This window comes from Globicephala melas, chromosome 6 (genome assembly GCF_963455315.2).
Source record: "Globicephala melas chromosome 6, mGloMel1.2, whole genome shotgun sequence".
In the NCBI taxonomy this organism is placed as follows: domain Eukaryota; kingdom Metazoa; phylum Chordata; class Mammalia; order Artiodactyla; family Delphinidae; genus Globicephala; species Globicephala melas.
Window position 1 is genome coordinate 87,919,780 of NC_083319.1, and position 144,179 is coordinate 88,063,958.

The 144,179-nt window shown below is 37.2% G+C and overlaps 1 protein-coding gene and 1 pseudogene across 3 annotated transcripts; one reads left to right on the forward strand and one right to left on the reverse strand.

The window, feature by feature from the left end:
* Nucleotides 1-15,140: 15,140 nt before the first annotated feature.
* ZNF782 (zinc finger protein 782) lies at nt 15,141-78,284 on the reverse strand. 3 transcript variants are annotated; one of them, XR_011377551.1, is made up of 7 exons: nt 78,185-78,284; nt 75,923-75,973; nt 69,529-69,655; nt 30,992-31,087; nt 23,905-26,942; nt 20,463-20,599; nt 15,141-15,287 (listed from the first exon to the last, which is right to left on the reverse strand). XR_011377551.1 is itself a non-coding variant. In XM_030832919.3 (5 exons), the coding sequence occupies exons 2-5, from the start codon at nt 75,935-75,937 to the stop codon at nt 25,063-25,065; spliced, it is 2,118 nt and encodes a 705-aa protein (XP_030688779.2). In that variant the 5' UTR covers nt 75,938-75,973; nt 78,185-78,284; the 3' UTR covers nt 22,543-25,062. The 3 variants fall into 3 exon arrangements, 1 of the variants encoding a protein (XP_030688779.2); XR_011377550.1 differs by lacking the exon at nt 15,141-15,287 and having other exon boundaries at nt 15,335-20,599; XM_030832919.3 differs by lacking the exons at nt 15,141-15,287; nt 20,463-20,599 and having other exon boundaries at nt 22,543-26,942.
* On the forward strand, nt 33,200-33,636 carry LOC132597458 (NTF2-related export protein 2-like; annotated as a pseudogene).
* Nucleotides 78,285-144,179: the final 65,895 nt, after the last annotated feature.

Genomic DNA, 144,179 nt, shown 5'->3' on the forward strand with positions numbered 1-144,179 from the left:
TCCTCCCGTTGTGGAGCACAGGCTCTGGACGCGCAGGCTCAGTGGCCATGGCTCACGGGCCCAGCCATTCTGCAGCATGTGGGATCTTCCCGGACTGGGGCACGAACCCGCGTCCCCTGCATCGGCAGGCAGACTCTCAACCACTGCGCCACCTGGGAAGCCCTTGACTAAGGAATTTGATGGCAGATCCAACAATCAGTCAAATTGCCTCCAGTAGCTATATTTTGTGACAAATTTACTAAAGAATTTTTCTTCCATCTTAAACACTGGGGCAAAAGTATAGCTTGAAGTAAAACAATAAGTTTCAATTTTGACTAGGAGACATTTGGTAATCAGTACAATTGAACTAGTAGGATAGGTCTTAAAGTTCTGGTTCAGACTCTTGTGTGAGCTATCTGCTATTGTTGTCATCTTCTGGTCCTAGCTTGGTGATGCTTGTCTTAGTTGAAGGCAGGTGTTACAAACAGAGGCCGAAGTTCATTCAGGTGGAGGGGACTTTTTAAAATGAGAGATATGAATCCAAGAATTTATGTCGTTCAGTTTGGCTGCACATAGATTAGTTAATAATACCTGATAAGGTTCTTCCCATCACGGCTTCAAAGAATCTTTTATTTGTTGTCCTTTCCAATAAACAAAATCTTTAGTTTGCAATTTATAATCCTTAAAGTTTTCGTCTCTTGGGGACTTGCTGTAAATGGAGTTAGTTACCAAATTTTATTTTCAGTGCCTCAATAAGACCCTGACAATAATACAATATATTTCTCTTGAACACCATGAGTGAAAGGTTCCAAAAATAGTGTTTTCCCCATAAAACTATTTTCTCAGGTAAGAAAATGTGTTAAAGAATACATATGCTGGAGTAATGGCCACAGTGCTCCAAGAGACACTATCAGTTTCGTTTTGTTTTTTAAATCAGGTCTAAACCATATTTATGTGAAAGGTTAAAAATTCCCCCTTTTTGCTGCTATATTTGTTTCTCTACTTCGGTGGCAATTTCTTGAGCCTGAAGAAGGAAATCTTTTACTGGGTTAGCAGAGTTAATGGAGAGCAGTGGATGTTCTTGAGGCTGGACAGGATGAGTATTTTAAAGCTACCTGTTTGGCTGCAGCATCAGCAAGCTGATTTCCTGTAGCTTCCATAATATCAGATTTGGAATGCCCTGCTGTTTTAATATTTGCTAACTGTTTAGGCAGTTGTATAACAATTAATAACTCTGTAACCTGTTTTCCATTTTTAAAACAGGTTGTCTGGAAGAGGTTATAAACCTCATTATTTTCATAGCATTCCAAAGTTGTGTGCCACTCCAAAAGCATAGTGACCGCTAGTATAAATATTTGTTACCTGGTCTTTAGCTAGCTGACAAGCTCAGGTTAAGGCAATTAATTTGGCTTGTTGTCATGACTTTTTTTCTGGTAAATGAGAGCTTTCAATTATGTCTACTGTGGGAGTTATTGCATATCCAGCTCAGTAAACCCCTACTCATCCTTTAAGGAGGACCCATCTGTAAATTAAATTTGGTCAGCATTATCAATAGAAGCTTCTTATAAATCATTCCTAGGAGCAAGAACCAAATCAGTTAACAAAATTTGTTTTCTTCCTGTGGTACTGGAAACAAAGTTGTAGGGTAAAGTATTACATGGAACTGAGGTAGTATTAGGTGCAGAAATCAACAATACTTTGTAAGAAGTTAGTCAGCTTGCAGAGTAGTGCTGAGTGTGGGACATAAATAGTTAAAGGAGACTCTATTACTATGTCTTCAGTAGCCTTACATAAGAGAGACATTGCTGAAATAGTCCTCATACAAGGTGGAAGTCCTTTTGCTATGAGTCTAATTTAGTTTTGGAGCATAAAAGCAAGTTATTTACAAGCATTTTTGTAAAAGCATCAGAGTAAGACAATAACTGTCTATAAACATCAAAAGACTTAAAAGCATGGTTAAAGACCTGATTACAATGCAATCATCAAAGAAATTTGGCTATTGCTGTGACATACAACATTTTAAGGTAACTAGAATTATGACTGAAAATATACTAGGACATTTCAAATTTTAGGAACTTCATATAATTTCTAGAACATTTCTATTAATAATATTTACTCATGCAATATAACCTAAGAAAGTTTATCATTACTCATCTGAGCATGTTTTCCATGTAATTTAACAGACCAGGTAAGCCTAATTAGTTAAATATCTGTCTTTGAGATGTTCAGAGGCTCTCTTAAGCATCTCAAAGTTAGCTAGAGGTCAAAAGAACTTCATTTAGAATTTGATTTGAGAAAGTTTGTTAAAGATATCAAAAGGTTTTCAATATTTGGCCAAGTAGGATCATAAATCACTGTGAAACAATATTTACTCACTTAACAAAAGTGACAATAAAAGATTTCAAAGGCAAGTGCAGAAAGTTACCGGTAAAGAAACTTTACAATCTGTTATCAAAAACACATCAATATTTCAAGAAAACTTTGTACTGTGAGAGAAAAAACCCCAAATTCTAGTTTTGTATTATTTCACCTTTAATATTAAAAAGCATTCATTTAATTAAATTCAATCTAATTTTAGTCAGTCTTTTAAAAAATTAATTAATTTTTTGGCTGCATTGGGTCTTGGTTGCTGCACACGGGCTTTCTCTAGTTGCGGCGAGTGGGGGCTACTCTCTTCATTGCAGTGTGTGACTTCTCATTGTGTAGGCTTCTCGTTGTGGAGCATGGGCTTTAGGCACATGGGCTTCAGTAGTTGTAGCACGAGGGCTCAGTAGTTGTGGCTCACAAGCTCTAGAGTGCAGGCTCAGTAGCTGTGGTGCATGGACTTAATTGCTCCACGGCATGTGGGATCTTCCTGGACCATGGATCCAACCCATATCCCCTGCATTGACAGCTGGATTCTTAACCACTGCACTACCAGAGAGGCTCCTAATTTTAGGCAGTCTTGACCATGCATAAAACTCTTGACCATGCATAAAACTCTTTCTCTTTTAAAAGGATCATACACTATGATCAAGTGGGGTTTATCCCAGGAATGCAAGGATTCTTCAATATATGCAAATCAATCAATGTGATACACCATATTAACAAATTGAAGGAGAAAAACCATAGGATCATCTCAATACATGCAGAGAAAGCTTTTGACAAAATTCAACACTCATTTATGATAAAAACCCTGCAGAAAGTAGGCATAGAGGGAACTTTCCTCAACATAATAAAGGCCATATATGAAAAACTCACAGCCAACATGGTCCTCAATGGTGAAAAACTGAAACCATTTCCACTAAGATCAGGAAAAAGACAAGGTTGCCCACTCTCACCACTATTATTCAACATAGTTTTGGAAGTTTTAGCCACAGCAATCAGAGAAGAAAAAGAAATAAAAGGAATCCAAATCAGAAAAGAAGAAGTAAAATTGTCACTGTTTGCAGATGACATGATACTATACATAGAGGCTCCTAAAGATGCTACCAAAAATCTACTAGAGCTAATCAACGAATTTGGTAAAGTAGCAGGATACAAAATTAATGCACAGAAATCTCTTGCATTCTTATACACTAATGATGAAAAATCTGAAAGTGAAATTAAGAAAATATTCCCATTTACCATTGCAACAAAAAGAATAAAATATCTAGGAATAAACCTACCTAATGAGACAAAAGGCCTGTACGCAGAAAATTATGACACTGATGAAAGAAATTAAAGATGATACAAATAGATGGAGAGGTATGCCATGTTCTTGGATTGGAAGAATCAACATTGTGAAAATGACTCTACTACCGAAAACAATCTAGAGATTCAATGCAATCCCTATCCAACTACCGCTGCCATTTTTCACACAACTAGAACAAAAAATTTCACAATTTGTATGGAAACACAAAAGACCCCGAATAGCAAAAGCAATCTTGAGAACGAAAAACGGAGCTGGAGGAATCAGGCACCCTGACTTCACACTATACTACAAAGCTACAGTAATCAAGACAGTATGGTACTGGCACAAAAACAGAAAGATAGATCAATGGAACAGGATAGAAAGCCCAGAGATAAACCCACGCACATATGGTCACCTTATCTTTGATAAAGGAGGCAAGAATATACAATGGAGAAAAGAGAGCCTCTTCAATAAGTGGTGCTGAGAAAACTGGACAGGTACATGTAAAAGTATGAAATTAGAACACTCCCTAACACCATACACAAAAATAAACTCAAAATGGATTAAAGACCTAAATGTAAGGCCAGGCACTATCAAACTCTTAGAGAAAAACATAGGCAGAACGCTCTATGACTTAACTCACAACAAGATCCTTTTTGACCCACCTCCTAGAGAAATGGAAATAAAAACAAAAATAAACAAGTGGGACCTAAAGAAACTTAAAATCTTTTTCACAGCAAAGGAAACCATAAACAAGATGAAAAGACAACCCTCAGAATGGGAGAAAATATTTGCAAATGAAGCAACTGACAAAGGATTCATCTCCAAAATTTACAAGCAGCTCATGCAGCTCAATAACAAAAAAACAAAGAACCCAATCCAAAAATGGGCAGAAGACCTAAATAGACATTTCTCCAAAGAAGATATACAGATTGCCAACAAACACATGAAAGAATGCTCAACATCATTAATCATTAGAGAAATGCAAATCAAAACTACAATGAGATATCATCTCACACTGGTCAGAATGGTCATCAACAAAAAATCTAGAAACAGGGGCTTCCCTGGTGGCGCAGTGGTTGAGAGTCTGCCTGCCAATGCAGGGGACACAGGTTCGTGGACCCGGCCCTGGTCCGGGAAGATCCCACGTGCCGCGGAGCGGCTGGTCCCGTGAGCCATGGCTGCTGAGCCTGCGCGTCTGGAGCCTGTGCTCCACAACGGGAGAGGCCACAGCAGTGAGAGGCCCACGTACCGCAAAAAAAAAAAAAAAAAAAAAAAAAAAAAAAAAAATCTAGAAACAATAAATGCTGGAGAGGATGTGGAGAAAAGGGAACTCTCTTGCACTCTTGGTGGGAAGGTAAATTGATACAGTCACTATGGAGAACAGTATGGAGGTTCCTTAAAAACTAAAAATAGAATTACCATAAGAACCAGCAATCCCACTACTGGGCATATACCCTGAGAAAACCATAATTCAAAAAGAGTCATGTACCAAAATGTTCATTGCAGCTCTATTTACAGTAGCCAGGACATGGAAGCAACTTAAGTGTCCATCAACAGATTAATGGATAAAGAAGATGTGGCACATATATACAATAGAATATTACTCAGCCATAAAAAGAAACAAAATTGAGTTTTTTGTAGTGAAGTGGATAGACCTAGAGTCTGTCATACAGAGTGAAGTAAGTCAGAAAGAGAAAAACAAATACTGTATGCTAACACATATATATGGAATCTAAGAAAAAAAAAAAAGGTCATGAAGTACTTAGGGGTAAGACAGGAATAAAGACACAGACCTACTAGAGAATGGACTTGAGGATATCGGGAGGGGGAAGGGTAAGCTGTGACAAAGTGAGAGAGTGCCATGGACATATATACACTTCCAAACATAAAATAGATAGCTAGTGAGAAGCAGCCGCATAGCCCAGGGAGATCAGCTCTGTGGTTTTTGACCACCTAGAGGGGTGGGATGGGGTAGGTGGGAGGGAGGGAGATGCAAGAGGGAAGAGATATGGGAACATATGTATATGTATAACTGATTCACTTTGTTATAAAGCAGAAACGAACACACCATTGTAAAGCAATTATAGTCCAATAAAGATGTTAAAAAAATTAATTTCTAGGGGCTTCCCTGGTGGCGCAGTGGTTGAGAGTCTGCCAGCCGATGCAGGGGACACAGGTTCGTGCCCCGGTCCGGGAAGATCCCACATGTCGCGGAGCGGCTGGGCCCGTGAGCCATGGCCGCTGAGCCTGCGCGTCCGGAGCCTGTTCTCCGCAGCGGGAGAGGCCACAACAGTGAGAGGCCCGCGTACCACAAAAAAAAAAAAAAAAAAAAAAAAAAAAAAAAAATTCTAGTAATATATGGCATTTCTATAGTACAATCTTTCAATAAAGCACAAAATATGTTAAAAGTGTCAAACATATTTAGTCTCTCTGTAATAAGAAGTCAAAAGTAGGTAAACATAGACTTCTTTAGTGATTAATGTTTCAGTATTTTATCTTATTAAAATTATCCAGACATTCAATGAATTTCCATCATTTAACTTAATTTAGCAGAACTGTAACGTTTCAAGTTACCCAAAATCTGGAGAAACTGTTTTTAGTTTCTCCATAATGAAACATAAATTATGTTTTATATCTGCCATAAAGGAGAGTTATTTTTAAAGAGTTCACCCAAAACATTTTATCCCATTTCTCTCTATTTCATTGCTTATGAAAATATCAACGTACCAAGTTAATTTTCTTGTTGACGAATTTTATAACAGAAATAACATGAATGTATTGACTTTCAGGAAACCTAGGTATGATAAAAGTGTTATACTTAGTGTTTAGACTCTAAACACATGTATATATTAATTAAGTGAATTTAACCTTGTTTTTATTCATTAAAGATTAATCCTAGATCACTTGATACTTTAAAAATTTGGGCTAATTTAAATTACATTTAGAGGTGTTTTATTTGTAAGCACTTACTTTTAAGTCAATTAAATAAAGCTCTTTTAAAATTAATTTTGATAGTATCCAGAGGTAGAGACATATATTTATAACATACACACAGACATACATACCTCCAGATAGACACAGATCTCATAGTTTTCTTTCTTGAGTTTAATAAAAGGCTTCAAACTCCCTGTTTTTTTTCCTTTCATGTTTTAGATTCTTCTAATTGAGCCAATGCTGTAGTCACAGGTGACATGGGGTGTGTTTACATTTCAAGAACAAAATACAAGTTATAACTTCAGACTTTCTCCTAGAAATATTTTTGTTCTCTCAGAGTCAGAATTTTGAAAAGATGTTTTATCAAGCTGGCTTTCTCTACAGTTTTGGAATGTCAGAAGATCTCCATCCTGGCCATTTAAGAGTTAAGGTCAGTACTTGCAAACATTGCCTTCTTTCCAATTGTACATGAAGCCTGCTGGGGTTCCAGTGAGTAGCTGTCCATCAGGGAGCTATTTGGTCTTTGAGGTATGGTTTCCCGTTATTAATTTGGTAGCCTAATTCAGATATGATCTGAGTAACTTTCTGAGGGTAGTATGACGGATTGAATGTGTGCTGCTTCTAAGTCTGGCTCCTCAAGGAATTAATCTTGGGTTGATTTGACTTTCTTACATGTCTCAATTTCTCCCTCTGACAGTCTAAAACTGCCTTGGGTTCTCGGAGCACTAGGTGGTCAGCCTTGTTGTCCCCTGGTGAGCAGAATTTACTTAATGGTTGTAGTGGGATCCCCTGCGGGAGCACTGCATATCATGAGAATTGATCCTCAGATACTTACACTAGGTTCTAAGTTGCCTGAGAATTCTTGTGGCCAGAAGGAGCAAATGTCCCTTTTCTTTGGAGCTGAGCAGGCTCAGTCTCTCATTTCACTAGCAAACAGTTTGTTTACACTGTACATCAACTTGTTTTCCAATTTAAGCCAAAATTTTAGAAAAGCCCAACCATCTCCAAAGTTCCCCCTATGTCCCTGCCTAGGAAATGTACCAATACCCCCTTAAGGCTCCAAGTCCCAAGAAAGCTTGACTAAAATTCAGGATGCCATTTATAACAATTATGTCTGGATACCAGAACTCACATAGCACCTGAGTAATACTGAGAAGTGGGTGGAGCTCAAAAGGCCCATGCTGATACCAACTGCCAGTTTAGGGTAGACTCCAGGTGTCCTCTGGTGGGTGTCTCTGATATCATGCCAGTTATACCAAGGAAATGTCAACAAAAGTTCAATTAAAAATCAAGTTAAGAAAAAAAAAGGGAATTGTATTTGAGCGAAACTGAGGATTATAACCTAGGAGATAGACCCTTGGAAAGCTCTGAGAACTGTTCTACCTGTTAGAAGTTGAAGGTACAGTCATATACATTTTTGAGGCAAAGGATTGTACATCAAAATGACATTCCAATATATTATATAAACTCACCATGACCCCTTACAGAGCTGGGAAAGAATGCTATTCTTTTTTACTTTTTTACATTTATTTTTAGATCAGTTTTATTTTATTTATTTATTTTTAAATTTTTATTGGAGTATAGTTGATTTACAATGTTGTGTTAGCTTCAGGTGTACAGTAAAGTGAATCACGTACACACTCTTTTTTAGTTTCTTTTCCCATATAGGTTATTACAGAGTTTTGAGTAGAGTTCCCTGTGCTATACAACAGGTCCTTATTTGTTATCTATTTTACATACAATAGTGTATATATGTCAATCCCAGTCTCCCAATTTATCTCTCCCTTCCTTCCCCCTAATAACCATAAGTTTGTTTTCCACATCTGTGACTCTGTTTTGTAAATAAGCTCATTTGTACCATTTTTTAAGATTCCATGTGTAAGAGATATCATATGATATTTGTCTTTCTCTGTCTAACTTACTTCACTCAGTATGACAATCTCTAGATGCATCCATGTTGCTGTTAATGACATTATTTCGTTATTTTATTTATTTATTTATTTTTTGCGGTACGCGGGCCTCTCACTGTTGTGGCCTCTCCCGCTGCGGAGCACAGGCTCCGGACGCGCAGGCTCAGCGGCCATGGCTCAGGGGCCTAGCCGCTCCGCGGCATGTGGGATCTTTCCAGACCAGGGCACGAACCCGTGTCCCCTGCATCGGCAGGTGGACTCTCAACCACTGCGCCAGTAGCATTGGCTGAGTAGTATTCCATTGTATATATGTACCACATCTTCTTATCCACTCCTCTGTTGATGGACATTTAGGTTGCTTCCATGTCTTGGCTATTGTAGATAGTGCTGCAGTGAACATTGAGGTGCACGTACCTTTTTGAATTACGGTTTTCTCCAGATATATGGCCAGGAGTGGGATTGCTGGATCATATGGTAGTTTTTTGGGTTTTTTTTTAAACATCTTTATTAGAGTATAACCGCTATACAATGGTGTGTTAGTTTCTGCTTTATAACAAAGTGAATCAGTTATACATATATATATGTCCCAATATCTCTTCCCTCTTGCATCTCCCTCCCTCCCACCCTCCCAATCCCACCCCTCTAGGTGGTCACAAATCAACAAGCTGATCTCCCTGCGCTATGCGGCTGCTTCCCACTAGCTATCTACTTTACGTTTGGTAGTGTATATATGTCCATGCCCCTCTCTCACTTTGATGCAGCTTACCCTTCCCCCTCTCCGTACCCTCAAGTCCACTTTCTACTAGGACTGCATCTTTATTCCCGTCTTGCCCCTAGGTTCTTCTGACCATTTTTTTTCTTTTTTAGATTCCATATATATACGTGTTAGCATACAGTATTTGTTTTTCTCTTTCTGATTTACTTCACTCTGTATGACAGTCTCTAGATCCATCCACCTCACTACAAATAACTCAGTTTCATTGCTTTTTATGGCTGAGTAATATTCCATTGTATATATGTGCCACATCTTCATTATCCATTCAGTTGTTGATGGACACTTAGGTTGCTTCCATGTCCTGGCTATTGTAAATAGACTTGCAATGAACATTTTGGTACATGACTCTTTTTGAATCATGGTTTTCTTAGGGTATATGCCCAGTAGTGGGATTGCTGGGTCGTATGGTAGTTCTATTTGTAGTTTTTTAAGGAACCTCCATATTGTTCTCCATAGTGGCTGTATCAATTTACATTCCCAACAACAGTGCAAGAGGGTTCCCTTTTCTCCACACCCTCTCCAGAATTTATTGTTTCTAGATTTATTTTTAACATCTTTATTGGGTTATAATTGCTTTACAATGGTGTGTTAGTTGCTGCTTTATAACAAAGTGAATCAGTTATACATATACATGTTCCCATATCTCTTCCCTCTTGCATCTCCCTCCCTCCCACCCTCCCTATCCCACCACTCCAGGCGGTCACAAAGCACGAGCTGATCTCCCTGTGCTATGCGGCTGCTTCCCGCTAGCTATCTACCTTACGTTTAATAGTGTATATATGTCCATGCCTCTCTCTCGCTTTGTCACAGCTGACCCTTCCCCCTCCCCATATCCTCAAGTCCGTTCTCTAGTAGGTCTGTGTCTTTATTCCTGCCTTACACCTAGGTTCTTCATGACATTTTTTTCTTAAATTCCATATATATGTGTTAGCATATGGTATTTGTCTTTCTCTTTCTGATTTACTTCACTCTGTATGACAGACTCTAGGTCTATCCACCTCATTACAAATAGCTCAATTTTGTTTCTTTTTATGGCTGAGTAATATTCCGTTGTACATATGTGCCACATCTTCTTTATCCATTCATCCGATGATGGGCACTTAGGTTGTTTCCATCTCCGGGCTATTGTTAATAGAGCTGAAATGAACATTTTGGTACATGACTCTTTTTGAATTATGGTTTTCTCAGGGTATATGCCCAGTAGTGGGATTGCAGGGTCATATGATATTTCTATTTGTAGTTTTTTAAGGAACCTCCATACTGTTCTCCATAGTGGCTGTACCAATTCACATTCCCACCAGCAGTGCAAGAGTGTTCCCTTTTCTCCACACCCTATCCAGCATTTATTGTTTCTAGATTTTTTGATGATGGCCATTCTGACCAGTGTGAGATGATATCTCACTGAAATTTTGATTTGCTTTGATTAATGATCTTGAGCATTCTTTCATGTGTTTGTTGGTAATCTGTATATCTTCTTTGGAGAAATGTCTATTTAGGTCTTCTGCCCATTTTTGGATTGGCTTGATTGTTTTTTTGATATTCAGCTGCATGAGTTGCTTGTATGTTTTGGAGATTAATCCTTTGTCAGTTGCTTCATTTGCAAATATTTTCTCCCATTCTGAGGGTTGTCTTTTCATCTTGTTTATGGTTTCCTTTGCTGTGCAAAAGCTTTGAAGTTTTATTAGGTCCCACTTGTTTATTTCTGTTTTTATTTCCATTTCTCTAGGAGGTGGGTCTAAAAGCATCTTGCTGTGAGTTAAGACATAGAGTGTTCTGCCTATGTTTTCCTCTAAGAATTTGTAGTGTCTGGCCTTACATTTAGGTCTTTAATCCATTTTGAGTTTATTTTTGTGTATGGTGTTAGGGAGTGTTCTAATTTCATACTTTTACATGTACCTGTCCAGTTTTCTCAGCACCACTTGTTGAAGAGGCTGTCTTTCCTCCATTGTATATTCTTGCCTCCCTTATCAAAGACAAGGTGACCATATGTGCGTGGGTTTATCACTGGGCTTTCTATCCTGTTCCACTGATCTATATTTCTGTTTTTGTGCCAGTACCATACGGTCTTGATTACTGTAGCTTTGTAGTATAGTGTGAAGTCAGGGTGCCTGATTCCTCCAGCTCCGTTTTTCATACTCAAGATTGCTTTGGCTATTCGGGGTCTTTTGTGTTTCCATACAAATTGTGAAATTTTTTGTTCTAGTTGTGTGAAAAATGGCAGTGGTAGTTGGATAGGGATTGCATTGAACTTGTAGATTGCTTTGGGTAGTAGAGTCATTTTCACAATGTTGATTCTTCCAATCCAAGAACATGGCATACCTCTCCATCTATTTGTACCATCTTTAATTTCTTTCATCGGTGTCTTATAACTTTCTGCATACAGGTCTTTTGTCTCCTTAGGTAGGTTTATTCCTAGATACTTTATTTTTTTTGTTGTAATGGTAAATGGAAGTGTTTTCTTAATTTCACTTTCAGATTTTTCATCATTAGTGTATAGGAATGCAAGAGATTTCTGCTCATTACTTTTGTACCCTGCTACTTTACCAAATTAATTGATTAGCTATAGTAGTTTTCTGGTAGCATCTTTAGGATTCTCTAAGTGTAGTATCATGTCGTCTGCAAACAGTGACAACTTTACTTCTTCTTTTCTGATTTGGATTCCTTTTATTTCTTTTTCTTCTCTGCTGTGGCTATAATTTCCAAAGCTATGTTGAATAATAGTGGTGAGAGTGGGCAACCTTGTCTTGCTCCTGATCTTAGTGGAAATGTTTTCAGTTTTTCACCACTGAGGACTTTGTTTGCTGTGGGTTTGTCATATATGGCCTTTATTTTGTTGAGGAAATTTCCCTCTATGCCTGTTTTCTGGAGGGTTTTTATCATAAATGGGTGTTGAATTTTGTCGAAAGCTTTCTCTGCATCTATTGAGATGATCATATGGTTTTTCTCCTTCAATTTGTTAATATGGTGTATCACACTGATTGATTTGCGTATATTGAAGAATCCTTGCATTCCTGGGATAAACCCCACTTGATCATAATGTATGATCATTTTAATGTGCTGTTGGATTCCGTTTACTAGTATTTTGTTAAGGATTTTTTCATCTGTGTTCAATAGTGATATTGGCCTGCAGTTTTCTTTTTGTGACATCTTTGTCTTGTTTTGGTATCAGAGTGTTGGTGGCCTTGTAGAATGAGTTTGGGAGTGTTCCTCCCTCTGCTATATTTTGGAAGAGTTTGAGAAGGCTGTTAGCTCTTCTCTAAATGTTTGATAGAATTTGCCTGTGAAGCTATCTGGTCCTGGGTTTTTGCTTGTTGGAATATTTTTAACCACAGTTTCTACTTCAGTGCTTGTGATTGGTCTGTTAATATTTTCTTTTTCTTCCTGGTTCAGTCTCAGAAAGTTGTGCATTTCTAACAATTTGTAGGTTTCTTCCAGGTTGTCCACTTTATTGGCATATAGTTGCTTGTAGTAATCTTCATGATTCTTTTTATTTCTGCAGTGTCATTTGTTACCTCTCCTTTTTCATTTCTAATTCTATTGATTTGAGTCTTCTCTCTTATTTTCTTGATAAGTCTGGCTAATGGTTTACCAATTTTGTTTATCTTCTCAAAGAACCAGCTTTTAGTTTTATTGACCTTTGCTATCATTTCCTTCAATTTTCAGTTATTTCTGATCTGATCTTTATGATTTCTTTCCTTCTGCTAACTTTGGGATTTTTTTGTTCTTCTTTCTCTAATTGCTTTAGGTGTAAGATTAGGTTGGTCATTTGAGATGTTTCTTGTTTCTTAAGGTAGGATTGTGTTGCTATAAACTTCCATCTTAGAACTGCTTTTGCTGCATTCTATAGGTTTTGGTTCGTTGTGTCTCCATTCTCATTTGTTTCTAGGTATTTTTTGATTTCCCCTTTGATTTCTTCAGTGATCACTTGGTTATTAAGTAGTATATTGTTTAGCCTCCATGTGTTTGCATTTTTTACAGATCTTTTCCTATAATTGATATCTAGTCTCATAGCTTTGTGGTCGGAAAAGATACTTGATACAATTTCAATTTTCTTAAATTTACTAAGGCTTGATTTGTGACCCATGGTATGATCTATCCTAAAGAATGTTCCATGAGCACTTGAGAAGAATGGGTATTCTGTTGTTTTTGGATGGAATGTATTATAAATATCAATTAAGTCCATCTTGTTTAATGTATCAGGTAAAGCTTGTGATTCCTTATTTATTTTCATTTTGAATGATCTGTCCATTGGTGAAAATGGGGTGTTAAAGTCCCCTACTATGATTGTGTTACCATTGATTTCCCCTTTCATGGCTCTTAGTATTTGCCTTATGTATTGAGGTGCTCCTATGTTGAGTGCATAAATATTTACAATTGTTATATCTTCTTCTTGGATTGATCCCTTGATCATTATGTAGTGTCCTTCTTTGTCTCCCTTAATAGTCTTTATTTTAAAGTCTCTTTTGTCTGATATGAGAATTACTACTCCAGCTTTCTTTTGATTTCCATTTGCATGGAATATCTTTTTCCATCCCCTCACTTTCAGTCTGTGCGTGTCCCTTGGCCTGAATTGGGTTTCTTGTAGACAGCATATATATGGGTCTAGTTTTTGTATCCATTCAGCCAGTCTATGTCTTTTGGTTGGAGCATTTAATCCATTTACATTTAAGGGAATTATCGATATGTATGTTCCTATTATGATTTTCTTAATTGTTTTGGGTTTATTATTGTAGGTCTTTTCCTTCTCTTGTGTTTCCTACCTAGAGAAGTTTCTTTAGCATTTGTTGTAAAGCTGGTGTTGGAGGTGCTGAATTCTCTTTGCTTTTGCTTGTCTGTAAAGGTTTTATCTTCTACATCCTATCTGAATGAGATCCTTGCTGGGTAGAGTAATCTTGGTTGTAGGTTTTTCTCCTTCATCACTTTAAATATGTTCTGCCACTCCCCTCTGGCTTGCAGAGATTCTGCTGAAAAATCAGCTGTTAACCTTAAGGAGATTCCCTTGTGTGTTGTTGTTTTTCCCTTGCTGCTTTTAATATGTTTTCTTTGTATTTAATTTTTGATAATTTGACTAATATGTTTCTTGGTGTGTTTCTCCTTGGATTTATCCTGTATGGGACTCTCTGTGCTTTGTGGACTTGACTATTTCCTTTCCAATATTAGGCAAGTTTTCAAATATAATCTCTTCAAATATTTTCTCAGTTCCTTTCTTTTCCTCTTCTTCTTCTGAGACCCCTATAATTCGAATTTTGTTGCATTTAATGTTTTCCCAGAGGTCTGTGAGACTCTCCTCAGTTCTTTTCATTCTTTTTTCTTTATTCTGCTCTGCAGTAATTATTTCCACTATTTTGTCTTGCAGGTCTCTTATCCGTTCTTCTGCCTCAGTTATTCTGCTATTGATCCCTTCTAGAGAATTTTTAATTTCATTAATGTGCTGTTCATCACTGTTTGTTTGCTTTTTAGTTCTTCTAAGTCCTTGTTAAAAGTTTCTTGCACTTTCTCCATTCTTTTTCCGAGATTTTGGATCATCTTTACTATCATTATTTTGTATCCTTTTTCAGTTAGAATGCCTATTTCATCTTCATTTGTTAGGTCTGGTGGGTTTTTGCCTTGCTCCTTCATCTGCTGTATGCTTGTCTGTCTTCCCATTTTGCTTTACTTACTGTTTTGGGGTCTCCTTTTCACAGGCTGCAGATTCGTAGTTCCCATTATTTTTGGTGTCTGTTCCCAGTGGCTAAGGTTAGTTCAGTGGGTTGTGTAGGCTTCCTGGTGTAGGGGACTAGTGCCTGTGTTCTGGTGGATGAGGCTGGATCTTGTCTTTCTGGTGGGCAGTTCCACGTCTGGTGGTGTGTTTTGGGGTCCCTGTGGCCTTATTATGATTTGGGGCAGCCTCTGTGCTAATGGATGGGGTTGTGTTCCTGGCTTGATAGTTGTTTGGCATAGGGTGTCCTGCACTGTAGCTTGCTTTTCATTGAGTGGTGCTGGGTCTTGATGTTGAAATCTCTGGGAGGTGTTTGCCATTTGATATTACATGGAGCTGTTTTGTAGTTTCAAATAAGGTGAGGAAAACACAATATAAAAAGATTGATTTATTTGAATATATACACATTTACATATTATATATCCAAAGCATAAATTGTCACTAATTTTTTAAAAAATGATGACCTTGGAATAAGTTTCAAAACATTTGTCTGAAAAGAGTTTAATATATTTGATATATGAAGACCTCATACAACTTTGATTTCCTAGTTTTACTGGTAGTCTGTTGAATTTGTCCTGATGACAATCCCCTCAGTTAGAAAAATTCCTTTCTTGACATCTGTGACACTAACTTTCCTAGTTTTCCATAGATATTTCTGGGAGTTCTGCCAACAAATGTCTCCTGTGTGCCTACTCTGTATCAAATACTGTTCTAGGTCCTGAGGAGATAGCAGTGAGCATAGCTAAGTCTGTTTTTGTGGACAGCACAGTTCAGCAGGAAATAGTTCTTATTGGACTTTCTTGTATACCCTTCTCTGCATCTCCCTTTATTCTTAGATTTGTGACTTTCTGACCTTGACTATTTTTCACCTACTCTCTTTGGGCAAGCGCAACCACTCTAAACGTGTTATCCAGGGTCTGTACGAAGCTCACTGCAAAATCGGTCTCCAGCCTCAACCATTCTGGAACTAAAGGCACAGCTTCAATGTTTTGTTCAGTTGATGTCCAAAGAAAGTGAAGGCCAATTAATTGGTGTCAAACGGGATAAAAGAAATGGAGTTCTACAGCTTACAGCAACTGAGAACTTTGGGGAATCACTACTTGGGATGTGGCGGTGAGATACTGGGTGATCTGAGTAGCTGTGTAATTGTGTGCAAGGGACTGACAATGATCATAGTCTCTGCTGAATATTGATCAGTGACCTGTGGGTATAGTGCTCGGACAAATGGGTATTGGAGAATGCCACAAGGTTCAGTGATATGTGAAAAATATGGTCCATTATAAAGGGATATAATGTTGTTTGATGACTCAGACACATAAAATCTGTGATGGTTAGAGATTCAAGTGAGTGGTCAGAAATTAGTATTTGAAGATCAGGGATATGGGGGTTATGGGAAGCATTATTCAGGGGCTCCCTATGTCAGTGACTGAAATAGTAGGGAAATCTGAGAATTGATCATTGTAGCCTGTGATCAAGAGTAACTAATTGGCTTTAAAATTCAGTGATAGTACAGTTAGGGGAAGGTCAGATACTGTCAGGAGACAGTCAGGAGCCATTAAGATAAATGAATAAGTGCCTGAAGAACAATGATGGAAAAACAGAATATGTTGCTTCCAGTTAGTTGGAAATATGGCCAAATAAATTATCACATTAAATGTTACTTGATTAACGTTTGGATTGTAAAGACATAAGCATCCATTTGCCCAGGTAAACCTGACCAAACTTAATGGTTGAGCATAATTCTAGTGTTGCCCACATGTCCACAGGTTGGATGGAGATCATGGCTCATCATGTTTATAAATGTCCAAAAGAAGTAGAATGCCACAAAACAGTGGGTCCATAGCACATCATCATAAAATGAATTAATAGAATAAAATGAACATAGTTAAAGAAGTTTCCATTTGTTATTTATCTAGCTTTGTTTTTCAACATTTTCTTGACAAACAATATCAAAAGATTAGTATATAATTATACACTCTTACTTGTCTGTATCACCAACATAAATGAACAACAACAAAAGACTTTGGCAAAATAAAAAAGGCATCATTAATGTTTGTTTGTGAAAAATTTACCACTGCGAAAATGTGCTTGATTGATGTGGTGATACTTAGCTATCTCTTCCACCTGACAAGGGCAGGGGAGAGAAAGTGCATAAATAAGCTGAAAGGATAAGTCTTTCATTTCCATTTACACTGAACACACAATGGGTTATTTATTAGGTTTATATATGGGGCAAATTAACTTAATACATATTTGTAGGGTGAAGGTTCTGAATAAGGAAAGCACAGAAAGTGTCAGTATGGTATGGTTTAATACCACTGTGGTCAGAAAAGATACTTGATATGATTTCTATCTTCCTTAATTTGTTGAGACTTGTTTTGTTGCCTTAACATATGATCTATCCTGGAGAATGTTCCATGTGCACTTTAGAAGAATGTATTCTGCTGTTGTTGGATGGAATGTTCTGTTAGGTCCATTTGGTCTATAGAGTTGTTCAATGAACACTAATTCACAAGTGTTGTTGAATGATCTATCCATTGTTGCAAGTGGGGGTATTAAGGCCCCTAATATTATTGTAGTGCTGTTTATCTCTCCTTTTAGTTCTGTTAGTACAAGCTTTACATATTTAGTTGCTCCAATGTAGGGTACATAAATACTAAACAATTGTTATATCTTCTTGAATTGATTCCTTTATCATTATATAATGACCTTCTTTGTCTCTTGTGACCAGTTTCAGCTTAAAGTTTATTTTGTCTGACATAAATATAACTACCCCTGCTCTCTTTCGATTACCATTTGCTTGGAATATCTTTTTTTCTATTTCTCCATTTTCAGCCTGTGTTTAAAACATTCAAGTGAGTCTAATGTAGACAGCATATTGTAGGATTTTTTGTTTTTCTTATCCATTCAACCGTTCTGTATATTCATGGAAGACTTTAACCCATTTATGTTTAAAGTAATTATTAATAGGTAAGGACTTACTATTGCCATTTTGTTAATTGTTTTCTGTTTTGTTATTAAATTTGATTGACATTACTTAATAATATTGCTCTTCACATTTCCCTACATTTTTAGTTTAAAATGCAACATGCTTATTTAATGCAGTGGTTTAATTTTGATGGCCACATGCCAATAAGAAACTTGAAGGAACCAACCAATGCTAATTAGCTGTGGTGGTTTTTGAAAAAATAAAAGGTACTAACTTTTTTTGTGATACACGGGCCTCTTACTGTTGTGGCCTCTCCCGTTGCAGAGCACAGGCTACAGACGCACGGGCCCAGCCGCTCCGCGGCATGTGGGGATCTTCCTGGACCGGGGCACGAACCCATATCACCTAGCATCAGCAGGTGGACTCTCAACCACTGCGCCATCAGGGAAGCCCAAGGTACTAGCTTTTCATGATGAATTTGTCTGACCAATGGTCAATAGGCATTCAGGGGGCCTTTGGTTTACTAGCACTAAACAGTCCTTCCACAGAAATAAAGGCCACCTGAAAGCCATGTCTGATTAGGGAAATAAAAGATGCCAGGTCTTCCATAATTAAGTTTCACAAATAGTCTTAATGAGACTCACCAGATGGAGTGAAATTAATGTTAATTGACAGCAAGACTGCCAGATAATTGGGTAGGGAGATTTAACTCTCAGAAAACTGCCCCCCAAATTAAAAATCTTTCCCATGGGCTTAAAGAATAATCCTGTAGATAAAATAAAACATAAATTATACATCAAACACCTGACCAAACCATTTAGCTTCCTAGAAACTATATACTTGGCTTTACAGTGATTGAGGATAGAGACTTTAGCTCTGAGAACTTCCAAGCCACAAACTGGAGAACATTCAGAAATAAGCAATAGAACTTAATATGGCTAAAAATGCTGTTATAGAAATAAAACAAAACACTGTCCCTTACCATTGTAAATTTAAATAATATGAAAAGGAGGTGGAGTTAGAGGGAAGATGGTGGGATTAGGAAGGACCAGGAATCTGTCTGCCTACCCAGACAAAAATTATGCTGGCAGAATCTGTAGGTGTAATGTGCCAAGAAGTCCACACTTAGGGACTTCCCTGGTGGTGCAGTGGGTAAGACTCCATGCTCCCAATGCAGGGGGCCTGGGTTCAATCCCTGGTCAGGGATGCATGCATCCCTGGTCATGCATGCCACAACTAAGAAGCTGGCAAGCCACAACTAAGAAGCCTGCAAGTCATAACTAAGGAGCTCACTTGCTGCAACTAAGGAGCCCACCTGACACAACTATAAACCCAGTGCAACCAAATAAATTAAAAAAAATAGTTTTATCTGGAAAAGTCTGGTATCATATAGAGTATTACTGTCTTTAAAACAAAAAGAAGTCCACACTTAGGTATGGTTCAGAGCTAAAGTATTGCTATGTGGCAACAGCTGCCTTGCACTCTTTCAAGCACAGAGGCTACTCTTGCTCTTGACCGCACAGAAAAGGCAGACGGATGTGAAACGTTGCTTGACAGCCTCAAGTGGTGTACCAAGACCAGCAAAAACACCTGTAATGATCCCCAGGATCCTGAAAGCCCCTGGCACCACAGTGGCAAGACAGTAACCCCCATCAGCATCACACTGTTACTACAATGGATTGTTGCTCTCTGTGAAACCAGGCAGAATCAGAAATCTCAGGGGCTCTGATCCTCAACAGCCATTACAGATACTGCTCTGGGAAGCTGCTCAAAGCTTGCAGCCTGGCTGTGTTTCCAGTGTGGGACTAGCAGGGCTTTACAGGAGGTCCTGAAGTCTACCAGGTTTGCCTATTTGGGGATATCTATCTCTGTGCTATCTGTGCCAGGAGGGTCACCTTCCTGTCCAGGACCTGCCAGCTGCAAAGGGGCTTCCATGGGACAGACACTTGGCTTGTGGGCTCAGGATAAGACATTGCTCATCCTTTTATGGAGATCAGACATTGGATTTTGCTTTTTCCAAGGATAAGTCACCAAAACATGGATGCAAATTGAAAAATAAAGGCCTGAAACCCTCAGTTCCATTTTAAATATGTGGATATAAAGCATTAATGCAGGGAATAAAGTTTCACAATTAAAATCGATGGCAACGTAATGGTTTCTGTTGCATACTTATGTACAATGCATTGCATACTTTCACTATAATCTTCTATACCTATTTTCCTATATCTTGTGACTATTGTCTGCTTCTGCACTGTTCCAATAATTTTGATATGAAAATAAGTTATACCACCAAATAAAAGACTGCTTTTGTCTCATCACTCCATTTGATTTCATCTCACCTTCTGCTGAAGCATTTACAAGTATAGTCATGCCCACACCAATGATGACTGGAAATTTCCCTTAGGAATATGGAGGGGCCTCTGCAAATTGAGCTCAATCTTATCTCAAGGTCCTTGTCAAAATTCTCCACTGACCCAGATGGGTTCTCAAACTCTGGCCCAAGTCATGCCCCCACAAACTCTGTACACTGGCAGGAGACCGCCTACTACTTGACATGGTGTCTTTTTAATGTCCTGACGCACCTGTGGAGAAGAATGCAGAATTCCATGCCTTTTGTCCACGATTAGGGCCAAATCATCTGCTGATCTCTAAGTCGTCTTTTCTCATAGAGGTCACCAAATGAAGTGATTCCATTACACGAGAATTCAGGATGCAGTTCCTGTGTTAAAAGGCATTAATGAAATCACCTCAAGTATAGCAGGAAAACAGAATTCAGGGCAGCAGTGGCCATGAAAGGATGTATATGTGTGTCTGAGTGCGTGCATGCACGAATGTATGTGTGTTGTTAGTACTATCTTATAGTACTTCTTATAGTACTATCTTATAGTACTTATAGTACTATATTATAGTGACTTCTCTCTAGAATATTTATACATCTGGTATGTAACTCCTACCCTGGATGGAAGAATCTGTAACAGAGAACCCAAGTGACAATACTACAGTTTAGTTCAGGCTTCCATCAGAGAGAAGCTCTGGGGGGAGGAGGGAGTCACAGGGGGTGCTTTTCCTGCCTTTGTGGAAAAGCAATTTCCAGGGGACTGGACACTCAGAAAACGCTTGGGTCTGAGGCACGTAAACAGTGCACAGGCCTGAGGCTTCCAAAATTTCAGGAATGGTGTCATCAGATAAAAAGTAATGCCTTGAGAGTGTAAGGAACTCCCACCTACCCATCACATCAAGGCTGAATCTCCTTTCAGCCTAATTTATTATTTTTCTTTATTATCAGCTATAATATTGCTTTAAGCTTTTTTAAGGAACACAGACTTTTATTTTGATTTTTAATAATAGTACTAAAATAATTGGTTATTACTTATTGCTCATTTACTCTGTGCCAGGCGTCGTTTTAAGCGTCTGACTTATTGATAGATTAACTCAGAAAATGCCTCCAAAAAGGATTGTAGGTAATTACCATCATTATGCACTCCTCACAAATGAGGAAACTAAGAGACATTAAAGGAGAACTGACTTGCCCAAGGTCGTACAGCCATACGGGAGGGACAAGGGAATAAATACACAAGTATTGATAGTAAAGCCAATGAGCTATGTGGCAAATTCAGAATCTGGGTCTCATAATATGCTGGGGATCCAAAATTCACTGCTATATATATATAATTTTTAAAATCACCTATATTGCTGTGTAATTTATATAAGTATATGCATTTCTGATACCTTTTGATGAGTTTTGAAAATTTATACACCTTTGTAAACACCACCACAATCTATATAGAACTTTCCATCATACTAAAACATTCCCTTGTTCCCCTACCCACTTAATTTTCACCCCCACCCACTAAATTAGATGATTTTCCTAGAATTTTGTATAAATAGAATCATACAGCTCTACTTTCTTGTGCCTGGCTTCTTTTGCCCAGCCCAATTTTATTATTAATGTTGTTATATGCATTAGTAGTTCCTTTTCATTGCTGAGTGATATTCCATTGTCAGGCAACATCACTGTTTATACATTTATCTGCTGAAGGACATTTTGGTTCTTTCTAATTTGGGGCTATTATGAATAAAGATTCTATGAACATTTTTATACAATTCTTTTTAAAAATTTTATTTTTTGATTTTGTTTTTGTATAATTATTTAAGTTTTCCTGGGGGTAAATACCTAGAATTGAAATTGTTGGTTTTAGGTAAGGTGTCATTACCTTTAAAAGGAACTATCAAATGGATTTTTAATGATATCACATTATAGTTTTAATTTGCACTTCCCTGATGACTAAAGCTTGTATATCTTTTCTAGTACTTACTGGCTATCTATATATCTTCTATTATGAAATGCTTGTTTTAATCTTACCCTTTTTTTCCCATTTAAACTGAGTTATTTGTATTATTATTGCATTATGAACATTCTTTACATATTGTGGACGCAAGTCCTTTGACAGACATATCTATTAGAGACATTTTCTCCCAATGTGTGATTTTCTTTTTTGTTTTCATAATAAAATCTTGAAAAGCAGACACTTTAAATTTTAATAAACTCCAATTTATCTTTTTTGCTTTTATGTCTCACACAATTCTTTGCATTACATATTAAAAATCTGTGTGCTTCAAATTAGTTTCCATGTTTCCCAACAGAAATTTTGTACTATTAGCTATTTTGTTTAGGTTTATAATTTATTTTGAATAAACTTTAATTATGGTATAAACATCAAGGTGCATTTAAAATATACGATTATCCAATTATTTTATCATCATTTTTGAAAAAAGTCACCTTTTTCACATCAAATTACCCTGGAACATATGTCAAAAATTAACTAACAACTTTCAGTTACATTTCAGATCATTAGAGAGCAGGAAAAAGCACTGCTCCTATTCCTAAACAAGAAGACATATGGGAAGAGTTTAAATTTAACAACTTTTCTTGAATACATCAGATATCTGAGATTGCAGGGCAAAAAACTAGCCCAAAGTCTGGAGAGCTAGGTGGCTGCAGAGAGAAACAAGAACCCAAGCAGTTGCTTAACTGAGAAAGAGAATGCCAAACACCATATAAAATGATTGTAAAAAAGCTAAACAACATGCAAGATCAGATAGGTTATTTCAGCAGAGAGATATATAAGCTATAGTAAAATTTAAATGCTGGATATAAAAAACACATACAATAAATGAAGAATGCCTTCAAAGGGATTATCAGTATACTTGATACCACTGAGGAAGGACTCAGTGACATTGAAAAGAGAGATAGAATATATACACACACTTTTATATGTATTTGTAGACTATATACACACTTTTATATATATTTGTATCTGTGTATGCTTCAATACAGTATTTGTATTAGTGACCCAGAAATGATACAAAAGTACACAGAAAACATGGTTTGACTTTGTTGAAAAAAGACAGCTTAGTAACAATGGCCTTTCCTATATGCGCATGTCAGGAGGTAGCAGGAGAAAAGGAATGAGGTATAGGATTCTGAATTTTCAGATACTTCCTGTAAAAGGTTTACTTGTTATGAATATACATATGGCAAATCATAGCTGATATCAGAATAGTTACTAAGTAAGGGGTACATAATTCTATTACAGTGCAGTTGACTTCCAATGTACATACAAAACAAACATCTAAGTGGCATGCACACTCACATAGACACACATAGAGAACTCAGAAAATATTCACATACATTCAACACTGTGCAGTTTATGCAATTTCTTTCTTATTTTTAAAAATTTTATTCTAGTGAATATCTATGAACCAATATTGTTATATTTCATTAACTGTCTTAATATTACATATGAAATAGTTTTTATATAACATAAAGGCTATTATTTACCTTTCTCAAATTGATAAATTTTCCCCTTATTACAAACTCTGAGAGATATTAAACTTTGATGACTCACTGAAAGCTTTCACACATTCACAACTTGATTATCAGATATTTAATGAGATATCATTTTTTGGGTAAAGGATTACCTATATATGTTGTAATGTTAAATATCTTCCCCTGATACTTACCTGACCAAGGAGGAAGAGTTGTGGGTAAAAACTATGGTCATTCAGGATGTTGTCAGGGGTTTTTCCTGTGTGATATTTCTGATACACTACACTGAGTTCACATGTCCACAGAAATCACATTCACAGGCTTTGTTAACTGAGGGTTGGTGAGTAAATATCAGTATTAAGTATACCCAAACTGTAGAAGCCCAGCAGAGAACAAGTTTATTTCATCACAGCAAAATGTCTGTGTACATGCAGAAGAAAATTTCATTCAACAGTCACTCTTTGGCCCTGTTTCTTTCTACTTTGTACTCTTTCATCTTCCGTGCATGAGCCCCTTTGGTTTTGCTGGTGATAATCTCCACTCCATTCTGACAAGGGACAGGAGAAAACATTAAGAATTTGAGAGGTGTATTTAGTAAGACCTGTCATTGACTTCTACATTTCACTATCCAGAGGTTAAAAATATGATCTCATTTGGATGACAGAGCAGTTGAGAAATTTAGACTAGGTGTGGCATGAGAAAAAAGGAAATGGTCATTGGTGAACAATTAAGTCATTATATGTCATATAGTTATTACCCTGTGTTAGTCAAACTGAGGTGTGACTTACAGTAGGATTCCCCACATCCATTACCCTGATTTCTTGTCTGTTCTCATATACTGTGAGGTCTCTATGTATTTTCTGCTTTACTGAGAAAGCTGGCTTTTGGCTAAAGGCTATCTCACATTTATTACATTCTCAATTTTCTCACTGTTTGATTTCTCTGATGATGAATGAATTTTGATTTCTCTGATGATGAATGAATTTTGATTGCTGGGACAAAGTTTTGAAATTTTCATTACATTCCCAGGGTTCTCCTGCAGTGTGAGTTTTCCAAGGATTGAATGCACAGAGTATTTCTTGTATTCATTATCTTTACAGAGTTTCTTTGCTGAATTGAATTCTCTGATCTACAATGAGGACTGCACTCAAGATGAGACTGCCTGTGTAAAATATATTCCAAGAATTTCTCTCTTGTGTAAGTTCTCTGATGTTTAGTGAAAGCTGGTATCTTGCAGAGGAACTTCCAAGTGTTCATTATATTCATAGGGGTTCTCTCCTACATGTTTTATTTTGTATTGCGAGACTTGATTTCCAGCTCAGAGCTTTTCCATATTCATTACATTTATATGTTTAGTTCTCTGTGTGGGCTTTCTGATGTTCTCTAAGGCTTGATTTCTGGCTGAAAGTTTTCCCACATTTATCACATTTATAGGGTTTCTCCCCAGTGTGAGTTCTCTGATGTACTCTGAGGTTTGATTTCTGGCTGAAAGCTTCTCCACAGTGATTACAATTATAGGGTTTCTCTCCTGTGTGAGTTCTCTGATGTTTTCTTAGGACTGACTTCTCACTAAAAGCTTTGGCACATTCACTACATTCATAGGGTTTCTCCCCTGTGTGAGTTCTCTGATGTCCTCTGAGATTTGATTTCTGCCTGAAAGTTTTTCCACACTCATCACATTTATAGGGTTTCTCCCCAGTGTGAGTTCTGTGATGTACTCTGAGGTTTGATTTCTGGCTAAAAGCTTCCCCACAGTGATTACATGTATAGGGTTTCTCCCCTGTGTGAATTCTATGATGTCCTCTGAGTTGTGATTTCTGACCGAATGCTTTCCCACATTGATTACATTTATAGGGCTTCTCCCCTGTATGAGTTCTATGATGTTTTCTTAGACCTGACTTCAGTTTGAAAGCTTTCCCACATTCATCACATTTATATGGTCTTTCTCCTGTGTGAGTTCTCCGATGATTCCTTAGGCCTGACATATGGCTGAAAGATTTTCCACATTCATTACATTCAAAGGGTTTCTCCCCCGTGTGAGTTCTCTGATGTACTATGAGGATTGATTTATAGTTGAAAGATTTCCCACATTCATTACATTCAAAAGGTTTCTCTCCTGTGTGAATTCTCTGATGTATTCTTAGGCCTGACTTTGCACTGAAAGCTTTCTCACATCCATCACATTTATAGGGTTTCTCTCCTGTGTGAGTTCTCTGATGTTTTCTTAGGCGTGACTTCTCACTGAAAGCTTTCCCACATTCATGACATTCATAGGGTTTCTCCTCTGTGTGACTTTTCTGAGGCTGAATCAGGCATGAAGTCATAGTGCAGGATTTTCCACATTCATTACACTCATAGGGTTTCACTGTTATTTGAGTTCTCTTATGTACATTGAAAGTTGACTGGTAAGCCAATGATTCTGTACATGTGCCATAGTCAGAGGACTGGTCTAGTGTGTGAATTCTCTGATGCACTTGGAGGGTTGAATTATGGCTGAAATTCTTTCCATATTCAAAGGGTTTCACCCCTATATGAATTTTTTGCTGTTCTCTAATGTGTAATTTTTGGCTGAAAGATTTCCCTTCTGTGTCAGTTCTTTGAGTGATCCTATTGAAATTATTTCTGTTTTTATCGATAGTATATTCATATTTATTAAACTCATAGTGACTCTTCTCCTCTGGATGATTGCTCTGAGAGATTATCAAGGTTGATTTATCATATTGGTTTTCCCCAAATTTACTGAATTTATAAGATTTCACTTTTGGGTGGGTATCCTTAGATGTAACAAGGGCAGTCTTTTCAAGAAAATCCTTTCCACATTCATTATATTCAAAAGTTTGCTGTAAAGTCTGAATTGTCTGATGCTGAATAACTTTGTCTTTATGTCCAAAGGCTTTCACACTTTTACTATAAACAAAAGATTTCTCTCCAGTATTAGTTCTGCGATCCTTAATACTGAGGAGCCAATTCTCACATACATTAAGCTCATAAGCCTTCTTTCTTGAATACTGACAGTGTGGGGTCAATGAGCTAAGAAGCAAGTAAGTAGACCCTGTAGTGTCAAATTTACAAGGCATTGTTTTTGCAGGGAAAATGTTTATGTCCAGAGTACACAGTTTTCTTGAAATTTCTTGCTCTGTAGTCAATGATTTGTTGACAAATAAAACTTGCCTCAAATGTTTGCCTTGGTTTTCTAGGCTCTCCTGTAAGAGTTCATCAGGTTGGGATTCTTCTAAAAGTGAGAAAATTAAAAATATTTAATGATATTTAACACACTTATTATGGAGTGAAATTTATATACATATCCCCCATTATGTATTTGACTCCTTGGTGTCTGGCTCAGTTTCCCAAAAATAAAGTAATTTCAAGTGTATATTCTCTCTTATTTTGTTGTTAAAAAAACTTTTTCTAGTGGAAAGACAGAGAGGAATCTAGAAATGAAATTACATCTATATTTGGTATCTTAAAGTATAATTTTCAAAACCAGGTAGAGAAGAGGATATAAAGGAAAGGAACAATTAAAAAAGAAGAATATATTTGAGAGAGTTGAATCCTGGGAACAGATGAAACAAAGACTGAAATGAATTCAACAAGGATTTTGCACTAATTAGATAACAAAAAGTATCAATGGAGAATTGCCTTCAGTGGCTTTATTGAGATAGAGTTTGCATTAGGGAAGAACACCAGAGACTACATTCACAAACACAGATTACACTGATAACCATTAGTCTATATGATTCCAATTGAAGCTCCATTTTTCCATTCTACACATCAACACTAAAATAAATTTCTCATGGGGAATTCCCTGGCAGTCCAGTGGTTAGGACTCAGCGATTTCACTGCCATGGGCCCAGGTTCAATCCCTGGTCGGGGAACTAAGATCCTGCAAGCCACGTGGTGTGGCCAAAGAAAAATTATCATGGCACCAAATTTCTCATGTTGAAAGAAATAATCAGAAACAGAAACATAAATGTATTGGTGGAAGTGAAAAAACTGATGAGAGTTAAAGTAATTTTTCCACCTATATTGGAGTCACCTCTCTTTCCTGGTTCTGGTGCCTTGGTATTATATTAGGGTTGTTCAATAGTGAGTCCCTCTTAATCATCAAATCTTTTAACTTTCCTCTTTTCAATTTGTTTACTCATTTCCCCCAAACCAGTCATGCCCTGTCCAATCCTTAATTCTATTTTCCATCTATTTTTCCACATATCTAGTTTTTATTCACTGTAAGAATCTTAAGGATCATATGTTTCAAACTGGCCCTAGAAACCCTACAAGTATCCTTTATATTTATTTACCATAAATTTCCTGTGCATATTTGATTGCTATTGTCCTCCTGATACCCATGCTCCATGCAAAAATGTCTGTGACTCACAATTTTTAAAGTAAATAACCATCACTGAAATCAGGAGGCATCATAAAACTGATGGCAAATCCATAGTTAAATGAGCAGCATTTTCTCTCTTGGTTGTACCTAAAATAATGGCTCACCATTTAATCAATAGCATCTTACATAATATAAAATGTTTATGCAGCTTTGCTCACCTTTCCAAAATAAAACCCTCACTGTGATATACTTTGCATCTCTCTGTAATATAAATTTAGTGGTCCATAAAAAGCTCCATGCATAGGAATTACCTAGAGAGTTCTTTTACTAATATAAGGGTTCAGATCCAGCAACACCTACATTAGATGATTCAAAAGTCCCAGAAATTTGACTTGGGCATTTACATTTGTGGATTGTGTTTTCTGAGTGAATCAGTATGAAATGCCTCTCTCCACCTGACTTTGGAATCAGCCTACAATGTTATTAAAAAATATTTATCATGTGACAAATACCCAGAAAGGAAGAGTGAAACAGAGACCATTCTTTTTGGGACATTATAATCCAGGTGAGGAAAGTAGCTCATTCAGTAACTATATGCTACCTGACACAGAATCTCATTTTCTTTTGACACATCCATCAAATGGTCTGAGTTTACAAAAGTAAGAGAAAAAGTATAGGCTAAAGTATTCCAAGATTATATTATAGAAGTAGGAATCTGAGCCCAAACTTAAAATGAGTCATAGTGCTTTCTTCTCTTTTTCTAGCTGAGGTTAGCTATTTTATTTGCTTTTGTTCCAAGAACCACCTTTTGTCTTTATAACGTTTTATAACTATAATGTTTTATCTTTATTACATTTCTTGCTTTGCTTAGTTTTCTTTTAAAACTTTATTGCTTTAAAAAATAAGTATATGAGGCTAAAATTGTTTCCTCTAAGCACCATTTCATCTATAGTGCAAAGAGTCTAATAAACATGTTTTTCATTAAAAAATAATTTCTGGATATTGTACAGTTTTAACTTACTCTTTTATAAAATAGGTTTTTAAAGATATATATTCATTATTAATTTTAAGATAGAGGGATTTAAAATTTTCTCATATTGTTTGCAATTTATAGTGTTATTTGACAATAATATCTTTACTTTGTAGAATTTGCCTAAAATATTTTTACATTTTGTCAATGTTCCAAGGTCATTTAAAAGGTTTATTCTTTGTTTTCAGAATAGTTATGTAGTGTGTTTGCATAGCTTTGTTTTCAGAACATAATAGATTCATTTTATAAAATATGCTATTTATAATGTCTAGACCAGAGGTTGGTAAACTTTTTCTGTAAGAGGCCAGAGAGTAAATGTTTTAGGCTTTGCTGGTTATTCACTCTCTATTGCAACAATTCAACTCTGCCTTGTAGTTTGAATATGTAAACAAATGGATATTGCTATGTTCCAATAAATGTTTCTTTACCAAAACAAGCAGTAGGCAGGATTTGACCTGTGGGCCATAGTTTGCCAAGCACTATTCTAGAGTCCACAGGCTACGGAATGAAATCAGAGAGGCATATTAAGGTTGACTATATCTAATGTGTTCCTATTTCTCCTTATAACTCTTGCAGTTTTTTGTTTTATGAATCCTGATGAATAACTTATTTGGTGTACTAATATTTTAAACTTTTATGTATCCTTTAAAAATTATCTTCTTTAGCATTATCAAAATGTCCTTTTTCTCACCTGTTTTTGACCTGAATTGAATTTTGAGATAAATAAACACTGAGTTGTTTTTATGTTTATAGTCTTAACAACTCATGACTGTATTTTCAAACTTTCTAAATTATTTTCTAGGTGTATCTCTGATACAGTATGATAGCATTTTCTCTTAATAGGTGTATTAAGATCCATTTACATTGGTAGTTCATATGTCAGATATGTTTGTCTTACTCTATGTGTGTTTGCATAGCTTTTGTGCAGAAAATGTTTAACACAGCAGGCCTGAGACTGCTACCCTTAGAAAGGCCTGTTTACAAGATTAGCCCTTAGCTGGCATCTGGGAACTTAGATTTTGAGATGGTTCCCAAGATTCCCAGAACTGCTAAGAGGGACTCAATGAGCCTAAACTGTTTGTACAAACAATATATTTATGCTGAACACCTAGTTTCCATCTGAAAGCCTACAATTTTGATACATGCTAGACAGAGGGTGCTTACATGAGCAGCCCCCAGTGAAAACTCTGGGCACCTCATCTCAAATGAACTTTCCAGGTACATATTTCACATGTGTTGTCACACCTGGTTTTCTCTCAATTTTGCCCCATGCACCTTTTCTCTTTGTTGATTTTGATTTGTATGATTTCACTGTATAAATCTTAGTTATGAGTATGCCTATATGCTGAGTCCTCCAAGGTGAGTTAATGAACCTGATGATGATCCTGGGGACCCTTGATATACAGCTTTATAAGAAACTTTTCTAGTAACAGATCTGTTTTCTTTGCTCTGTCAAATGTAAACAATAAGGAAGGTTGCAGTTTGCTCTAGTTTTTATGCTTTCTAATTATACTATGCAATCATCTATTTACTTTGATTGTATATAGTAATTTATTATTATATAATGATAAAATTTGATTATTTCTCTCTTCTGATCTGTTTACTCCCAATTTTAGCTGTTTTATTAACTTTTCTTTGTTTTTATATTTTTACTGTTAAATATACAACCATTACTTAATTTTTCAGCTTCAAAGGGTACACTTAGCTCCCATTTTTTAAAGATGAGAATATCAACATACTTACATTACATTCCTTTCCTTAGTTGTCCCCCTTCTACTTTTTAATAGATCTATTATTTCTAATGTTTCAAAGGTGAAGGCCTCTAATGGGAGAGTGCTGAAAAACATTTCAAACTGCTCACTTCTAGGTGATCACTTTGGATCTAATTTTCTTGGATGCCTTCTGCCAGTATTCAATAACTCACCTGGGGAACTTCTGTTTACAAATTCTTTCTCTAATAACCATGGATCTTCTCCTTGTTCCAACATTAAAATCAGTTCTGGTTTTGTAAAGCAGTACCCTGTAAAAGGGAAATACTTTAGCACTTGAGTTAGCTGCATAGGTTTTACTGTTTCTGAATGTGAAGAAAGGTATAGCTTCAGAAGTGGTACATTGAGGGTGCTTGCTAGAATTTTTTGGGGGGGGCAGAAATGACAGCAAAAAACATTTTCTTACACTCATAACGGATCCCTCTTCTTAAACCCTTAAGTCACAAGCCTAAATAACATTAAGTTCTAAAATAGTCAATGTCTGTGCTTCAAATGAGATTTCGTAAGGACCAATTTCATACCTGACCATAATAGAGTAAAAGGAACTGATTTACCCTTCATATCAGACACCTAAAAAAAACCATACAAACTATATGAGATGGGTTTTAGACTTTGGAAAACAGGCAGTACAGACAGGGATACTTGAGAATAGAGAAACAAATGAGGTGAGCCCTGTGCTTATCACAGTTTATTGCTTGGAGAGTTTTCAACCCATAATGCAAAAAGAGATCACCAAAACAGAGCCTAGCTGATTCAGTAAGTTAAGGTAACAGAAGTGGATTTTAAGGAAGTCATGAAAACTAGGATTTGTAAAATAAAATACAAGAAAAGAAAGATACAGTGTATTTCTCTATCTGATATGCAGAAGGATCTCCTGAGTACTTGGAAGTGTAAGGAAAACACTTGAGGTTGGGGGGAAGACCAGTGAAAAAAGAGTAGCCTGAAGTATTACCAAAGCACACAGAAAGGTAGGAACTTCTGTTTCTGTTAGCCAGCGTAGAAAAACTTCCTAATCCATGGCCAATTGGGTAGAATAACCAGTAGGGTATTTATTGACTTGGTAGAGGAGCCAAATTAGTCCAAGTGTAAAGTGAGCTCTGAATCCAATATAACAAAGCTTAAAGCAAACCTTGAAAGGATCAAATTAATTCCAAGTAATTTAACTACATTCCAGAAAAGGCCCCAAAAGATTTAAAGTAATACAACAAAACTAGCACCTAACAATATAAAATCCACAACATTTAGCCTTCAATAAAAAATTACTAGGTATGAATGAAAGGGATATATGACTGTACTCAAGGAGAAAAATCAATCAGTAAGCCACAGAGTAAGAAATGACACATATAAAATTAATAATCAAGGCCAATAAAACAGTAAATACACTCCATGATGAGAATAGAAAGGGAATTTATTAAAAAAAGAAGTTCCTAACTGAAATTCTAAATATGAAAAATATCTGAAATGAGAAAATAAACCAAACAACAAACAAAAAAACACTGGATAGGATTAATAATAGTATATATACCACATAAGGAAGGCTAAATGACCTAAGGTAGATAGATAACTTTAAAGTATAGAAATAAAAACTATGAAAGAAGAAACCCACAGTGAATAAAGACTGGAAAATAATAAACAGAGTTATTCCTGTGACCGGTGGGATAAAGTTATGTAACATGTGTAATTAGCATTTCAGAAGGAAAAATGGAGGATGGAAAAATAAGGGGCAAAGGTTCAATTTTTGAAGAAGTGTATAAACCGACGGATCCAAGAAGCTAACTGAATGCCAAGGAGAATAAACACGAAGAAAACCACACCAAGATACATTAAAATTAAATTGCTAAAACCAGTGATAAAGAGAAAATGTTCAATAGATAGTGAAAGACATAATATGTACAGAGAAAAAAAAAGAATGAATGTCTACTTCTTGTCAAAAATTATACAAGCCAGGAGACTATGAAGTGACAATTTTAAAGTACTGAAAGCAAAAAAGTCAACCTAGAATTTTATGCTTGGCAAATATGTCATTTTCAAACAAACAAAAATTGAAAGTATTATCACCAACTGACATGTGTTACAGGAAAGTTAATTCTCTAAAAGAAATTCTTCAGACAGAAGAAAAATGCTATCGGGTGGAAATTTGGATTAATACATAGAAAAAAGAGCATTATCTGGAAACAAGAGGATAAAAATAAACTTTTCTCATTTTCAGAACTCTCTTAAAAAATAATAAATTGTGTTTTAAAACAATAATGTACTGTAGGAAATGGGAACTAACGAGAGTTGGGAATGTTATGGATTTTAAAACTTATGTAGATCAGGCATGCAGAGCTCCTGAGGAATTTGTCAATATTTACTATGAGACAATGGACAAAAGAAGATGGGCACTAACCAGGCTCTATCTGGACAAGGCCACTTTAATATGTGATGGAAATCTTACAGGACTGGAAGCCCTAATTTTTTTGAGATACTGCCTTCTAGTGAGTTCCAGGTCAATATGTTAGATTGCCAGCCAGTTCATGAGCAAGCTACTCAGGCCCAGACTACAGTTCTTGTTGTGACCAGTGGAACTGTGAAGTTTGATGGAAACAAACACTACTTCAACCAGAACTTCCTGCTGACTGCTTAGTCTTCTAACAATACCGTGTGGAAGACTGCAAGTGACAGCTTCCATTTTCAAGATTGGGCTAGTAGTCCAAGGGGGCAAAAGTCCATTCACTTTTGGTCCATTAGTTCCAGCAACAGAAATTTATGTGAATTAATTAATTTCATTGTAGAAGCACTAAAAACTAGTATGTGCTGAAACTAAATTTCTTTAATATTTTTTTTTATTCCTAGCAGCACCTTTTCTAGCAGCTGCCAGTTTGAATTGTTGCCCTTAAGAGTTTTAATGCTAGTTTTCTACATGCCTTTTATAAGTTTCACTAATGACATTCTTACAGTAATACTAAAGCTATGATCTCTGTACTAACATACTCACTGTGAGCCCGGCATATCGCAAAAATGAAATCCTTTTATTGTACTGTCTATGGGATATCAGCACAACGTAACCTCTCTGGGAGGATGTGGAGGTTGTTTTTTTTTTTTTATTTAGTTGATTTTGTAGTACAACATGTACCTATTTTTGGTAAACAGTGGTAATGCAGTTTTAATATAAGGCTTTTTCAATCAGTTCAATGAACACATTACTAATTTAGGTTTACATAACTACTCTGACATACTAGAATCTCACATAGAGATGTTCAATAGTCTTTTTATGTTAAGAAATGCGGGTTCTTTAAATGTCGGCTTGTTTTCCTATGAAGTGAATTGATCTACTAGAGAGGTGTAAAATGTTCTGGATTGATACCTGAGTGCTGAATACACTCAGTGGCTTAAAAGCAAACTTCTTAAAAACATTTTTCTTGGCAGCTCCAGGTCTGTAACTTTAGGTAGTGAATGGTAGGTAGTAGGACTAATAGCTCTAATGGGAGAATGTGGAGTGAGAACTGTAGAGATCAGAGGTTGGCCAAAAGTAAGGCAGGGTATCAAATGGTATACTTTTGGTACTTGTTTTCTACCTCCTAAAAATGTAGTCTAATTTTAGGATTTAAGCCATTAAGGTAATAAGTATCCTTACCAAATGGTCACGAATGTCACTTTTGTTCTAAGAATTATTTTTAAAGGTTTTTCCAATTCACCTCATGCTTATCACCAATAAATGTCTCAATTTATTCAAGAACTTATGGGGGTAAAATGTCAGCAATAAGCTTGATCCTGCAGCAGGGTCTGACAGGAAAGTTGGAAACAAAGCCATCGCTCTCTCTTTGGGGCCCTTCTAAGTCTTCCACGTGAACTTCAGGCCAAAAGTCTCATATGTACTACCCACCCCCAAAGTGAGTGATTTGTTCCCTGTGTTTACACTGTCAATTGCACAATCTTTTTACTAAAGTTAAAATCATCTAATCTCATCATTTCTTCTTCCATATGGCATTGAGCAAATAAATCTGTTATAAAACATGTTTCTGTTATGTGGCTAACACTTTGTCTTTTTAGAGAAAATAAAGAACAGCAGATCTTCATAAGCCCACATACTTCAAAAGAACCAACTGATTGATTTTACATCTCAAAATCTAAAGAAAAATAAATCTAGCTTTGTTTTTGGTTAAACTTTAAGTGTCTTTCCATTTTTGAATTTACTGTTTTCATGTTTTTACACTAGATGTGCCAGCTTTGTTTCTACAATGCAGCTCAAAGTTAATGTTTCTTGCCACTTAATTTGAAAATCAGTGATTAATTTACTCTTGTCCCAAACTACACATTACATTTCTGATATATTAACAAAATAGAATTAAGTAGGAGAAGGGGATGGAACTGATTTTAGACCACACCTTCTTGTAGTACTGACTAAAACTTACACGTTATATTCTACACAAAGTGAGTTTATTCTAATTTTAGATTGGCTTTTTAAAACCACAGCTTTAGCAGCAACAATCAGATTGCCCAAACACTGCCCTTTCCCTTAAGGAGAACAGTCTCAGGTAAAAGCTGGATATAACTAGCAATAACGGAATTGAGTGGTTGTATACTGTTCATGAATTGAATGTTTTACGACTTGTATATGAATTGCTTTTTCCAAATTTGGAAAAATTTCAGCCATGTTTTTGAAAATTTTTTTAGCCTTTCCTTTTCTGACTCCAAAGACACGAATGTTAAGAGATTTTGTTGTAGACCCATAGTTCCCTGATGTTCTGTTCATCTGTATTCTATTTTGTTTTTCCTCTGTAATGATTGAGCCATTTCTATTGTCCACTTATAAAGTTCAGTGATGTTTTCCCCCTCTTTCCTCTCCATTCTGCTGTGCACATGCACTGAGGTGTTTTTTTTTTTTTAAATAAATGTTTTATTTTAGAATAGCTTTAAATTCACAGAAAAGTTGCAAAGAGAGAAAGGAGAATTCCTGTATAACCTGCACCCAATTTACCCTACTGTTAACATCTTACATTACTAGCAGATTTGTCATACCTATTAATATAATATTGATACATTATTAAATAGAATCTATACTTTATTCAGATTTCCTTGTTTTTTTTAACCTAATCATTTTTTTTCCTGTTCCACAATTCCATCCAGGATACCACATTACATTTAGTTATCATGCCTCTTTAGCCTCCTCTAGACAGTAAGTGATTATCTTTTTTGGTAATCTTGACAGTTTAGAAGACACTGTAAAAAGGTCCTTCAGTTTGAGTTTGTCTGATCTTTTTCTCACAGTTAAAAATGGGGTTGTATTTTTGGGAGAAAGAACACAGTGGTAAAATGACTGTCATTCTTACCCCACCTTATCAAGGGTACATGCTATCAATATGACTTATCATTGATGAGAACCTGGTTGAGGTAGTGTGTGCCAGGATTCTCCAATGTAAAGTTACTCCCCACCCCCACCCCTACCCCCATGCATACTGTACTCTTTATTTTTTTTAATTTTTAAGTTTTTAATTTTTGGCCGTGCGGCATGCAGGATCTTAGTTCCCTGACCAGGGACTGAACTCATGCCCCCTGCAGTGGAAGTGCGGAGTCTTAACCACTGGATCACCAGGTAAGTCCCCATATTGTACTCTTTAGAAGGAAGTCATTAGGCACAGCCCACTAAATGGGTGGGGAATTCTGCTCCACCTCCTTGAAGGTGGAGCAATTACATAAATTATTAGTAATTCTGTGACAGAGATGTTTCTGTTCTCTCCCATTTATTTACTTAATCACATATCAGTATGGACTCATAAGTAATTTATACTTTGTGTTATAAACCAACACTATTATTTTACTGCTCAAATTGTTGCAGCTTTGGCTATTGGGAGCTCTTTCAGTTTGGCTCCTATGTTCTTTGACATACACCCATCATTCTGTTTTTGAGTATTTCCTTAAGTTCCTACATACTCATCTTCTATGTTCCATGCCCCCAGAACCAGCCACTTCTCCATAGTTGCTTCCTTTTATTGGAGAATTGTACTAGAAATTACTTATAGATCTATTTCATTTTCTATTTCTTTATAATTTTGTTTTGGAAAACAATGGGTTTCTAGGAATCTGACCATTTCATCTATGTTGTCCAATCTGCTGGCATATAATTACTCATAGTATTTCCATAATTATTTTATTTCTGTGGAATTGGTAATACTGCCTCACTTTCATTTCTGATTTTAGTTAACTTGAGCCTTCTTTTTTTCTTATTCAATCTAGCTAAGGTTTGTGCATTTCATTACCTTGTCAAAGAACCAACTTTTGGTTTCATTGATTTTCTCTACTGTTTTTCTAATATTTATTTTATTTATCTCTTTTCTAATCTATATTATCTTCTTCCTTCTGCTGGTTTTAGGTTTAGTTTGCTCTTCTGTCTCTCAGTTCCTTAAGCTGTAAAGTTAGGTTATAGATTTGGGATCTTTTTTTCTTGTTCTGTATATGTGTTTACAGCTACAAATTCCCACCTTAAGTGTTACTTTCACCATATCCCATGAGTTTTGGTATACTGTGTTAACATTTTTACTCTCTCAAGGTATTTTCTAATTTCCCATATGATTTCTTCTTTGACTCATTGGTTTTTAAGAGTATTTTATTTTCTATATATTTATGACATTTCATTTTCTGTTAATGATTTCTTGGTTTCATTAATTTTGATTGGAACAGATACTACATATGATTTCAGTCTTTTAAAATGTGTTAAAACTTGTTTTGTGATCTAGAGAATGATTCATGTGCACATAAGAAAAAAATGTGTAGTCTACTGAACTTGGGTGGAGTCTTCTATATATCTGTTAGGTTCAGTTGGTTTATGATGTTGTTCAAGTCCTTTACTTAATTTTCATCTGGTTGTTTATTCCATTATTGAAAGTGGAATATTGAAGTGTTTACTACTGTAGAATTGTATGCTTTTCTCCTCGATTCTGTCAATGTTTGCTTCATATATTTTGAGACTCTGATGTTTGGTACATATATGATTATACATTCTTTTTGGTGGATTGACCCTTTTATCAATATATAATGTCCTTTTCTGTCTCTTGTAACCATTTCTGACTTAAAGTCTACTTTGTCTGATAATAGTATAGCCTCCCTTACTGTCTTTTGGTTACTATTTGCATAGAATAACTTTTCCCATCTTTCATTTTCAATCCAAATGTGTTTTTAGATCTAAATTAAGTCTAAGACAGAATAGAGTTGGATCAACTTTTTTAAAATTCATTCTGGCAATCTCTATCTTTTGATAGAATTAATCCATTTACATTTAAAGTACTTACTGACAAGTAATGACTTACTTCATCTACTTGGCTACTGGTTTCTGTTATGTATTATAGTTTTTTTGGCCTCATTTCCTCCATTACTGGCACCATCTGTGTTTAGTTGATTTTTTTGTCCTGATATATTTTGATTTCCATCTCATTTCTGTTTATGTATATTCTGTAGATTTTTTTATCATGGTGTTTATATACATAGCTATAACAATTTAATTTAAATTGATGTCAATTTAATTTCAATCATAAAAAAACTCTAGAGCTCTATCCTCTACCTTCATGTTACTGATCTCACAAATTAAACCTGTATACATTGTGAGCCCAATAACATAGATTTATAATTATTTTAATGTATTTGTTAAATTTTGAAGAAAAAAAAGTGTTGCTATATACCAAAGTTAAAATAATACTGGCTTATTATTAGTCCATGCCTTTGCCTTTACTGGAGATGCTAGATGCTAGTCACCATCTAGTATCCTTTCATTTCAACCTGAAGAACTCCCTTTAACATTTCTTATAGGGCAGCTCCGGTGGTAATGAACTATCTCTGACTTTGTTTATCTTAGAATTTCTTAATTTTCCCCTCAATTTTAAAGGACCATCTAATGGATATAGAATTCTCATTTGACATTTCATTTCTTTCAGCACTTTACATATATTATCCCACTGCCTCTGGTCTCCAAAGTTTCTGGGGAGAAATAGGGTGATAATTGTATTCAGGGTCCCTTGTAAGTGATGAGTCACTTCTCTCATTGCTTTCAAGATTTTCTGTATGTACTGTGACAGAGTATGTGCCTCAGTTTTGGTCTTTTGGGGCTTACACTTGCAGTTCATTGAGCTTGTTAGATTTGTAGATTCATGTATTTCATCAAGTTTGGAGTTTTTAGCCATAAGTTTTTCAAATAACTTTCTGTTCCTTTTTCTCTCTTCTCTTTTGGGACTCATATTATGTATTCATTGTCCCTCATGAAGGTATCCCACAAGTCTTTTGGTCTGTTCACTTTTCCTCATTCTTTTTCCTTAGTGATTCTCAGATTAGGTAATTTTGACTATCCTATCTTCTAGTTCTTTTTTCTGTCTTTTTGTCTCTTGTTGAAGTCCTATAGTGAATTTTTCATTTCAGATATTATACTTCTCAACTGCAGAATTTCTGTTTGGTTCCTTTTAATTTTTCCATCTTTTTGTTGTTATTCTAGTTTTATATTGTTTTCCTGATGTCCTTTAGTTCTTTTCCATGTTTTCTCTTAGCTCTTTGGTCATATATATATATATTTTTTGCGGTACGCGGGCCTCTCACTGTTGTGGCCTCTCCTTTCGTGGAGCACAGGCTCCGGATGTGCAGGTCCAGCAGCCACGGCCCATGGGCCCAGCTGCTCTGTGGCACGTGGGATCCTCCTGGACCGGGGCACGAACCCCCGCCCCCTGCATTGGCAGGCGGACTCTCAACCACTGCGCCACCAGGGAAGCCCTCTTTGGTCATATTTAAGACAGTTATCGTAAACTGTTTGTCCAGCAAGTTTAATGTCTGGGTCCCTCAAGGGTGGTTTTGCCTGTCAAAGAATTTTGTTCCTTTCAGTGAGCCATGTTTTACTGTTTCTTTGTATACCTTGTGATATTCTGTTGAAAATTGGGCATTAGACTATTATAATGTGGCAAATCTGGAAATCAGATTCTCCTCTTCCCCAGGGTTTGCTGATTTTATTTTTTTAACTGTTGGACGCTGTAGTAGTTCATCTGTCTTGAGACTTTTCCAAACTATTTTTTTGTAAAGTCAATTGCTTGTAGTGTGTGATCACTGAACTCTCCATTCCTTTAGTTCATGCTAAGTTCATGAGAAATATTAGTCTATAGTTTTCTTTTAGTTTTCTCATTGCATATTAGAATTCTACGCTCATGAAATGGTGGGGAATTCTTTCCTGCTCTTTACCTTCCTTGAAGAGTTTGTATAGAATTGGTGTTATTTCTTAAAAGTTTGGTAGAATGCACTGGTGAAATCATCTAGGTCTGGTGTTTTCTTTTTTAGATGGTTTTAAACTCTAAATTAAATTTCTTTTATAGATATAGAACTATTCAGGTTAGTTATTTTGTCACAAGTACATCTGGAAGTTTGTGTTTCAAGGAATTGGTCTATTTTGTCCAAATAATCAACTTTATGGGCACAGAACTGTTTGTAGTATTATACTTTTAGTGACTAAGGGATCAGCAGTGCTGACTGCTCTTTCATAACTGGTATTGGTAACTTGTGTCTTTTCTCTGTTAACCTAGGTAGAGATTAATCAATTTATTGATCTTTTCAAAGAACTCATCTTGTTTTAATTTTCTCCATTCTTTTCCTATTTTCAATTTCACTGATTTATGCTCTAATTGTTATTGTTTCCTTTTTCTGCTTGCTTTAAGTTTAATTTCCTTTTTCTAGTTTCCTAAGGTGGATACTTTGGTTACTGATTTTAGATATTCTTTCCTATTATGTGCACTTAGCGCTATAAACTAACTTCTGAGTATTGCTTTAGTTGCAACTCATTTCATTTTAAATGAAAAATTATTTTTCATTTAAAAAAATTCTCAAAATTTCTCTTGTGATTTCTTATTTGATCCATGCATCATTTAGAAACGTGTTGGCTAATTTCCAAATATTTTGAAGTACTCCAGCTATCTTTCTGTATGTGATTTGTTATCTACTTCTGGTGTAGTCTGAGAACATATTTTTAATTTCTATACTTTTAAATTTGTTAAAGTGTGCTTTTTGGTCTAGAATCATTTTATTTTGGTTAACATTTCATGTATACTTGTGAATTAAGTGTATTCGCTTGTAGTTGGAATAGTCTATGTGTGTGTATATTCACACAAATATATGTGTGTCTGTGTGTGTGTGTGTGTGTGTGTGTGTGTGTGTGTGTATCAGTAGATCCAAATTGGTTGATAGTGCTGTTCAGGTCATCTATATCCTTACTAATTTTATGCCTTCTTGATCTATCAATACTGACAGAGCAGAGTTTAAGGCTCCAACTCTAATAGTGGATTTGCCTATTTATCTTTCCAGTTCTATCAGTTTTTTCCCCCTGTATTTTGAATTTGTTGTCAGGTACAAAATGTTTAGGACTGTTATGTCTTCTTTAGAGAATTGACCTCAGTATGCAATGTTTCTCTGTCTTTGGTAATCTTCCATGTTTTGAAGTATACTTTGTCTGAAATTAGTATACTTACTTCAATTTTCTTTTGTTTGGTGTTAGCATGGCATATTTTTCTATTTCTCTTTACTTTTAAGCTGAGTCTTTGTGTTTAGATTACCCTCTTGTAGCCATTCATTTTATATGAATCCATTTTATTTCTTCTCTTAGTGTATCATTTACACTTCTTTTAAAATCTTTTTAGTGGTTGCCTAGTGTTTACAGTATACATTTTAAAGTAATCTACATCCACCTTACAATAACACTATAACAATGCCACTTCACATGTAGTGCATGCACCTTATAACAGTGTATTCCCTATGGTCTTTGCCATCCCTTGTGCTACTGCTGTCATTAACTTATCCATATGCTATAATCACCTAATACCTTGTTACTGTTGTTTTCAATTGCATCCTGAACATTCTAAGCATTGTTATGTGACTGGATCTTCTTTATCTTCTGTTATAGCAGGTTTCCTCTGACACTGTGGCAGCTGGAAAGGGAAATACTGTTTCTCACTGCCATGTGAGATTTGAAGTCTAGGTTCTCCACTTGGCCTCTCGACACCATGGGGTAGGGACTGGACCCACTTTTTGCTGCTAGTCAGTGCTGAAAGTCTTGGTTCCCCATCAGGCCTTCTCTGCCATCACCCTATTAGAAAGGTGGAGTGGTACCTTGTTACAGCAGAATGAGGGATGTCAGTCTTTACTAACGGAGGTGGGCTTCACTTTTTTCCATGGTGTTTTAGCTGAGGTAGGGCAGTTTTCTAAAATTTTCTGTCTTTCTATGCTGCTCCTTTTCTTTTCCCTGTCTAGAAGAAACAGCCTTTACTTGGGCTTTTTTTGCCTGTGCCCATTGGTGTTTCTGGGTTGCTTGTTTTATACAGCACCCAAGCTCAAATATGTTAGACAAAAATAAAACTGAGGAAACTGTTTTTTCTTGGGTTCTGAGATCACTAGCCAGTCTGTTTCCTTCTCTCCACTGTCCAAAGTCTTATGTTTGTTTTATATATAATGTCTAGGGTTTTAGTTGTATTTAAGGGGAGACACAGGGTATGTCTAATCAATCATATCTGAAACTATCAGTCTCCAGAATTTTCATACTTAAAAACTGCTTTTAAATTTTTGTGTAACTTTTAAATATGTAAAATATTTATGTAGTTCAAAAATCCACACTGTATAAAAAGATATATTCAAAGGCTCATATCCATTCCTGTCCCCTCCATTCATTCCCTTCCTTCCCATTTTTATTACTTTCTGATTTTCTTCCAGTATTTCATTTTTGCAAATATAAGCAATTACATATATTCCTGTCTTTCTTACTCAAAAGATAACTTTTAATACACACTGTTCTGCTTCTCTCTTTTTGACTTAATATATACTGAATATTACTCCTTACCTGTTTAAAAACTCTTCCTATACTATGGTTGCTTAACATTCATTTGTGGGTAGATGTAACCCAAGTTTAAGTCAACTAGTCAATGATGAACATTTGTGTTGTTGATGTTTTATCAACTATGCTATGATGAATGACCTTGTGTATGTATCATATTATACCTGTGCAGGTATAGCTTTAAGATAGATTCCTGGGGATGAGATTGCTGGGTAAAATCTAATACATCTGGAATTTTTTTTAGTGCCAAAAATGTACACTTATTAAAGGCAGATCTGATTGTGTTACTATTTTATTTAAAACCTTTAATGGCTACCCATTGCTTAAAAACTTCAGAATATGGCCTCAATATATTCTCTTGGTCCTCTTCCACATCTTATACATCTATCTTTTTTTAAAAAAATAAATTTATTTATTTACTTTTGGCTGTGTTGGGTCTTTGTTGCTGCTTGCGGGCTTTCTCTAGTTGTGGTGAGTGGGGGCTACTCTTCGTTGTGGTGTGCAGGCTTCTCATTTCAGTGGCTTCTCTTGTTGCAGAGCACAGGTTCTAGGCATGCGGGCGTCAGTAGTTGTGGATCACGAGCTCTAGAGGGCAGTCTCAGTAGTTGTGGTGCACGGGCTTAGTTGCTCCGTGGCATGTGGGATCTTGCCGGACCAGGGCTCGAACCTGTGTCCCCTGCATTGGCAGGCGGATTCTTAACCACTGCGCCACCAGGGAAGCCCCCATATGTCCTCTTGCTTTCTTCATTCCAGCCTCACTAATCTATTTTTAGGACCCTGTGCTCACTGTCTTCTCTTCTACCAAGAATCTTGATGCCTGTTCTCTGCTTGGAATACTTACATTTTTTATTTCACTTCTTCCTACACTTTCCTTAGAGCTTTCCTCAAGCATCACTTTATCATAACATTTCTTTTTGAGTTTGAAAAACTTTATAAAATAGTAAATAGTCCAGTGAACACCTCTCCTGATATATCCTTCATCCAGTATCAACAAATATCACACCTTTTTATTTATTTTTAGTTTTTTAGTTTTAGGCTGTGCTGTGCAGCATGCAGGATCTTAGTTCCCCAACCAGATATCTAACCCATGCCCCCTGCATTGGGGTCATGGAGTCTTAACCACTGGACTGCCAGGGAAGTCTCATATCACACCTTTTTTATGGAAAGATTTCATTGCACTCCCTAAAGTCAAGTACCGCTATTAGAGAAGCTGCATTGCATATTTTTGCTTCCAGTTGCCTATCAAATTTACAAAGTTACATTTGGTTATATAATTTAAGTTTCCCTCTCAAAATGCTGAGCTCCCTGAAAGCACAGATGGACTGCATTTTGTTCACAATTACTTTTCTAGTGCTGAAGGAGAAATCTATAGCACTAAATGATTACATTAGAAAACAGGAAACGTCCAAAACAGTCTCACATTAGGAAACTACAAAAGAGCACAACAAACCAACTCAAGCAGAAGGAAAAAAATAAAATGAAGAAATCAGTGAAGTTAAAAACAGAAAAATGACAGAGAAAAATCAATGATAGAAGAAGCTGGTTGAAAAGAGCGATAAAACTGACAAATTTTATTTGAGAGAGAACAAATTATCAATACGATGAATAAAACAGGAATATAAATACAGATCTTACAGACATTAAAATGAAAACAAGAGAGTACTATGAGCAACTCTGCACTTATAAATCTGACAAGTTAAATAAAATGGGCTAATTGCTAGAAAGAAAAGCAAAAATACCATAGTTCGTCCAATAGAGACAACTTAAAGAGTCTTATAACTATTAAGGAAACTGAATTTGTAAGTTAAAGCATCCAGAAAGGATATCTCCAGGCCCAGGTGCTTTTGCTAGAGAATTCTACCAAACATTCAAAGAAGAATAAACAAAACTACACAATCTCTTCCAGAAGATACAACAGGAGGAAACATTTTCCAACTAATTTAATGAGGCCAGCATTATCCTTATATAAATCCTAGACAAACACAGTACAGAACTGTAGACCAATGTTTCTCATGAATAAAAATGAAAAACTACTTTAAAAATATTAGCAAATATAATTGAGCAATAAATAAAAAGAATTATATGACATGACCAAGTAAGGTTTATTCCAAGTATGCAAGGCTGGTTTACTATTTGAAAATCAGCCAGTGTAGTCTACCATGTTAATGGCGTAAATGAGAAAAATCACATAATCACAGCAGTAGATACAACAAAAGTATTTGACAAAATTCAATACCCATTCATGAAAAATACTCTCTGAAAACTAGGAATAGAGGGAACCTTCCTCAAGTTGATAAAGAATATCTGTAGAAAATCTGCTAACATCACTTGGTGAAAGAGAGAATGCTTTTCCTCTGAGGTTGGAAACAAGGCAAATGTGTCTGCTCTCATCACTCCTAAGAAAGCTCATCAAGGTCTCAGCATAAAAGAACAACATATAAAAATGTTTCTATAAACTAGCAAATGATAAGGAGACAGAAATTTAAAATACAGTAACATTTACAATTACTCAAAATAAAATATTGGGGTATAAATCTAACAAAACATGTATAGGACTTTTATGCTGAACACTAAAAAACACAGATGAAAAAAATCAAAGATATAAATAAATATATTAGGAACTTTGAATGGCAACACAGCAAAGATGGTAGCTTACAAAATTGATAATTTATACATTTTTAATATAATTCCTATCAAAAACCAAGCAAGCATTTAAAAAACATAATGACATTATTCCAAAATTTATATGTGAAGGCAAAGTAACTAGAATAGCCAAAACAATATTGAAAAATAAGTATAACATGGGAAGCAGTACTCTACCTGATTTAGAGAACCCAGAAAGAGATCCACCCAAGGACACCAAAATGATTTTTTGACAAAGTTGAAAAAGAAACTCAATGAAAGAAAGATAATGGTACATGAACAAATGGATAGGTTAATAAATGATCTCAACTTAGGGACTTCCCTGGTGGTCCAGTGGCTAAGACTCCACGCTCCCAATGCAGGGGGCCTGGGTTCGATCCCTGCTCAGGGAACTAGATCCCACATGCTGCAACTAAGAGTTTGCATGCCGCAACTAAGAGTTTGCAAGCTGCAACTAAAGATCCCATATGCTGCAACAAAGATCCCACACACGGCAACGAAGATACCCAGTGCAGCCAAATAAATAAATAAGTAAATAAATACTTTAAAAAATGACCTCCACTTAAACTTCACTCCCTATAAAAAATTAACTCAAAATGTACCACAGATTTAAATATAATGTAAAATGATGTAATTTTTAAAATTTGGAGAAAACCACTGGACCAAGGACTTGGTGAAGTGTTCTTAGGTACACACGCATATACAAAATCCAGATAAATTGGACTTTGTCAAAATTAAAAATTTAGGCTCTGCAGAAGACCTTATGAAGAGGATGAAAAACCAAGTTACCCCTTTGCAGCCTTTACCACCAAGTACCCCAAGAGATCTCACTGTTGCAACAGACACTTGCAAGTTTCTTCACTGAGGACAACTACGGTCTTTGCTTATGGTTATCTTAGCTGATGGGGGTGCCTGGAGCCCATGCTGCTACAATGCTCTAGAGCAGGAGATTCTATTGTGCTCCCTTTGGGGCTGGAGCCACTACAATCCCCCACCCCTCCCTGGCAACACCATGCACATGCTTGAGCTCTGGACTCTAGTGTTGCCACTGTGCATGCCTGTACTCTGACACCAAAAGGGATCTCCTTTGCTGAGACATCCCTCTGCAAGAAAAAAGGAGAGCAAGAGGAATCAAGCAACCTTTGCCAGCAAGAACCCTAGCAGTCCTTGCCCTTGCTGCAGATAACTGCAGCATTTACTGTCAAGGACCCCCATAGTCTTTGCGAATGCTGACCTCAGTTGATAGAGCTGCCTGAAGTCCACAACTGGCACCCAACCCAGCTGCCCCCTTCATATCATCCACAGGGGAAGGTCTTTCCCTACTGAATCTAGTCTGTGAAGTCTGGAAGAGGTAACTATTCCTTCACCAGCAAAAACATCAATGCAAAGTTACAAGGAACGTGAGAAATAAAGGAAACATGACACCACCAAAGGAAAACAATGTATTTTCAGTAGCAAACTCCAAAGATATGGAAATCTACAAAATGTCTGACAAAGAATTAAAAATGTTTTAAAGAAGATCAGCAAGATAGAAGAGAACACAGATAGACAACTCAATGAAATCAGGAAAATATTACATGAACAAAATGAGAAGTTAAACAAAGATATAGAAATCATAAAAAAATAAAAAAGTTTATTTAAAGAAATTATGGCTATTTCTAGAAACATACAACCTACCAAGACTGAATCAGGAAGAAATAAAATCTGAACAGAACAATAATGAGCAAAGAGATTGAATCAGTAATCAAAAACCTCCCAACACAGACAATCCCAGGACCAGGTGGCTTCACTTGACAAATTCTACCAAATATTAAAGAAGAATTAATACCAATTCTTCTCAAACGTTTCCAAAAAATTGAGGAAAAGGGAATACTTTCAAACTCATTCTATGAGGCCAGCATTACCCTGATACCAAAGCCAGAGATGGACACCAGAAGAAAACTATACACCAGTATCCCTGACAAATAATAGATGCAAAAATTCTCAAGAAAATATTAGTAAGCCAAATTCAAGAACACATAAGAAAGGTTATACAACCATTATCAAGTGGGATTTATACCTGAGATACAAGGATGGTTCAACATATGCAAATTAATAAATGTAATATATCACATTAATAAAATGAAAGATAAAAATCACAGGATCATCTCAATAGATGCTGAAAAAGAATCTGACAAAATACCACATCTTGTCATAATAACAACCCTTGGCAGATTGGGTATAGAAGGAACATACCTCAGCATAACAAAGGCCATATACAACAAACGGAAAAGCTTTTTGTCTAATATCAGGAGCAATATAAGGATGCCCACTCTTACCACTATTATTCAATATAGTATTGGAAGTTCTAGCTACAGCAATTAGGCAAGACAAAGAAATAAAAGGCATCCAAATCGGGAAGGAAGAAGCAAAACTTTCGCTATTTGCAGATGATATAATTCTACATTTAGAAAATCTCGAAGACTCAACCAAACTCCTGTTGGAACTAATCAACAATTTCAGTAAAGTTTCAGGGTACAAAATCAACATACATAAATCAGTTGTATTTCTCTACACTAAGAATGAATGAAACATCTGAAAAAATAAATAAAACTATTCTATTCACCATAGCACCAAAAACAATAAAACACGTAGGAATAAATTTAACCAAAGGAAGTAAAAAATCTCTACAATGAAAACTATGAGATTTTGTTGACAGAAATCGAAGACACAAACAAATGGATCTGAGTTCATGGATCATAAGAGAACAGGCTTGTGGTTGCCAAGGGGGAGGAGAGGACAGGGAGGGACAGATTGGGAGTTTGGGATTAGTAGATGCAAACTATTATATACAGAATGGATAAACAACAAGGTCCTACTGTATAGCACAGGGAATCAATATCCCTATGATAAATTATAATGGAAAAGAATATGAAAAAGAATGTATATATATGTATAACTGAACCACTTTGCCATACAGCAGAAATTAACACAACATTGTAAATCACCTATACTTCAATAAAATAAATTAAAAAAAAGAATATTGTTAAAATGTCCATACCACCCAAAGCCATAAACAGATTCAATGCAATCCCCATCATAATGCCAAAGGCATTCTTCCCAGATATAGAAAAAAGTCCTAAAATCTGTATTGACTGGCAAATGGCCCTGAATAGCCATAGCAACCTTGAGGAAAAAGAACAAAGCTGGAGGTATCACACTTCCTGATTTCAAACTATACTAAAAAGCTATGGTAGTAAAGACAGTATGGTACTGGCACAAAAACTGACAGACCAATGGAACAGAATAGAGATCCCAGAATTAAACCCCTGCTTATATGGTCAACTAATATTTGACAAGGTAGCCAAGAGCACCCAATGAGAAAAAGATAGTCTCTTCAATAAATGGTGCTAGGAAAACTGGAGAAACACATGCAAAGCAATAAAACTGAAGCCCTGACTTACACCGCTCACAAAAATTAACTTGAAATGGATCAAACATTTAAACATGAGACCTGATACTACAATACTCCTAAAAGAAAACACAAGGAAGGGCTTCCCTGGTGGTGCAGTGGTTAAGAATCTGCCTGCCAATGCGGGGGACATGGGTTCGAGCCCTGGTCTGGGAAGATCCCACATGTCGTGGAGCAACTAAGCCCATGTGCCACAACTCCTGAGCCTGTGCTTTAGAGCCCACACCCCACAACTACTGAACCCTGTGCACCACAACTACTGAAGCCCGTGCGCCTAGAGCCCATGCTCTGCAACAAGACAAGCCACTGCAATGAGAAGCCTGAGCACTGCAACAAAGAGTAGCCCCTGCTTGCTGCAACTAGAGAAAGCCTGCATACGGCAACAAAGATGCAATGCAGCCAAAAATAAACAAAATAAATAAATTTTTAAAAAGAAAAAGAAAACACAAGGAAGAAGATCCTTGACATTGGTCCTGGCAATACTTTTTTTAATAGGACACCAAAACCACAAACAACAAAATGTAAAAATCAACAAATGGGACTACATTAAACTTAAAAGCTTTTGAAAAGCAAAAGAAACAATTAACAAAATGAAAAGACAACGTACAGAATGGAAGAAAAATTTTGTAAAACATATCTGATAATATCCAAAATATATGAAGAACTCATACAACTCAATAACAAAAGAACAACCCAATTAAAAAATGGGCAGAACACCTGAATGGATATTTTTCTAAATAAGACATATAGATGGCCAACAGATGCATGAAAAGATGCTCTATGTCATAAATCACGAAGGAAACGCAAATCAAAACCACAATGAGGTATCACATCACACCTGTTAGAATAGCTATTATCAAAAGACAAGAAATAACAATGGCTGGTGAGGATGTGGAGAAAAAGAATCACTTGGTGCACTGTTGGTGGGAATATAAATTGGTACAGCCATTGTGGAAAAGGGTATGGAAGCTCCTCAAAAAATTAAAAAATAGAACTACCATATGATACAGCAATTCCACTTCTGGGCATTTATCTCAAGGAAACAAAAACACTAACTCAACAAGATATGTGCACCCCCATGTTCACTGCTGCATTATTTACAGTAATTATTTACAGATACATTTTTAAATTTATTTTTTTATTTATTTATTATTTTATTTTATTTATTTATTATTTATTTATTTATTACATTATTTACAGATATGGAAGCAACCTAAATGCCCACTGATAGATGAATGGATAAAGAAAATGTGGTACACATATACAACAGAATATTCAGCCATGAGAAAGGAGGACATCCTGCCATTTGATTTATGACAACATGGATGGAACTTTAGCACATTATGCATTATGCTAAGTAAGATAAGTCAAACAGAGAAAGGCAAATACTGTATGATGTTACCTATATGTGGAATTTTTAAATGCCAAACTTATAAAAACAGAGAATAATATCATAGTTTCCAGGGGATGGCGGGGTAGGGGGCAGGACAGATGTTGTTTAAGGGTACAAACTTGCAACGAGTAGTAAATAAGCCCTAGAGATATAATGCACAGCACAGTAAAAAGAGGAAACAATGTTGTATTATAATCAACAAATTTGCTAAGAGACTATAACTTAATTACTCCAACTACAAAAAAGGATAATTATATAGTGTGATAGAGGTGCTAATTATCGTTACAATGGCAAACATATTACCATATATAAATGTATCATAAATGTATCAAATTAACAAGTTGAATACCTTAAATTTATACAATGTTATATGTCAAATATATTTCAATAAAAAAGTAAAAAGAATAAAAAAGGAATTATGGCTAAAAAGTTCTCAAATCTTGGGAGGGAAATGGACATCCAGATTCATGAAACTCAAGGGCCCCAAATAAGATTAACATAAAGTACATTGAGACTCATCATCAAATTGTCAAAAGTCATGGGCAAGGAGAATTTTGAAAGCAGCAAAAGTCACTCATCACATAGAAGGGAACTCCCATAAGACTGTTAGTAGACTTCTCAGCACAAACCTTGCAGGCTGGGACAGAGTGGGGTGTTACATTCAAAACACTAAAAGAAAAAACCTGCTAAACTAGAATGCTACACTTGGCAAAAGTATCCTTTACAAATGAAGAAAAATAAAGTCTCCTCCAGACAAAGAAAAACCAATGGAGTTTGTAACCATTAGACCAGCCTTATAAGAAATGCTTAATTAAGGGAGTTCTTCAAAATGAAATGAAAATACATTAAAGAGCAACATGAAATAGTCTCACTGATGAAGGCAAATAAATACAGAATAATGTAACACTGTAATAGTTAAATTACTTTTAATGATAATATAAAAATTAAAAGATAAAAATTAGATAAAGATTATATAATAGGTCTGTAATATGAAAAAGAAGCAAACTCTGACTACAAGAACATAAAGTGTGGAGTTTTTGTGTGCAGCTGACATTATCAACTTAAAATAGATGGTTATAACTACAAAATATTTTTGCAAAAGTCAAGCTAACTAAAAACAAAGAAAAAAACTACAATAGATACACAAAAGATACTGCGAAAAAGAATCAAAGCAAATCAACAAAAATTATTAAATAATAAAGGAAGACAGCAAGACAGGAAGAGAGCGGCAAAACAATTACAAGAGACACAGAAAACAACAATATGGCAACAGTAAGTCCTCACTTATCAATAATGACTATAAATATAAATATATTAAATGCTCAAATCAAAGGCAAAGATTACCTGAATGGATAAAAAACAAGTTTCAGAGATGTGCTATCTACAAGAGACTCATTTTAAATTTAAAGAGAAATATAGGCTGAAAGTGAAGGGATGGAAAAGGCTATTCCACAGAAATGGTAACCAAAAGAAAGGAGAGAACAAGTCCCTCCCATCAGGAAACTTGCACAAGCCTCTTAGATAACCTCATCCACCAGAGGCCAGACAGCAGAAGCAAGAGGAACTACAATCCTGCAGCCTGTGGAACAAAAACCACATTCACAGAAAGACAGACAAGATGAAAAGGCAGAGGGCTATGTACCAGATGAAGGAACAAGATAAAAACCCAGAAAAACAACTAAATGAAGTGGAGATAGGCAACCTTCCAGAAAAAGGATTCAGAATAATGATAGTGAAGATGATCCAGGACCTCGGAAAAAGAATGGAGGCAAAGATCGAGAAGATGCAAGAAATGTTTAACAAAGACCTAGAAGAATTAAAGAACAAACAAACAGAGATGAGCAATACAATAACTGAAATGAAAACTACACTAGAAGGAATCAATAGCAGAATAACTGAGGCAGAAGAACGGATAAGTGACCTGGAAGACAGAATGGTGGAATTCACTGCTGAGGAACAGAATAAAGAAAAAAAAAATGAAAAGAAATGAAGACAGCCTAAGAGACCTCTGGGACAACATTAAATGCAACAACATTTGCGTTATAGGGGTCCCAGAAGGAGAAGAGAGAGAGAAGGGACCCAAGAAAATATTTGAAGAGATTATAGTCAAAAAACTTCCCTAACATGCGAAAGGAAATAGCCACCCAAGTCCAGGAGGGGCAGAGAGTCCCATACAGGATAAACCCAAGGAGAAGCACATCGAGACACACAGTAATCAAACTGGCAAAAATTAAAGACAAAGAAAAATTACTGAAAGCAGCAAGGGAAAAATGACAAATGACATACAAGGGAACTCCCATAAGGTTAACAGCTGATTTCTCAGCAGAAACTCTACAAGCCAGAAGGGAGTGGCATGATATACTTAAAGTGATGAAAGGGAAGAACCTACAACCAAGATTACTCTGCCTGGCAAGGATCTCTTTCAGATTCGATGGAGAAATAAAAAGCTTTACAGAGAAGCAAAAGCTAAGAGAATTCAGCACCACCAAACCAGCTCTACAACAAATGCTAAAGCAACTTCTCTAAGTGGGAAAGACAAGAGAAGAACAGGACCTACAAAAACAAACCCAAAACAATTAAGAAAATGGTTATAGGAGCATACATATCAATAATTACCTTAAACGTGAATGGATTTAACGCTCCAACCAAAAGACACAGGCTTGCTGAATGGATACAAAAACAAGACCGGGCTTCCCTGGTGGCGCAGTGGTTGAGTCCTCCTGCCGATGCAGGGGACACGGGCCCATGCCCCGGTCTGGGAGGATCCCACATGCCACGGAGCAGCTAGGCCCATGAGCCATGGCCGCTGAGCCTGCGCGTCCAGAGCCTGTGCTCCGCGACAGGAGAGGCCACAACAGTGAGAGGCCCGCATATCACAAAAACAAAAAAAAAACAAGACCCATTTATATGCTGTCTACAAGAGACCCATTTCAGACCTAGGGACACATACAGACTGAAAGTGAGGGGATGGAAAAAGATATTCCATGCAAATGGAAATCAAAAGAAAGCTGGAGTGAAAATACTCATAACAGATAAAATAGACTTTAAAATAAAGAATGTGACAAGAGACAAGGAAGGACACTACATAATGATCAAGGGATCGATCCAAGAAGAAGATATAACAATTATAAATATATATGCACCCAACATGGGAGCACCTCAATACATAAGGCAACTGCTAACAGCTATAAAAGAGGAAATCAACAGTAGCACAATAATAGTGGGGGACTTTAACACCTCACTTACACCAATGGACAGATCATCCAAACAGAAAAATAACAAGGAAACACAAGCTTTAAATGACACAATAGACCAGACAGATTTAACTGATATTTATAGGACATTCCATCCAAAAACAGCAGATTACACTTTCTTCTCAAGTGCGCATGGAACATTCTCCAGGATAGATCACATCTTGGGTCACAAATCAAGCCACGGTAAATTTAAGAAAATTGAAATCACATCAAGCCTCTTTTCTGACCACAACGCTATGAGATTAGAAATGAATTACAGGGAAAAAAACGTAAAAAACACAAACACATGGAGGCTAAACAATATGTTACTAAATAACCAAGAGATCACTGAAGAAATCAAAGAGAAATCGAAAAATACCTAGAGACAAATGACAATGAAAACACGACGATCCAAAACCTATGGGATGCAGCAAAAGTTCTAAGGGGGAAGTTTATAGCTATACAAGCCTACCTCAAGAAACAAGAAAAATCTCAAATAAACAATCTAACCTTACACCTAAAGGAACTAGAGACAGAAGAACAAACAAAACCCAAAGTAAGCAGAAGGAAAGAAATCATAAAGATTAGAGCAGAAATAAATGAAATAGAAACAAAGAAAACAATAGCAAAAATCAATAAAGCTAAAAGCTGGTTCTTCGAGAAGATAAACAAAATTGATAAACCATTAGCCAGACTCATCAAGAAGAAGAGGGAGAGGACTCAAATCAATAAAATTAGAAATGAAAAAGGAGAAGTTACAACAGACACCACAGAAATACGAAGCATCCTAAGAGACTGCTACAAGCAACTCTCTGCCAATAAAATGGACAACCTGGAAGAAATGGACAAATTCTTAGAAAGGTATAACCTTCCAAGACTGAACCAGGAAGAAGTAGAAAATATGAACAGACCAATCACAAGTAATGAAATTGAAACTGTGATGAAAAATCTTCCAACAAACAAAAGTCCAGGACCAGATGGCTTCACAGGTGAATTCTATCAAACACTTAGAGAAGAGCTAACACCTATCCTTCTCAAACTTTTCCCAAAAATTGCAGAGGAAGGAACAATCCCAAACTCATTCTATGAGGGTACCATCACCCTGATACCAAAACCAGACAAAGATACTACAAAAGAAGAAAATTACAGACCAATATCACTGATGAATATAGATGCAAAAATCCTCAACAAAATACTAGCAAACAGAATCCAACAACACATTAAAAAGAAAGAAAGAAGTGGCTATACGTACAGCAGACAAAACAGACTGTCTCTAGAGACAAAGGAAATCATCATGTAATGATAAAAAGGTAAATTCCACAGAAGGTATAATAATTATAAACATATGCACACCCAGTCTAGAGTGTGCATGTGTGTGTGTGTATGTATGTGTGTGTGTGTGTGTGTGTGTATATGTGTATATATATATATATATATATATAGAACATCACCCAACAGAAAAATACACATTCTTTCAAGCACACATGGGTCATTCTGCAAGATAGATGTTAGGTTGCAAAACAAGTCTTAACAAATTTAAGAAGACTGAAATCATTCTAAGTATCTTTTCTGAACTAGAAATCAGTGACAGCAAGAAAATAAGAAAATTTACAAATATGTGGAAACTAAATAACATACTCTTGCACAAATATTGGGTCAAAAAGAAAATGAAAAGGGATTTTTAAAAGTATCTTAAGAAAAACAAAAACATACTAAAACGTGTGAGATGCAGCAAAAGCAGTATAAGAAGAAAGTTTATAGTGATAAACATCTACATTAAAAAAGAAGCATATCAAAGAAACACTTAACTTTAAATCTCAAAGAAGTAGAAAAAAGAACTAAGCCCAAAGTTAGTGGGAAGAAGAAAATAATAAAGATTAGATTAGAAATAGAGAACAGAACAATATAAAGTAAGAGTTGTTTTCCTGAAAAGCTAAACAAAGTCAACAAACCCTTAGGCTAGACTAAGGGTAAAAAAGAGAAATTCAAATAAACAAAATAAAAAATGAAAAGATGAGATATTATAACAGATGCCTCAGAAATAAAAAGGATCATATAGGACTATTATGAACAACTATGCCAACAGATTTTTTTGACATCTTTATTGTAGTATAATTGCTTTACAATGGTGTGTTAGTTTCTGCTTTATAACAAAGTAAATCATTTATACATATACATATATCTCCATATCTCTACCTTCTTGCGTTTCCCTCCCTCCCACCCTCCCTATTCCACCCTCCCTATCCCACCTCTCTACGTGGTTCCCACCCCTCTACGTGGTCACAAAGCACCAAGCTGATCTCCCTGTGCTATGCGGCTGCTTCCCACTAGCTATCTATTTTACACTTGGTAGTGTATATATGTTCATGCCACTCTCTCACTTTGTCCCAGCTTACCCTTACCCCTCCCCGTATCCTCAAGTCCATTCTCTAGGATGTCTGCATCTTTATTCCCGTCTTGCCCCTAGGCCAACAAATTAGATAACTGAGGTGAAATGGATAAATGCCTAGAAACATACAACCTGTCAAAACTGAATCATGAAGAAACAGAAAGCCTGAACAGACCTATAAAAAAATAAGAAGACTTAATTAGTAATCAAAACACTCCTGGGAAAGAAAAGTCCAGGGCCAGATGGCTTCATGGTAGAATTCTACCAAACACTCAAGGAATTAATACCAATCCTTCTTAAACTCTTTTAAAAAATGGAATAGGGCAAGGACCTACTGTATAACACAGGGAACTCTACTCAATATTCTGTAATAACCTATCTGGGTAAAGAATCTGAAAAAGAATGAATATATATATATGTATAACTGAATCACTTTGCTGTAAACCTGAAACTAACACAACATTGTAAATCAACTATAGTCCAATAAATTTTTTTAAAAAAAGGAACAGGGAACATTTCCAAACTCATTTTATGAGGTCAGCATCACGCTGATTCTAAAACCAGAGAAAGACATGGCAAGAAAACTATACACCAATATCCCTAATGAATAGAGATTCAAAAATGCTCAACAAAAGACTAGTAAACTAAATTTAACAGCACATGTAAAAGAACTTAAATCATGAACAAGTGGGATTTATCCTTGGGACAACACAAGGATGGTTAACTATATGCAAATCAATCCATGTGTTTCATCACATTAAATAAATGAAAGAAAAAAGATCTCAAAAGATGTAGAAAAAGCATTTGGCAAAGTTCAACACCCATTCACAATTAAAATTCTCAACAAAATAGGTATAGAAGACAATTTCCTCAACCTAGTAAAGGCTACATATGAAAAGCCCACAGCCAGTGGGGGAAAACTAAAAGTTTTCCTCTAAGATCCAGTACAAGGCAAGAATGCCCACTCTCACTTATATTCAACATAGCATTAGAACTCCTACCCAGGGTAATTAGACAAGAAAAATAAATAAAAGACATCTAAATAAAAAAATAAGAGGTAAAACTATCTCTGTTTACAGATGACAAAATTCTATATGTAGAAAACCCAAAAGACTCAACTGAAGAAAACGTTAGCACTAATAAATAAATTTTGGAAAGTTAGAGGATACAAAAATCAACCTACAAAAATCAGTTGTGTTTCTATACCAACAATGAATTATCCAAAAAGGAAATTAAAAAATACTTGGGAATTAACTTAACCAAAGAGGTCAGAGACTTGTACACTGAATATTATAAAATGTTGAAGAAGGAAATTAAAGAAGATAAATGGAAAGACACCCCACGTTTACAAATTGAAGAAATAAATACTGTTAAAATGTCCATATGATGCAAAATAATCTATAGATTCAATGCAATCCCTATCAAAATTTCAGTGGCAGTCTTTATAGAAATAGAGAAAACTATTCTAAAATTCATATGGAACACAAAAGACCCTGGATAGCCAAAGCATTCTGTTTTTTCTTTTTAATTTTTTTTGAATTTTATTTTATTTTTTTATACAGCAGGTTCTTATTAGTCATCAGTTTTATCCACATCAGTGTACACATGTCAATCCCAATTGCCCAATTCATCACAACACCACCCCAACCCCCCGCCACTTTCCTCCCTTGGTGTCCATACATTTGTTCTACATCTACGTCTGTGTCTCAATTTCTGCCCTGCAAACCAGTTCATCTGTACCATTTTTCTAGGTTCCACATATATGCGTTAATATACGATATTTGTTTTACTCTTTCTGACTTACTTCACTCTGTATGACAGTATCTAGATCCATCCATGTCTATATGTACCATCATGTATATATGTACCACATCTTCTTTAACCATTTGTCTGTCGATGGGCATTTAGGTTGCTTCCATGACCTGGCTATTGTAAATAGAGCTGCAATGAACATTGGGGTGCACGTGTCTTTTTGAATTATGGTTTTCTCTGAGTATATGCTCAGTAGTGGGATTGCTGGATCATATGGTAATTCTATTTTTAGTTTTTTAAGAAACCTCCATACTGTTCTCCATAGTGGCTGTATCAATTTACATTCCCATCAACAGTGCAAGAGGGTTCCCTTTTCTCCACACCCTCTCCAGCATTTGCTGTTTGTAGATTTTCTGATGATACCCATTCTAACTGGTGTGAGGTGATACCTCACTGTAGTTTTGATTTGCATTTCTCTAATAATTAGTGATGTTGAGCAGCTTTTCATGTGCTTCTTGGCCATCTGTATGTCTTCTTTGGAGAAATGCCTATTTAGGTCTTCTGCCCATTTTTGGGTTGGGTTGTTTGTTTTTTTAATATTGAGCTGCGTGAGCTGTTTATATATTTTGGAGATTAATCCTTTGTTCGTTGATTCGTTTGCAAATATTTTCTCCCATTCTGAGGGTTGTCTTTTGGTCTTGTTTATGGTTTCCTTTGCTGTGCAAAAGCTTTGAAGTTTCATTAGGTCCCATTTGTTTATTTTTGTTTTTATTTCCATTACTCTAGGAGGTGGATCAAAAAAGATCTTGCTGTGATTTATGTCAAAGAGTGTTCTTCCTATGTTTTCCTCTAAGACTTTTATAGTGTCCCGTCTTACATTTAGGTCTCTAATCCATTTTGAGTTTATTTTTGTGTATGGTGTTAGGGAGTGTTCTAATTTCATTCTTTTACATGTAGCTGTTCAGTTTTCCCAGCACCACTTATTGAAGAGACTGTCTTTTCTCCATTGTATATCCTTGCCTCCTTTGTCATAAATTAGTTGACCATAGGTGCATGGGTTTATCTCTGGGCTTTCTATCTTGTTCCATTGATCTATGTTTCTGTTTTTGTGCCAGTACCATGTTGTTTTGATTACTGTAGCTATGTATTATAGTCTGAAGTCAGGGAGTCTGATTCCTCCAGCTCTGTTTTTTTCCCTCAAGACTGCTTAGCCAAAGCAATCTTAAGAAAGAAGAACAATCCTGGAGGCACCACACTTCCTTACTTCAGTATATATACTATAAGGCTACAGTAATGACAACAGTATGGCACTGGCATAAAGACAGACTTACAGACCAATGGAACAGTACAGAGAGCCCAGAAACATATCCAAACATCTACAGTCAACTGGTCTTCAACAAGAGTGCTAGGAACACAAAATGGGGGAATAGTCTCTTCAATAAATCGTGCTGGGAAAACCGGACACCCACATGTAGAAGTCTAATCTGGACTCTTGTCTAACACTGTACATAAAAATCAACTCAAAATGGATTAAAGACATAAATGGAAGACCTAAAATCATAAAACTCCTAGAAGAAAACATAGGTAAAAAGCTCCTTGACGTCAGTCTTGGCAATGGTTTATATGACAACAAAAGCACAGACAACAAAGGCAAAAATAGACAAGTGAGACTGCATCAAACAGAAAAGCTTCTGGACAGAGAAGGAAATAATCAGCAGAATGAAAAAGGAAACTCAAAGAACGGGTGAAAATATTTGCAAATCATAATAATAATTGTAAGGAGTAAATATTCAAAATATATGAAGAAGTCATACAACTCAATAGCAAAAAAGCAAATAAAAATGGGCAAAGGACCTGAGTTGACATTTCTCAAAAGAAGCCATACAAATGGCTAACAGGAATATGAAAGTGTGTTCAATGTCACTAATCATCAGGAAAATGCAAATCAAAACCACAATGAGGTATCATCTCACAGCTGTTAGAGAATGGTGATTATCAAAAAGACAAAAGGTAAGTGTTGCTGTGGATGTGGAGAAAACAGAACCCTTGTACACTGTTGGTGGGAATGTAAATTCGTACAGCCATTATGCAAAACAATAGAGTTTCTTCAAAAAACTAAACACAGAACTACCTTATGAGCCAGCAATTCCACTTCTGGGTATATATCCAAAGTCAGTGAAATCAGGATCTTGAAGAGATATCTGCACTCCGTTTTTACTGCAGCATTATTCAAAATACCCAAGATTTGGAAACAATCTAAAAATGTCTATCGGCAGATGAATGATTAAAGAAGATGTGGTATATCAACACACAATAGAATATTATTCAGCCACATAAGGAAGGAAATCCTGACATTTGCCCCAACATGAATAAAACTAGAGGACGCTATGCTAAGTGAAATAAGCCAGAAACAGAAAGACAAATACTGCATGATCTCAGTGGAATTCAAAACAGTCAAACTCATAGAAACAGAGAGTAGAATGTTGGTTTAAACGGGTTGGCGAGCTAGGGAACGGGAAGATGTTGGTCGAGGGGTACAAAGGTCAATTAACCAGAGATGAATAAGCTATGGAGATCTTATATACAAATGTGACTGTAGTTAACAATACTATACTGTATACTTGAAATTTGCCGAGAGAGTTGATCCTAAGTGTACTCACAAGCCCCACCCCCCACCTCCGAAAAAAGGGAGCTATGTCAAATGATGGGTATGTTAATTAGTTTGACTGTGGCCATTATTTCACAATGTATACATATATAAAAAAAAGGTCTTACACCTTAGATATATACAATCTTTATTTGTCATTATACCTCAATAAAGGTAGAAAAAAATATGCAAAAGCCATGAACATTTACTATTTAAGAATATACAGATGGCATATGAACACATGAAAAAATATTTAACATCACTAGCCATTAAGGAAATGCAAGTTAAGACCAAGATGAGATATTACTACACACCTATTACAACCACTAATACAAAAAATAGTAACAAGTACAAGGAAGGATAGAAAGTATCAATAACTGGATTTCTCACAAACTGTAGGTGGAAATGCAAAATGGTTCAGCCATTCTGGGCAGTTTCTGTTTTTTTTAAATTAAGGTATAGTTGATTTACAGATTATGTAAGTTTCAGGTGTACAACACAGTGATTCACAATCTTTAAAGGTTACACTCCATTTATAGTTATTATAAAATATTGGCTATATTCCCTGTGTTGTACAATATATCCTTGTAGCTTATTTTATACATAGTAGTTTGTACCTCTTAATCCCCTACCCCTATCTTACCCCTCTCACCACTGGTAACCACTAGTTCGTTCCCTCTGTGAGTCTGTTTCTTTTTTGTTATCTTCACTAGTTTGTCTTAATTTTTAGATTCTACATATAAGTGATATCATACAGTATTTGTCTTTCTCTGTCTGACTTATTTCACTAAGCATAATACTCTCCAAGTCCATCTATGTTGTTGCAAATAGAAAAATTTCACTCTTTTTTTTATGGCTGAGTAAATATTCCATTGTGTATCTATACCACATCTTTATCCATTCATTTGTTGATGGACACTTAGGTAGCTTCCATATCTTGGCTGTTGTAAATAATGCTGCTGTGAACATTGGGGTGCATGTATCTTTTTGAATTAAAGTGTTTTAATTTCCTTTGGATATATACCCAGGAGTGGAACTGCTGGATCATATAGTTCTATCTTTAGCTTTTAGAGGAGCCTCCATACTGTTTTCTAGTACGCAGCTGCACCAATTTATATTCCCACCAATAGCATACAAAGGTCCCCTTTTCTCCACATGCTTGCCAACATTTGTTGTTCGTGGTCTTTTTGATAACAGAGTTTGACAGTCTCTTAAAGAACAAAACACATACTTACCATACAGCTCCAATCACACTCCTGGGCATTTATCCCAGAGAAATAATAATTTATTTTACACAAAAATCTGAACATGAATGTTCATAGCATCTTTATTTATAATAGCCAAAAATTAACAACCAAAATGTCCTTTAATAGGTGAATGACTAAACAAATTATAATACATCCATTTATAGACTGGAATACCATTGTAGTAAAACAAGAAATAAACTACACACTACAACTTGGGCAGATCTCAATTTCAATATATCAAATACTGTATGATTCCATTTATATAATATTCTGGAAATTACAAAATTATAGAGATGAAGAACAGATTAATATTTGGCAGAGATTAGGCATAGTGTGGGAGAGGGGATGGGTATGAAACTAAAGAGGTAGCATGACAGAAATCCTTGTGGTGATGGAATAGTTAGTTCTGTATCTGGATTGTGGTGGTGGTTACATGAATCTCCACATATGATAAAATGGCACAGCACACCAAAATCACAACTAACCGCTGAATAACCATTGATAAAAAAGACTGGAATCTACAAGAAAAAGATATTCTACATCCAAAGACAAAGAAGAAACCTTGAGACGGTAGCAGGGGCACACTCACAATATAATAGAATCCCATGCCACCCAGGTGGGTGACCCACAAACGAGAATAATTATATAGCAGAAGTTCTCCCACAGGAGTGAGAGCTCTGAGCCCCATTCCAGGCTCCCCAGCCTAGGGGTCCGGCATCGGGAGGAGGAGCCCACAGAGCATTTGGCTATGAAGGCCAGTGGGGCTTGACTGCAAGAGCACAATAGGATTGGGGGAAACAGAGACTCCACTCTTGGAGGGCACACACAAGGTCCTGTGCACACCAGGTCCCAAGGCAAAAGTAGTGACTCCATAGGAGCCTGGGCCAGACATATCTGCTGGTCTTGGAGGGTCTCTTAGGGAGGCTGTGGCTCTCTCTGGGGTCATAAAAGCTGGTTGCAGACATAGCGGAGACGTACATGAACTCTGGCTGGAGGCAGACATTTTGGGTCCTTAGCATCAAGACCTGGCTCTTCCCAACAGCCTGTAAGCTCCAGTGCTGGGATACCTCAGGCCAAACAACCAACAAGGGGGGAATAAGCCCCATCCATCAGCAGATAGGCTGCCTAAAGACTTCTTGAGCCCACAGTCACCTCTAGACACAGCCCTTGACATGGTCCTGCCCACCAGAGGGCCAAGACCCAGCTCCACTCACCAGTGGGCAGGCACCAGATGCTCCTGCCAGGAAGCCCACACAAGGTTCTAGACAAACCTCATCTTCCAGGGAGCAGATACCAGAAGCAAGGAAATTATGATCGTGCAGCCTACAGAACTGAGTCCACAAACACAGGTCAGAACCTACCCTGGGATGAGCTGGTCCCAGCCTTTGGGTGATGGGAGGGGAGTGTACTGCTGGGACACATAGGACATCCCCTACAGAGGCCCACTTATCCAAGGTCGAAAACGTAACTAAGCTACTACATTCATAAAAATACAAGTATTAATTTAAACAAAATGAGATGGCAAAGGAATATATCCCAGATGAAGGAACAAGATAAAATCCCAGAAGAATGACTAAGTGAAGTGGAGATAGCCAATTTACCTGCGTAAGAGTTCAGAATACTGATCATAAAGATGATCCCAGAAGGTAGGAAAAGAATGGACAGAGTGAGAAGTTATAAGAAATTTTTAGCAAACAGAAAATATAAAGAACCACCAAAGAGAGTAGAAGGACATAATAACTGAAATAAAAAATACACAATTAGGAATTAATAGAATAAATGAGGTAGAAGAATGAAACAGTGAGCTAGAAGACAGAGTGGTGGAAATCACTGCTGCAGAACATAAAAAGGAAAAAAGGATGAAAAACAATGAGTTTAAGAGATCTCTGGGACAACGTCAAACACACCGGCATTCACATTATAGGGGTCCAAGATGGAGAAGAGGGAAAGGAAGGGACTAAGAAAATACTTGAAGAGATAATAGGTGAAAACTTCCCTAACATGGGAAAGGAAACAATCACCCATATCCAAGAAGCACAGAGTCCCATACAAGATAAACCCGAGGAAAATGCCAAAACACACAGTAATCAAACTGACAGAAATTAAAGACAAAAAGAAAATATTAAAAACAACAAGGGAAAAGCAACAAAGAACATACAAGGGAATCCCCATAAGACTAGCAGCTGATTTTTCAGCAGAAACTCTGCAGGCCAGAAGGGACTAGAATGATGTATTTAAAGTGCTGAAAGGGAAAAATCCATAACCAAGAATACTCTACCCAGCAAGTATCTCATTCAGATTTGATGGAGAAATCAAAAGCTTTACAGACAAGTGAAAGCTAAGAGAATTCAGCACCACCAAACCAGCTTTATAACAAATGCTAAGGAACTTCTCTAGGCAGAAAAGGCAACAACTAGAAACAAGAAAATTACAAAATGGGAAAGCAAACATAAGGGTAGGAAATCATCCACGGCACAATTATGATATCAAAACCAGAAATCGTGAGAGAGAGTAGAAGTGCAGGATATTTGAAATGCACTTGAAATTAAGAGATTAGCAACTTAAAACAATCATGTATATAAATATATACACTGCGGTATAAAAACATCATGGTAACTGTAAATGAAAAATCTATAATAGATATACACACGAAAAAGAAAGAGGAATCCAAGCCATGAGAGAGAAAAGAAAAGACGAAAGGAAGAAGAAAGACTTAAAAAAACAAATCCAAAATAATTATCAAAATGGCAATAAGAATGTACATATCGATAATTACCTTAAATGTAAACAGATTAAGTGCTCTGACCAAAAGACACAGGCTGGCTTAATAGATACAAAAACAAGACCCATACGTATATTGTCTAAAAGAGACCAACTTCAGACCTTGAAACACACAGACTGAAAGTGAAGGGATGGAAACAGGTATTCCATGCAAATGGAAATCAAAAGAAAACTGGAATAGCAATACTCATATCTGACAAAATAGACATTAAAATAGACATTAAAATAAAGACTGTTGGGGCTTCCCCGGTGGCGCAGTGGTTGAGAGTCCGCCTGCTGATGCAGGGGACACGGGTTCGTGCCCTGGTCCGGGAAGATCCCACATGCCACGGAGCGGCTGGGCCCATGAGCCATGGCCGCTAAGCCTGCGCGTCCGGAGCCTGTGTTCCGCAATGGGAGAGGCCACAACAGTGAGAGGCCCACGTACCGCAAAAAAATAAAAAATAAATTAAATTAAATAAAGACTGTTACAGGAGACAAAGAAGGACACCACATAATGATCAAGGGATCAATCCAAGAAGATATAACAAGTGTAAATATACATGCACCCAACACAGAAGCACCTCAATATACAATGCAAACATTAACAACCATAAAAGGAGAAATCGACAGTAACACAATAATAGTGGGGGACTTTAACACCCCACTTACATCAATGGACAGATCATCCAGACAAAAAAATCAATAAGCAAACACAGGCCTTAAATGACACATTAGACCTGATGGACTTAATTGATGTTTTTAGAGTATTCCATAAGAAAGTAGCAAAATACATATTCTTTTTAAGTGCACATGGAACATTCTCCAGGATAGATCACATGCTGGGCCACAAAGCAAGCCTCAGTAAAGTTAAGAAAACTGAAAACACATCAAGCATTTTTTCTGACCACAATGCTATGAGATTTGAAATCAACCACAAGAAAAAAAACTGCAAAAAACACAAAAACATGGAGGGTAAACAATATGCTACTAAACAACCAATGGATCACCAAAGAAATCAAAGAGGAAATCGAAAAATACCCAGAGACAAATGAAAATGAAAACATGACAATCCAAAACCCATGGCATGCAGCAAAAGTAGTTCCAAGAGGAAGTTTATAGCGATAAAAGCTTACCTCAGGAAAGAAGAAAAATCTCAAATAAACAGCCTAACCTTATATCTAAAACAACTGGAAAAAGAAGAACAAACAAAATCCAAAGTTACTAGAAGGAAAGAAATCATAAAGATCAGAGCAGAAATAAATGAAAGAGAGACTAAGAAAACAATAGAAAAGATGAATGAAACTAAAAGCTGGTTCTTTGGAAAGATAAACAAAATTGAAAAACCTTCACCCAGACTTATCAAGAAAAAAAGAGGAGGGCCAAAATCAATAAAATTAGAAATGAAAAAGAATTTACAACTGACACCACAGAAATACAAAGGACCATAAGAGTCTACTACAGGCCAACAACATGGACAATAAAATATACCAATAAAATGGACAACCTAGAAGAAATGGATAAATTCTTTAAAAAGTACAATCTCCCAAGACTGAACCAGGGGGAAATAGAAAATATGAACAGACCAAAATATGAACAAACAACTACTGAAATTGAATCTGTGATTTAAAAACTCCCAATAGAAGTCCAGGACCAGATGGCTTCACAGGTGAATTCTATCAAACATTTAGAGAAGAGTTAACACCTATCTTTCTGAAACTATTCCAAAGAATTGCAGAGGGAGGAACATTTCCGAACTTATTCTATGAGGCCACCACCACCCTGATACCAAACACCAGACAAAGACACCACAAGAAAAGAAAATTACAAGCCAATATCACTGATCAACATAGATGCAAAAATTCTCAACATAGCCTAGCAAACCAAATCCAACAATACATTAAAAGAATCATACATAATGATCAAGTGGCCTTTATCCCAGGAATGCAAGGACTTTCAATATCCACAAATCAATCAGTGTGATACACCACATCAACAAACTGAAGAATAAAACCATATGATCATCACGATAGATGCATAAAGAGCTTTTGATAAAATTCAACATCCATTTATGATAAAAACTCTCCAGAAAGTAGGCATAGAGGGAACCTACCTCAACATAATAAAGGCCATATATGACAAGCCCAGAGCTAATGTCATACTCAATGGTGAAAATCTGAAAGCATTTCCTCTAAGATCAGCAACAAGACAAGGATGTCCACTCTCACCACTTTTATTCAACATAGTTTTGGAAGTCCTAGCCACAGCAATCAGGGAAGAAAATGAAATAAAAGGAATCCAAATTGGAAAAGAAGAACTAAGACTGTCACTGTTTCCAGATGACATGATACTATCCATAGAAAATCCTAAAGATGCTACCAGAAAATTACTAGAGCTCATCAATGAATTCAGTATAGTTGCAGGATACAAAATTAATACACAGAAACCCATTGCCTTTCCATACACTAACAAGGAAAGATCAGAAGAAATTAAGGAAACTATTCCGTTTATCATCGCATCAAAATGAATAAAGTACCTAGGAATAAACCTACCTCAGGAGGCCAAAGACATGTACTCTGATAACTCTAAGATGCTGAGGAAAGAAACTGAAGATGACATAAACAGATGGAAAGATATACCATGTTCTTGGATTGGAAGAATTAATATTTTCAAAATGATGATACTACCCAATGCATTTTTCACAGAACTAGAACAAAAAAACATTTTAATTTGTATGGAAACACAAAAGACCCCGAATCTTGAGAAGCAATCTTGAGAAAGCAATCTTGAGAAAGAAAAACAGAGCTGAGGAAATCAGGCTCCCTTACTTCAGACTATACTACAAAGCTACAGTCATCAAAACAGTATGGTACTGGCCCAAAACAGACATACAGATTAATGGAACAGGATAGAAAGCCCAGAAATAAACCCACACACTTACGGTCAACTAATCTATGACAAAGGAGGCAAGAATATACAATGGAGACAGTCCCTTTAACAAGTGGTGCTGGGAAAACTGTACAGCTACATGTAAAATAATAAAATTAGAACGTTCTCTAACACCATATACAAAAACAAAATGAATTAAAGATCTAAATATAAGACCAGATACTATAAAAAACCTAGAGGAAAACACAGGCAGAACACTCTTTGACATAAATCACAGCAATATTTTTCTGGATCTGTCTCCTACAGTAATGGAAATAAAAACAAAAATAAACACGTGGGACCTAACTAAACTTAAGAGCTTTTGCACAGCATAGGAAACCATAAACAAAATGAAAAGACAACCTACAGACTGCGAGAAAATATTTGCAAATGATGCTACTGACAAGGGATTAATTTCCAAAATATACAAACAGCTCATACAATTCAATAACAAAAAAACCCAAACAACCTAATCCAAAAATGGGCAGAAGACCTAAATAGACATTTCTCCAAAGAAGATATACAGACTGCCAACAAACACAGGAAAAAATGCTCAACATCATTAATCATTAGAGAAATGCACATCAAAACTACAATGAGATATCATCTCATACCAGTCAGAATGGCCATCATCAAAAAATCTAGACACAATAAATGCTGGAGATGATGTGGAGAAAAGGGAACACTCTTGCACTGCTGGTGGGAATGTGAATTGGTTCAGCCACTATGGAGAACAGTATGGAGGTTCTTTAAAAACTACAAATAGAACTACCATATGACCCAGCAATCCCACTACTGGGCATATACCCTGAGAAAACCAAAATTCAAGAAGAGTCATGTACCAAAATGTTCATCGCAGCTCTATTTTACAATAGCCCGGAGATGGAAACAACCTAAGTGCCCATAATTGGATGAATGGATAAAGAAGATATGGCACATATATACAATGGAATATCACTCAGCCATAAAAAGAAACGAAATCGAGCTATTTGTAATGAGGTGGATAGACCTAGAGTCTGTCATACAGAGTGAAGTAAGTCAGAAAGAGAAAGACAAATACCGTAAGCTAACACATATATATGGAATTTAAGAAAAAAAACTGTCATGAAGAACCTAGGGGTAAGACAGGAATAAAGACACAGACCTACTGGAGAACGGATATGGGGAGGGGGAAGGGTGAGCTGTGACAGGGCGAGAGAGAGGCATGGACATATATACACTAACAAACATAAGGTAGATAGCTAGTGGGAAGCAGCCGCATGGCACAGGGAGATCAGCTCGGTGCTTTGTGACAGCCTGGAGGGGTGGGATAGGGAGGGAGGGAGACGCAAGAGGGAAGAAATATGGGAACATATGTATATGTATAACTGATTCACTTTGTTATAAAGCAGAAACTAACACACCATTGTAAAGCAATTATACCCCAATAAAGATGTTAAAAAAAAAAAAAAGGCAAGCCAGAGCTAGAGAATACAACATTTGCAAAACATGTGTCTGATAAAGATCTAAACTCCTTCAACTCAACAATAAGACGCAAACCAAAAAACTATACAAAAAAATGGGCAAAAGATTTCATGAGATACTTCATTAAAGGAGATTATGAATGGTTAAAAAGCACATGAAAAGAAGTTCAACATTGTTAATTACCAGAGAAATGCAAATTAAAATCCAATAAGATGCAACTAGAAATGTTTGTAATCAAAGAGCAATGATAACTCTCAGACATTGCTTATAGGCATGAAAAACAGTAGACCCAACTTGGGAACATTTGGCACTTTCTAAATAAGTTACATATAAACTTACCAGAAGACCCAGTAAGCCCACTCCTAGGTATTTACGCAAGAAATGAAAAGATACTGACACAAAGACTTATATGTGAATGTTCATAGAAGCTTTTTCATAACAGCCCCAAACTGGGAAAACACCCATGTGTCTATGAACTGAAAGGATAACAAACTGCGGTATATGCACACAAAGGAATTCTACTAAGGATAAAAAGAATAAACCTGTGATACACACACACACACACACACACACACACGAGTCTCAAAAGCATCATGCTAAATGAAAGAAGCCAGACAAAACACAGTATATACTTTACGAATTCATTTATGTAAAATTCGAAAAAAGGAAAAGTTATTGAAATAGAAAACAGATCAGTGATTGCTTGGGGTCTGAGAAGTAGGAATGAAAGGAGGGGACTCACTGCAAAGGGGTACAAGGAATTTTGGGGGGGATGATGAAAATATTCCAAATCATGATTTTGATGATGGTAATCTACTGTATAATCTTTTAAAACCTATTGACTTGTACATTGAAAAGTGCTAAATTTTCCATTTAATATTCGTCAACAAAAGTGATTAACATTTAAAAAGAGAAAAAACTGAATTTGCATTCCTGAGGAAGTCACATGGTAAGGTCTGCTCACCCACTGAGACGAGGTGGCTGTAGTTCTCCAACATCACATCTCTGTACAGGGTCCTCTGAGCAGAGTCCATCTGCCACCACTCCTCCTGGGTGAACTCCACAGTCACGTCCTTGAATGACACTGATGCCTGTTAACAACATATTTCTAATCAATCTGAGGGTTCAGAATTGGGACATGGAAAATATTTTTGAAAACTAACTCCTACTATGTTTACTGTTTATTTAATTTTTATTTTTTAGTGGACTATAGTTGACTTACAATGCTGTATTAGTTTCAGGTGTGCAGCAAAGTGATTCAGTTATGCATATAAATATATCTATTCTTTTTCAAATTCCTATCCCATTTATGTTATCACGGAATATTGAGCAGAGTTCCCTGTGCTACACAGTAGGTTCCTGTTGGTTATCTATTTTAAATATACTAGTGTGTATATGTCAATCCCAAACTCCCAATTTATCCCTCCCTCCCCACCTTTCCATCCATGTTGCTGCAAATGGCATTATTTTATTCTTTTTAATGGCTGAGTAGTATTCCATTGTGTGTGTGTGTGTGTGTGTGTATATATATATATCTACCACATCTTCTTTATCAGTTCATTTGTTGATGGACATTTAGGTTGCTTCCTTGCCTTGGCTATTGTAAACAGTGCTGCAATGAACACTGGGGTGCATGTATACTTTCGAACCATGGTTTTCTCCAGATACATTTTTACTGTTTAGAGTTTAAAACAAAATGCTATAAAAGATGACTAACTCTGCCTTTGCTCTATAGCAGGGTATCTTCAATTTGGCACTACTGACACTCTGGACCAGATAATGCTATTTTTGTGGAAGACTGTCCTGTGTATTTTAGGATATTTACCAGTATCCCTGTTTTCTACTGATTAGATATCAATAGCATTCCCAATCATGACAATCAAAAATATCTCCAAATACTTCCAAATGTCTCCTGGGAAGCAAAATCACCCCTAGTTAGGAACCATTGTTCTATACGAATAGTGGACAATATATTCAGCGACCGAACAAAATACCCAGTTTAAGAAATGACCTATACTAAGGCAAAGCAACAGCGATAAAGAATGGGAAATTAATACACAGAGATGCTGCACAAGCAAGTGGGTAGATGCTGATGCCATACCCAGAGACTGGAAGAATAAGTAAGAATCAGAGGCTGGGTCACAGGGAGCAGATGTTGTTCAACTGCACTCAAAACACCCATGGAACATATGGAATTATTTATTTCATCGTTGGCTGCAAGATTCTGGAACGGAGAAGGGAAATCTAAAATGAAAATAAGGATCTAGGAGACAGTCATTAAGATGGTAACTTAAGTCATCAGGGAAAAAGGGCTGGTTCAGAAAGGACATAGAAACTTTAGGAAAGAAAAGGAGCAAGTACAAAATTCAAGGGAATAGCAAAATTTAAAAGGCAGGTAGAAAGATAGGCCAGGAAGGCTGAGAAAGAATTTCTAAGTGATAGAAAGAGAAAACAGAAAGATTAGAGTACCAGAAATTAAGAGACGAGAGAATTACAAGCAAAAATTATTTCTCTAGTTCAAGGGAATAAACTGAACACACACATTTACATCCCCTGCCTCCAAAAACACATTCAGGTAAAATAAAAAGCTTTTATAGCTATAAAAGTATGACAAAAGAGGAATTCAGAGAAACGTCCCAGCACAAGGCCTGAATTTTGAACAAATTCTGGAAGATAGAGGGTAAGGTAGTATTGATAAAAAAAATAGAACAATATTGCCCACAATCTAATATAAATGTAGAAGTGGGAAAAAGGAACAGGGCACTGGTGAAAGCCCAGAAAGATGTCCAAGCTTAAACTGAAGAAACTGTGTAGTAGGAGAAATGATAAACAGAGTCAATTTCCTATTTGAATACAGGTGACATCATTTAAATGAGTGAGAAATGGCTAGATACAAATGTCATCGGAATAACTAGATGGCCATCTGGGAAAAGACTGATCTACATCTCACACCACAGAGCAGGATAAAATTAAAATGTATTCGAGATCTAACTGTAAAAAATAAAATCATACTCTAAAAGACTACACAGAGCAATTCTTTTATAAGGTCAGAGTGGGAAATGCCCAACTATGACTAAAAATCCAGGAAGCATAAAAGAAAAAACCGCTAAACTTGACAACATAAAAATCAAATGCCTTCGAAAGACCCTGAATAGCCAAAGCAATTTTGAGAAAGAAGAACTGAGCTGCAGGTATCATGCTCTCTGACTTCAAGCTATACTACAAAACTACAGTCGTCAAAACACTATGATACTGCCACAAAAACAGACATACAGATCAATGGAACAGGATAGAAAGCCCAGAAATAAACCCACACACCTATGGTCAACTAATCTATGACAAAGGAGCCAAGAATATACAAGGGAGAAAAGACAGTCTCTTTAACAAGTGGTGCTGGGAAAATTCGACAGCTACATGTAAAATAATGAAATTAGAACATTCTCTAACACCATACACAAAAATAAAATGATTTAAGATCTAAATGTAAGACCAAATACTATAAAACTCCTAGAGGAAAACACAGGCAGAACACTCTTTGACATAAATCACAGCAATATTTTTCTGGATCTGTCTCCTACAGTAATGTAAATAAAAACAAAAATAAACAAATGGGACCTAACTAAACTTAAGAGCTTTTGCACAGCATAGGAAACCATGAACAAAATGAAAAGACAACCTACAGACTGGGAGAAAATATTTGCAAATGATGCTACTGACAAGGGATTAATTTCCAAAATATACAAACAGCTCAAACCAAACAACCTAATCCAAAAATGGGCAGAAGACCTAAACAGACATTTCTCCAAAGAAGACATACAGATGGCTAACAGGCATATGAAAAGGTGCTCAATATCACTAATTATTAGAGAAATGCAAATCAAAACTACAATGAGGTATCACCTCACACCAGTCAGAATAGCTATCATCAAAATATCTACAAATCACAAATGCTGGAGAGGGTGTGGAGAAAAGGGAACCCTTCTACACTGTTGGTGGGAATGTAAATTGGTGCAGCCACTATGGAGAACAGTACGGAGGTTCCTTAAAAAACTAAAAATAGAGCTACCATATGATCTTGCAATCCCAATCTTGGGCATATATCTGGAGAAAACCATACTTCGAAAAGATACATGCACCCCAATGTTCATTGCAGCATTTTACAATAGCCAAGACATGGAAGCAACCTAAATTTCCATCAACCAATGAATGGACAAAGATGTGGTGTGTATATATCTACATATATCTATATATATGCAATGGAATATTACTCAGCCACAAAAAAGAATGAAATCATGCCATTTGCAGTGACATGGATGGACCTAGAGATTATCATAAGAAGAAGAAAGACAAATATTATATGATATCACTTATATGTGTAATCTAAAAAGATGATACAAATGAACTTACTTACAGAAGAGATATAAACTCAAAGACGTAGAAAACAACTTATGGTTATCAAACGGCAAAGGGGGGGGAGGGATAAATTAGGAATTTGGGATTAACATATACATACCACAATATATAAAACAGATAACCAACAAGGACCTACTGTATAGCACAGGGAGCTATACTCAATATCTTGTAATAACCTATAATGGAAAAGAATCTGATAAAGAATATATATACCGTATATATATGTATATGTATATATATGTATATACATTTGTATAACTGAATCACTTTGCTGTATACCTGAAACTAACACAACATTGTAAATCAACTGTATTTCAATACATTTTTTTAAATGCCAAAAAAGTTCACCACAGTTAAAAGCAAAAAACAAATGCCTTTATGGCAAAAATTAAAAAAAACATGAGCAAGGCAAAAATATGAAAAACTAGGAAAATTGTGCAACTTATATCACTGAAAAATGGCTATAAAGATATATTGGATATATTAATTAAAATCAGCACATCAACAGGAAAACAGTAAGAAATAAACAGTTCAATAAAAAAGAAATATAGATGAATTACAAACAAAAAGATGTTCCACCTCACTCATGAGAAGAGGAAAGCTTGTAAAACTAAACTTGAGTTATCATTTTTAATCACATTAGTAAAAATTCAAAAAGTTTGATGGCACACTCTATTTGTAAGGTTGTGGAGAAGAAACACACACTCCTAGACTGTTGGCTCTACCTTAAATTACCTTCAGAATCTGACCACTTGAAAGCAACTAACACCCTTAAATGATCATCATTTATTGCTAGGATTATAGAAATAGCCTCCTATATTGTTCCTGCTTTCACTACTACCCCACTAGAGTTTATCTTCAAAATGTAGACTTATTCTTTTAAACTGTAAGTGAAAACTATCCTTTTGACTCAAAAGAATAAAAATGAAAACCCTCAAAACCCCACATTGCGAGAGATAATGTGTTAATGTACTGGAAGACATTTTGATCAAGATGTTAATTCTCCCCAAATTGATCGATATTACAGATTCTATAGAGTCAGTGCAGTCAAAATCAAAATCTCAGCAGGCTTTCCTGAGAGAGACAAGCCAATTTTCAAAACTTTCTATACAGAAGCAAAGTACCTAGAATCTCCAAAACACTCCTAAAAAAGAACCAAGTTGGAAGACACATATTATCTGATTTCAAGAGTTACTATAAAGACACTCATCAAGGCAACGTGGTATTAGCAAAAGGATTAAGGTCATCAGACGTTAACAGAGTCCACACAGATATAGAGAATAGACTTGTGGTTGCCAAGGGGGAGGAGGGGTGGGGGGCGGAAGGATTGGGAGTTTGAGATTAGCAGATGCAAGCTTTATATATAGGATGGATAAATAACAAGGTCCTACTGTATAGCACAGGGTACTATATTCAATATCCTGTGATAAACCATAATGAAAATACAAAAAAGAATGTATATATATGTTTAACTGTGTCACTTTGCTGTACAGCAGAAATTAACACAACATTGTAAATCAACTATACTTCAATAAAATTTTTTAAAAAATAAAAAAAAGAAGTGAACAGAATCCAGAAACAGACCCAAACATAGGTTGCTAGTTGATTTCCCTCAGAGATGCCAATGCAATTCAATGGAGAAAGGATTCTCTTGTCAACAAATGGTGCTGACAGGTGGGTATGCAAAGGTAGAAAGCACAAACATGGCAAGTGCACGTTCCTCTACTCCCAGTTCCTCTATTCTATTCTGCCAGCACAGAATACTAAGACCCTCAGACACAGAAATTCTTAGTTTTAGATTGGGCCAACGAGAACATACTTTGTCCTTTTCTGATTGGCAAGCTTTACACTGAAATAAAATTTTAAAGTTGATCAAAAAAGGAAATTATTGATATAACAAAGATTTTGAAATCCTAAGAGAATACTATCAACAAGCTCATGAAAATACATTTAAAAACATAAATAGGGACTTCACTGGTGGTCTAGTGGGTAAGACTCTGAGCTCCCAATGCAGGGGTCCCAGGTTCGATCCCTGGTTGGGGAACTAGATCCGATCCTGTATGCATGCTGCAACTAAGACCCTGCGTGCCACAACTAAGAGTCCGCATACCACAACTAAAGATCCTGCATGCCACAACAAAGATCCAGTGTGTCACAACTAAGACCCTTCGCAGCCAAAATTTACAAATAAATAAATAAAAATGAACAATTTTCTATGAAAACGTAATGAGGAAAGTTACACTAAAAAAAAACATACAAATCCATCATAGACTTATGACCAATAAATTAATCAAAATCTTCATGCAAAAAGTCTTCATAAGGCCCTAATTTATAGGTGAGTTTAACAAAATCTACGTGTAACACAATTTTCTCATCTAAATTATTATTAAAGAAAAGGAGCAGGAAAATGTCCCATTTCCTTTTATGAGACTATGACCATGATACCATAATTGGACACAGAAACAAGAAAGCATAGTCTAATCCAAGTTGTGGATACAAAAATAAAAATCCTAAATACAGTATTTGCAAAAAGTCCTAGGAAGATATGTAAGAAGCAACTTACCACACTTATTAGCCATTAGGGTCTACACAGGGATTTAAGTTAACATTAGAAAATCCATTATACTGTTTACAGTATTTATAGATTAAAGGAAATAAGCTATAGCTTTGCTCCAATAGATACACAAAATGTAATCAATGTAATTTAATGCACATTCATGACTAATGTGAAATCTTAACAAACAGATACATGGAGGCAACCTTCTTACCCTGACAAAGGTAACCTACCAAAAGCTGACAGCAAACATCACAATTAATAGTAAAATAGTGTATATTATCCCTCAAGATTGACTTGATCTATTTTTATTTTTCCATTTAATGCATGGATGCTTCTTAACCTTATAAATCCACAAAAATGCAAAATGGGGAAAGAATAAAGAGCTCACCTGAGGTATGTTCATTTTCTGCTCTTGGGAGAGTAGAGAACTGTGGTTCAGCTGAGGGGACAGAAAGATGGGTGTCATGAGACATAACCTGTCTTATACCTCCAAGATTCACCCCCAAAATCTCAGCACCCCAGTTGGGGATCATCTTCCTTATAGGCATAGGGCCCTCTCGGCCTTGAAAAGGCACTAGAGTGATCACATACAGGTGGTACCACCTGTCTTTGTGTGACTCTGAGAAGACCATGAGGATTAAATCTGCAGTTTTTAACTGAGTGAATGTAAACTTTTCTCAATCACTTTAAAAATAATGCATGTGTCCTAACACAAGTAAATAAAAACAACAGAAGATTAGCTGAATTAAATACACCAAAGGATAAGACACTATACTTTCATTAAAATTAACGTAGCAGAACAATACTCAGTATGCACCATCTATCTATTTTTCTTATTAATATTATTTACCCGCTGGTATAAACAATCTACAGAAAGCCTAATAAAAGAGATGGGATGCCTTAAGGCAGGAAATTTTAATTGTTTCAGCCGTGATATATTTGTCAAAAGGCCCTTTTGGTGACCTACCTGTGAGAGGGCGAAGTGCACTGTTTTCCTGATTCTGTAACAAACAAACTGGGTTTCCCTGGGCAAGTCACTGAACTTTTCAGGCCCGATGTCTTTAAAGATTTCAAGAGAGTTAGAAATAGATGACCTTGGAAAACCCTTCACATATCATCATTCTGGGATCCTGTGAGGTCAGCATATCACTAGTGTCACATGTGGTGATAGACACACGTGACAGCAACACAGCATCTTTGGGGGGGGGCATTTAAGGGGAGTGGAGACAGCATTTCCTTCCCTCTGCCTGGTTATCCCTTACCCCCAGACCTCACCCTCACAAGCTCTCCAGCAAAATGGCCTTTCCTGAATAGCCTGCCCCTGGACCAGTTCAGCTCACCTTGCTCTTCTCAAGGCTGGCCCAAACCCCCCACTGTCACATAGTCTGGTGGCTTCTGGAGATGGGGTCATCATCAAGACTGGCTCATTCTGAGCAGGGAGATTAAGAACAGCTTCTGATCTTGCAAATCTAGGATCGGCTCCTTTCTGGGCTCTTCTGTCTCTGCTCTGAGGCTCTGGAACGAGGTCTAAGGTCATAGGGGTGCTCTCTTCCAGGTAAGACTCCTGTTAACAGAGACTCCCTGTTAACAGAGACTCCCTGCTTCCTACTTCACAAGGGTCACTTTGTTTCAAGGTAACTGGGACGTGGATCCAAGAAACAATTCATTTTAGGAGCAAAAACCTAATTCTTGGAATTCATTATAATACCAGACTTAAAAGACAGACAGCCTGACAATGCAGAAGGGGCCAGGGACCTCTGTCTGCCCCAAGTGACCTGAAGAGACACTAGAAATCCCAGAACACATTTTGACACATGGTAGGATTCCATCTACATTCACTTTCCCTTATACTTCTGGGAACCAGCGACAGGCCTCTTTGCTAAGTGCTGTGAAGGCTACAATGTCGGTATTAGGTAGGTGTGATATTTAGACAAAGACAGGCTGTAAGTAAAGCACACCTGCCCTTGAATCTAAACTCCCTCACTACTAGCTTGTGACCTGACCACACCGTTCCACCAACCTGAGCCTCGGTTTTTGTTAAAGTGGTAGTGAGATAACATAAAGCCGTCCAATGAAAAGAATAAAGTGTCTTCCAACTATAACAGCAGTTGTCACTTACTCAGTGCTCAGTATCTGGCACTAGTCTAAATGCTTTAGAAGTGATGACTTAGATCTAAGTTTCAAAACAACGCCATGAAACAGTCATCATTAGTATCATTTTCATATGAAATACCTCTTACCCAGGTTCCTTCTGTAACCCTGCTTACAGGTGACAGACCTGTAATTTACCGGGCCCTTCTGCTCCAGAGCTGGGGCTCTCATCGCAGACCCCTGGCCACCGTCAGCACTATAAATTCACTTTGCCCCCTGCCGCCGACATGGGCTTTTTTTCCCCTGTCGGGCTGCAGGCGGGGCCGAGCACACAGTCCCCACACACCCAGGCCTACACTGAGCACCTGCTCTTAACCGGACCAGCCCGACCTGTACCCCGGGAGCCCGAGGGCCGGGGTCACCCCCTACCGGTCTCCCCCAGGCTGAGGGCCCGCCCGGGCGCATACACCGGCGTTGGCGGGAGGGAGTCCCAAAGATTTTCCGCTTCCATCCCTAGGCACAAATGCACCCCTCTCAGCTGGTCCCCCCGCACTCTCACCCCAGGTGCGCACCCTTCACTTTCCGCGCCGACTCCCAGCTTCCCAAACCTCTTCCCTGGAGTCCAGAGAAGACGAAAGAGGAGGCGGGGATACAGCCGCACACGCGCAGAAGCAGCCCAGAATCCCCTTCCCAGAGTGCCGCGCGGTAAAACAGAAGGATTCAAGACTACATTTCCCATAGACCTCCGCGTCCACTGCTGCAGTCACTCTTTAGGCGTTTACGTATTTTAGAAAGCTGAAGGGCGATGTCTTACAAGTATCCTGCCCAGCCTCTCAAAGATCCTGAAGAGAACGGGTTAAATATCAACTTAAATGCCAGATGCAAAGGGTGGTCCTCTATTGGCTCCCAATTGAACTAGCAGTTTTTTCATAAGGCATTTGGAGACAGTTGGGGAAACTTGAATATGGATTGGATATTTGAAAACGTTAAAATTACCATTACGTAGGTAAAGTGTGAAAAAATTTTGAGTTACGTAAGAAAATTGGTTTTGTAAAAAAAAAAGGCAGGATGACTGAGGTATTTAGGATTGAAATTAAATAGCTGTAAAGTTATAATTTTGTAATTTTTCAACTTGGGACCTCTACACTGTTTCTATACAGCCAACAGACCCATTAACCCCTAAGCCCCGTGCTGGCACCCCTGGAGTCCAGTGTGGAGATTCTACTGGAGGTCAAGGCAGTGCTGCAGGTATAGATGTATTGATATATAAGGAAGCTGTTAGTTTTTATGACTCAACATTGTTTTCAGATGAATTCTATTATTTCAACAAATTTTGTTAATTAAATTACATTGATCTTGGATTACTGTGCACATAACAAGTTTGCTTGCTTTTTGCTGACATACGTAATTCTTTGTCATTCTTTAATGAATTACAAATAACAGCACAAAAATGCTGGTCAAACTGTATTAAATCAATATTACATTAAATCAATCATAATAGACTTTAACATAAATTTCACTAACGGAAAGAAAGTGGTCACTACATATGTTCATGGAACAAATATTTATTGAAAACTTGCTGTGTGATAGACATCATTCTAGATGCTGGGATAACAACATCAGATAAAAGATATTAAATTCTCTATCCCCATGGAGTTTATGATCAGGGTTGTTGTCAGGGTCACCTCAAAAAACACGTGTCAGTTGTCAAGAAACAAAAGGACACCTGAGTTTAATAAACGGGGGCTCCAAAAACATGGGTAGGGTTGGTGAAGCATCCTGTAACTGATGATGGTAGGGACCCATTATCACCATCAGGCTTATAGTGAGGGTAAGTAATATTACCAGAGCCTGGCAGAAAAGGCTACACTTATGAGAGCTGTGGCCTTAGGAAGAGAAACATTGTAATGGCCATTACATGGCTCTGCACAGCCAGCCAAAATTATAAATACACAAACCTCACTTGTTTTCTTCCCTCTAATGTCCTATCCTCTCTTAAGCATTTGTAAACCCTATTCAGTACCTATTCCTAGAACTTCATCCACATCTGTCTCCTCCAGACCTCTTATTCCAGTCTTATTCTTGTCTAGCCCCCTTCTACCCATCAACTCATTGAGCTTTGGACATGAATCAGTATAAATCTAACCTCAGGACACATCTCTTCTTCACAAAGTGAACTACTAAATGTACCTCCTTAAAATTTGCCCCTGGGAAGATTTCTTATCACTACACATTTGAGAACCACTCCTAAGTGAGACTGTAATTGCAGTAGCCATAACTTCCAATGATGCTACCATACATTGTAGATCCAGTTTGAAGGAGATTCAACTGGTAGATGGCACAGGTCTCCCTTAGGGACTTTTGGGGAATGATTAATTGTATATACTTGTGTTATATACTTGTGTATATACTTGTGTTAAGTTACGAGAAATTTTGTCAAAAGGACCCAGTCTCTCCTTTACTTGAAGCCTCCTGTCTATAAAGTAGGATATATCAAGGACTGAGAAAGAGGATCTGAATCCCTGTTATGATGACTTGTGTGTTCTGCCCACGAGACACAGAATTTCATATAGGTATATATGTCAAAAAGTATCTTTGTAGGGTGCCCATCTATTCTATTTCACAGACTTCATTATTGAAGAGCCACCACCACAGATGTCTTCAGGTTACCACAAAAGATGGCTGCACGTCAAAAAAAACTTAGAGAGTTTTAAAAAATATTTATCAGGATCTCGTTAGAGAAATACATATTTCATTGGTATGAAATGCAGCATGGGCTGCTCCTGAGTCCATCGTGGGTATATGCATATTGATAAATTTGCCCCTATCTAAACATAATTCATCCCTCCTGGTTTAATACCCTAAGGATCCACCCAAATATATGCGACCAAGTTTCTGCTTGTACTACTGAGCAAGATCATTTTTTAAAAATTGAAGTATAGTTGATTTAAAATATTATATTAGTTTCAGGTATACAACATAGTGATTCGATATTTTTATAGATTATACTCCATTTAAAGTTATAAAATATTGGCTATATTCCCTGTGCTATACATTACAACCTTGTATCTTATTTATTTTACACCTAGTAGTTTGTACGTCTTAATCCCCTTCTCCTACATTGCCCCTCTGCTACACCTCTCCCATTAGTAACCACTAGTTAGTTCTCTGTATCTGTGAGTCTGTTTCTGTTTTGTTATATTCATTCATTTACTTTTTTAGATTCCATGTATAAGTGAAAACACACAGTATTTGTTTTTCTCTGTATGACTTATTTCACTAAGCATAATACCCTCCAGGTCCATTCATGTTGTTGCAAATGGCAAAATCTCATTATTTTTTATGGCTGAGTAGTATTCCATTGTATATATACCACATCTTCTTTATCCATTTATCTGTTGGTGGACACTTAGGTTGCTTCCATATCTTGGCTATTGTAAATAACCCTGCTATGAACATGGGGGTGCACATATCTTTTCAAATTAGTGTTTTCATTTTTTTTCAGACACATATCCAGGAGCAGAATTGTTGGATCATATAGTAGCTCTGTTTTTATTTTTTTGAGGAACAGCCATACTGTTTTCCATAGTTACTGTACCAATTTACATTCTCATCAGCAGTGTATGAGGGTTCCCTTATCTCCATATCCTTGCCAACATTTATTATATGTTATCTTTTTGATGATAGTTATTTGGACAGGTGTGAGGTACTATGGTGATTGATTTGCATTTATTAGTGATGCTGAGCGTCTTTTCATGTGCCTGTTGGCCATCTGTGTCTTCTTTGGAAAAATGTCTATTCAGGTCTTCTGCCCATTTTAAAATAGGGCTTTTCTTTTTATGTTGAGTTGTATGAACTCTATATTAATCCTTTATTAGAAATATAATTTGCAAATACCTTCTGTCATTCAGTAGGTTGCCTTTTCGTTTTGTTGATGGTTTCTTTGTTCAAAAGCCTTTAAGTTTGATTAGGTCCCATTTTTGCTTTTGTTTCCTTTGCTTTAGGAGACAGATCAAAAAAATATATATATTGCTAAGACTTATCTTAAAGAGTGTACTGCTGTTGTTTTCTTCTAGGAATGTTATGATTTCCAGTCCTATGTTTAGGTCTTTAATCAATTGCCTGATTGCTGTGGCTAGGACTTCCAACACTATGTTAAATAGAAGTGTCGCGTGGGCATTCCTTCTTATTCCTGATTTTAGAAGAAAAGTTTTCAGTTTTTCACCACTGAGTATTATGCTAGCTGTGAGCTTGTCATATATGGCCTTTATTATGTTGAGATATGTTCCCTCTGTACCAATTTGTTTAGAGTTTATCATGAATGAGTGCTGAATTTCATCAAATGCTTTTTCTCCATCTATTGAGATGATCATGTGATTTATAGCCTTTTTTTTTTTAATATAGTGTATCACATTGGTTGATTTGCACATATTGAACCATCTTTGTATCCCTGGAATAACTTCCTCTTGATCATGGTGTATGATCCTTTTAATGTATTGTCGAATTTGGTTTGCTAATATTTCATTTTGCATCTATGTTCATCAATGATATTGACCTGTAATTTTCTTTTTTGTCTGGTTTTGGTGTCAGAGTAATTGTGGCCTCATAGTACGAGTTTCGGAATGTTCCTTCCTCTTCAACTTTTTTTTTTTTTTGTGGTATGCGGGCCTCTCACTGTTGTGGCCTCTCCTGTTGTGGAGCACAGGCTCCGGACACACAGGCTCAATGGCCATGGCTCATGGGTCTAGCCGCTCCTCGGCATGTGGGATCTTCCTGGACTGGGGCATGAACCCGTGTCCCCTGCATCGGCAGGTGGACTCTCAACCACTGCGCCACCAGGGAAGCCCCCTCTTCAACTTTTTGGAATAGTTTGAGAAGGATAGGTATTCACTCTTATTTTTATGTTTGGTAGAAGTCCCCTGTGAAGCTGTTCTGTCCTGGGATTTTGTTTTTTGGGGGAGTTTTTCGATTACTGATTTAATTTCAATACTAGTAATCAGTCCGATCAGATTATCTATTTCTTCCTGATTCAGTCTTGGAAGATTGTATGTTTCTACGAATTTATCCATTTCTTCCAGGTTGTCCAATTTATTGGCATATAACTGTTTGTAGTATTCTTAGGATTTTTTTTTGTATTTTTGTGATATTGGTTTCATTTCTTATTTTGTTTATTTGGGTCCTCTCTCTTATTTTCTTAATGAGATTGGATAAAGGCTTATCTATTTTTTTAGCTTTTTAAAAAACCAAAAAGCAACACTTGATTTCATTGATCTTTTCTGTTGTTGTTGTTATTTTTTTGTCTCTGTTTTATTTATTTCTGCTATGATCATTATTATTTCCTTCCTTCTCCTGACTTTGGGCTTTTTTCTTCTTTTTCTAATTCGTTTAGATGGTAGCTTAGGTTGTTTATTTGATATTTTTCTTATTTCTTGAGGTAGGCCTGTATTGCTATAAACTTCCCTCTTAGAACTGCTTCTGGAAAGTTGCATTTAATTTTCATTTGTCTCAAGATATTTTCTGATTTGCTCTTTGTTTGTTGACCCATTGGTTTTTTAATAGCATGTTGTCTAATCTCCATGTGTTTGTGTTTTTTCCACTTTTCTTCCTGTACCTGATTTCTAGTTTCATACCGTTGTAGTCAGAAATGATGTTTGGTAAAATTTCTATCTTCTTTAATTTGTTGATACTTGTTTTGTGTCCTATCATGGGATCTATCCTGGAGAATGTTCCACATGCATTTGAAAATATTGTGTATTATGTTTTTATTGGGGATTGAATGTCCTGTAGATATCTATTAATTCCAACTGGTCTAATATGTCATTTAAGGCCACTGTTTCTGTATTGAATTTTTGTCTGGATGATCTGTTCAGTGATGTAAGTTGGTGTTAAATTCCCCTACTATTATCGTATTATTATAAATTTCTCCCTTTTATGTCTGTTAATATTTGCTTTATATATTTAAGTGTTCCTATATTAGGTGCACATATGTTTACAAATATTGTAACTTCTTCTTGTATTGATCCCTGTATCATTAAATAATGCCTTTCTGGGCTTCCTTGGTGGTGCAGTGGTTGGGAATCTGCCTGCCAATGCAGGGGACATGGGTTTGATCCCTGGCCCAGGAAGATCGCACATGCCGTGGAGCAACTAAGCCTGGGTGCCACAACTACTGAGCCTGCGGTCTAGAGCCCGTGTGTCACAACAACTGAAGCCCACATGCCTAGAGCCCATGCTCTGCAACAAGAGAAGCCACAACAATGAGAAGCCCGTGCACCACTCGCTGCAACTAGAGAAAGCCCGCGTACAGCAAAGAAGACCCAACACAGCCAAAAATAAAAACAAATAAATAAATAAATTTATTTAAAAAATAATGCCCTTCTTTGTCTTTTGTAATAGACTTTTTTTTAAAGTCTACTTTATCTTATATGTGTATTGCTACTCCTGCTTTCTTGTCATTTCTATTTGCATGAGATAGCTTTTCCCATCCTCTCACTTCCAATCTTTGTTTGTCTTTAGCTCTGAAGTGAGTCTCTTATAGGCAGCATGTAGATGGATTTTGTTTTTTTCATCCAATCAGCTACCCTATGTATTTTGATTGCAGCATTTAGTATTGAGAAAGATCTTGAGTTCCTTTTGTGTGTTTTTTCTTTTCTGGATTAGACCTTGCAATTTTCCCTCCAAGCATAGTTGGTTTTCAAATTCCCACTATGCACCTGGAGTCAGTAAGGGAGGTTGTACAGGCAGACCCTGAGGAGAGTGTGCACTCCCCTAGAAGAGGGATGAGTTATATTAGGATCACTCCTTAGTATTAGGTGAGAAAGAAATGAGAGTGCCACTGTTAGAAGTCAGTTAATCACTTCTTTTTCATATCTGCTCACAAGCAGTAACTTTTAGTCAACCTTAGAGGCCTTAAAATTTCAGAGAGCAATTCAGGTACAACAAGCCTGAACTGCCTCACAAGCTTCAAGTGTCTAATTTGCCAGGTAAGGTGTACAGAGCAGAGAATATCTGCTCTGACCAACTAGTAGCAGATGCTTGGCCATATCCTTCTCCTCTGATAATAACATTAGGCTTCCTGGATGCTTGGTAAATCTACCTAAGTGAATATCTTCACCTTGATCTTGACCTCACATTGAGTCCATCCTAGTAGGGTTTGGGGGAGAAGGTGTATTTATTTGGCATCCATTCTTCTATGCGTAGAATTTTATAAAAGATTCAGAAGTATAATGTCCCTCTTGAAGATATTCTTGTATTCAAGCCTTATCAGAATGAATACTTAAAATAATTTCCATCTATTGAGAGCCAAATATATTGGATCACTTTTGAAACTGTTCAGTCACTTCCATCTAGGAATTGTCCCCCTCCATTTTGGTCACTATAGGTTAGCTTTGTATTTTCTAGTATTTCATGCAGAAGGAATCATATGGTGCATACTCTTCTGTATGTTTTTTTTTTCCACTCAGGATAATGATTTTGAGATTTATCTAATAGTTGTGTACCAGCAATGTAGAAACTGTCTCACATGGGGAAAAACAACTGCTTATTAGATCAAGGTGTACTCATCATGCTCAATGTATTCAGGCTATGTCTGAATCCAAAGACATGTACTCATTCCAATTTCAAGGTCCCTAGACTTTTGCACTAAATGTATCAAGTTTCATCTAATATACTTCCTCAAATTGTGAATCCAATTGTTATTGTTATTTTTTGAAGAATAATGGCCCAAACTTCCTAACTTTGATGAAAAATGTTAATTTACTCATCCAAGAAGCTTAATGAATCCTAAGTAGAATAAATACACAGAGTTGTGTACCCAGACACACTGTAGTCAAAATGTTGAAAGCCACACACAAAGAGAAAAATCTTAAAAGTAGAAAGAGAAAAACAACTTAATACGTACTGGAGAGCATCACTATAAATAAAAGCCTACCTTATCACCAGAGAAAATGGACTCAAGAAGGCAGTGGAATAACATATTCAAAATACTGAAAGAAAAACTGCTAATGAAGAATTTTTTATCCAGCAAAACTATCCACCAGTTATAAAGGTGAAATAAGGACATTTCTGAATTTTAAAAGGCTGGGAGAATTCCTTGCTATCAGAACTGATTTATGAGAAATACTAAAGTAAATTCTTTGGGCTAGAAGAAAATGACATTAGACACTAGCACAAATCAACTGGAAGAAATGAAAAGTACCAGGAGTAATAAATATCTAGATTAAGAATAAAAGAATTTATAAATATATTTTCTCATTTCTTCTATTAAATTCTTTAAAATGCATAAGATTGTATAAATAAATAATTATAATACTGTATTGTTGGTTTGTAAGGCATATAGATGTAATATATATTAAAACAATTACTCAAGAAGGGAAAAGAATAGAGTTATATTGTAGAAAACATTCTATATTTCATGGGAATTCAGTTAATATTAATTTCAAATAGATTGCAATAAGTTAAGATGTATATTGGAATACGAAGTTCAGACACTAGGAAAATAATTCAAAAATGTAGTAAAAATCAATAAAAGAATTAAAATAATGTACTAAAATATTTTACACAAGTCATCAAAGGGAGAACAGAAGAACAAAGAAGACTGAAAACAGAAAACAAATAGCAAAATGGCAAATGTAACTCTGACCCTATCAATAACTGCACTAAATGTAAATAGTCTAAACAACTTAATTAGAAAACAGAGATTGACAAAATGGATAATATAGCAAGATCCAACTATAAACAAGCTACAAAAGACATATCTTAGATTTAAAGACACATATTCATTGAAAGTAGAAGGATGGAAAAGATATGTTATGCAAGTAGTAACCTGCTGAAGTGGTTGTATTAATACTAGACAAGGTAGATTTTAAAACAAGAAATATTACTAGAGATAAGGAGGGACAAATCCAAATGATAAAATGTCAATAATATTATAAATGTATACAAATATAATAACAGAACTTCAAAATACATGAAGCAATATCTGATAGAAATGAAAGGAGAAATAGACAATACAACAATAATAGTTGAGAATTTCAATTTCCTAATGTCCAAAAATAATAGAAAAAAAATGAAACAAAATCAGCAAGGTTATAGAAGAAAGATCTGAAAAACACTATCAACCAAAGTAATTTAAGTGACATATATAAAATGCTCCGTTCAATAAATACAGAATACACATTCTTTTCAACAGCACATGGAACATTCTCTAGGATAGACCGTGTATTCAGCCATAAACAAATATCAATAAATTAAACAGGAATGAAACAATATAAATATGTTCTCCAACCACAGTGGAATGTGAAATATCAAGAACAGAGTATATCTGGGATATCCACAAATATTTGGAAATTAAATGACACATGTCTGAATAACACATAAGTCAAAAAATAAATTGGAAGGAAAATTAGAAAGTATTTTGAAGTAAATGAAAATTTTAAATAGTATATCAAAATGTATAGGATGTGCCTAAAGCAGTGCTTAGAAAGAAATTTATACTGTTAAACACCTGTAATGGAAGAGAAGTCTTATATCAATAACATAGGTTTCAACCTCAAGACACTAAAAAAGAAGAAACCATGCAAAAGAAAGGAAATAATAAAGGTTAGAACACATGTCAACAAAATACAAAACACAAAAATTAATAAAACCAGAATTTTGTCAATCTGGCTCTTTAAAAGATAAACAAAATTGACAATCCTTTAGCTAGCATTCCAAGCAAGAATTTACCAAAACAAGAAATTTAGATACAGAAATTAAAGGAGTATGAGAGAATATTATGAACAACTTTATGCCACAAATTAGACGTTTTATAAGATACAAATTCTTAGATCCAAATTTCCAAAACTGACTCAAAAAGAAATAGAAAATCTCAATAGATCTATAACAAATAATAAAATTAAATTAGTAATTAAAATCCTTTCAGGAAATAAAAGCCCAGATTCAGATGACTCAACTGGTGAATTCCACTGAATATTAAAGGAAGAAATAATCTCAATCCCTCACCATCTATTCCAGAAAATGTAGAAAAGAGAGCATGTCTCACATCATTCTATTAGGCCAGTTTCATCTTGATATCAAAGGCAAATGAAGACATCCCATGCAAAGAAAAGACTGATATCCCTCATGAATATAGATGAAAAAATCCTTAACAATATATTATTAAGCCAGAGTAATGTAACCAAGATGGTGGAGTAGGAGAATTCAGCCTCCATCCCCCAACAAAGATCAACAATTAGACATCTCTCCATGAACAAAAAGAGTGCTGGAGTCCACTTAAGAAACTTCAGCAACACAGTGGAACAAAGCAATTGAAAATAACTGCACAAAAAGGGAAAGAAGAACAGCTTCGTTTTGCCTACATCACCCTGTCTTCCAAGCTGGCACTGCTCAGTGCCAAGAGAAAACTCCCCAGCTAGAAACCATTCTCCTTGAAGGGAAAGGGAGAGTGGAGTGAGTGACCAGCTTCCCAGCCTTTCAGGACACACAAAAAGCACTTGATTCAGTTTTACCTTCCCAGAGACTGGCAAAGCTGAGATGTACAGAGATGGTTAGGAGCAAGGAAGAAAAGTAGGGTTTACTAATATCAACATATATTGAAAGCAACCTCAGTTCTTTGACCTCAGCAGCTTCCATCACAGAAGAAACAGCCACTTCAAACCCCCCAAATTTCACTGATTTTTGCCTCATGGGTATTCACTTTAGTAGATGCGAGCCACCTGAGTCCCTCCCTGATCCCCATCCCCATTTCCACTGGAACTTGGGACCCATGCTGGCAACCAGTCCAGGCCTCTGCAGCTGCGTGAGTATGAAATGTCAAGTATAGACCCTGGTGGCTGACCTCTGTCACTTCAGTCTTTGTTCTTGCACACCACTGGTCTCCATTGCTGTGTGTGTACCCATAGGAAGATCTTACAGCCAAGGAAGTACGCTCCAATAGCCAAGGGCCCCACAGCTACTCGTGGGCCTTGACCCAGCCCTGTCTCCTGTCACTGGCCTACACCACTGGGCTCCTCTGCAGCTAGCCACTTCAGCTGTGCATCTGCATGACCCCAGTCTGACCCCTGACCCTGGCCTCCACTGTCATGTGTATGCCTGTGAGGAGACTGTGCAGCCACAGGATTGCATGCCAGAGCCCCTGTAGCTTCTTGTGGGCCTGCATCTGTCCCTCTCTTCTATAATTGACCTGCACCACACGGCTCACCTGCAATTAACCCCTTGGGCTGTATATTTGTATGCCCTTGGCCTGACTCTCAACACCGGGCTCCACTGCCATGCACCTGTAGTGAGAACCAGCAGCCATGGTTGTGCATGCCAACAGCCACGGCCCCCAGAGCTTCCAGGGTGCCTGCAGTTGGGCTCGACCCTTACCCTGGCCCCTACTACTATAAGTGTGTTTGTAACTGGCTCTGACACTATGCAGGCACCCACAGCTACCCCTGCAGCTGAGCGTGTATACACCACTGGCTCTGGCTACCACCATTGCCTGCCCTGGTCCCTAGATGCTGGAACTAGAGGTGCCTCTGAGGACCCTAATAGCCTTTGAACCCTCTGTGGACTGCCTGCAGTGCTCACCAAGGATCACACAGTTGTTGATCATGCCAAGGACTCAGTGGCCTGAAAAGTAGGTCAGCACGCCCTGCCTAAACTGGAACCACCACATGCCCTTGCACTTGGCACTCTGCATCACTAGATCCAGGGTCACTACAAACTCCAGCATATCCCCACCCCTAGGTAAAGGTCTTTTCTTACCAAAGTCAGTCCATAAAGTCAGGAAGAAGTGACTGTTTATTCAAATGCACAGATACCTACACAAGGCTAGAGGGATCATGAAGAATGAGGGAAACACAACTCCACCAAAAGAACACAGTAAACTTCCATTAACTGACCCCAAAGAAATGGAGATACAGGAATTGCTTGACAAAGGATTCAAAATAATTCTTTTAAAGATACTCAGAGCTACAAGAGAACATAGATAGGAGATTTTTAAAAATCATGGAAACATTACTAGAACAAAAAGATGTTCAACAAAGAGAGAAACATATAAAAGAATAAAACAGAAATTTTGGAACTGAGGAATACAATGTCTGAACTGAAGAATTCAATAGAAAGCTTCAACAGCAGACTGGAGTAAGTAGAAGAAGAAATTAGTCAGCTTGAAGACAGATCAATTGAAATTATCCAATCAGAGGAGCAAAACAAAAAAAGAATAAAAAGGAATGAAGAAAGCCTACAAGATTTATGAGACACAGAGAAGCAATCTACACATCATTGGAGTCCCAGAAAGAAAAGAGAGGGAGAAAAGTGTAAAAACCTTTTCTAAAGAAAAATGGCTATAAAATAAAATAAAATAAACAAGCAAAAGGAATAATGGCTGAGAACTTCCCAAACCTTGGGGAGAGAGTTGGACATCCTAGTTCATGGAGTTAATAAGTCATCTCAAATTTTCTATCAAAAATGAACTTCTCTAAAATGTATTATAATTAAACTGTCTAGAATCAAAGACAAGGAGAGAATTTTGAAAGCAGCAAAGAAAAAAAAAATCTCTGTCATACAAGATAACCCCCATAAGGCTATCAGCAAATTTCTCAGCAGATACCTGGTAGGCAAGGAGAGAGTGAGATGATATACTCAAAGAGCTGAAAGAAAAAAAACCGCCAACCAAGAATACTTTACCCAGAAAAGTTGTCCTTCAGGAATAAAGAAATAAAGAGAAACTGAGGGAGTTCATCACAACTAGAACTGCCTTACAAGAAACGGTGAAAGCAGTTCTCCAAGCTGAAACAAAAGGTTAACTACTAACATAAAAACATATGAAAAATACATAATACACTGGTAAATGTGAGTATACAGTCATATTCAGAATACTCTAATACTGTAATATGGCAGTGTTAACTACTTAACACTAATATAAAGAGTAAAGGAATAAAAGTATTAAAAATAGCTAAAGCTACAAAAATTTGTTAATGTATACACAATATAAAAAGATATAAATTGTGACATTAAAAACATAAAATGTAAAAGGGGAGGGGAATAAAAGGGTAGACTTTTTGTATGTGATCAAAATTAAGTTAACAGCTAAAAATGCTGTTTATCTAGAAGATGTTTCAAGTAAGCAACAGAATATCCACAAAACCAAAATCTATAGTAGGTACACACAAGATAAAGAGAAAGGAATCAAGTGTACCTCTATGAAATATCAATTCACAAATGAAGAGAACAAGAGAGGAAGAAAGGGACTTTAAAACAGCCAGAAAACAATAAACAGATGGCAAGAATAAGTCCTTACCTATAAATAATTACTTTAAATGTAAATGGGTTAAATTCTAAATATAAAGGCATAGAGTAGATGAAAGAAAAAAAAATTAGATCCAATTATATACTTCCTACAAGAGACTCACTTTGACTTCATGACACACACAGGCTCAAGTGAAGACATAGGAAAAGATTCCATGCAAATGCAAACTAAACAGAGCTGTACTTTTGTCAGACAAAATAGACTTTTGTCAAAAACTGTCACAAGATATAAAGAAGGTCATTATATAATTTTAAAGAGGTCAATTCATCAAGAGGATATAATAATTATAAATATGATGCATGCATAATTGGAGCACCTATTTTAAGCAAATACCAACAGATATAAAGGGAGTAATAGATAGCAATACAATAATAGTAGGAGACTTCATTACCCCACTTTCCATAATGGATAGATCACACAGAAAGAAAATAAATAAGCACACATTTGACTTGGACTACATCTTAGACCAAATGAACCTAACAGACATATAGAGAACATTCCATCTAACAGCAATGGAATAAATACATATCCTTTTCAAGCACACATAAAACATTCTCCAAAAGAGATTATATATTAGGTCACAAAACAAATCTCAGCAAATTTATAAAGATTGAAATCATACCAAGTATTTTTTTCTGACCACAATGGTATGAAACTAGAAATCAATAACATGAAGAAAACTGGAAATTTCAAAAATATATGGAAATCAAATGACACACTCTTGAAAAACCAGTGGGTCAAAGATGAAATCAAGGCAAATCAAAAAACATCTTGAGACAAATGAAAATGGAAACAGATATATCAAAACTTATGGGATGCAGCAAAAGCAGCATTAAGAGGAAAGTTTATAGTGATAAATGACTACACTAAAAAACAAAAAGTCTCAAATAAGTCACCTAACTTTACACCTCAAGGAACTATAAAAATACTAACTATATCCCAAATTAGCAGATGGAAGAAGATAACAAAGATCAGAGCAGATATAAATAAAATAGAGAATAAAAAAATCAATAGAAAAGATCAATAAAACTGAGTTCGGTTTTTTAAAAGATGAATAGTATTGCCAACAAATTGGACAACCTACAAGAAATGAAAAAATTCCTCAAAACATAAAACCTACCATATCCACATCACAAAGAAATAGAAAATCTGAACAGACCAGTAATGAGTAAGGAAATTGATTCAGTAACCTAAAACCACCAAACAAAGAAAAGCCCAGGACCACATGGCTTCCCCATTGAATTCTACCAAACATTTAAATAATTAATGCCAATACTTCTCAAACTCTTCCAGAAAAATTGAAAAAGAGGGAACAGTCCCAAACTTGTTTTATGAGGCCAGTGTTACCCTGATACCAAAGCCACATAAGGATAATGCAAGAAAAGAAAACTGTAGGCCAATATTCCTGATGAATATTGATGCAAAAATTCTCAACAAAATACTGGCAGATTGAATTCAACAGCACATTAAAAGGATCCTACACCATGATCAAGTGTCATTTACTTCTGGAAAGCAAAGATGGTTCAATATATGCAAATTGATAAATTAATAGAATAAAAGACAAAAATCATATAGTGATCTCAATAAATGCAGAAAACACATTTGACAAAATTCAATATCCTTTCATGATAAAAACTTTCAACAAATTGGGTAAAGAAGAATCAAACCTCAACATATTAAAGGCCAAGCCCACAGCTAACATTATGCTCAATAGTAAAAGGTTGAAAGCTTTCACTCTAATATCAGGAACAAAACAAGGGTGCCCACTATCACCACTCCTATTCAACATAGTAATAGAAGTCCTAACAAGAGCAATTAAGCAAGACAAAGAAATAAAAGTCATCCAAATCAGAAACGTAGAAGTAAAATCGGCTCTGTTTGCTGATGACATGGTCTTGTATATAGAAAATCCTAAAAACTCCACCAAAAAATTGTTAGAACTAATAAACAAATTCAATAAAGTTACAGTATACAAATCAGCATACAAAATGAGTTGCATTTCTATATGCTAATAATGAACTATCTGAAAAAGAAATTCTAAAAATTCTGTTTACAATAGTATCAAAAATAACAAAACACTTAGGAATCAATTAATCCAAGGAAATAAATGATCTAGTATGAAAACTATAAGAAACTGATGAAAAATTGAAGACACAAATAAATGTAGTGACATCCTGTGTTCATGGATCAGCAGAGTTAATGTTGTTAAAATTGTCCATATAACCCAAAGCCACCTATAGATGGCCTTACCAAATTCCAGTGGTATTTTCCACAGAAATAGAAAAAACAATCCTACAATTTGTATAGAACCACAAAATTCCTCAAGTAGCCGAGAAATCTTGAGAAAGAACAAAGCTGGAAGTATCACATTCCCTGATTTCAAACTCTATGACAAAGCTATAGTCATTGGTACAGTATGGTACTGGCATAAAAGCAGACACATAGATCAATGGAGAACTGAGAACCCAGAAATAAACCCACGTGTATGTGGTTAACTAATCTTTGACAAGGGATCCATGAATAAGTGGGGGAAAGGATAGTCTCTTTGATAAATGGTGCTGGGAAAACTGGATATTCACATGCAAGTGAGTGAAACTGGGTCCCTCTTTTATACCACTCACAAATATTAACACAAAATGGATTAAGCATTTAAATGTAAGACCTAGAACCATGAAAATCCTACAGGAAAACATTGGGGAAAGCACCTTGTCATCAGTGTTGGTTGTGATTTTTTGTGTATGACACCAAAAGCATAAGCGACAAAAGCAAAAATCAAGTGGGACTACCTCAAACTAGAAAACTTCTGCTCAAAGAAAGAAACTACCAACAGAGTAAAAAGGCAACGTATGGAGTGGGGAAAAATAGTTGCAAACCATATATCTGATAAGAGGTTACTGTTCAAAATATATAAGGAACTCATACAACCCAATAGCAAAAAAACAATCTGATTGAAAAATGGGCAAAGGACCGGAACAGATATTTTTCCAAAGAAGACATACAACTAGCCAACAAGTACATGAAAAGGTGCTCAATATCATTTATTATCAGGGAAATGAAAATCAAAACTACAGTTAAATATCACCTCACACCTGTTAGACCAGCCATTATCAAAAAGGAATAGATAACAAATGCTGGCAAGGATGTGGAGAAAAGGGAACGCTGGTGCACTGTTGGGAATATAAATTGGTGCAGCCACTATGGAAAACAGTATGGAAATTCCTCAAAAAATTAAAAATAGAAATAACATATAATCCAATAACCCTATTACTGTGTATATATCCAAAGGAGACGAAATCACTATCTCAAAGAGATATCTTCCCTCCCATGCTCATTGAAGCATCATTCAAAAAAGTCAACACATGGAAACAACCTAAGTGTCTATCAACAGATGAATGGATTAAGGTGAGAGAGTGGCATGGACATATATACACTACCAAATGTAAAATAGATAGCTAGTGGGAAGCAGCCGCATAGCACAGGGAGATCAGCTCGGTGCTTTGTGACCACCTAGAGGGGTCGGGTAGGGAGAGTGGGAGGGAGACACAAAAGGGAGATATGGGGATATATGTATATGTATAGCTGATTCACTTTGTTATAAAGCAGAAACTAACACACCATTGTAAAGCAATTACACTCCAATAAAGATGTTAAAAATTGTATAAAATTCTATACAAATTCTGCATAAAATAGAATATTATTCAGTCATAAAAAGAAGGAAATCCTGCCATTTGTGACAACGTGGGTTGTCCTTGAGGGCATTATGCCAAGTATAATGTCATACATGAAAGATAAATGCTGTATGATCCACTTATATGTGGAAGTTAAAAACACTGAACTCACAGAAACAGAAAGTAGAATGATATTTGCCAGGTACAGAGAGTTGGGGGAAATGGGAAGGTGCTGGTCAAAGGGTACAAACTTTCAGTTATGAGATGAATAAGTTCCAGAGATCTAACGTGCACATGGTGACTATAGTTAACAATACTGTATCGTGTATTTGAAAGCTGCTATGAGAGAAGAGCATTAATGTTCTCACCACCACCACTACAACAACAATAACAACAACAACAACATGGTAATCATTTGAGGTGAAATGTATCAACTCACCTTATTATGGTAAACATTTGTAATACATACATTTATCAAGTCACCACACTGTACACGCTAAACTTACACATTGTCGTATGTCAATTAGATCTCACTAAGCTGAAAAAATTAAATCTTCCAATTTTTGTTAAATACCTTGAATGTAAAATTTGAAAATAAATAGAAAATGTGTAGTGTTCACAACTTTTCTGTAGTTTGAAATTAATCAAAATAAAACATTAACCCCAAAAAGTAAATAAATAAATAATATTAGCAAACCAATTCCAGCAACCTATGGAAATTATTATACAATATAAACAAATGAGAATTAGCCCCCAAATGCAACTTTTGTTAATCATTGGAAAATCAACTTGTATAACATTTTATATTCATAGAAGAAAGTATAAATATCATAACATCATCTCAGTAGATGCAGGGAAAAGCATTTGATAAAATGCAACACCAAATCATGATAAAAACTCTTAAAAAACTAAAGGACATCTATAGAAAATCCACAGCTAACATCATACTTAATGATAAAAGACTTAATGCTTTCCCCTAAGAGAGGAGGCAAGGCAAGAATGTTTGCTCTCACCACTTCTATTCAACTTTGTATTGAAGTTTCTAGGCAGTACATAAGTCAGTAAAAAGAAACTGAAGGCATCCTTATTGGTAAGGAAGCAGTGCAACTATCTGTATTCACAGATGGACATAATCTTATATGTAGTAAATCTCAAGGAACACACACACACACACACACATACACACACACACACACACTAGACCTAATAAACAAGGTTACAGAGGTCACAGGATGTAGGATCAATATCCAAAATCAACTACATTTCAACACACTGGCAAAGAAAAATCAGAAAATGGACTAAGAAAATAATTCCATTAATAACAGTATCTAAAAAATATTTAGGAATAAATTTAACCAATAGTGTAAGACTTGTACACTTAAAAATACAAAAAACTGCTAAGAGAAGTTAAAGCAAAACTAAATAAATATAGAGACATTTCATGTGCATGAATTGGAATCTCAATATTGTCAAGACAGAAATTTTGCCAAGTTGATCTATAAATGCAAAGCAATCTCTATCAAAATAACAGTAGGATTTTTTTTTGGTAAAAATTGACAAGCTAATCTTAAACTATAGATGAAACACAAAGAACTTAGAATAGACAGGATAATTTTATAAAAGAACAAAGTTGAGTAACTTACCTCTCCAATTTCCAAACTTACTATGAAGCCATAGACATCACTATCATGCTGTATTGGCACAAGGATAGGCATGTAGATCAATGGAATACAAATAAACTTTTCATTTATGGTCAAATAATTATTGACTAAGGTGCCAAGACCGTTCAATGGGGTAAATATAGTATTTTCAGAAATTGGTGCAGGGACAATGGACTATCCACATGCAACCTTCTTGCATCTCCCCTGCACCCCAAAAAACCCCAAACCAACCAAATAAAAACCCTTATATCATAACCAAAAAGCAATACAAAATGGATCATAGACCTAAATATAGAAGCTAAACCTACAAGCTTTTTTAGAAGAAAACATAGGAGAAAATTTTCATGACCTTGGGCTAGGCAAAGAATTCATTGATATCATACCAAATACATAATTTATAAAACAAAAATTGATAAATTGAACTTTATCAAACTTAAAAGTGTGTGCCCTTCAAAAACATCAGTAAGAAAACAATTAACAAGCCACAGACAAGGAGAAAATATTTGCAAATCCCATATCTGATGAAGAATTTGAATCCAGGATATAAAAAGAACTCCCACAATGCGATAAGAAGGAAAGCAACTCAAATTCTAAAGGACAAAAGGACTTTCAGCTCTGGCCAAGATGGAGTAGCCCCATTCCTCCCAGTCATCCCTCTTAGAACTACGTGCCCTGGACATAATACAACAAATAAATAAAAGAAGATTCTGAATGGTAGAAAGGAGGAGGACAGGCTAGGGACTTGAGACGTGATGCAGTGGTGAGTATCCTGGGTTTTCTTTTTGCCTCTCATATATACTAGATGGGGAGCCGAAGAAGTCTGCAATAGAAGCCTTTTTCCAAAAAAGTCTGCAATAGAAGCCTTTTTCAAAAAAAGCCTTCTTCCTCTAGCTAAAGACCTGTGAAAAGGGTGATCTAACAGAACAGAATACTTACCCTACTCCAATCAAATATGAACAGAAAAACTCCCCCATGTGGTGTCAGTGAGGCCAAATGGGAGTTGCACTTCCACCCCCGCCCAGCAGCAACTAGGGTTATCTACTTTCTTGCAGCTGGTGTGAATGAGGCCAAGCAGGGAGCTTAAGTTCCAACCCTCCCCCCTACCCCACATAGCAGCAAGGTAAAACTAGGTTGTCCTTGTTGGCCCTCAAATATCTCTATTGAAGTATGGTCACTGGGGCCAGTGGGGAGCTAAACATCCTCTCCCATGTAGGTGGCAAGGAGGAGGTATGAATTAGCCCTCTGCTTTCCGACCTCCCTTGAGACCAGCTGGGTCCAGCAGGAAGTTGAACCTCTATTCCACTCCACAGCAGCAAAGTGCAATGAGGCAGTATGAGGAGGTGCTAGTTGGCACTCCACTTCCCTTCCCCCAGTGAGGGCTTAATGGGTTCAGAAGGGCTCAAAGGGGAATTGCCACTCACATCTGGTAGCAACAAGGCAAAACACCAATTTCCCAAATTTGGCAAAGAGCATAAACCTAAAAGATTACCGAAGCTAGTGATCCTCAAACAGGATCAAAGGGAAAAAAATTATGGCAAAGCACAGCATAACCAAAGTTCTGAGAACTAAAGAACTTATGTCTGGACTTCCCTGGTGGCAAGTGGTTAAGAATCCGCCTGCCAATGCAAGGGACACCGGTTCGAGCCCTGGTCTGGGAAGGCCCCACATGCCACGGAGCAACTAAGCCCGTGCACCACAACTACTGAGCCTGCGCTATAGAGCCTGTGAGACACAACTACTGAGCCCACGCGCCACAACTACTGAAGCCCGCACTCCTAGAGCCATGCTCTGCAACAAGAGAAGCCACTGCAATGAGAAGCCTGTGCACAGCAATGAAGAGTTGTCCCTGCTCACCACAACTAGAGAAAGCTTGTGCACAGCAATGCAGACCAAAGGCAGCCAAAAATAAATAAAATAAATAAATTAAAAAAATGATAACTATTTTCATACAGACACACACACACATGCACACACATACATTTTACACACATATCTCTGCATCAAAATACTGCACAAATCCCCAGCGTCCCTCAGTGGGTGAATGGTTAAACAAACTGACACATTCATACAATGGAAATACTACTAGCCTACAAAAATAACAAACTATTGATACACTTGTATCTTAAGTGCATTATGCTGAGAAACAAAGCAAGCCAATCTCAAAGAGTTACTGTATGACTACTTTACAGTATTCTCCAAATGACAAAATTACACAGATAAAGAAGAGATAGATAGTTGCAAGGGGGTTACCAGTGGCCAGCAAAGGAGAGACTATAGTAGGAAGAAAGAGTTCTTTAGTGATAACAGCTCTGCATCTTGATTGTGGTGGTGGTCATATCAATCATATGAATTTGTACTTGTGATAAAAACATCACAGGACTATACACAAAACATTTAAAAATTAGTGTATGAAAAAAATTGTGAGGTCTGTAGTCTAGTTGTGTTGGCCAATGTCAGTTTCAAGGTTTGATAATATAATGTTACATAAGATGTTACCATTGAGGGAAGCTGGGTGATGGGTTCACAAGGCCTTCTGTACAATTTTTATAACTTCTTATGAGTCTGTAATTACAGGAAGTTCTTGCTTTGCAAAGAAGTGCAGAATCATAAAAATTATTGTGCAAGTTGAATCTGTGCAAAGCAATCTTAATAATCAAAGGGAAAAATTACAATTGTTCTGTGATCTTTAAAATTTCTTGACAAAACACTGAAACTCTTCCTATCAGTTATACATGCATAGGGAAATGTGAAAAGAGTAAAATCAATATTTATGTAGCTCATGGTAATTTAAAACATTAGAAACATGGAGACTTAAAGTGTTCCATTAACTTGTAAAAATCTTATCAAGAGTCGTTCCAACAGTGCTTGCTTTCCTTTTGTTATATAACTTAGGACTCGAAGTGAATACCTTTTCTATCCTTGGCAAATTGTCATATGGATCAACTTCCAACATATTGCCCTTTGCACTTTCAATGTCCTGAAATATCTCCCAGATTACCTTTAACAAGAAGTTTTTGCTGACATTACTACCTCTAGGATATCTTCACATCCTTTTTGTCGAAGTCATTTCCCTCTTTTATGTTGATAAGTTCTCCTTCACTAAGTTCCTCCAGCTGCATGTCTAGAACAATGGCAGTGCCAGTATTCCCACTGGCAGCTAGTTCTTCTATAATTTCACTTACACTGGATTCAGATTTCAGTTCCAGCATACTTACTTTTCATTTCTGTTGCTACACTTTCATATTTGTTGGTCATTTCTCTATTTTTATAAACCATCCTGTGGGATTATCACTGGGAAAGTAGGTAACACAACCATACACTTCACTGTCTGTGAGTGAATGATAAATCTGTTGTGACAAATCACTGTCAGACTTTGAAAAAAGTGGCAATAGGTCACAGATCAAGATACCTATCTGTTACTTATGTGGTGATTTGTGGACTGATGATCCAGCAGCTAAGTTGGTACCTCATGCAACCATTCCCACTCGAAATACCATGATAGGTGAAATTCAGACTGTGTTGTTGGGGGACTGGTATTATTTACCTAAATCTTGGTGAAGAAACACATGCATATTGGAATCATGTAAAATGAGGACTGCTTGTATTTCAAAATTAAACAGAAAAAAACATTAAAAAATAAAAGTTAAATATAGACTTTTCCAAACAGAGAAACCCCAATTGCTAACAGATCTGCTCTACAAGAAATAATAAAGGAAGCTCTTTAGGCAAAAGGAAAGGAATAATAGAAATCTGAATACATACAAAGAAATGAAGAGTAATGTAATAGTCAATAGCTTCAATTTATCATATTTGCTACCCATTCTTAAGTCATAGCTTTGACTGGTCTTTGCTTTCAAATCTTCCATGACTCCATTCTTTACAATTCTGGATCCAGAATCAAGCAAACCACCTATATAAAGAGATCTTTAAACAATCAGAGAAATTTGAGTATGGATTGGCTATAGATGACATTAAGAAATTATGATTAACTTCATTAAGTGTGAAAATGACATGGTTATTATGTAAAAAATTCCTTTTTTAAGTTTACAGCAATGTTTATGGGTGAAAAAACATAATGACTGGTATTTGCTTTAAAATATTACCATAAAAATAAAAATGAATAGTTGAAGATATAAATGAAATAGCATTGAAAAAATTGATTATTATTGAAACTAGGTTATGGGTATATCAAAGTTCTTTATACTATTCTTTCTACATTTGTGGGTTTTGAAATTTTTCATAATAGATTATTTATTAAACAATAGTCAAACTGACTAGGTTCATATCTAGACTCCATCATTCATACACTGTGTGACTTTAAGGGTTAATCTTTTGTTTTTTTTTTTTTTTGCAGTACGTGGGCCTCTCACGTTGTGGCCTCTCCCGTTGCGGAGCACAGGCTCCGGACGTGCAGGCTCAGCGGCCATGGCTCACGGGCCCAGCCACTCCGCAGCATGTGGGATCTTCTCGGACCAGGGCACGAACCCGCGTCCCCTGCATCGGCAGGCGGCCTCTTAACCACTGCGCCACCAGGGAAGCCCCCAAAGGTTAATCTTAATCATTTGAGTTTAATTGTTTTTTATCTTGAAAGGGGGATTATATTTATACCTATGAGAATTGATATACTAGTATAGATAAAGTGCTTAAAACTGTCGCTGGCTCTGAACAAGATGTTAGCTAATATATCATCATCATCAACAATAACAACAAAATAACAGCACTATATATACCATTGTAATTCATTAGAACATGTCCTTATTTCATGTGTTTTCTATTATTTTTGTCAAAATTAGTGTTATAGTAAAAAATATTTAAAGTAATTATTTGTGCTCAAGATCACTTCTTAGAATGTTTTTCTAGAAATCAACTTTTGGGATCAATGAGTATAAAGCACTTTAAGAATATTACAGTGGGAGGCTAGAAGACTTTTAACAACTCCAGGTTTGGCAGAAAAGGCTGCACAAACTTTACTTAATATTTCTAAGTTTCAGTTAGAAACTCCATCTGTAAATGTTGTATTGGGAAAAAATAATCTCCCAGGTCCCATTTGGAGCCAATAGAGCTTAATGGTTAAGAGACTGATCCCACAAGACACTGTATAGATGGTAGCATTTTGTCTTTAAGGTTACTCCAGATAATTCAGAAAAAGAACTTGAGAGTTATTGAAATGGCTGTAATTGTTGTGAACCTGTCAGGCGGGTACTCCCTTTGAGACTGCAACTGAGGTGATAATCACAGTTGTCTTGGAGATGTTTTTTTCCAGAGTTCCTTCCCCATAACTGGCAGACACCCCTATCACTCCCCTCCAGCCTCCTGCTCTCAAATGCTCCCGTGTTTGTGACTGATAGCAGAAGAATGACATTTGGTAAGTGCCTCATATTTTCACATCTCTGTGAATGAGGAGAGTGAAACAAGTGCCCTTGACAACTTAGGTGGAGCTCTTACAACTAGATGGATGTTGGGGAAAGGATTAGGATTAGTTAGTGCACTAAATTGTGTTGATATCCCTCAGGCTAAAGCATTCAGGTTTGGGTGTCCATGGCTGTCATTACTGGACTCTGGCTGCATTTGTGATGCTCATTTTACTTCTCTTTTCTACAAAGATATAAATCACAAATGTGTTCACATGCCACCCTTGGAGATTCTCTCTGGCCAGTATATAGCAAAAATACAGCATGGAGATTCTTATTTCCATGATAAGAGGTAAAATGTTGCCTAAAGTTACAGGTTTCACCCAATTTAATTTTCATTTTTTTTTACCAAGAGTATAATACACTTTTATTTAAACCTTATGATATTCTCTTAAAGAATATATATATATCCCATCAACCTTAAGGCAATAAAATAATAGGTACAGATTTAAGGTAACAATTTGAGGCAGTGAAGGCAGGGGATTGGAATGAAGAAGTCATCACAAGTATTTTAAGTTATTATCAAGGTTGTATTTTTTGTGTGTTGGGTGACAGGTGGAAGAAATAAGAGGGGTAAGGAAAGGATGGGCAAAGAATGGGAGAGAGAAGGAAGGGGGATGGAAAAAAGGAAGGGAGGGAGGGAAGGAGAGAGGAAGGGAAAAAAAGAGGAAGTAATTCATGAGCCAATAATGAGAGTATGTCATAAATCAACAGTTATTAACTCAGGTCCATGAAATAAGTTCAGATTAAAAGAGAGGATCTACATGGATTAAAACCATTAAGTGATGGACATTCTGATACAAAGAAGGTCCTGATTTTGTGTAATTCTCTAGGAAATTGAAATTTGAGAAGCATAGCTCTGTAATTCTAACACTATGTGTTATAGTGAAAAAAAGTCCAAATAAAGAGCAATTTTGGATAAAATGTTGTAACCTCTAGCTTGTGTGTGTGTGTGCATAGATTCAATTCTTATGTCCTTTTTTTCCTGGTACTGTATATTATCATATTGATATACACATTTGTAGAATCAATGGATGGTATACTTACTATTTTAGTCTGACTTGAAAAATTAGTTAAAATTCTCCAAATTCAATTCATTGCAACTATGTGTGTGTTTCATATTTTTAAACTTTCTCATCTTACACTTTGTTTATGCATATAGAAATGATTTAATTCATGTCATAATTTATCTGTGATAAGTTTTCCAATTAAACACAGAACTGCTTTAAAGTTTTGTTATTAGGTGTCTCTGTTGCACATTTTGACTGAACATATTTTAAACATAAAGCAGGTACTTAATTTTTGTTTGTATTTTATGATACCTCAATTTGAAAATATACATGCACCCCAATGTTCATAGCAGCATTATTTACAATAGCCAAGATATGGAAGCAAATACTAAAAGTATATTTTTTTATGTTAATGCCATCATGGAATTCTTGAGGAGATATTAAAATAAATTTCTCTTTGGATGTATGTTGTCAATGTTGGGAATCACAATTAATGCCAGTATAAATAGTTTAACTAGCCCCATGCAGGGCTCCGTGTTCTATTTTGGGAGATCTGATCGACAAGTTGGTAATTGCATTGGACATGGGCTTTCAATCAACTGGCCTGCAAGTGGTGCTTCAATGATTCACTGAGACCATGATAACTAATCACCGACTTTCCTATAAAATAATACTCTGACAGCCCCAGGAGACACCTAAGTACACATCCACTCCTTCCAGGGAACGGTTAGTTACTTTGAGAGCGTAAACCCGTGATTGTATCTTCCTGAATGTTACAAGTGTGCCCTGTCAAAGGCCTCCCCCAAGGTAACTTTTCTTTCCCCCCAGGAGGAGTCAGATTAATTACTTCTCATCACCTCCCTGCTGGGTCCCATCCTTACCATGTAGGGAGAATCCATCAGTGGAATCCTAGTCACACATTTTAAGCCAGACTCAATTTGCCCAGAATCGTTTTTAGCATTCACCTTATTACAAATTCTCCAGAACAAATTAAAAATATTACTTAAGCCTACTCTTAGCATGGAGATGATAGAGAAAAATATTTAAAAAACATTTTTAATGATAACTGCTCCAGATTCCACGCTGTCATGGACCAGGATGATCTGGGGATAAGAGCTCTTGACCAGCTAAATCTGGAAGATGAATAAGAAGCAGGATAACGAAAGACATCAAAATTACAGTATTTCCCAGTAAAAGGTACTATCAATTGAGGCAGAGGGAAACCGGGATGCAAATCTCACCACGAAACACATACTTCTGAAGAAATCCTTAAGATGGAGAAAGCTGTTTGCAAATGTATACCAAAGACAGGATATGGGTTGAATCCGTTCCTCTTTGGTGAGCATTAATCTAATCTGCAGGTTTATGCATCATGCATCTCCTTGAAGGGAGGTCTTTTGATTTTGTGGATGCAGCCTCTCCCTGCAGGCTTTGATGTCGTCTGTGTATATCAGGTTCATTGAAGGATGATCCTCCCTGTTAAAGCATTTACTGTTTGTCAGGGTTTGTGGTGAGCACTTTGTATTTACCAACCATTGGGAAAGTTTGAAATTATTTATGGCATCTTGCAAGTTTAACTTCCACAGAACCCAATGAGGTGGGGATATATTACACTCACTCTATAGGTGAGGGAGATAAGTGCAGTTACTTTTTAAATTTAAATTTTATATTGGAGTATAGTTGATTTACAACGTTGTGTTAGTTTCAGGTGTACAGCAAAGTGATTCAGTTATATATCTACATATAGCCATTTTTTTCAATTTTTTTCCCATAAAGGATATTACCAAATATTGAGTAGAGATCCCTGTTCCATACAGCGGGTCCTTGTTGATTATCTATTTTATAGTAGTAGTGCGTATATGGTAGTATGTATATGTGAATCCCAAACTCCTAATTTACCCCTCCACCTCCATCTTTCCCATTTGGTAACCATAAGTTTTTTATTGAAGTCTGTGAGTCTGTTTCTATTTTGTAAATAAGTTCATTTGTATCATCTTTTTAGATTCCACCAATAAGTGATATCATATAATATTTGTCTGACTTACTTCACTTAGTATGATAATCCCTAGGTCCATCCATGTTGCTGCAAATGGCATGATTTCATTTTATTTTATGGCTGAGTAATATTCCATTGTATATATGTACCACATCTTCCTTATCCAATCCTCTGTCAATGGACATTTAGGTTGCTTCCATGTCTTGGCTACTGTAAACAGTGCTGCAATAAACATTGGGGTGCATGTATCTTTTTGAATTATGTTTTTTTCTGGATATATGACCAGGAGTGGGATTGCTGGATCATATAGCAGTTCTATTTCTAGTTTTCAAAGGAACTTCCATACTGTTCTCCATAGTGGTTGTACAAATTTACATTCCCACCAAAAGTGTAGGAGAGTTCCCTTTTCTCCACACCCTCACCAGCATTTGTTGTTTATAGATTTTTGGTGGTCATTTTGACTGGTATGAAGTGGTACCTCACTGTAGTTTAGATTTGCATTTCTCTAATAATTAGCATAGTTGAGCATATTTTCATGTGCTTTTTGGCCATCTGTATGTCTTCTTTGGAGAAATGTCTATTTAGATCTTCTGCCCATTTTTTGATTGGATTGTTTGTTTATTTGATATTGAGATGCATGAGCTGTTTGTATATTTTGGAGATAAATCCATGTCAGTTGTTTCATTTGCACATAATTTCTCCCATTCTGTAGGTGGTCTTTTCATTTTGTGTATGGTTTCCTTTGCTGTGCAAAAGCTTATAAGTTTGGTTAGGTCCCATTTGTTTATTGTTGTTTTTATTTCCATTACTCAAGGAGACATATCCAAAAATATATTGCTGCAATTTATATCAAAGTGGATTCTGCCTATGTCTTCCTCTAACAGTTTTATACTATTTGGTCTTACATGTAGATCTTTAATTCATTTTGAGTTTATTTTTGTCATGGTGTTCATTCTTTTACATGTAGCTGTCCAGGTTTCCCAGCACCACTTATTGAAGAGATTGTCTTTTCTCCATTGTATATTCTTACCCTCTTTGTCATAGATTAATTGACCATAGGTGCATGGGTTTATATCTGGGCTTTCTATCCTGTTCAATTAATCTATATGTCTGTTTTGGTGCCAGTACCATATTGTCTTGAGGACTGTAGCTTGTGGTATAGTCTGAAGCCAGGGAGACTGATTCCTCCAGCTCTGTTTTTCTTTCTTAGGATTGCTTTGGTTATTCAGTGTCTTTTGTGTTTTTATATAATTTTTTATTTGTTTGTTTTAAAATTATTTTTATTTTTTTAACATTTTTATTGGAGTATAACTGCTTTACAATGGTGTGTTACTTTCTGCTTTACAACAAAATAAATCAGTTATATATATACATATGTTCCCATATCTCTTCCTGCTTGTGTCTCCCTCCCTCCCACCCTCCCTATCCCACCCCTCCAGGCAGTCACAAAGCACCGAGCTGATCTCCCTGTGCTATGCGGCTGCTTCCCACTAGCTATCTACCTTACGTTTGGTAGTGTATATATGTCCATGGCTCTCTCTCACTTTGTCACAGCTTACCCTTCCCCATCCCCATATCCTCAAGTCCATTCTCTAGTAGGTCCGTGTCTTTATTCCTGCTTTACCCCTAGGTTCTTCATGACATTTTTTTTTCTTAAATTCCATATATATGTGTTAGCATATGGTATTTGTCTCTTTCTGACTTACTTCACTCTGTATGACAGACTCTAGGTCCATCCACCTCACTACAAATAACTCAATTTCATTTCTTTCTATGGCTGAGTAATATTCCATTGTATATATGTGCCACATCTTCTTTATCCATTCATCTGATGATGGACACTTAGGTTGTTTCCATCTCCGGGCTATTGTAAATAGAGCTGCAATGAACATTTGGTACATGACTCTTTTTGAATTATGGTTTTCTCAGGGTATATGCCCAGTAGTGGCATTGCTGGGTAATATAGTAGTTCTATTTGTAGTTTTTTAAGGAAGCTCCATACTGTTCTCCACAGTGGCTATATCAATTTACATTCCCACCAACAGTGCAAGAGGGTTCCCTTTTCTCCACACCCTCTCCAGCATTGTTTCTAGATTTTTTGATGATGGCCATTCTGACTGGTGTGAGATGATATCTCATTGTAGTTTTGATTTTCATTTCTCTAATGATTAGTGATGTTGAGGATTCTTTCATGTGTTTGTTGGCAAACTGTGTATCTTCTTTGGAGAAATGTCTGTTTAGGTCTTCTGCCCAGTTGTGGATTGGGTTGTTTGTTTTTTTGTTATTGAGCTGCATGAGCTGCTTATAAATTTTGGTGATTAATCCTTTGTCAGTTGTTTCATTTGCAAATATTTTCTCCCATTCTGAGGGTTGTCTTTTGGTCTTGTTTATGGTTTCCTTTGCTGTGCAAAAGCTTTGAAGTTTCATTAGGTCCCATTTGTTTATTTTTGTTTTATTTCCATTTCTCTAGGAGGTGGGTCAAAATGGATCTTGCTGTGATTTATGTCATAGGGTGTTCTGCCTATGTTTTCCTCTAAGAGTTTGATAGTTTCTGGCCTTACTTTTAGGTCTTTAATCCATTTTGAGCTTATTTTCGTGTATGGTGTTAGGGAGTTTGATTGGAGAACTTAGGCCATTTACATTTAAAGTAATTATTGATATGTATATTCTTATTGCCATTTTGTGAATTGTTTTTGTAGTTTTTTTTTCATTCCTTTCTTCTTTTGTTCTCTCCTCTTGTGATTGGGTTCTCTTGACCCTTTGATAAATAATATAATGTCCTTCTTGCCTTCTCTTGGTAAGACTAGATACATTCCTTCTTGTGGAATAAACTTTATCACACAAAGGACCTGATACAGGGTAAACCACACTTTTCCTTGTTATAAGGAGAATTTCACAAGATGGATACATTTCTATGTAATCTCTCCTTCTTCTGCTAAAGAGGATACAACAATATAATGGCAAACAATCCATCACCTCAATTGGATCTGTCCTATCCATATCTATAAACTCATTAATGTGTCTTTTAATTATTCCCAGACAATGACTTAGTTGTTTCCTACAAGCAAGTGCCTCCCAGAAACCCAGCATGTTTGTTCCAAATATTCACAATACAAGCAAATGCTACTTAATTTTACTTTGTGTCATATTCTACTTTTTTTACTTTAAAAAATAATTTTATTTAAGTATAGTTAATTTACAATGTTGTTAATTTCTGATGTAGAGCAAAGTGATTCAGTTATACATATATATAATCTTTTTCATTTTCTTCTCCATTATGCTTTTAACCTTTATTTTTTAATATCTTTATTGGATTATAATTGCTTTACAATGTTGAATTAGTTTCTGCTGTACAACAAAGTGAATCAGCTATATGTATACCTATAACCCCTCCCTCATGAGCCTCCCTCCCACCCTCCCCATCCCACCCCTCTAGGTCATCACAGAGTACCAAGCTGATCTCCCTGTGCTATACCGCAGCTTCCCACAAGCTATCTATTTTACACATGGTAGTGTACATATGTTAATACTACTCTCTCAATTCGTCCCACCCCTCTTCCCCTCATGTCCACAATTCTGTTCTCAACGTCTGTGTCTCTGTTCCTACCCTGCTCTAGGTTCATCAGTACTGTTTTTCTAGATTCCATATATATGTGTTAACATACAGTATTTGTTTTACTCTTTCTGACTTACTTCACTCTGTATGACAGATTCTAGCTCCACCCACATCACTACAGATGACTCAATTTCATTCCTTTTTATGGCTGAGTAATATTCCATTGCATATATGTACCACATCTTGTTTATCCATTCATCTGTGGATGGTCATTTTGGTTGCTTCCATGTCCTGGCTATTGTAAACAGTGCTGTGATGAACAATGGGGTGCATGTATCTTTTTGAATTATGGTTTTCTCAGGGTATATACCCAGTAGTGGGATTGCTGGGTCATATGGTAGTTCTATTTTTAGTTTTTAAAGTAACCTCCACACTGCTCTCCATACTGGCTATATCAATTTACATTCCCACCAACAGTGCAAGAAGGTTCCCTTTTTTACACACGCTTTCCAGCATTCATTGCTGGTAGATTTTTTGATGATAGCCATTCTGACCAGTGTAAGGTGATACTTCATTGTGGTTGTGATTTGCATTTCTCTAATGATTAGTGATGTTGAGCATTTTTCATGTGTTTGTTGGCCATCTGCATGTCTTCTTTGGAGAAATGTCTATTTAGGTCTTAAGTGGGTCTCTTGTAGACAGCATATATATGGGTTTTGTTTTTGTATCCATTCAGCCAGTCTGTGTCTTTTGGTTGGAGTATTTAATTCATTTACATTTAAGGTGATTATTGATATGCATGTTCCTATTACCATTTTCGTAATTGTTTTGCGTTTGTTTTTGTAGGTCTTTTCCTTCTCTTGTGTTTCCTGCCTAGAGAAGCTCCTTTAGCATTTGTTGTAAAGCTGGTTTTGTGGTGCTGAATTCTATTAACTTTTGCTTGTCTGTAAAGCTTTTGATTTCTCTGTCAAATCTGAATGCGATCCTTGCTGGGTAATGTAATCTTGGTTGTAGGTTTTGCCCTTTCGTCACTTTAAATACATCCTGCCACTACCTTCTGGCCTACAGAGTTTCAGCTGAAAGATCAGCTGTTAACCTTACGGGGATTCCTTTGTATTTTATTTATTGCTTTTCCTTTGTTGCTTTTAATATTTTTCTTTGTGTTTAATTTTGGTTAGTTTGATTAATATGTGTCTTGGCGTTAATATGTTAATAGGTGTCTCAATGTCTTGAGTTTATCTTGTATGGGATTCTCTGTGTTTCCTGGACTTAATTGACGATTTCCTTTCCCATGTTAGGGAAGTTTTCAACTACAATCTCTTCAAATATTTTCTCAGACCCTCTCTTTTCCTCTTATTCTTCTGGGACCCTTGTAATTTGAATGTTGGTGCACTTAATGTTGTCCCAGAGCTCTCTGAGAATGTCCTCATTTCTTTTCATTCTTTTTTCTTTATTTTGCTCTGCTGCAGTTATTTCCACCACTCTATTTTCCAGCTCACTTATCCATTCTTCTGCCTCAGTTATTCTGCTATTGATTCCTTTTAGTGTATTTTCATTTCAGTTATTGTGTTGTTCATCACTGATTGTCTGTTCTTTAGTTCTTCTAGATCCCTGTTAAACATTTCTTGTATCTTCTCTATCTGTGCCTCCATTCTATTTCTGAGATTTTGGATCACCTTTACTACCATTACTCTGAATTCTTTCTCAGGTAGTTTGCCTCTTTCCTCTTCATTTATTTGGTCTTATCAGTTTTTATCTTGCTCCTTTGTCTGCAAGATATTTCTCTGTCTTCTCACTTTTTCTTATTTACTGTGTTTGTGGTCTCCTTTCCCCAAGCTGCAGGGTTGTAGTTCCGCTTGCTTCTGTTCACTGCCCCTGGTAATGAGGTTGGTCCAGTAGCTTGTGTAGCCTTCCTGATGAGAGGGACTGGTGCCTGTGTTCTGATGGGTGGAGCTGAGTCTTTTCCCTCTGATGGGCAGGACCTTGTCAGTGGTGTTTTGGGTTGCCTGTGGCCTTAGTATGACTTTAGGTAGCCTGTCTGCTGTTAGGTGGGTTTGTGTTCCTGTTTTGTTTGTTGTTTGTTGTGAGGTGTCCAGTGCTGGGAGCTGCAGGCAGTTTGGTGGATCCAGGCCTTGTATTCAGATAGAGGTCTCCTCGAGAGCTCTTGCTGGTTAATATTTCCTTGGGCCAGGAATTCTCTGGTGGTCCAGCATCCTGGACTCAGTGCTCCCTTCCCAGAGGCTCAGGCCTGACTTCCAGTTGGAGAACCAAGACCCCTCAAGTCACTCATTATGGCAATAAAGGGGATTAAGAAAAAAAAAAAAAAGACAAACAAAACCCCAGACAAATAGTAAAAGAAAAATCAAACAAACAGAAACTGAAACAAGGAAACATGCACAAACACAAAAGAAACAAAAACAGAACAAAATAAAACAAAAGGCAAGAGGACAACCAGACAAACAAAAGAATCCAAAAACGAAATCAAACAATTAAAAACAAAACTAAGACAGAAAGCCAAAAAACAAAACCAGAGCAGAGTGCCAGCTGAAGAATAAAGCAAAGAAACAAAACTTAACCAACAAAAATGACTTTTTAAAAAGAGGGGGCTTCCCTGGTGGCGCAGTGGTTGAGAGTCTGCCTGACAATGCAGGGGACATGGGTTCATGCCCCGGTCCGGGAAGATCCCACATGCCGTGGAGTGGCTGGGCCCGTGAGCCATGGCTGCTGAGCCTGCACATCTGGAGCCTGTGCTCCACAACAGGAGAGGACACAACAGTGAGAGGCCCACATACCACCAAAAAAAAAAAAAAAAAAAAAAGAGGAAAAAACACAGACCAACAGCAAAGCAAAGTAGAAATAGAAATATAAAAAATATATTGAAGAAAAAGAAGAAAAAAAAAAACAAAACGGGAAAAGAACACAGAACCAAAAAGCAAAGTAAAAGAAAATCCCAAAAGAGTAAATTAAAAAAAACAACAAACAATAAGAACCAGAAAAAAAAGAGAAAGAACAACGGAACAAATCAAAACATAAAAAAAGTAATAGTAATAATAATATTTTCCTGGGGTCTCAGCTGTCAGTGTCCTTGCCCCCGCTGTGCACCACAGCCCACCTCCACCTCCCCAAGAGGCCCTCCATTGCCTCTGGGCTGGTCTCTGGACCTGGCATGGGCCCTATGGGGACCACTCAGACTCTGATCTGGTCGAACTCCCATGTCTGCTTGCTCCCAAAGTCCACAGCTGCCAGAGCTTGACCATTTCTTTTCTGGGAGTTCTCATTGTCTACTCAAATATTCCATAGATGCAGGTCTACCTAGCTGATCATGGGGATTTAATCTTCAGCTTGTGCAGCTGATGGGAAGATTTTCAATCTTCTTCCTTGGTCACCCTGCCCCTGGGGTTCAGCTTTGGTTTTATTCCCACCTCTGCATGTGGGCCACGAAGGGTCTGCTCCTAGGGCTGCCCTGGAGCACTGGTGTCTGCCCTGGTGAGGACCGGGCATGGAGGTGGTATGGCTGCTTGGATTGTGCGAGACCCAGCAGTGCCAAATGTGCAGGGAAGCTGGCGGCCATGGGTGTAAGCAATATGGCCCTAGTGAAGGCCTTTTTTTTTTACACCTGGTGGCAGGTGTGTGAGGAGCAGCCCTAGGAGGGCTTTTTCTATTGTCCATCAGCAGATCCCGGCATATGGGGAGAGAGAAGATACAATCATGGCTCCACCCCCTGCGTGTGACTCAGCAGTAGCGCCCTGCTTCCACGGCAGTCTGGTCTTCCTCCATAGGCATTTCCTGTTGCAGATTTTCTCCCTCCTGTCCCCTCAGTTCGTCTCCCTGTAGCAAACAGCAGTCCTCGCCCCAGGCCTGCTCTCCAATCCCTACGCTCCATCTCCCAGCCACCTTGCACACCAGTGAACACACACCCCAGTCTGTGGCACAGTAGGGCTGTGGCCCAGGCCATCTGTGTAGTTCTCACTCTGTCCTGTCTGTGACAGACTGGCCACTTCATCCTCCTCCAATGGCCTTAAATGCTTCCCTTCTGTCCCAACCGATTTCTCCATTGGAGGGGGGCTTCCCCAGATGCAGGAATTTCTCCTCTGCTTCAACTCCCCCACTCTGGGGTGCCTGTCCCGTCCTGATCCTCTTTTCCTTCTCCCTTCTTTCTTTCGTCCTACCCAGGTATGCAGGGAACTTTATAATCCTTTTCAGTGTCCCAGGTCTTCTGCTGGTGTTCTGTGAGAATTGTTGCATCTGTGGATGTATTCCTGATGCATCTGTGGAGAGAGATGAACTCCATGTCCTCCTACTCCTCCACCATCTTGGATCCCCCAATCTCTACTTTGTTTTAATGCAACAAGAGATTTTATAATCTGAGAATGGATTATGTCTTGGGGAAAATTTGGCCAATACTGTGTATATAACATGCCTTTAATATCTGTTACTGGTGATGGTAGAGATGATGATGGTGTGTGTGTTTGGGAGGAGGTGGAATGGTGAACACACTAACTAGTAAAACTTTTAAGGAAAAATAATGATGACATATTGTTTTTGTATCCCAAAATATCATTGTTAGCAATATCTGTGAGGTTTAAAATTTACTCTGAAATATCTGGAAATTTTCATGGAAATTCTAGAAAGCTGAGTTGTTTGGATTCAATTATTACTTTAATAAGGGAAAATAATTTATGCTGTGCAATTGAAAGAAAATTATCAACTAAAAAAAAAATAATATAATGCCCTTCTTTGTCTCTTGTAACAGTTTCTGACCTAAAGTCTATTTTGTCTGATGTTAGTATAGCCACCCCAATTCTCTTTTGGCTACTATTTTCAGGGAATATCTTTTTCCATCCCTTCCCTCTCAACAAATTTGTGTCTTTAGATCTAAATAAGTCTTCTATAAACAGCATACAGTTGGATCATTTAAAAATTCATTTTGCTAATCTCTACCCTTTGATTAAAGAGTTTAATCCATTTTTGAAAGTAATTACTGATAAGCAAGGACTTACCTCTGCTATTTTGCTATCTGCTTTCTGTATGTTTTACAGCTTTTTTGTTCCTCATTTCTTCCATTACTTCCTTCATTTGTGTTTTTGTCGTGACCCATTTTGATTCCCTTTTCATTTTATTTTGTATATACTTATTTTATAGGTATTTTTATTATGGTTACCATGAGTATATTACATATAATATCCTAAAGTTCTAACAATTTAATTTGAATTGATACCAATTTAACTTTAATCACATACAAAAATGCTACTCCCAAACAGCTCCAACTCTCTCCTTTATGTTACTGGTGTCACAAATTACATCTTTATAGATTGTATGTACAATAACAAAGACTTATAATTTTCTTTTATCCATTCATCTTTCAGAACCTGTTGAAAAAGAAAAGGTTAGAAACCAAAGTTACAGTACTGGCTCGTATATTTGCCCACATACTTACTTTTTTTGTGTGTGTGTGTGTGCGGTACATGGGCCTCTCACTGCTGTGGCCTCTCCCGTTGTGGAGCACAGGCTCCAGATGCGCAGGCTCAGCGGCCATGGCTCACAGACCCAGCCGGTCTGCAGCATGTGGGATCTTCCCGGACCGGGGCACGAACCCGCGTCCCCTGCATCGGCAGGCAGACTCTCAACCACTGCGCCACCAGGGAAGCCCACACATACTTACTTTTAATGGAGTTCTTATTTCTTCATATGGATTCCAGTTACTATCTGTCGTTTTTTCATTTCAGTCTGAAGGAGTTCCTTTATCACTTCTTGTAGGGCATGTGTGGTGGTAATGAACTCCCTCAGTTTTTATCTGGGAATATCTTAACTTCTCCCTCTTTATTAAATGAACATTTTGCTGGGTATAGAATTCTAGGTTGACCATTTTTTTCTTTTAGCACTTTAAATATATAATTCCAGTGCCTTCTTGCCTCCAAGATTTCTGATTAGAAATCATCTGATAATTTCATTGAGAATCACTTATATGTAGTAAGTTCCTGACATTAAGCCTTTTTTATTATAATGTTATTGACTAACATTAAGATTTGATTGCCAAGGCATCAATTTCAAACAAGCATATTGTCAGCTATATGACCCAGGTATTATCTAAAAAACTAGATGAGGAATCAGACCTCATTCATCCATGAAGTTCCCCTTTTAGAAACCCCTGAGTAACCTAGATAACTGACCACTTGAGTGACCTTGTTTTTCCCTTCCTGTGCCCAAATTCCCAGTCTTAAGTTTCAAATTTGCCAATAAACAGTGAATCTTGAAACCCCAGGCAACCCACACTTGACCCCAATAAATTCAGAACCCCAGGTCCATTCTCTCAATCTGTGACCATGTTGTGTGGCTCTCAGGTGTGTTGTGTACCCTCCAGGACGTGTGAGTAATAAAGCTTGTTTTTTCAAATTTCTCTGATAGTTGTTGCTGAGCTGCATCTTGCAATCATAATAACAATCACAAGGGTTAGTCCCGCTGCAACACTGCATTTGGTCAGGGAAATATCTGTGGGAGCTTGACACAAGTAGTATGGGCCCAGGTGAGTGCCTCAGGCATTCTGAACCAATAACATCACTACTGATAGGCTGAGAGTGACATGAAATGAACTGCTTCTCTCCAGCTGATTTGAAGATTCTCTTTGTCTTTTGCTAGTTTCATTATAATGTGTCTCAGGGTGAGTTTCTTTGAGTTTACCCAACATGGAGTTTGTTCACCTTCTTGAATTTGTAGATTCATGTATTTCAATAAATTTTGGAAAATTTAAGCTGTTATTTCTTAAAATAATATTTCGGTACATTTCCCTCTCTTTTTCTGGGACTACCATATTGTTCCCTTGATGGTGTTCCACAAGTCCCTTAGACTCTATTCACTTTTCTTCATTTTTCTCTTATCTACTCCTCAGAGTTGATGATTTCAATTATCCTATCTTCGGAATAATGGATTCTTTCTTCTGCCTGCTCAAATTTGCTGTTGAGTATCTCTAGTGAATTTTTCATTTCAGTTATAGTACTTTACATCTCCATAATTTGTTTGGTTTCTTTTGTTATTATTAATTCACATTTGTTCTTACATAATTTTCCTGATTTCCTCAAGTTGTTTGTCCATGCTTTCCTTTAGATCTTTGAGCATATTTAAGACAGTTGTTTTAAATTCTTTGTTCCTGGGCTTCCTTGAGGATCGTTTCTAGCAATTTATTTAGTTTCTTCGAAGGGGTCATGCTTCCTTGTTTCTCTGTTATCACTGTAATTTTTTTATTGTTGAAAACTGTTCATTTGACTATTATAATATAAACTCTTTCATCAGGGTTTGCTGTTTATTTTTTATTGTTGAAGACTGTAGTACTCCATTTGTTTTGCGACTTTTCCACCTATTTTTGCAGAAACTATTCTTTGCTGTGTTTCATCACTGAAATCTGTTCCCTTAGCTCACGTTTAGCTAATGTTTTAACACAGATTTCTTGAATGCCAAGAGCTCTCATAGGCTTTGCAAATTGGCTTTGTGCTGGAGCAGTCATTCAACACTTAGTCAAGCTTGCTCTGAGCCTAGAGATCTACTCAAGTGAAAGCTTAAAGTCTTCTTAGAGCTTTCTGAGCATGCATCTTGCCTGGGTATGCAGGTGGCTTTCTAAAGTCCCTTGTATACATGGGCTGCTTTTGAATGTATTAATTTCTCATGTAGTCTCACTCTAGCTTCTCCTCCAGACCTTAAATGGCATATTATATGTTTCCACCTGTAATCTCTTGCTCCAGGCATCTGTGAATCTTGTGACTATTAATAGCAGTGCCTACCACTTTTCTGCCTGAGTTTCAAGTTATATGAAATATACAAGTATCTTGTATTCCCCCAGGTTAAAACAGATGTACACAATAACTTGTAAATAAGGTCTGCTCTGCTCCCTGGCTCAAGGGAAGGAACTGGGAACCAGACTGCCACCGTTTCAACACCAAAACTACCATCATGCCCTGGAGGGGTTAGGGAAGGAATGAGTAAAAATGCTACAAAACTTTTCTATTAATTTTAAGATGGCTTTTTCTTAATCAGATATTGGCTTGGTTGCTATAAAACTTTGTTTTCCACAGCTATGATAAAGTTGGTTCAGAAGGCTTCCTGCATGTTTTTTTTGTTTTTCAATATTTCTGTGGGGAAATGAGCTTGGGGCTTCCTGCTCCACAATTTTCCTCATTTAGCTGAACAAACAGATTTTTAAAGGTTTTTTTAATTACTGAATTTTAGTTTTGTTCATATTATTTGCAATTTCTAGTTTTACTGAATTGTGAAATTTCTACTCCAAGGAATTTATTGAAGTTTTTTGTTGCTGTAATGTACTTTTATATTTTCGACACATACCATCAGCACTGGTTTATTCTTTATTTCCAGATGACACAGTTTGAAAGATATATCTAGATATGTATTATATTCACTTTATAAAATATGCTATGTATGCATTCTAGGCCAGAATTTCTTATATTTGTCACTATTAACATTTTGGACAAGATAATTCTTGGTTGTGCCTGTGTGTGGTGGGGGTGGTGATGGTTGTCCTGTGCATTACAGGATGTTTAGCAGCATCCCCAGCCTCTCCATGAGATAAAAGTAGTATCTTCCCCTTAGTTGTGACAACTAAAAATGTCTCTAGACATTGCTAAATGTCCTATGGTGGGTAAAATCATCCTCTGTTGAATACCATTGTTCTAGAGTATGGATTGGCAAACGCTTTTTGGTAAAAGGCAAGATAATAAATATTTTAGGCTTTGCAAGCCATATGGTCCTTGTCACTAGTCAACTACACCTCTGTAGTATGAAGACAGTGCTGACAATATGTAAAAGAACTAGAGTGGCTGAGTTCCAAAAAATTTAATTTAGAAAAAGAAGTGTCAGGTTGCATTTGGCTCAAGGACTATAGTTTGCCAACCCTTGTTCTAGAACTTCATTTGTTCTCCACTGTATCTGGTATAAAACCAGAAAGGTATATTAAGATCTACTATATCTAATATGTTTATCTTTTATGTTATACCTCTTACAATTGTCGTTTTATGGATCCTGATAACTTATTTCATGCACAGATAATCAAAACATTTATTGTCCTTTTAAAATGGTCTTTAAAAAACATCACTCAAGTGCCCTTTTTCTGATTTCATATTATTTTGCCTAAGTGCGAACTTTAGCAGCCAGGTAAATGAACCTTGATTTATTTGTACATTTATTGGCTTATTAAATTTACTGTTTTATATTTCAAACTTTCTACATTATTTTTTAGGTATAACTGTTTGGTAAAATCTGATAGCACTTATTTAATAGGTAACTTAACTCCTTTAAGTAAGTTCAGTGGCAGATATATTTGTTTTAGTTCATGTTCAGTTATGTTATAAAAAAGTCTTTTTAGGGCTTCCCTGGTGGTGCAGTGGTTGGGAGTCTGCCTGCCGATGCAAGGGACATGGGTTCGTGCCCCGGTCCGGGAAGATCCCACATGCCGCGGAGTGGCTGAGCCCATGAGCCATGGCCGCTGAGCCTGAGCATCCGGAGCCTGTGCTCTGCAACAGGAGAGGCCACAACAGTGAGAGGCCCACGTACCGCAAAAAAAAAAAAAGTCTTTTTAGTTAATAGTTCTGTTTTCATGGCTCTGTTAATTTTTCTTCTAAAAATTAGGAAGATTGTGTTTTTGCTCTAGTAGGTACTTTTATAATTATAAACTTGTGTAGTTTTTAATCTTCTACTTACTTAGTAACTAGTAATTCCATATTATAGAACCAATGATGAAATCAGTGTTTCTTCTCTGTCCTTAACCATCCTTTGATGACCAATTTTAGTGCCTTTTCTATTATTTCTTAGTGTTTATCATTTTACAATTAAATAAAAATCCTATAACTTGGTTTGTCAGTTGTAAATGATACACTTGGACTCCCAGCCTTTAAAGATCTGAAAATTAGTATGCTAGTACTGCATTCGTTATACCTTCATTTTCCACATTGTACTGGATCTATTCTTTGTAAACTACCAAAGACACAGGTCTCTAAAAATTACCACCTAGGGAATTCCCTGGTGGTCCAGGGTTAGGACTCCACGCTTTCACTGCCAAGGGTGCAGGTTTGATCCCTGGTTGGGGAACTAAGATCTCGCAAGCCATGTGGCATGGCCAATAAATAAATAAAATTAAAATTAAAATTCCTACCTATAACTGATCACTTTGGATTTACTTTTCCCTGGATACCTTCTTCTAGTACTCAGTAACTCACCTGAGTAGCTCCTATTTAGACATTCTTCCTCTAATAACCATGGATCTTCTCCTTCCTCCAAATTGAAGGTCACATCTGGTTTTCTAAAGCAATACTCTATAAGTGGAAAAGAATTTATAATTTGGATCAGCTACATGGGCTTCAATACTTCTGGATATAAAGGAAGGTACAGCTTCAGGAACTATACAATGAAGGTGCTCATTTGACCTTTTTGAGGAGGTGACAGAAGGAATGAATCTTCTTGAATCCCTGAACCTTAGGACTAAATAATTAAATTCTAAAAATAGTCCATGTGTGGGGTTTTATACAAGGGACTTCATGGGGACTATCACTTTACCTCCTCATGTCAAACAAGTAGAAAATCATACAAAATGGAACAATAGGCAGTGCAGGCCAGGAATTCTTAAGAAAAAGGAAACAAATTAGGTGAGTCCCATTATTGCCACAGTATAGAAAATTTCTATGCCACAACACAGTAAGGGAAGCCAAAGAGAGCCTGACACTCTCAGTAAGTTGAGGAGACAGAGTTAGTAATTTAGGAATGCCAAGGCAGCTAGAATCTTCAAGACAGAATACTGGAGGGGAAAGAGCTGTAGTAAGGAAGAGCTGTAGAAATCTGCAGAAAGATCTCCTTGAGTCTTTGGCTGAGTAGAGACTTGTGCATGCATGTATGGAAACTACCTGAGACTGGGGAAAGAATCACTGGCAAGGAGTAGGATGATAAATCACCAAAGCACAGACAGAGATGGGAAGCTTGTTATCCTACCAGCCAGAGTAGAAAGATCTCTTAATTCATGGATGACTCAGTAGAATAACCTGAAAGATCTGCCTTAGTACAGGAGCAAAGCCAGCCCTAGACTGCTCTGAATCCAAGAGAACAAAGCTTTAGATCTTGAAAGGATAAAACTAATTCCAAATAACTTTATTCCAGAGAAAGCCCCCAGATATTTTAAAATACCAAAAAATACAGCACCCGACAAATTAAAATCCATAACTAGCAACCAATAAAAAATTATGAAGTATGAAAAGAAGGCACATATGACCCTTAACCAGGAGAAGAGTCAGTCAAAAGAAACAACAGGATATGACACATATGATAAAAGTAGCAGTTAAGAACAAGAGAATAAACAGGATTGCATTCTTGAGGCATTCACATGGTAAAGTCTGCTCACCCACTGAGAGGAGATGGCTGTAGTTCTCCAGTATCACATCTCTGTACAGGATACTCTGAGCAGGGCCCAGGTGTTTCCACTCCTGGGTTAAATCCACAGTCACATCCTTGAATGACACTCATGCCTGTAATAGCACATTTCTGATTAATCTGAAGGGTTTAGAAACAGGTAACATAGAAAATACCTTTGAAAACTCTTGTGATGTTTACTGTTGAGAGTTTAAAGCAAAATATTGTAAAATAATAAATAAAATTATAAATTATTACAGCCCTCATTTTGTCTTATACTTTGGGGGCATCACACAATTAGTACAAATATTATTTTCATGCCCTAATTCATTAGTATATATTTCTAAAATATGTACTTATAATTTCAGTTAATATACTACCAAGAAAGCTTAGTGCCTTTTTTAAAAAACATTTTATTTATTTATTTTATTTTATTTTTTGGCTGCGCCGTGAGTTAGTTGCAGCACGCGGGATCTTTCTTGAGGCATGTAGGATCTTTCATCATGGCTTGCAGGCTTCTCTCTAGTTGTGGCGTGTGGGCTTCTCTCTAGTTGCGGCCTGTGGGTTTTCTCTCTCTAGTTGTGGTGTGCAAGCTCCAGGACACGTGGGCTCTGTAGTTTGCGGCATGTGGGCCCTCTAGTTGAGGTGCGTGAGCTCAGTAGTTGTGATGCGCAGGCTTAGTTGCCCCGTGGCATGTGGGATCTTAGTTCCTCAACCAGGGATTGAATCCGTGTCCCTTGCATTGGAAGACGGATTCTTTACCACTGGACCACCAGGGAAGTCCCAAAGCTTAGTGTCTTTTTAAAGATAAAGTCATTATAAATAGGGTTTCTATAATCATTTCTTATACACCAATGGTTTATACACCTGAGCACTCTCTAGGTTACACAAATCCTCAGCCAGAGTCCTCTGCTGGGGTAATGGGGGAATCAATGAATAGAAGCGTGTAAGCCCTGGAGGGAATACTCAGAACCAGACCTGTATTTCAGGAGCTCATATTTATACTCAACAGATTTCCAGCAGAGGTACCACGGCAATCCAATGAACAAAGTTCATACTTCTCAACAAATGGTGCTATAGTTTTCAAACATATATAAGGGGAATAAAAAGGTAAAATGCTTTTGGCCATATTAGGCAAATATTTCTTAGATAGGACAAAAAAGCATATATCATTGTTATTTACTGAATTGTGTCCCCCAAAATTCACATGTTGAAGCCCTAACCCCCAATGTGACTGTACTTGGAGATAGGGTCTTTAAGGAGGTAATTAAGGTTAAATGAAGTTAAAATAGGTGGGGCCCTAATCTGATAGGACCAATGTCCTTATAAGAAGAGGAAGAGACACCAGAAATCTCTCTCTTTCTGTGTGTGTACAGAGGAAAGGCCATGTGAGAACACAGTAATAAGGTGGCCCTCTGTGAGCCTGGAAGAGTTGGTTCACCAGAAACCAACACTGATGACATATTGATCTTGGACTTCCAACCTCCAGAGTTATAAGATATTTCTGCTGTTTAAGCCACCCAGTGTGTGATATTCTGTTATAGCAGCCAGCATAGACTAATACATTCATAAAAGAAACTGAAAGAGTTATGAAAAATTGATAAATTTAAAACCTCTGCTCTTTGAAAAATACTGTTAAGAATATGAAAAAACCTAAAACTGAGAGAGAATATCTACAAATCATGTATCTGTGGAAATATTTTTATAGAACATGTGTAAGTCTCCAATCAAATAGGCACCTTCACCAAAGAGTAATGGATAACGAACAAAAACATGCTTATTATTAGACATTAGAAAAATTCAAATTAAAACTAAAATGAAATACCATTACAAACCTAAAATAATGGCTCAAATAAAAAACCTGATATTGTTAAATGCTGGTGAACATACAGAGTAACCAGGACCCTGACACATTGCTGATGGGAATGCAAAGTAGGACAGCCACTTTGGAAAACAATTTGACATTTTCTTACAACATTAGACATATAATTATTATGAGACCCAGCAAATCCACTCACTCCTTCACATTAACCCAAGAGACTGAAGACATATGTTCACACAAAGAAACCTGTATATGAATATTTATGGCTGGAAATAACCCAAATATGCATCAACTGGTGAATGGATAAATAAACTGTGGAATAGCCACTCAACAGATCACTACTCATCAACAGAAAGGAACAAACTACTGAAACACGGACCGGAGACAGAGTGAATGGCACTGTGTGACTCCTGGATCTGTCACAATAATTGGCCCTGGACAATTCACTGACACTCTCAGGTCTAATGTCTTGAAAGTTTTAAATGAGTCAGAGGTAGATGACCATAGAAACCTTTCAGGAACTATCACTGTGGGACTCTGTGAAGTCAGGATAGTGCCACATGTGTGACAGCAGCATCTGTTAACGGGCAATTTAGGGAGAGTGGAGACAGCGTTTCCGCCCTCTGCCTGGTTATCCTTTACTCCCAGGCCTCAACCTCACTAGCTCTCCAACAAAGTGGCCTTCCCTGAGCAGCCTGCCCCTGGGCCACCCAAGCTCACCTTGCTCTTTTCAAGACTGGCCCAAACTCCCAACTGTCACGCCATGTGGTGGCTTCTGAATGTGGTGGCATTACCAAGTCTGGCTCATTCCTGGCAGAAGGATCAAGAACTACTTCCTGATCTTGTGCAGACCTGCTCCTGGGCTCTTCTGCCTCCACTCTGTAGCGCTGGAGAGAGGTCTAAGGTCAGGGGGTGCTCTCTTCCAGGTAAGACTCCTTTACCAGAGTCCCCCTGCTTTGTACTTCACAAGAGCTGCTGTGCTCTAAAATGAATTTCCCAGGAGCCGGAATCTAGTCCTAGACCACAATTTTAAGGCCAGAAAGCTGACCTTCTTGGAATTCATTATAATCTTAGACTGAAAACACAGCCTGAAGTGCATGAAGGGATAGGAGGCTCTGTCTGACTCAAAGGATCTGAGGAAACAACAGAAATCCCAGAATACATTTGACATATGGTAGGATTCCATCTACATTCACTTACTATTATATCCCTGGAGATTTGGGGACAAGTTACTCTGTTAGGTGCTGTGAAGGCTGCAATGCTGATTTCTGGCAGATGTGATATTTAGACAAAGCCTGAGATTGGAAGTAAAGCACACCTGCCCTTGAATCCAGACTCCCCCATTGCTAGCTTGTGACCTGAGCCATCAGTCCACTAACCTGAGCTTCGGTTATTTTTAATGAAGATGGTTACACAGACCTCACAGAATGGTTGAGGTTTATACATACTCCAACCAATAAAAAGAACGAAGTGTCTTCTACATATAATAGCAGTTGTCAAGTACCCAGGGCTTAGTACCCTGCACTAGCCTACCTGATTTACAGGTGATGACTTATCTGAGTTTTAAAACAATGCCACGAAGCAGTCATTATTAATGTCCTTACTGACAGATGAGAAACTTGCTTCTTATCCAGGTTCCTTCTGTCGCCCCTGCTTAAAGGTGACAGAGCTGGAATTTACCTGGGTCTTTCTGGCTCCAGAGCTCGGGCTCCACCACAGACCCACAGCCTGCGCTTTCTGGCACCATCCGCATTATGAACAAACAAGCACCACGCTCCCTACCACGGCCGCCGCGGGGGCTTTTCTCCGGTCCGGCTGCAGGTGGGGCCAGACAAACGATCCAGAAGTTCCCGTGAGGCGCGGAGTCTCCATCCCCCCAAATCCACTCTACAGGAGGACAATCAAGGACCCAGCACCAACTATCAACCAGGGATGAAAGTGTGCAAACAGGAACGCGCAGCTGGGCCTGCACACGCGCAAATGTAGCCTAGACACTACCCAGAGGGCTGCACGGCGACCCAACCAGATTCAAGACTACATTTCCCATAAATCTCTGTGACTTGCCGTTTCTTTGCAGCGTTTCTTCTTTATTATTAGACTGTTGCAAAGTGTGCTATATGTTCCCTTCTGCCCAGGCTCTCTCAGAGACCCCAGGCGTTATGGGTTAATTTGAACTTTACTGCCAAGTACTACATCGCATGGTCTTGCATCCCACTCCGAAGGGGAAAACAACAGTTGCCAAAGACGCTGGGAACAATTTGGGAAATTTGAATGTGGAGTGGTGATTAGGAATTGAGCATAATAATGTCAGCGAATATTAGTTACTCAGTTGTTACATGGAATTATATTGATTGACTGGAAAATGTATTGATTTTGTAAAGGCATGCATAAGGACACGGTTTGCACTGAAGTCATCTTGTTAATTCATTTTATAAAATTTGAGCAAAAACTAATTAAAGCAAATACCGCAAAAGGTTAGGTTTCTTAAGTTGATGGAGGGCATGGCTATTTATGGATACTCATTTTACCATTTTCTATCTTTTTGTTGTCTAGGAAAAATTAATAGCTGATCTAAAGGAGAAAGAATTTTATTCAAGCCAACCTGTGGATTACAGACCTGGAAACAGTCTTTCAGAAAACTGAGGACTATTCCACCTGTTAGAAGTCAAAGTCATAGTCATATACATTTTCGAGACAAAGGATGGTACGTCAAAATGACACACTGATATTTTACATAAAGTTCCCTAAAGATACATAGTCCAGACCTGCACATACAAGGGGAGAAGTAGGTCACTATGACCCCTTACAGGATTAGGAAAGGAAAAATTAATCTTCTAAGAAGTTATGTTACTGGTATCAGAAGGAGAAAAAGAAAACACTGATCTTTACGGTGGAGCAGGCATTCCTGCCTTTGAGGAGGTCTGGTTAATGTATAATGCAGATGCACACAGCACTTTAGGGCTGGCCTAATAGGGGCAAGGAATATGTTATGCTTAAAATTTCTTGTCCTGCCTTAAGACATAGCTTTTATTCCATCACTGTTTTTCAAATTTTTGTAATACAAAGAAAAGGATAGGCATTCTCTTTCCATCAATGCCCTGTTAAAACTCTAAGTTGCCAAAAGTAGTCAAGATACAAATAACTGGGGAATAAGGCAAATAAGACACTTGAACATTAAGCACAACGGTACCATAAAAGAAAGTATCTGTGACCAACAGAATTTATCTCAGGAAAGGGAAAAGAGCAAATTTCAAAAATGCATAATGCACGAAAATACACACAATTCAAAATAAGAAAATGATTATCAAGAAAAACACTCAGGAAAAAAAAAAAAAGCACTCAGGGGGCCTTCCTGGTGGCGCAGTGGTTGAGAGTCCGCCTGCCGATGCAGGGGACACGGGTTCGTGCCCCGGTCCGGGAAGATCCCGTGTGCCGCAGAGTGGCTGGGCCCGTGAGCCATGGCCGCTGAGCCTGCGAGTCCGGAGCTTGTGCTCCGCAACGGGAGAGGCCACAACAGTGAAAGGCCCGCGTACCGCAAAAAAAAAAAAAAAAGAAAGAAAAAAAGAAAAGCACTCATTTCTCAGAGGTGACCCTACTGCAGCCTTAGTGAGCATCCTGTTGGTTTTTTCTTTTAACCAAATTAGGCACATATGAGCATAATATTATAGGAACATCTTTTAACTAAATTACATATATTGAGCATGTATCTGGTCAATATTATTTCACATCAATCATTTTTTCTATGACAGTGATTGTTAAAGTTTGGTCCTATTCATACAGTGAAAAAAGGATTACAGCCATCAAGAAGTTAGTGCAATTTAAGTGAACACAGGCATAAAGGTTCAGCAGCTTTCCTAGGAAGCTTTCGTTCCCGCCCACGCCTGGGAACCCGCTTCACCGGGCCGTTCAGCCTCCTCAGAGTGCGTGCTGTTGGTGTGGACTGGGCTCGGGGCCACCGGAGGGGGCGGCGGGCACAGTTCAGCGGGCGCTAAAGAGCTCTCCTCGCTGCTCCCCAGGCCCCGCCGCCACCGACGCGGCTCCCTTGGCTTGTCCTCTGGCCTAGCTCCACCTCGCTTGTGGAATCCTCCGCAGTTCTGCGTCTGGGCGCGTCCTCCTGCCTTGCTTGGCTGGATCTGCAGGCGTCTTCCGGCGCAGCTTTGCCAGAGCGGCTATGGCGGCGCGGGTCTGGGCGCGTCCTCAGCTGCTCAGGACGGGTCTGCTGGCGTGCTCCGATGCCTGAGGCTTGGGGGACAGACGCAGCCGGGATCTAGGCATGTCTCCCGTGAGGTAAACTCCTGCCACCGCACCCACACCCTCCAGGCCCTCGGCCAGCGTGAAAGGAGTCTGGGTTTACCTCAGCTGGGAAAGGAGTCTTGTACGTTGGTCTGTTCCCAATGGTCATGAGTATGACCTCAGGTGGCCTCGGCCTGCAGCGGCTTTAAGCAGGATTTCGGTTTCGGCCAGAGACTGAGGTCGGGCAGTGGCAGTGAGAGCACTGAATCCTAGTCACCTGACCACCAGGGACGAGTGGCCAGTGACAAGGCCCTGGCCTGTCAGCTGTGCAGAAATGAATTTCCACATAGAGACGGAAAGTAGTGAAACAAGGAAAGTGTTTATTAGGAGGAAAAAGAGTACATATGTGTGGAGAGACACACGGGCGACCTCAGATAGAGTTACGCCCCCCCCGGTAGTTTGAATCACTTTTATGGGGCATTTCTTCCGGGTTTCCTTTGGCCAATCATCTTGCTTTGCCTGGTTCTGAGTCTGTATATGGTATATCTCAGGGTCCTCCCATGTGCGCATCTCTTAGCCAAGATGGGTTCTAGCGAAAAAGCCTATGGGTATGTTGGCATCACTTACTGTGGGTGGTGCCCCCTCCCTTTTTGACCTCCAAGGAGCCTTTCTGCGCATGTGTAGTCAGGGAGGTCTCCTTGACTTCGAGAATGAGGAATATGTGGTCTTTTATCTCTTATTTGTGCAGATCCCAGCCTCCATCCATCATCCCAGCTTCCTCCATCATCCTCCATTGTGGAGTTTCTGTCCACAGGGGAGAAACTATTCAGCCTGGGGCCCATCTGTCTCCTGCTTCAGGTATGTCCCCTTAATTAGACTGAATTTTCCATCTTTGCAAAAATGAACCCTACTCTGTCATGTGGACTCTTTGGGAAGGACAAAAAAACCATATTATCCATAAAAAATGCAATTGGTTTATTAATAATCAAATACACTTTTTTGTTAAGTGCAGCTTTCTAGATAAATATCCTTGAACTCATACTGTGAAAGCTAAGTGTGACAGTATAGTAGACAGTCAACCCAACTACATTAATTAGTGTTGTAATAAGCTTTGCAACTTGATATTCTATCACCCTTACATTATGTGCTGAGCAAGGCTATTAAATAAGCCTTGTTATTTTTTAAACACTTGAGTTGTTCCTGTTTATTTTTTAATGTAAGTATATTTAAATGTTTCTTTTTAAATTATAAATACATGCTGGATAATGGAATTTACCTCTACTCTCCATACCATCTTCCATATAAAACCAGTATTAACTGATGCTGAATTCTAGACTTTATGTTACAGCTAACTGCATTTTTCAAAAAGCATGGTTACTACTTATTTACAACTTGTTTTTGTCCAAGTTGTCTCCTGATCCAGTTGTCTGGTCAGGCTAAATCATTCTTTTCCTTAGCTGCATTGTAGGGGTATATCATGTTTATTTAATCAATCTTTTTGTTATTGATGTTCAGTTTGTTTCCAATTTTCACTTTTATAAATAATATATAGCAAACATCATTGCCCATACATCTTTTGCATATATGTGTGATTATTCCTTTGGCAAAAAAGCCAAAATGATAGACTTGCTCAGTTAAAATGTGTGCAAGTGGGAATTCCCTGGTGGACCAGTGGTTAGGACTCTGTGCTTCCACTGCCAAGGGCCGGTTTCCACCCCTGGTCCAGGAACCAACATCCTGAAAGCCACGTGGCAAAAAAAAAAATGAAAAAAAAAAAAAAGAAAAGAAAAAAAAGTGTACATGTTAAACATTTTATAGATGCTAACAAATAGTCCTGAGAAAGGCTGTATCAATTTATGTTGTTTCCTCACATCCATTCCAACACCAGATAGCATGCATTTTTGATAAGTAATTATTAGTGATGCTTAAGGAATTGCTATTCATGTTCTAATGGAGAGAAAGTGGACCATACATATATTCGTTCAACAAACAGTTATTGAAAGCCTGCTGTGTGACACATCATTCTAGATGTTGGGATTTTAACAAACAATATAAGCGATAAAAGTCCCTACTCTTGTAGAGTTTGTGATCAGGGTTGCTGTGGTCAGTTGTTAAGAAACAATGGGACACTTAAGGAGATCTAATGAAATAAGGACAGGGTTGGTGAGACACACCCTGTGACTAGTGACTGTAGGGAGACATTATCACCAAAAGGCATGCAGGGAGTATAACTACAACTTGGCAGGAAAGACTGCCCCAAGAGGAGCTATGGTCTTAAGAGGAACATTAGAATGGCTTAGTATAGAAGGCCAAAGGAATAAATACCCAAACTTCACTGTTTTTCACCCTCTCATGTCCTGTCCGGTAGTGACTATTTACATCCTCCCACTCTGTTTGGTTCCTAGAAGTGCATCCACAGAGTCTCCTCCAGGTCTCCTTGTTAATTTTCCAGTTATATTCTTTACCAGCCCCGGATTACCAGTGAGTTCATTGAGCCATTCATATTGAATTATTATGATTCTAAACACATCTCCTTCCACACAAAGTGGACAATCAGATATACCTCCCCAAACTCTGCCCACTAAGGGGGATTTCTCTTCACTACAGCCTTTCAGGGCCAGCATTCTGCCACCTTCCCTTGCAGACACATCTGTCACCCAAGGAGAGTACTCTTTCCTCCTCTGTTAAACATTTATAGTGGACCCCCCATGGGACTCTAAGGAGCATTGAAGGTCATGTGGTGAGTCAATAGGAGTAAGTGTTGCAGGAAAGGGGACCCCTTCCAGGGCCCGAGAGTGGGCTCTTGTCTAATGCTCAGAAATGAATTGTCCGAGGAAACACATGTACTGACAAAGCAGAAGACTTTATTGGGAAGGGGTGCCCGGGCAGAGAGCAGCAGGGTAAGGGAACCCAGAAGAACTGCTCTGCCACGTGGCTCACAGTCTCGGGTTTTATGGTAATGTGATTAGTTTCCGGGTTGTCTCTGGCCAATCATCTTTCTTGGCCCATATTCGGTCTGAGTCAATGGTCCTTCCTGGTGGCCCGTGCATCTCTCAGCCAAGATGGATTCCAGTGAGAAGGATTCTGGGAGGTTGGTAGGACATGGACTGGTGTCTCCCACCTCTTTTAGGCCCCTCCTGAATTCTCCCAGTTAGTTTTTGTGACAGCACTGTGTTCCTTATTGGGATCTCTTATTGTGAGATACCTCATGCAAGTGGTTATCATTATACCTGGCCATATGTGCAGGCAGTTTTGGTCAACAGTTCCCTAATGTAAGTACCATATGACTGTGAACCACTTGATTATACAGTTTGCTTATACCTTCTGGTCCTGTTTTGGTCTGGTCTTATATTTACCATCCCATTTAACAAAGGAATAGCTTTACACATATCCAATATTTTGGTTCAGTGAAGTAGATTATACAAGTTGATGATAGATATTTTGGTTCACATAGTCTCTTGGTATCCCATGTTCAGTCTCCATCAGGACCCAATGGCAAATCAGAAGCTGCTTTTCAAATGGAGGATGATTATCATGAGGTAAAGGCATAACTTACTGCAAAACCCCAGGAACCTGAGCTGTATTGAGGCTTCTAATCTATGAACATGGCATGTGTCTCCATTTTTCTTCTTTGATTTTTTAGCCAACATTTTGTATTTTTTGTGTACAGATCCTGCACATGTTTTGTCAAATTCTTTTTAATTTTTTGGAACAATTGTAAATAATAATATGTTTTTTATTTCAGTTTCCAATATTCATTGCTAATGTATAGAAATATAACTGATATTTGTGTGTTGATCTTGTATTCCATGATCTTGCTAAACTCTATAGTTTTAGGAATGTTTCGGTAAATTCCTTGGATTTTCTATGTAGACGATCATGCAATCAGCAAGCAAGGGTAGATTTAGTTTTTCCTTTCCAATTTGTATGACTTGCCTTTTCTTTTCTCAAATTATTGAAATAGCCAGGGTTTCCAGTACAATGTAAGTTGTTTTGGGGAAAGTGAGCACCCTTGCTGTGGTAATAATTTTAAGGGAAAAGCATTAGGACTTAAATCATTAAGTGTGATGTTAGCTTCAGTAATTTTGTAGTTCTTTATCAGATTGAGGAAATTCCCTTTTATTTCTAGTTTGCTGAGAGTTGTTGTTGAATAAATGTTGCCTTTGGTCCAGTGCTTTTTCTGTACCAACTGATCGGATCATGTGGTTTTTCTTCTTTACCCTGTCAAAATTGCAGATTACACTGGTTAATTTTCATATATTGAACCAGCCTTGCATTTGTGGACTAAACTGTACCTGGTTATATTGTATCTTTCTTTTTATATACTTATGGATATGATTGACTTATATTTTGTTGAGAACTTGTATGTCTTGTTCATAAGGGAAATTGATATAGTTTTCTTTTTTCGTACTGTCTTTGACTTTGATATTGGCCTTATAAAATGAGGTGGGAAGTGTTCCCTCCACTTTTGTTTTCTGGAAGAGTTTGTGTAGAATTGGTGTTATATCACTCCCAGCTTCATTGAGGTATAATTGACAAATAAAAATCATTTATATTCAAGGTGTATAACTTGGTACTTTGATATACATATATATTGTGATCACCACAAAGAAGCTAATTTACATATCCACTACCTCACATAGTTACCATTTTCTTTTTCTTCTTCTTTTTTTACAGTGATAACACTTACAATTTATCTCATAGCAAATTTCAAATATTGTTAATTTTAGTCACATTGCCCACCATACATTAGATTTCCAGAACTTATCTTGCATACCTGAAACTTTGTACCCTGTCACCAGCATCTCCCCATTTCCTCCTCCTCCCAGCCCTGGGCAATCACAATTCTACTGTCTGCTTCTATGAGTTTGACTAGATTCCACACATTATTTCATCTTTAAATGTTTGGTAGACTCACCAGTGAAGAAAACTGATCTGGAAATTTCCTTTTTTGCAGGTATGTGTGTGTGTTTGTGTGTGTGTGTGTTTTTCTGCACGTTCAATCTATTTAATATAAGACTACTTAAATGATTGATTTCATCTTGGGTGAGTTTTGTAGTTTTCAAGGAATTGGACCATTTTGTCTAATTTGTTGAATTTCTATGTATAGACTTGTTCATGTTATTCTCTTATTATCCTTTTTAATATCTGTGGGTTCTGTAGGAATTCTTTCATCCCTGATGTTGGTAATTTGTATCTTCCTTTTGTCATTGTCAGTCTTGCTAGAAGTTTATCAATTTCACTTATATTTTCAAAAAACCCAAAGTTTTGCCTTTGATTTTCTCTTTTGTTTTCATGTTTTAATTGTACTAATTCTTGTTCTTATCTTTATCATTCCCTTTCTTCTAGCTTTCTGTTTATTTTCCCTTCTTTTTCTATTTTCTTGTGGTAGAAACTTAAATTGTTGGTTTGAGATTTTTTTTCTAATATAAAACTTTAGTGCTCTAAATTTCCTTTTAAACACTGCTTTACCTACATCCAATAGATGTTATGCTATATTTTTACTTTCACTTATGTATTTTTTTCATGAAGCTTCCTTTTGACCACTGGAATGTTGAGAATAGTGTTGTTTAATTTCCAAGGTCAGGAGATTTTCCTATTACTTTTCTGTTATTGCTTTCAAGTTTGATTCCCCCATGGTCAGAGAATATATTTTGTATGACTTTAATTCTTTTAATGTTTTTCATATTTGTTTTATTTCCCAGGACATAGCCTATCTTTGTGTTCCAGGTGCACTTGAAATGATGTATTCTGCTGTTATTCAATAAATTTCAATTAGATCCTGTTTTGGGGTTTTTTTTTGCCATGCTACATGGCTTGTGGGATCTTAGTTCCCCGACCAGGGATTGAACCTGGGCCCATGGCAGTGAAAGCACCGAGTGCTAACCACCGGACCACCAGGGAATTCCCTAGATCCTGTCGATCGATGGTGTTCTTCAATTCTTTTATATCTTTGCTGACTTTCTGTTCATTGCTTCTATCATCACTGAGGTGTTAAAATCCCAACCTATAATTATAGTCTATCGTCTATTTCTCCTTTCAGTTCTGTCAGATTTTGCTTCATGTACTGTATTTTGAATCTCTGTTGTTCGATGCATATATAATTAGAATTGTTATCTCTTCTTCATGAAGTAACTCTTTTATTTTATAATTACGTAATGTTCTTTTTGTCCCTGGTAATTTTTTTTGTTGTTCTGGAATCTACTTTGTCTGATATTAATATGGTTATTCCAGTTTTCTTGGCTTAGTGTTTGCCTGTTATATCTTTTTGGTACTTTTACTTTGAGCATACCTATATCATTACATTTCAAGTGAGTTTTCTGTACGTAGCATATAGTTTGGTCTTTTTTTGTTTTGTCTTTGTTTCTCGTAATCCATTCTTCCAATCTGTAACATATCACTCTCTACTGGTATCAATGCCTTACTACTTCAAAGATTATGTAGAAGCTTTATGAGCTTTCTGGTCCCTTAAATTACCCTCTTTATAATACAGTTGTCTTAAATATTACTTCTACTTACATTGAGAATCACATTAGACAATGTTATCATTTTTACTTTGACCCACTAAAAACTGAAAAACTCAGAAGACAGAAAGAATAGTATATTGTATTAACTATATATTTACTCTGCCTATTGGTTTTCCTCCATTTTGGATGTTCTAAGCTTTCTTTTGCTATTATTTCCTTTCTGTCTGAAGAACTTACTTTACCCATTCTTTTAGAGAAGATCTGCTGATGACAAATTCTCTTACTTTTGATTCATTTGAGAATGTCTTTATTTCATCTTCGTCTTAGAGAATATTTTTTCTGGATATAAAACTTTGGGTTGACAGTTCTTTCTTTCAGCACTTTAAAAAGGTTTTGCCATTCATTCTGGCTTCCATCGTTTCTGATGATAAATCCTCTGTTATTCAAATCATTACTCTCCTATAAGTTAAGCCTCATTTATCTCTGGCTGCTTTCAAGGATGTTTCTTTGTGCTTATTTTTCAGAAATTTTATTCTGATATGTCTCAATATGGAATTATTTGGATTTTTCTTGTCAGGGCTTTGCTCAGCTTCTTCAGACATTAGTTTTTTGCCTTTTTCTAAGTATTGGAAGTTCACGGTTACTATTTCTTCAAATATTTATTCAGTTCCATACTCTTTCTCTGTTTCTGGGACTTTGAGGACATCAATGTCAGACCTTTGGTTTTTGTTCCACAGGTCCCTAAGGTTGTTTTCTGTCTGTCATTTAGATTGGATAATTTCTATTGATATTTCCTTGAATTCACTAATTCTTTCTTCTTTCGTCTTCATTCAGGTAATGAGCCCATCCAGTGAATTTTTATTTCAGTTAATGCATTTTTCACTTTGACAGATTTCCACTTCCTTATCTGTTATTTTTCTTTGCTAAGAATTTCTATTTTCTCATTTGTTTCAAGATAATTCACAATTGCTTATTGTGGCATTTTTATGACAACTACTTTAAAACCCTTGTCAGTAATTCCAACCTCTGTGTCATATCAGTGTTGCTAGTCTATGATTTATATTTCTCATTTAAGTTGAGACTTTTTAGCCTCTCAACGTGATGTGCAATTTTGGGTTGAGATTCTGGTTCCTATTTAAATCTTCCATTTTAGCAGGCAAATGTTTTGGTTTAAAATGCACTTCCTGTTCCAATTTTGTGGGCTGTGGTTCAAAAATTAATTTAGTTTTCAAAGGCTTTGCAGGGCTATCCAGATTTGTTCCACTGTGTGCTGTCCAGAGACCCATTTGAAACCTGGGCAGAATTCCACACCAGTGTTCAGTTCTCAAACCTTTTCTTGTTTCTTGTTGGTTTTATGCATCGGCTGTCCAGAGTTCTGTCCAGGACTTCATGCACAGATTAAGAAAATTTCTTTCTCTAGTTCACTTCTCTCTATAGTGCCCCCCTTCCCATTATCTAGTTGGGAGGGGCATCCCTTTTTCTGAAGGGTGTTAAGCACAGACAGAACTTTGTTGATATTCTCTGCAGCTGCAGCATTCAATGTGGAGGGGAAGGGATACCACCCTGCTATTTCAGGTCAGGCATGGAAGACAAGTCTGTTCCCACAGTCTCTGGTTATCTAGAGAGGGTTGGATTCCACCTAGTTATTGAAGGGAAGAGATAGAAAATCAGTCTTTTCCCACAGTCTCTATGGTTGTAAATGGAAAGTGCTGCTTCATTATTACTTGTCAGGAATGAATGTCAGGACTTCATACACAGGGGGACATGGCTGACAAGGGGGTGCCTCCCTGTTATTGCAGGGTGGGGATGGAAGACAAGACTCTGTCTACAGTCTCTGCAGCTGCAGTGCCCAGTGACAATTAAGGGGAGAGAGTGTGTGTGTGTGTGTGTGTGTGTGTGCTTTTTTCTGTTTTCCTAAATTGGGAAGGAATGGTAAAAAGTTTCTGTCCTTTTTCCTGGTCCTTTTGCTAGAGAGAGTGGGATTTTTCTGGAAGTTTTTCTGTTTGTCTGTGCCCATTGTCTGTGACCATTTTTGTCTGTGCCCATTGTTTTTTCCAGGTCTCTTCAGTGCCCAGGCTATGATATATGAGGCAAAAAAACAAAAACAAACAAACAAAAAACCTACAGGAAATCACCACTGGCTTTTCTCTAGTCTCAAGATCTTTATACAATCTGTCTTCTTCCCTTTACCTTCAGAGTATTTTGTTGGTTGCTTTATAAATTTTGTCTAGGGTTATTTTGGTTTTTTGTTTGTTTGTTTTGTAAATAGTAGGGGGAACATAGGAGCATGTGCTTATATCTAGTCTGGAACCAGAAAAGTATCAGTCATTTAATTTTAGCCATTCTATTGGTTAGGGGTTTCACTTGCATCTCTTGAATAGAAAATTATATTGAGTGTATTTTCCTGTCATTATTTGTATGCAACATTTTATGAAGGGTCTGTTCAAATTTTTGTCTTTTATTGAGATTTCATCTTCTTAATTTTTAGCTCTAAAATTTTAAAATATATTTTGTATACAGGCTCTTTGTCAGATATATATTTTGAGAATGTTTTCTCTCAGTCTGTGGTGTGCTCTTTTTAGATTAAACATTATATTTTGAGGTAATTGTAGATAAATATTCAGTTGTAAGAAATGTACAGAGATATCCCATGTATCCATTTTCCTCCAATGGTAATATCTTGCAAAGCAATAGTGAAGCATCATAACCGGATTTGACATTGATAATCAAGATATAAAACATTTCATCGCATGATTAGCTTTTTATTTTCTTAAGAGATTTTCTCAAAGAGCAGAAGGTTTCATTATGATGAAGTCTAATTTATAGATTTTTTTTTCCTTTTTGCTTAATGTTATCTGTAAAGAAATCCTTGCCTACCTCACAGTCATAAAAACAATTTCACCCTTTAGAAACTTTACATTTTTAACTTTTAAAGTAAGGACTATTATCCACTTTGTGTTAATTTTTATGCATAATATGGAGTATGCGGTAAGGATTAAGCTTTTCCCCTCTACAAATATTCAGTTATTCCATCACTATTTATGGAAAAGACTATCCTTGTTCATTGAAGTACCTTGGAACCTGTATAGAAAATTAATTGACCAGACCATAATGTTTCAGTTTATTTCTGGATTTGCTATTCTACTCTATTGCTCTGTATGCCCATCCTTATGCCAATATCACACGATTTTGATTACTATAGATTTATAGTAATTCTTCAAATCAGATAATATAAACCCTCCAACTTTATTTTTATTTTATAAAATTGTTTTGGTTATTTAGATCTTTTGCATCTCCACATGAATGTTAAACTTTTCTTGTTAATTTAATAAAAAATGCTTGGATTGCATAAAATGAAATAGTTTGGAAATGTGTGTGTACTTATTCTAACAACATATTATCAGATATCTAAACAAATAATATGGAAAATCATATTCTAAATCTAAATCATATTCTAAATCTAAATCATATTCTAATCAAATCTAAATGTTCAGAATTTAGTCATTTACTTGACATTTATGTAGATTGATGTGATTGAAAAATAGGTTCCCCAAAAAGGACCTAAATTCATGAAGATAAGTTAATTTGTGTTTTAAAATTCTACAGGTTTCTGTGAAGAGAGGGATTTTAAAGGCCATGAGAAAAGTGACTATATCTGAGTTTTTAAAAATAAAACCTATTTGCTGAGTTATTGGAGGGAAGCAGCCTTAGTTATTGAGAATTTGAGCATATTCATCTATTAGTAATCATAATGAGGCCATATTAGTAGCCTTTTCCCAGTAAGTTTTTCATTATTTCCTTATGCAGATTTCGCATGATAAATTCTTTTTAAGCTTGAACACCAATGGAAAATTGGGCATTTCTAGAAGGATAGGCTTCCTTTAATAAGGTATTTTGAATTATCCTTTGATTCTAAATTATAGAGATTATATTAATTTCTTGATAAACATTTTCTATTTCATTTTAAAAGATGATTTTTTAGACTCATTTTAATCTCTATTCCTTGGAAACTGTGGAACCAGCAAGCCTCTGATTTAAAAAATTCACAAAAACATTAGTAGGGAAGAATCAATCTCTTGGTCTCAGTCATGTGGCAAGAGTTATATATTCGTTTTAACTGCATGCATATTTATATTATGTCTAATTATGAAATGTCAATGCCATTACAGAAATTTTAAATTTGAAGAACACATCTCATCCTTCCACACTGTTGGCTATAAAAGACTAGCTGAAGTTTCCTTTGCAGCAGTTATCATCATTGAACCTGTAGGAGGGATGGCTTAAATCAGTCATTGACTCAAAATGAGAATTCTCTTCTGTTTGGATAACATGTGAACACATGTGATACCACTTCATCCATGAAGAAACAATGCAGAGAGAACATCACACTGACTGTTCTGAGAAGAATGGACAATAGAAAATGAAGAATGGAAAGAAAGAGAGGATTCTGGGAAGACAACAACAGTGGTAGAAAAGTTGTTTAATCACTCTAAACTGCTACATAAAAAAAGACAGAGGGGCTTCCCTGGTGGCGCAGTGGTTGAGAGTCCGCCTGCCAATGCGGGGGACACGGGTTCGTGCCCCAGTCCGGGAGGATCCCACATGCCGTGGAGCGGCTGGGTCTGTAAGCCATGGCTGCTGAGCCTGCACGTCCGGAGCCTGTGCTCCGCAACGGGAGAGACCCACGGCAGTGAGAGGCCCATGTACCATTAAAAAAAAAAAAAAAAAAAAAAAGACAGAGTGGGCTTCCCTGGTGGTGCAGTGGTTAAGAATATGCCTGCCAATGCAGGGGACACAGGTTTGAGCCCTGGTCCAGGAAGATCCCACATGCCGCCGAGCAACGAAGCCCATGTGCCACAACTATTGAGCCTGCGATCCACAACTACTGAGCCCACATGCCACAACCACTGAGGCCCACACGCCTAGAGCCCATGCTCCGCAACAAGAGAAGCCACTGCAGTGAGAAACCGCACCACAACGAAGAGTAGCCCCCACTCGCTGCAACTAGAGAAAGCCCGCATGCAGCAACGAAGACCCAACGTGGCCAAAAATAAATAAATAAAAATTAAAAAATCATATTAGGGCTTCCCTGGTGACTCAGTGGTTGGGGGTCTGCCTGCCGACGCAGGGGACGCAATATCATGCCCCGGTCCGTGAGGATCCCATGTGCCACAGAGCGGCTGGGCCCGTGAGCTATGGCCGCTGGGCCTGTGCGTCCAGAGCCTGTGCTCCACAATGGGAGAGGCCGTGGCAGTGAGAGGCCTGTGTACTGCAAAAACAAACAAACAAACAAAAATCATATTAAAGAAAAAGAGCATTTAGGTATCAAAACAAAACTAAGCATCAAACATCAGGGACTAATTTACCAAAGAAAGGAAAACAGATGACAAGATATCCCCACAAATTCCAAAATATGGATGTGGAGACAAACGACCGGCATACTAGTAGCATCTGTGCAAGAGAAAGAAAGGAAAACAATGAGATGGGACAGTTTGAGAACAGCAGTTCTAAAAGGAAGTTAATTGTCTCCAGTACCACTTGGGTGCAAGGAGCCTATGTTAAGATGGACTAAAAGGGAAAGAGCAGTATAGCTCCTATGAACTGAATTGACCTGCTGGGGTTCCCTTTTAGGACAAGGCCCCACAATGAGGAGAAATTGCTTACAGTGGAATCAAAATCAAGCATGATAGGGAAAACAGAGATAATGAAAAGAGGAGATTTAAACTGAAATTAGGAAGGAGAATAAAAGCAGAACAGCTCAGAAAGCAAAGCCACCATATTTTTGAAACCCAGACACAAACAACGAGAGAGAGACAGTAGTGTCAAAGGGGCTGGGATTCCATACTTTCCTGGAAGCAAGCAGTTGTCTGATTTCCCCCCACTCCTCCAGGAGAGCATCAGTGGGGCCAAGCATTGAACTGAGCTTCCACCCCCATGTGGCAGCAATGAAACTTCACAAGCATATACAAGGTAGAGCTAGTTACAACTAGGCTTCACCTTTCCCACCCCTGTCATCAAGGTCTATTGGGTAGCTAACCCTCCACCTCACCTGGCATCAATGAGGCAGAAGGGAGTAGTGCAAGGAGGGGTAGCTGACACTCTGCTTCTCCCCTCCCCTGATGTCAGTGGGGCCCTGTGGGGAGCTGATGTTTCACCCCTACCCACAGTAACAAAATGGTGTCAGTCAGCCTTCTGCTCACCCTCTTTCCCTACCTGGGAGGCAGTGGAGCCAAGAAGTGAGCTGGTCGTACACCACCACTCAGAGGCAACAATGTGGTGTGGGTCAGTGCCCCACCTTTGCCAGGAAGGTGACAATGAGGTGATGAGGGACCTGAACTTTCACCCTACCCATCTGCAAGAAAGCAGTGTGAGTCAGTGTCCCATTTTGGCCAGGGTGGTTTGTAAGAGCCTGGCAGGAAGCTGAACAAATATACCCACCTGGCTCTTGCACAATGACTGCTAAAAAGGATATTAAATGGAGTCCATAATCTTATAATACACAAAATATCTAGGATATAACAAAAAAACACTCATCTTACCAAGAACCAGGAAAATCACAACAGAAATGAGAAAAGACAATGAACAGACACCAATCCCAAGATATATCAGATGTAATTATCTGACAAGGATTTTAAAGCAGCCATCTTAAACATGATTCAGGGGCTTCCCTGGTGGCGCAGTGGTTGGGAGTCCGCCTGCAGATGCAGGGGACACGGATTCGTGTCCCGGTCTGGGAAGATCCCACATGCCATGGAGCCGCTGGGCTCGTGAGCCATGGCCGCTGAGCCTGCGCATCTGGAGCCTGTGCTCCACAATGGGAGAGGCCACAACAGTGAGAGGCCCACGTACCACACACACAAAAAAAAGATTCGACAAGCAGTTACATATTTCTTGGAAACAAATGAAAAATAGAAAATTTAACCAAAGAAATAAAAATTCTAAAAAGAAAGCAAATGGAAATTAGAGAACTGAAAAAATGCAATAATCAAAATGAAGAACTTGCTGTATAAGCTCAATAGTTGGGTGGACATAACAAGATAAATTCAAAGAATCTGAAGACAAATCAGTAGAATTTACCCAATGTGAGAAACAGCAGCAGCAACAACAACAAAATAGACATTAAAAAAGACAGCATCTCAAGGACTTGTAGGACAGTAACAAAAGGGTTAACATATATGTCATCAGAAACCCAGAGACGAGAGGGAGAGTAGCACTGAAAAAGCATTTGGAAAAAATAGTGTCTGAAACTTCTCAAATTTGGGAAAAGATATAAATCTACAGATTCAAGAAACTGGATGATTCCCAGAGAAGAAAAATCCAAAGAAATCCATGCCAAAGACACATCATAATTCAATTTCTGAAAACTAAAGATAAAGTCTTGAAAACATCCAGAGAAGCAACACATTACTTATAGGGGGACACCAATTTTATTAACAACATACTTCTAATCTGAAACCCTGGGGCCAGAAGAAAGTAGAAAACATTTTTCAAGTGTTGAAATAAAAAAAAACTGTCAACCCAGAATTCTTTATCCAGTGAAAATATCCTTCAAGAATGAAGGCGAAATCACAATATTATCAGATGAAATAAAACTAAGAGAATTTTATGCTAGCAAACATACGCTTAAAAAATGGTTAAAGGAAGTTCCTTAACAGAAAACCCTGGAACTTCAGAAAGGAAAGAACATGAGAATGGGTAAAAATAGGGGTAAATGTAAAAGATTATCCAGTCTTTCATGAGTTTCTTAAATCATATTTGATTGTTGAAACAAAAATTAAAACATCATCCCACATGGTGTTCAAAATATAAGGAGGAAATACAACAATTATATTTTAAAAGTGGGAGGGTAAAGGGACTCAAATGGAAATAAGTTTTCTGTACTTCACTAGAAATGGTTAAACATCAATATTGGTAGTCTGTGATAAGTTACATATATATATTGGAATACCTAAAGCAATCACTAAGAAAATATACAAAGCTATATTAAAAAAACCCTAGGTAAATCATGGCAGAATCCTAGTAAATATTCAAATATCCCACAGGAAGGTAAGAAAAGAGATATAAGAACAAGAAACATAGGAAACAAGCAGAAAGCAAACAATAAAATGGCAGACTTCAGCCCTAAAATATCAGAATTACCTTAAATGTGAATAGTCTAAATACACTAATTAAAAGACAGCGATTGGCACAGTGGATTAAAAAACATGACCCAACAATATGCTGTTTACAAGAAACTCACTTCAAATAGAAGGACAGGGGCTTCCCTGGTGGCGCAGTGGTTGAGAGTCCGCCTGCTGATGCAGGGGACACGGGTTCGTGCCCCGGTCCAGGAAAATCCCACATGCCGCAGAGCAGCTGGGCCCGTGAGCCATGGCCACTGAGCCTGCGCGTCCGGAGCCTGTGCTCTGCAACGGGAGAGGCCACAACAGGGAGAGGCCCGTGTACTCGCAAAAAAAAAAAAAAAAAAAAAAAAAATACAAGGACAGAGGTAAGTTGGAAGTAAAAGGATGAAAAGACATACCATGCAAACATTAATTTAAATGGTTGCACAGGGGCCAAATTAACATCAGTTGAAGTAGACTTGAGAGCAAAGATAATTACTGGAGGCAAAGAGGAATATTACAGAATGATAAAAGGATCAATTCACCAGGAAGACATAATGATCCTAAATGTGTACACATCAAGATACATGAAGCAAAAACTGACAAGGCTGAAAGGAGAAATAGACAAATCCACAATTAAAGTTGGGGACTTCGATACCCACTCTCGGTAATTGATAGAACTAGTAGACATAATTTTTAAAAAATTGTATTCACTTTTTACCAAGAAAAATAGACTGAATAACATGAAAACAAAAAACCAGTGTGTTTCTTAGAAATACCGGTAGCACACTCCTTCCTTCGCAAGCTTGGGTGTGGTCCAGAGCTAAAGTCATACTCTGTGTCCACAGCTGCAGCTGCCTTGCCCTTCTGCAGGTGCCCAGGCCACTCCTGTTCTCAGAGACCATGCAGAAGAGAAGATTCATGTGCGGGAAGCACTGCTCTGCAGCCTGGGCAGTGTACCTAGCTGACCAGGAAAAACACCTGCCATGATCCCCAGATCCCCCAAAGTCCCTGGAGGCTGTAGATGCCTCAGTTTTACCTGCCAGAGACTGTTGCTCTCTGCAAAATCAGGCAGTACCAGAGTTCCAGAAACTTCTGATCTTTGAGAGCCCTTTCTAACACTGGTCTAGAAAGTCACCTGAGGTCTGCAGCATGACCTGCAGTTCCTGAGTGGGGCCATGGGACTTTGCAGGAAGCCTATTAGGCCTACCTGGTCGACCTATTTGAAGACACCATCCTTCTTATGCAAAGCAGGAATTCTCTCCATAATGTTATCTTCTTGTCTTCTTTCTGGATTACACCTCCTGCCTCATAGCAATAAGCATTTCCCTTCACCAAAGACACAGTTCTTAGCTAGATACTGATCCTTCTCTGGATGCTCACCAGCACCCTTCTTAAAATGTGGCTCCCAGGCCTGAAGACAATATACCAGACATAATGCCATGAAGTAAAAATTAAAGTCACTGTCTTCTTTATCCAGACCTTTAATTCCATTATTGCAAACTTTTGGGTGCCCAAATCATGTTAATCATATCAAAATTATTGGTAACCAAAAACTAAGATTTTTAAAAGGGTATTATTAAACATTTCTCTTTTATTCTATACTTGCTTTATGTATATGTACATATAATTTTAAATAAAATTTAATGTGTACATATTTAATCTCAGTATCGAGCTTTACATTTATGACAGTAAGTTTCATTCTATTAGTTTTAATCTTTCTAGGGTTTGGAAATCCTTTTCTCTATCTTCTTTCTTTTCTTTTTCTGTATTTTTATTATTACTATTTTTTATTTAAAAATATACTTTATCTTTCTCTCTCTTTTTAAATACTGATTTTTTTAATTCAGAGTATACACTCTCTATCATGGGCATATGTTATTCTTGCCTACCTGGTGAAGACACCCTGGTTTTTCTGTGGAACCACCACTCTTCCAATGCCAATTCATGTGATTTTGGTGTGTAGACCACCCCCCACATTCTGAGGAAGGCATGTAACCCATGCAGGGCCTAGCAACACCAGCCCTGGAGATAACTGGGAAAAACACTTTCCTCCACAGAGGGTAAAAGGGAAAGCCTGACTCGGAGCATGACCAACATGGAGGAAGTGGATCCTGGAGGCAGGAGCAACAAGGTGTTGGAGACGTTTTCTGAGTCCTAGATCCAGCCATGTCTGCAGCCAAGAAGTCCTCTTGCATAAGCCAGTTTAAGGTTGATTTCTGTCACTTGCAGTCAAGAGTTCTGTTTAATAGACCCTCCCTGAAAATTTTGTTACTGCAGCTTTGTCAATCATTTCCTCATAGGAGGGGTTGGTGGTGACCTGGGGCCCAGGGGATTCGTTTCAGAGCTGCATTTCCATAGCAAACGTTTTTTTTTTTCTTTTCTTTTAAAATATTCTTACCTTATCTAGATACTTTTTTAAAAAAATTTATTTATTTTGTTGTGCCGGGTCTTAGTTGCAGTAGGCGGGCTCGTCAGTTGTGGCTTGCAGGCTCCCCAGCTGCGGTTCACCTGCTCCTTAGTTGTGGCACGTGTGCTCCTTAGTTGTGGCTGACAGGCTTCGTTAGTTGCAGCTCTTGGGGTCCTTAGTTGCAGCTCACTGGATCCTTGGTTGTGTCTTGTAAACTCTTAGTTGCAGCATGCATGTGGGATCTAGTTCCCTGGCCAGGGATCAAACCCAGCCACCTGCATTGGGAGCTCATAGTCTTAACCACTGCACCACCAGGGAAATCCCAGCAAACATTGTTTTTATTTGGATTTCATGTGTGTTTGGGGTGGTTTAGTGGGGTGGGATGGATTTGTGTGTATGCTTATGTTAGAAGAAAGTTCCCATAAGCTTCCTTATGTGTCATTGCTGTCACTGTGTTGATTTAAATGGCTGATAAAAATCACTGAGGGAGGGCTTCCCTGGTGGCGCAGTGGTTGAGAGTCCGCCTGCCGATGCAGGGGACACGGGTTCGTGCCCCGGTCCGGGAAGATCCCACATGCCGTGGAGCGGCTGGGCCCGTGAGCCATGGCCGCTGAGCCTGCGCGTCCGGAGCCTGTGCTGCGCAACGGGAGAGGCCACAACAGTGAGAGGCCCGCGTACCGCAAAAAAAAAAAATCACTGAGGAAGATCTAGTCAGAGACACACCCTGGTTATTTGCCACTGGGAACCAAGTGCAAATTTATAGTAACTAACAGTATTTGGGTACCATGGTTTAGCTTTCTTTCATCCAGGTCATATTGTTGGCATGAATGTAAAATGTTACAGCTGCTGTGGAAAACAGTTGGCGGTTCCTTAAAAAGTCAAATATAGAATTTGGTGGTTCCTTAAAAAAGTTCTTAAAAAGAATTACCATATTCTTTATAATAGTCCGCAGGTGGAAACAACCCAAATATCCATCAACACACGAGTGGATAAACAAGATGCGGTATATGCATACAACAGAACAGTATGCAGCTTTAAAGAATAATAAAATTCTGATACATGCAAAACATGGATGAACCTTGAAAGCATCATGCTAAGTGAAATAAATCAGACACAGAAGAACAAATATTGTATGATTCCACTTATAGAGGTACCTAGAATAGACAAATTCATAGAGACAGAAAGTAGAATAGAGATTACTAGGGGCTGGTAGGAGGGGACAATGGAGAGTTATTGTTAATGCGTACAGAGCTTCTGTTTGGGATGATGAAAAAAATCTAGAAGTGGTTAGTAATGATGTTTGTACAACATCATGAATATATTTAATGCCACTGAATTATATGTGGTTAAAATGGTAAGTTTTATATTATGTATATTTTGCCACATAAAATGAAAAAATAGTATTTTGTAGAAAAATATCAGTACTTCCTCTTAAATAATTTAGCAGGAATATCATTAACTAGAGTTCAATAGAGATCATGGTGTCCCTAGAAGAGAAATAAATGGGCAGTCTACTAAATTTTTATT

Bases quoted from the DNA above. Each gene is read 5' to 3' on its own strand.
- ZNF782 (XM_030832919.3), bottom strand. The intron at 31,088-69,528 runs GTGAGCAGACCT...TCCCTTTTACAG, and splicing joins CAGCCACCTCGTCTCAGTGG to GGTACTGCTTTACAAAACCA. The intron at 26,943-30,991 runs GTGAGTTATTGA...TCTCACTTTTAG, and splicing joins TGTAAACAGAAGTTCCCCAG to AAGAATCCCAACCTGATGAA.